The sequence below is a fragment of the Haemaphysalis longicornis genome, unplaced genomic scaffold, assembly GCF_048455015.1.
Source record: "Haemaphysalis longicornis isolate Haplotype H1 unplaced genomic scaffold, Haemaphysalis longicornis Haplotype H1 scaffold_1, whole genome shotgun sequence".
Lineage (NCBI taxonomy): Eukaryota > Metazoa > Arthropoda > Arachnida > Ixodida > Ixodidae > Haemaphysalis > Haemaphysalis longicornis.
Window position 1 is genome coordinate 352,541,724 of NW_027526203.1, and position 142,760 is coordinate 352,684,483.

General features: G+C 47.0%; 4 protein-coding genes and 1 pseudogene across 8 annotated transcripts in view; 3 read left to right on the top strand and 2 right to left on the bottom strand.

The window, feature by feature from the left end:
• Positions 1–33,025: 33,025 nt before the first annotated feature.
• Spock (secretory pathway calcium atpase) lies at positions 33,026–88,018 on the top strand. 4 transcript variants are annotated; one of them, XM_077685962.1, is made up of 26 exons: positions 33,026–33,299; positions 37,237–37,491; positions 41,857–41,946; positions 46,294–46,329; positions 47,741–47,802; positions 49,337–49,445; positions 53,468–53,620; positions 56,719–56,787; positions 58,667–58,809; positions 61,261–61,385; positions 61,462–61,559; positions 61,660–61,755; positions 63,945–64,034; positions 64,217–64,321; positions 65,195–65,348; positions 65,424–65,594; positions 68,307–68,455; positions 70,229–70,395; positions 72,884–72,952; positions 73,042–73,158; positions 74,337–74,484; positions 75,975–76,070; positions 78,004–78,145; positions 78,980–79,065; positions 86,022–86,087; positions 86,228–88,018. In XM_077685962.1, the coding sequence occupies exons 1-25, from the start codon at positions 33,213–33,215 to the stop codon at positions 86,040–86,042; spliced, it is 2,838 nt and encodes a 945-aa protein (XP_077542088.1). In that variant the 5' UTR covers positions 33,026–33,212; the 3' UTR covers positions 86,043–86,087; positions 86,228–88,018. The 4 variants fall into 4 exon arrangements, with proteins under 4 accessions (XP_077542088.1, XP_077542087.1, XP_077542086.1 ...); XM_077685961.1 differs by having other exon boundaries at positions 86,022–88,018; XM_077685960.1 differs by lacking the exons at positions 86,022–86,087; positions 86,228–88,018 and having other exon boundaries at positions 33,027–33,299; positions 78,980–85,985.
• A 4,547-nt stretch (positions 88,019–92,565) lies between these two features.
• On the bottom strand, positions 92,566–104,372 carry LOC144154879 (small nuclear ribonucleoprotein-associated protein B-like). The gene is made up of 5 exons (XM_077685964.1): positions 104,190–104,372; positions 103,758–104,024; positions 95,528–95,633; positions 92,933–93,214; positions 92,566–92,666 (listed from the first exon to the last, which is right to left on the bottom strand). The coding sequence occupies exons 1-5, from the start codon at positions 104,190–104,192 to the stop codon at positions 92,632–92,634; spliced, it is 693 nt and encodes a 230-aa protein (XP_077542090.1). The 5' UTR covers positions 104,193–104,372; the 3' UTR covers positions 92,566–92,631.
• Positions 104,373–104,640: 268 nt separating this feature from the next.
• LOC144154880 (peptide deformylase, mitochondrial-like) lies at positions 104,641–110,610 on the top strand. Of its 2 annotated transcripts, none has more exons than XM_077685966.1 (4): positions 104,641–104,728; positions 107,357–107,527; positions 107,604–107,724; positions 110,303–110,610. In XM_077685966.1, exons 1-4 carry the CDS (start codon positions 104,669–104,671, stop codon positions 110,482–110,484), a joined length of 534 nt encoding a protein of 177 aa, XP_077542092.1. In that variant the 5' UTR covers positions 104,641–104,668; the 3' UTR covers positions 110,485–110,610. The 2 variants fall into 2 exon arrangements, with proteins under 2 accessions (XP_077542092.1, XP_077542091.1); XM_077685965.1 differs by lacking the exon at positions 104,641–104,728 and adding an exon at positions 105,663–105,990.
• Positions 110,611–112,191: 1,581 nt separating this feature from the next.
• Positions 112,192–114,996, bottom strand: LOC144154881 (peptidyl-prolyl cis-trans isomerase pseudogene; annotated as a pseudogene).
• Positions 114,997–121,704: 6,708 nt separating this feature from the next.
• LOC144154882 (protein O-glucosyltransferase 2-like) overlaps positions 121,705–142,760 on the top strand; it is a 23,254-nt gene continuing 2,198 nt past the window's right edge. Inside the window, exons 1-8 of the mRNA XM_077685967.1 lie at positions 121,705–122,336; positions 122,536–122,735; positions 125,085–125,293; positions 126,655–126,732; positions 129,458–129,630; positions 135,053–135,290; positions 136,737–137,138; positions 139,683–142,760. The exon at positions 139,683–142,760 is cut by the window's right edge and continues 2,198 nt beyond it. Coding sequence (XP_077542093.1) covers positions 122,101–122,336; positions 122,536–122,735; positions 125,085–125,293; positions 126,655–126,732; positions 129,458–129,630; positions 135,053–135,290; positions 136,737–137,138; positions 139,683–139,703 — 1,557 coding nt within the window. The 5' untranslated portion in view covers positions 121,705–122,100 and the 3' untranslated portion in view covers positions 139,704–142,760. The remainder of the gene's footprint in view (positions 122,337–122,535; positions 122,736–125,084; positions 125,294–126,654; positions 126,733–129,457; positions 129,631–135,052; positions 135,291–136,736; positions 137,139–139,682) is intronic.

A 142,760-nucleotide genomic window follows, 5' to 3' on the forward strand; every position in this document is an offset into this window, starting at 1 on the left:
AAGAGTGTGCGTGCCAAAGACGCGTTTACTTCTAAAACTTTGCGTACCTGCACAGCTGGGATATATATTTGCACATTAGTTTCCACTCCAAGACGAGTGACATGTCTCATTAACTTCACGTTACATGCGCGAAATATTTTGAAAACAGAAGAGTGCAATCGGTCGGCTTTTAAGGAATTCACTATAAACTTGTACAGCGCTAATTTCTGTCGTCATTGGAGAAGGCGAGAAACTTGGCCGAACTGTACCGCCCTGTGTTGCTGCACCACAGAGCTGCGCAGGAGTGGTAACGCTCCTTCCTACGCTGCCCCATATTTAGAATACATTCGAATGTATTTTATAATGCAGCGAAACTTTCAGCCCGTGGAGGCGTTTAGGCAACCCGCGCAACCACAGAACAGGGAGGATGGCGCAACCCTTCGCACGCCGGCTCGCTCACGCACGTACTGAACTGGCCCGCCGTGCGCGCCGAGAGAAAGAAACAAAAAAAAAAATATTGGCGCCGGTGAGCTGTTGCGCATGCGTGAGGAGGCGCGGAAACGCGCCTCCGCTCCGACCCGCGACGCGCGTGCTATAAACAATCAGCCATCGCGGCCACCGAACTGCAGCGGATGCCCCCCCCCCCCCGCACCTATTTTTATTCTTTTACCTTCATTTTTCCACCCCCCTTTTTTCTTTGGTGCTCGTGCTGTGCTGCGACAACTACGTGCCTGCCCACAGCCACTCCTCACTGCAACAACAACTCCAGGCAACTCGCCAGCCGCCCCCTCCCGCTCGCAAAACCAACGTTGCGCAAAACATCTGCGCCCGCCCGTCCACAGACAACAGTGCTAACACCCGCACGATCCTGCTGCACGGACGTGTGTGATCAACTGTGCCACGCCGCATGAGGCTGAGGTGCTCTCATGAGCCAACCACCCCACCCCCTTTAACTACTGACGCCGCTGTTTCTTCTCCTGCCTCATAGGCATCTCTATATACACGGCGCTTCCCCCCCCCCTCCCCCCACACTTCCTTCAAATCTTTCAACCCCCCTCCCCCCTCCTCCTCGGACCTGATGAGGTGTCGGCACGCTAAGCCAGACAGTTTCGGGTCCCTTTCTCCTACTCTCCCCCCCACCCCCTCAAAACCTCGAAAGAAAGAAGCGCCTACGGGGCAGTCGCGCGGAGCACGCCGCGACACCCATGGTGATCTCGCCACCCAGCGTGGTGCAAAACTGAGCTTCGCTGCAAGGCCAGGTCACAACAGACCATATCGTTGAGACGTGTGGACAAACTGGTAATTGCGGGAATCCTCCCCTTGCAAGCCTGCTCCCTTGCTACACCTTCGGCAGCCGCAGTGCGCACTAAAGCCACCCATCATGATACACAATAATGGCTTCAACTCCACGGGTTACCATCCGTGGACGACCGTATTGCAGTGGAACTGCCGCTCTTTCAGGAGGAGGAAAGCGGACTTCATCGACAGATTTCAATTAATTCAGGGAAGAAACACTCCAGCTATTATTGCACTTCAGGAGGTTAACGGACCACTCATGAGGATCCCCTCGTACGAAGGATATGCACTTCACGACGATGCCACACAACCTGTCAAAGCGGCACTGTTCATCCACAGGGGGTTTACGCACGTAGAACTCGAAACTCAACCGTGGTGCAACGCTTTCACCGAGGTAGCCGGGTGTCGAGTCGAAATATCACCACACCGAACAATTTTGGTGTTTTCTGTGTATATAAGTCCAGCAGGCGCGCGCATTGGCGGATCCAGAGGGGGGGGGGGGGGGGGGGGGTCCGGATGTCTTGACCCCTCACTTAATTTTTGAATTTAAACCTCCAAGAAGATGACCACTCAGGTCGCAGAAAAAAAGGTGAATTGATGACTTGTATTCCTTGTGTTTTTGCTTTCCCGAAATTTCAGTGAATAAATAGGGCTCCTCCTCCTCCTGCTCATCATAATCATCATCACTGATAGGAGCTGACCCCTCTCTCCGAAAAAGCCTGGATCCGCCCCTGGGCGCGCGTAAGAAATCGTAGTTATCGTACATAGACCTCAGCTTCGTCCAGCACTTCCAGAAGCTGTACCCGAAGGACGTTACAGTTATGTACGGTGATTTTAACGCTCAGCATGTTGCTTGGGGTTACGAGAAGACCGGTGCCCGGGGCAAGCGCATCATGGCAGACGCGACGGCATACGGCCTGACGTTGCTAAACGCACCACTGACGCACACTCGATTAGGCCAAACACAAAAGCAAGCTCACACCACGCCGGATCTCTCGTGGGTGTCGCATCCGAAGCTGGCCCGGTGGGAAACCTACGAGGATACGTTAGGGAGTGACCGCCTGCCCATTCTCCATCTCCGCACTGGCGGACAACGCCCACAACGAACTAGCGCTGGGTCTTACGCGAAGACGGCGTACATTACGCACTGCGACAAGTATCGGTGCGTTTTAATGGAAGAGCCACCAGCCGCCGGAATTCAAAACCTCACAGACCAGCTGTGCATGGCGAAAGAACAATCTACCAAGAAATTGCGCGTCCCTCCAGATCACCCGGAGCCATACAGACACTTGGTGACGCTGTGGAACCGCCGGTTGCGAATTTTCGGTCAATACAAAAAGTCTGGACGTGCGTGCACATCTCAAGCGACGCCTTCTCGAGGTTCAGAAGAAAATCGAGAGTTACACTAACGCATTAGCCACCGAGCGTTGGATGGATGTGTGCGAGACCATAAATGGGCGCACGCACCCTACGGAAGTCTGGGCTTTTCTCCGATCTCTTCTTGGACAGCGCAAAACAAAACAGTGCTGCACGAGTCGCACTTAGCGGAGGTGTGAGCGTAAACGAGCTGGCCGAAGAAGCTGCCGCCGCATTTTTCCCTCAGACGTCTCACCCTTCTGCAACTACCTACTATCGGGACGATACATCTGCCGACGAGGAAGCTTACAACGTCCCCTTCACAATGACAGGATTACACCATGCCCTCGAACGAGCGAACACTCGCAGCATGCCAGGGGCCGACAAAGTATGCGTTCCCACCTGCGAAACCTGCCGGATAGCCACAACCAAGCCCTTCTTGATGAACTTGTAGGAAGCAGACTCGGTAGGGTGCGGTGGCCTCCTACATTTTATTGGAGAGAGCGTAGGCCCGACCAGGAGTGGGAGCGGTGCAGACATGCGGCCGCCCCAGGTGCTCGGTCGTCTTCTATCTTCGTGGCGTGTGGCACTGCTGACGCCACCGGGCAAGCACCGCTGATGATGATTGTGGTTTGCAGGGGTGATGATAGTGGCGTGCCTATCCATGATAGTGGCGTGCCCTAACTATGCCTATTCATCGTAAACGTCCTTAGATGGTCCAGGTCAAATCGCGGGTAAACTATGGGAGCAGTCCTGGTCAGTCCGTTGTGGGCCTCCGGAGCGTTGATTGGCCTCAGGTGGCCTTGGCTGGGAGTGCAAGGCGGGACGACTGGTGTACGGTGGAGTAGTCCCGAAGTGAAAGAGGCATAAACCGCGGCCACAGCGCAGACTTGGCGGGGCCGGTAGAACGGGCGCTCCATGACCACACTCTTGCGACGTGTGTACACTGGCGTTCGTGTGCCAGTACGAGGAGGCTTATCTTATACTGTCGGCGGTGACGGTTTGAGCACGGTGTCTGGTGCGACATCGTGCTCATGCTCTAAGTGTAACCGTACGACTCCTAGGGTGACAGCGGCTACAGCGAGGCCCCCACGTCCCGGAACGCCGACGGATATGAGCCCACAATGCTGGTCGTAGCCGGCATGCAAGACGTTGTTTGACAAGACGGCACTGACGCCTCGTCGATGTGCTCCGAAGCAGTGGCAGTGACGAAACTCGCTTTCTCGACTGGTGCACTTACGAAGTCGTTGGCGACGTCGGCGTCGAGTTTCGGGAACGCGCTCCTCTGGTGGCGACATCGGTGAGTTATGAGGCTGGACGTCTGTCGCCAGTGGGTCGGGCTTTTCCTGGTAATCGTGCACGTCGCTGTTGACGGGGTGGGCGCGGGGCGTTTCATGTAGAGTCAGGGTCGCGGCTGTGTTGTCGGGGTCAGCGGATTGTGCCACTACATGCGCTGCACCCGAGTTATGCTGCGACAGGAGTGGAGCCGGGCTCTGTGTCACTGTCGTGGTGGACGACGTGCAACGGCGGTGTAGCGGGCGACCAGGTTGGGAAGGATGGAACGCTCACGGCGCACTCACCGGAGCCCTTGCATGGGGTGGTAGAAGGGGAGGAGGGCTGCGGCCGGTGGGCGTCCGTGATGACGTCGGCTGTGAGCCTCGTCGGTGTATGTGTGGCTGCCACGCTGGAGGTGGAGTTTACGATGGCGACACTCGTGGCAGGAAACGACGCCGATGGTGCAGAAGGTACGATGTGCGGCGGCGAAGCGTGCGCAGACCGTGCCGGTACCACATCTGCTGCAGGCCGAAAGCAGTCGTCCCCGAAGCCGTAGTGCGCGAGCACAGCAGCGCGAAGGTCATCGTAGGGGGTGGTGCTGGGCGGTGGGAGGACGAGGACGCTCTAGCGGAAGCGTCTCCCAGAGGATGGAGTGCTTCAGAGGCTGTACACTGACGTGGTTGAGCCAGAGGGTAGCCTCGAACTTGAAGAACCATCCTCTGACGTGACGTGCGTCGAACACCGGTATCGGCGGGTCCCCCCACGTCGCCATGTTGGTGTGCCGCTGGCCGGGTATCAGGCGCGGAACCTCCGGGTCACCATTTGTAGGGAACGTCCGGGTCACCACTTGTAGGAAGCAGACTCGGTAGGGTGCGGTGGCCTCCTACATTTTATTGGAGAGAGCGTAGGCCCGCCCAGGAGTGGGAGCGGTGCAGACATGCGGCCGCCCCAGGCGCTCGGTCGTGTTCCATCTTCGTGGCGCGTGGCACTGCTGACGCCACCGGGCAACACACGCTGATGATGATTGTGGTTTGCAGGGGTGATGATGATAGTGGCGCTGTTAGCGGGTGAAGCTGCCTCCACTACAAACTAAACCACATCTGGGACAGTGGCGAAATACCTAAGACCTGGAAGTTCTCAATCGTAAAACCCATCCCGAAGCCAGGCAAGCCACCTCTTTCTCTGTCCAACCTTCGACCAATCTCCTTAACATCGTGCGTGTGCAAAATTATGGAGAGCATGGTAAACACACGATTAACCTGGTATATGGAGGAGCGCCAGCTGTTGCCACCAACGCAGTATGGATTTCGATCTGGACTGTCTACTCAATACGTGCTACTTCGCCTTCGAGAAGACGTGCTTGACAAGTACTCTTTATAACCAGCCTCGTGCCGTGGTCGCCGTTGACATCAGGAAGGCTTTCGATTCGGTTCCGCATGACACCGTGCTGACCAAGACCCGAGAGCTTTGCATACGCGGGAGGCTTTATAACTTCATCGCAGCCTTCTTGCAAGACCGCACCATCAGGTCCACATAGGCCATGCGACTAGTGATATATATCACAACAACGTCGGAGTGCCTCAAGGATCAGTTATTGCGCCTATACCCTGTTCAACATTGCCATGCACGGTCTCCCGTGCAAGCTGGAAGCGGTAGCCATGGGCTTAAATACGCCATTTATGCCGACGACGTCACCGTGTGGACGCACCACGGTTCCGTCGGTGCACAAGAGGCCACGCTCCAACAGGCTCTGGACATTATACATGATCACATGTGCGATGTCGGCCTCACTATTGCACCAGATAAGACCGAATTCGTGGTCATTCACGGGTGCAGGCGTACAACGGTGAAACAGGCGGAGAAGGAGGCATACAGACTGCGCATTGGAATCCAAGAGATTTCAAGAAAACCGTCGATCAGAATTCGGGGCATGCACCTGGACGAGAACTGTACCGCCTCTACCTGGTTCCAAATGACATTAAAGACGTGCAAACAAATTCTTCACGTTCTCAGACGTATTTCAAACCGTACGAAAAGGTGTCAAGGAAAGGGAGATGCGGCAGATTGTGCAAGCATTGCTAGTATCTCGTATTGTGTACGGACTTCCTTATCACCGGGTCAATCGCACCCAGAAGCTTGCACTCGAAAGGCTGCTCAACGAAGCACGACGCATTGTCACGGGGCTTCCCCGCTACAGCCGCCTCGAAGCGCTGAAGAGCTGCAGCCTTATTAACGACTTGTCCGAGACTACAGACACGCACCGGCACACTCAAGAAGTCCGGCTTCGTTCGACAGAGGCTGGCCGTGACACCCTTCGCCGTCTGGGCTATAACACTAGTGGGATACCATTACTTCCGCGACGCACACCTCCTAGGGAGTACATTACCATTACAGATGGCAAGCCACTACCCGTCCACATCATCACGGCGGTCGAAGAGCAGCCCATGCGAAACGACACGCCCGCTCCACACAGGCGGCATTTAGAAATGAGCGTGTCATCTACACGGACGTGGCCATGCCCACTACGGTAGACTCGCACATTGTGTACGCCACGGCCTGGTTCGACGAAAGTCACGAAACAACTGGACTTCAAGGTCGCCGTCACCACGTCGGTGTCACTCCAGCCCACAGCACACAAGCTGAACTGGAAGCTATCTGTGACTATCTCGACACAGCTCTCCAGGAACTTCGGACCTTACAAGCTCCCCTGTACATCACCATGTTTACACAGACTCACAGGCAGCGTATCGAGCCTGCGCCAATGTGCAGTTCACCAGTCCCGTCACCGAAGTCATTCGCCGCAACGTTCTGAAACTCCGGGCATCGGGTAACGGCTTCACACTTCACTGGGTTCCAGCACACTGCGGCATCCATGGAAATGAGAAAGTGCACCGACTAGCACGCCACGCACGCATTTACTCTCCGCGCTAGCTCGGAGCCCCTCCCCACTCGTTGCTACGGCGTCCTTGCCCGTCCCTCAAGAAGAAGCCGAACCCACGGCTGAACGGCAGCTTAGTCAAACGCGCCGGACAGCTTACCTCGTAGCCATGGCCAACCCTCTCCAGATCCCTGCAGTTCCTTCCGGTGAGTTCTCACGGCGGGAAACTGTGATCAAATGACGGATTCAGACGGGAACACTGCTCACACCGTTTTTGCTGCACTGTTTTCATCGCCGTGGGGCCGCTCCCAGTGTCCCGAGCACCTGCAGCACTTGCCATACTAGAGCAGACCTACAACATCTAGTGTGGGACTGCCCCCGCTACAGTATTCCTCGGTACCGTGCCCTCACCAACGTGCGACTTGGACCCTGGCCCACGTCTCTCCAGTCCTGGTCCTGTCCGCCACCAAAAGTTCCTGCTGGGTACGCTACTAGCTTGTGGCGCGCCCTGCTGCTTTTTCTGTTGGACCCCGCGGCACCAGTCGTTGGCGACCGGCTTTGTGGCGACGCGCAGGGCAGTACGGTGGCTATGACTCCAGGCGACCATAGTGTTGCGTCCAGGCCGCTGATTATCCTTTCCCACTTTCCCCTTCCCTACCAATCCCCTACCGACCCATCTATCCATAGAAGCGCTCAAGCGCAAGAAAATGGAATAAACGTGTCTTCAATCAATCAATCAATCAATCAATCAATCAATCAATCAAACGACGAAAGGTGAAAAGCATTTTCGCGGCTGCGCTATTGACCCGTCGAACGCCGCGTAAGCTCGAGCGGTGTGAATGCAAGCACAAGGTGCGGCGCGCTTCGTGGTAACCCTACTGCCTTTGACCTGCGAGGAAGCACGTTCCGCTGAAGGGCGTGGGCAAATTGGCCAGCATGTAGGAAGAGAAACACAATAGCGACTTGTAGATTTTTGTACTCGAGCCTTGGCATCAAAAACAGCCAAGTTCTAGCAATGTAACGTTTGCAGAAGGAACGCCGTTGCTGCTGTTCTTTCATAAACCTAGCGAGTTACCGTTACAGTTCCACCGACTCTAATGAAACAGGCGTTCCGCGGTTCCTCCAATAAGGAACTAGTTCGAGGAACGCCGTTACTTGGAACGCCGTTCCGTACAACACTACGGTCGACTGAGGTCTGGAGGTCACCGCAGCACGCAGTCGTATACGCCCCCACCCTCCATGCACAGATGAGAGAAAATAAACTTTAGAAGGCATTGGCGCCATTCGTTCGGGAAGGCAGCCGAAGCAGGAGAGCCCACGTGAACTTAACTGCGGGTGCACCGCCGCGGCCGCATTGCCGCCTCTCCGAACTCCGAAGCGAGACACCTGGCGCCTGTGGTGGTGGAAAGGTCGGGGTGGCGACGCCGCCCCGCTGGCGCCTGTTGGCGGCTGTAGGGAAGCACAACGGTTCATGTAGGAGCTGGCTCATACTGTAAATGCTAGACAAAGCTTCCCCCTCGGCTTTCTCTGCGAGCACCTCCTCCATCTTTTCTAACCGTCTATCGGAAATAAAAAGCGTTTTCATAGTTCACTGCCACACACTCGCTCCTGCGCCCAGCGGCTCGCGTGCGCAGTAAGTCCGCCAGCATGGCTCACCCGAAACATTTTTTTAATTACTTGCGTACGCTCATGATGGCCAGCGCAAACGAAAAGAGGACATGAAGAGTAAGAATGACACAAGCGCTGTTTAACAACTGAAGGTTTATTAGGAAGAACGTAAGTTACGCAAAAAGTGGTATAAAAAAAACAGACAGCCCCAAAACGTTATCTAACACAACCGCTGTTACATTACACATGACTTGTCTAGGAAGCGAACCTCATCTTCTGTTGGCGCATTCTGTGTCGTTCTGTGTCATTAGGTCCATATCTTCATGCAAAAGCTTTACCGGCACTGAGCACGGACGTTTTTGAGAACTTGAAGACTTCCAGGTGGAATTCATAAATTATCAAGAAATGAACAACGGCCCATCACGTCTAGAATTAGAGCCAAGTCACTATGATTGTTCACGGCTCCCGTTTTAATGCCAGCATGAGCTTGATAAGCAAGGTTATGAAGCACAAGGGATTTTGATGGTACAGCTGCGCGCGTCAAATAAAATGTCTTCTACCAGGTACGCATTGTTATGTCTCCTACATCTGCAAAGTAGAATCTGCGTTAAATTTTTTTGTAGATGTGGCGCATCTCTTGCTCTGAGGCATGTCCCTCCTGCGTCGGCGTCGGCGGCGTCCGCACGCCACCTGCGCATGCGCGACTCTCCTCCGCTCTTCTTTCCGACAGCTGTGCGCAACACTCTCACTCCGTCTCATTATCATAAACAACAGCTGCGTGCGCGCGCTTCGCTCTACTACTACTACTACTAAGTGGTTCAAGAGAAAAGGAAAGGAAATGCACTGGGGATATTATTGAGCCCAGCTGGGGGCTCACCTGCATACAACCCAGTGCGGGGGGGAGGGGGAGGAGGGGGGATGAAAGATTAGAGGAGAAAATGGGTGATGAAAGAGATGGGTAAGCTAGGAAATTAAAACGTGGAGCCTCTACTTAAAGCTAAGCGAAGCAGCAGCAGCAATGGCGCGGACAGCAGACGGCCGTCTACAGGCGCTTGTTGAGACCGGCGGCCTCCAGGTAGGCGCTTCGCTCGCTTCGCTACACTCCCGTCGCGCAAGTGCGCGCATGCGCGACTCTCCTCCGCTGTCTCCTCTCCTTCAGGCGCTGTGACTATAAACCGGGTAGCGCGCTGCGGCGGTTCAGTCAGCGCTCGCTCTCGTTCGACTTCGCGTCACTTTGCTTGACGAAAGGAAATGCCGGAGAAATGGCGGAAGCACATCATAATCCGTCCTCTACCGAAGAATATGCATCCCGTTCACCATCAGGGTAGGCGAGAAGCAAGAGCCAAAGCTCTGGACAAAAAGTATGGATCTCTGCCCACACTGGTCTACAGAGATGCGGCCGCATACCCCAAAAGACAAGCCAAAGTAGCGGTGGTGACAACGAAGACAGACCTCGTCGTCGGAGCAACCCTGCCACGAGCCTCAACAAAAGAAGCGGAAGAACTAGCTGTAGCCTTAGCTCTTTCACAAACGAAGGCAACTGTCATAATTACTGACTCCCAAGAAGTATGCAGGAGTCTCACGTCGGGATGGGTAGCTCCAATGACATACCGCATATTGTCAAGCAAGCCACCAGACAGGGTAGTCGAAGTGGTGTGGGCGCCGGCCCATTCCTCCATGGAGGGCAATGATCAAGCCCACCTCAAGGCCCGAGGTTTCATCGTCGATTCTTCCGATGAAGACGTGATGGATGCGACGTTCCCTTCAGCGAGTGGTGTGACACAATCCAATACCAGCGTCACTCCAAACGCTAAAGTAAAATTACGCCCATCTTCCCGCGTATGAGAACACCCGCATGTGATGGAATGCATTATACGCGTTCACAACACGTTTCACCCGATTTAGAGAATCAACCCAATGGAAACGCCAATTGAACCCCCCGATGCGTCGCATCACATCAGGGTTCCCTCGCGGGAAGATGGGCGTAATTTTTTCGAACATTCCTACATAAACGTACCTGCGCGTTACAATCGGGGGCGTGTTATAATCGCGCAAATACGGTAGTACAAAAATGTAGCACCATCGTTGCATCCTGCCGCAAGAGTCCCGCTACACGGACGAAATTTCGGAGGGCCAGTCACCACTTGGCAGCTCAAAACTCGACGAGATGCATCTCGCAGCTGCGAATGATGAAGCATCTTCTTGTTGCCACTTTTTCTAGTCATCCAGGCCTGACAGGAACTCTGCGGTTGTGCAAAAAGGCTAAATATTCGCATAACATAAAATAGCCGCATACAACATGTGCGGCCCAAATATTCACATACGATCGTCACTGACTGTGTTCGTTATCCTCTCGGCAACCTCCTCGTCGGCAATCGGCGGCCCGTGGGGAAATATTATGTGGTCCCCAGAACACTGTCGCAATCGCCCTCCCCCGCCCCCCTACCCCCTTGTCACTTCATATCAAGGCTTTGCATGAGGTCCTTTGTATTGACCTCAAAGGGGGTTAAATGGGAGACAAGAACAGAGAATTGATCGCTTCCAGTTAGCGTTGACATCCATCTTGACACATCCAGATATACTGTCAATTATTGTGAAATATTATTAGCAATTCGCTGAATTTTTTTCTCTTTGGCTGCAAAGCCCCCCGCCCCTGCCCACCGATTTTCCGTCCGACCCTCCCCCATGTCCACTTCATGCAACTCGGTCCTTCACCTCAAAAGCGTACCGACCCTTGTTGTAGTCTGTTAAGTGCGAACTGAGAATAGATGAGGCAAGAGAGTAGTTTACAAAGTAAGAGCAAACAAGGAAACAGAACGGCCACTCAGTACGCCCGAAAGCTTTGTTCTACGGCCCCTGCTTTCGGAATTACAGATAGATTGTACATTGGCTTGTTTTTGTGGTGTACAGTGGTGTGTTTTGAGTGACACTAACTCTTTTGGCCGTATTCTCCACTTTGCCATATCGTTTCCATTTTCTTGTTCTAACTGGCTTCTAGTTTCACCTTGCCTACTGAAATCACTGAACGTCCAAATAAGGTCCAACGTCGAAATAAGAACGTCCAAATAAGGCGTGAAACAGCCTCAATTTCGCAAAAAGACGCCCTTTCGTTTGGTCGAAAAGTGTCAAAAGGCAAAAAGGATACTTCAGTACGTTTGCGCATACGGTGGTAAGTGACCTTGCTCCTTTGGATGCCGTGTAGTGATTAAGCTCGTGGGAAAGCAGCAGGCCCAAATCACGCAGTTTTTCACTGTGATATAAATTCTTGACTATAGTGAGTTCACCACCACTGATGTCTAGCAGTCTGGTTTCGTTTTTGCTTCATTCACGTAAGCCTTAACTCGAAACCTGCATGTAACGAAAACCGGGATGTAATGAAAAATTGCGAATGTTTGTCAACTTCGCTATATCCAGGTTTAACTCTACTACTACCACAGTGAAAACCGACAGCGCAACATGTAAACAAACAATCTGGAACCTAATGCAATGCGTGCTGGTGTGTCCTTCATTGCTTACATAGAAAGGAATCATCCAGCTTCGTTGTGGTTCAAGCCTTGCGCGACGTAGTGCAAGCTTCGCCATTTTTTATGTGTGAAGCTTTCTATTCCTCACTGATGGCGTCGGAATCTGTGTAAAAACCACTGCAGGAAAGCCAACTATACACGGTGGGTTTCACAAAACGATGACGATGATAAGCGAAGGCTCACCAAGCAAGAAAAAAACCTTTCTCGTAGTCGGAATCGAACCGCGGCGTATATCCGATTGCGCCATTCCGACGCTGTTGAATCAGTTTGAATATTAAACTGTGTCTCTGGCTCAGGTTGCACGGGAGAAAGCTTCGCGTTTTAATTCTCATAATACAGCGGTACTTATTTTTTCTCAGTTGGATCAAGTTGTGTTGTGGGGCATGCCTCAAAGCCAATGTGGAGCTTCTCTCTCAAAGCGTGGTGGTGGCAAAACGTTTAATGAGCCAAAGGGAAGGGGAAGAAGGGCGTGGTTAGCCTCCTAAGTCCAGGAGGCCTCTTGTCCGGGCTGCCTCCAGTGCGCGCCGCACCACGGCGACCTGGCTTTCCGGTGAAGACGAGGTGGTAGGTTGATTGATTGATTGTAGGGTTTAACGCGCCGACGCAACTCAGGCGATGAGGCGCGCCGTAGTGGAGGGCTCCGGATTAATTTTGACCACCTGGGGATCTTTAACGTGCGCCGAAATCTCGTACACACGGGCGTTTTTGCTTTTCGCCTCCATCAGAAAAGCGGCCGCCGCGGCCGGGAATCGAACCCGCGACCTCGTGCTCAGCAGCGCAACGCCTTAGCCACTGAGCCACCGCGGCGGGTGAGGTGGTAGGTGTTGAGGGGGATGTGACAATGTGGGCAGTCGGGTGCACCGATTTTTTTCTCGCTCTACGTAACGGTATGGTTGTGGTGGCTCTGTCAATAGGGCCGCATTGAAGGCCTCCACAAAATGGAACGGTTCACGTGGTTTACAAACAAAGCGAGGTTAAACTTCCCATGCTGCAAAGAAACCAAGGTATTTGGAATGCGAATTAGTGGTGGTTGTTAGTAAGCGTGTGTGGGCGATGGGAGTGGCGAGTGCATGTGAGTGGAGGAAGCGATAGGTGAGTCCTAGTGAGTGTAAGTGGCCATTGCAAGTGGTGAGTGCGAGTGCGATTGAGTGAAAGTGGCGAATTCGCGTAGTGAGTACGAGTAGCGAGCGTGAGCGAGTGCGAGTGGTGACAAGTGGTGAGCGTGAGCGCGAGTGAGTGCGGGTCAACATCTATAAACGTTGGTGCGGGTGGTGGGGTCCAGTGGCGAGAGTGAGTGCGAGTGGTGAGGGTGGAGTGTTTAGAGAGAGAGAGAGAGAGAGAGAGAGAGAGAGAGAGAGAGAGAGAGAGAGAGAGAAAATACTTTATTGAATGTTCGCCTGCAGGAGGGACGAGCAAAGGGAGCCAGCCCGTCTCTCGACGCTGCCTAGGGCGTCCTCGAAGCATTGCCCCGCAGGCATCCGCCGGTTCGGCGCGCGAGGGGCCTTCGGGGATGTCCCCTCGAGCCCTCCGTCTGCGCCTCCCCGCGCTTCTGCCTGGCGAGAGCCGCCTCGAGCTGCTGGACGGCTTGCAGCTGCTCCGTCAGGTCCGACGATGCAACCGCTCGTGCGATGGGATCCGGCAGCCGCCCCTGTGGCGCGGCCGCTTCCGTTGGGTAGCGAGAACAGCCCCATAGGATGTGGGTCAGAGTTGCTCTGGCACTCGCGCACACACTGCACACGTCACTTTCATAAATGTCCGGGCACACGTGGCGCGCGAGCGCCGGCGTGATTACCGATCTGGTCTGCAACTGCCGGAAGAGCACTGCCTGCGCCCTCGTCAGTCCCGGGTGGGGTTGCGGCATAGTCCGACGTTTGAGTCGATACCAGCGCAGGACCGATCGGCATACTCGACGAGGGGCTCCTGCTGTTCGATGTCCTGGCAGCCGTCATCGCCTTGCGGTTCTCCGTCCCTCGGGGCCGCTGAGCCGGGGGGGATCCCGGTGGTGGTGGCAGGGGGCACCGGGCGAGACGCCGCCTCCGCGGCCTCCTCCTCCGCCGTCTCGTTTCGGTTGGGGTGGCCGCTGCCGTTGTTGCTGCTGCCTGCTTCCCGCGTGTCCGTGTGCGCCGGGAACCACCTCAGGTGGGTGGCTGGCACCGAGACTCTCACTGCACTACACTGCACCACGCGCACTGCACTGGTACACACTCTGTTCCGGGTGAAGTTCATGATGGCCGAGCGGGAGTCGCTCAGTATCGTTGTGCATTGCGGGTCCGTTAGCGCGAGCGCGATCGCGATCGCGACTTCTTCCGCGTGCCGCGCGGATGGCGCGCGGACGCTGCTCGCACTGTGCACTTCGCCGTTAGTGGCTTTCACCACCACCGCAGCGTAGGTGTTGGGTCTGTCCGAGTATCTGGCCGCGTCCACGAAGAGGGCGTCGGTGTCGTCGGCGTATGTCTCCGTGAGGACCCTGGCCAGGGCGGCCCGGCGTTCTTGGTTTCGCTCCGGATTCACGTTCCGAGGTAGCGGGGAGATCTTCAGTCTTCTCAGGGTTTCGGCCGGCAGGCTCCGCGAGTCGGCCGCCCTAGCCGCCCGTTCCCCGAGTCCCAGCCGTTCGAGGATGTGACGGCCGGTCTTCGTGGTCGAGAGGCGCTCGAGCTGGGCCGCGCGCTGGGCCTCGCCGATCTCCTCTAGGGTGTTGTGGATGCCGAGCTCCAGTAGCCGCTCGGTACTGGCGCTGTTCAGGAGGCTCAGCGCTGCCTTGTAGGTCTTCCGTATGACTGCATTTATCCTGTCTCGTTCTTGCGTCTTCCAGAAATGAAACGCCCCCACGTATGCCACGTGGCTGATGGCGAATGATTGGACTAGCCTCAGCAGGCTCGCCTCCTTCATCCCGTTGTGCCTTGTCGCCACTCGCTTGATGAGGCGGGTGGCGGTTCCGAGCTTTGTGATCGTTCGGTCGACCGTGTCACCGTTGCACCGGTTCCCCTCGATGATCATGCCGAGGACCCGGAGCGCCTTCACTTTGGGGATGATCGTGCCGTCTTTCGTCCGCACCGTGATTGCTGCGGAGTCTTCTTCCGCCCTCTTGCGGTACGCGCCTGGCGGGGGTATGATCAGTAGTTCGGACTTCTGCGGGGAGCACGCGAGGCCAGTGTCCCCCAGGTGATCTTCGATAGCTTCCACCGCCGTCTGCAGAGTCGACTCGATGTGGCCGTCGCTGCCCCCGGGGACCCACAGGGTGATGTCGTCCGCGTAGATGGTGTAGCGGACGTGCGGGATCTCCGAGAGCCGGTTGGCCACCCCGATCATGACGATGTTGAACAGCAACGGCGAGATCACCGAGCCTTGGGGGGTCCCGACGCTGCCCGTCTTTTTCAGCGGTAGTTCCAGGTCTCCGGCCTGGATCTTTACGGTCCTCTCCGATAGCAAGTCCCGGATGTAGTTGTACATTCTCCTGCCCATGCCCAGCCGCGAGACCTGCGCCAAGATGGCGGAGTGGCGCACCTTGTCGAAGGCGCTCTGTAGGTCGAGGCCCAGCACCGCCCTGTTGTCGCGGGTGGGGAGGGACACTTCGAGTATCTCGGGTTGCAGCAGTATCATCGCGTCCTGGGTGCTGAGCCTCTCCCGAATCCCCAGCATGGTGTCGGGGTAGAGCCCTTCCGTTTCCAAGTAGCGTTGCCATCTATTCATTAGCACGTGCTCCAAGACCTTCCCTACGCACGAGGTGAGGGAGATCGGGCGCAGGTTCTCGATGCCGGGCGGCTTACCGGGCTTCGGGATCAGGACCGTCTTGGCCATTTTCCACTGTCGGGGCAGCTTTCCCGCGTGCCAGCAGCGGTTGAAGTAGTCCGTGAGGGCCGCAACGGCTTCTCAGGGCTTTGTTGGTTACCCGGTCTGTGCCCGCCGCAGACCTGCAGTTGAGGGTCTGCAGCACTGCCCGCACTTCCCATTCTTCGATGCTGCGATCCAGGGCCGGATTGTCCGCTCCCCGGTATTCGCCGTGCCTCTCGCTCGCAGTGCTTGGCAGGTAGCGCGCGTTTATGCGCTTACTTGTTTCTGCCTTCCCCAACGTCTTGACGGTCGTGTGCATTACTTGGGCCAGCCGGCGCTGCTGATAGCCTCGGGTCCTCGTTTCGTCCAGAAGGTGCCGGAGCAGGTTTCACGTCCTCCCCTTTTGGAGCTGGCCGTCCGCCTCGTTGCACACGGCATGCCACCTCTGGGCGCATAGCTCCCGGCTGTATTTCTCGATGGCCCGTCCGGGCACGGCCACCCTCTTGCGTAGCCGGCGGTTGGTGCGCTGCCGTTTTCACCGCCGCTGCAGCGATTGCCTCGCCTCTAGCATGTAAGCCAGGCGGCTGTCCACCTGCGCCACGTCCTCGTCCGTTTCCACTTCGGTGGTCGCGTCCGAGGTCGCGCGCACGATGGCTTCCTACCATTCCCCAATGTCTGTGATCTTCGTTGCCGTCCGCTGTGGCCCTTCCAGATCCAGCCGGAAACGGTCCCAGTCCGTGATCTTGTGTTTACGTCGGGTTTCCGCGGCGATCGGTATGGACGCAGGCAGGTCGACTTCGATGATGTAATGGTCGCTGCCCAGGTTCCGTCCCGTGTTCCGCCACTTCACCCCTCGCTTGGCTGTATCCGCCGTCCGGACGAATGTCAGGTCCCGGTTCGTGTCTCGCGTGGTGGACGTTCCTACCCGAGTGGGGGCCGCGGGGTCCGTGTAGAGGGAGAAGCCCGCGTCCGCCGCATCGTCCAGGAGGTCTCTTCCTTTTACCGTTGTCCTTCCGTACCCGAGCTCCTTGTGCGGGGCATTAAAATCCCCGCAGACCATGACCGTGCCTTTCGGCGCCGAACGTATCGCCTTGTGCAAAAGGGCGCGGAATTTTTGCTGCCGGTGCGCCGGGTTGCTGTAGGTATTTACCAGGAGAAAGGATTCTTTCCTCTTCCTGCCGATCACCACCTCGGTCGTGCAATGCTCAATGGTGCTGCGTCCAAGGAAGTTCTCGTGCTTGACGAAAGTGAGCCCCTTCCGCACGAACGTGCACATTCCCTGCCCGGCTCCTTTGTCGCATTCCCTTGCGCTCGGGGGCGCGTGCGCTCGGTAGCCGGGGAGGGATGGCGCGTTGTCGGTGTGTCTCCTGGATCATTATTACGTCTGGCGCCCGGTCGGCACCTTGCAGATATTGTTGCAGCACCGCCTTTCTGCACTGGAACCCGTTGGCGTTCCAGTGCCAGATCCTTAGGCCTGAGCTTGCTGTTGTTGGGGTCCGGGCCATATCGATGTCTGTGGTTGGCCGAGCGGGTCGCGGTTGTCCTCCTCGTCATCATCCCGTCCGAGCTTCTTGTATAGGAATTCTTGCATCTTCTGTAGTGTTACTTCCACTGCTTCGAGCCTGTCCTCTATCGCTGCGAAGCGCGTGTTCATCCGGTGTTCGAGGGCGGTTACTCGCTTCTCGAGCTTGTCTTGTTTCTCCGTGTAGCGGCGAAGGCGAACGGCGTCACCTATTCCGCTTCTGGACTGGGGTTCGGGCGTGTCGTCCCTCGATCGGGGGTACGCTGCATTTCCTTCCTCTTCCTCGTCCTCCGACATGTCGGTTTCGAGGGGTTGTGGGTTGACGGGCCTGTCCCGGGGCTGCTGGGCCGGTCTTTCCGGCTTAGGTGTCGCCGGTGGCCGTTGTCGTCGTTGTGGTGGTGGGGGCGGCGGCGGGGTCCGCACTCGCGATTGCTGCCGTGCTGGCTGGGCTTGCGCTTGCGGGGGCGCTGGCTGCCGCTGGTGCTGTTGCTGTGGGTTGTTCAGGAGTCGGATGACTTCCTTGAGCTGTTGGTTCAGTCGAGCGTTTTTGGCCTTGAGTGTCGTGATTTCCTCACGAAGAGCCTGCATCGTCTCTGGTCGCTGTGTCGGTTTCTCCCGTTCCCTTCGCGGGGTCTTGAATCTTGCCCGAGTTGCGGGTGCTCTGACGATATCGGTCCACACTACCCGTTCTCGCGAGCGCGATGCGACCGGTCTTCTGCTGTCGCTTCTTCCACTTCTGCCTTTGCTGGCGGAGGGACTCCTTGCGGAGCGCGCGCCGCCGGAGGCGGAGCGCCGCCGCCGCGAGCAGCTGCGGCTGCGCCCGCGCTGTTGCTGATGGCTCAGCGGCGGGAAGCTGGCAGCGTCTTTTCTGGGAATTCTCTCTCTTTGTGGTGACGTCACTTTTCTGCGGTCTCACTGCCGCTTCTTTACCAAATATGGCGTCTTGTACTTGTTCGTACACCCCGGCGAGCCGGTCGGGCGGGGCCCTCCGCACAGCTTGCCACGTGGCGTACATTCGTTGTCGTGATTCGCGCCCGGGTTGGCCATCCCGCACGCGAAGCACACGCGCGCGTTCGGCTGTGGGCACACGTCTGTGCGGTGGCCGATCTTGCCGCACTGCCTGCAGACCTCGTGGTGCTGTCTGTAGAGGCTGCAACTCACTAGGACGGCACCGTATTTGAGTGTTGTGGGGACCTTTGTGCCCTGGAACAGGACGATCACCGCGGTCGAATTGCCGATTCTGTGCGCATCGACTGCCGTGGGGTTGCGATTGTTCACTACGTTGGCCTTGATGTCTCCGGGGTATCTTCGGTGGAGATGTTTCGAATTACCCCCTTCGCGGTGCCGTCCGGGGCCGCGTGATACGCGCTGACCTCGTGGGTTTGGTCCCCGATGTTGAGAGAGAGAGAGAGAGAGAGAATAACTTTAATGAAAACCAGCGATGTTAGCCGAGCCGTCGGGCTGGCTTGCTACGCTAGATGAGAGAAGAAAAACAAAACAAAAAAAAAGGGAGAAAAAAAATGTGAAAACGAAATGATGTCATTTGATGCGGCCAAAATTTTCAATCACAAAACTCTGTCCAGTTCTGTGCTCCGAAGAAACTCCAAACGAGCTTTGATTGCACGCGCAGCCTGACTGGGACCCGACCATGGACCCAAAACAGCCCTCAGCTCAAGTTCCGCACCAAGCTGCCTGCACAAACATAATATGAGTTTCTGTCTGTGCACGGCGTACTTTGGACACACGCATATAACATGATGGATGTCTTCTCGTGAGTCGCATTTGGAGCAAAGAGGTGAAGATGCCTGCTGGATTTTGTGCAGGTAATGTCCCGTGTAGGCCACATTCAAGCGCAGCCTATGCAGAATGGCTTCCTCGTGCTTGCAAAGTCCAGGTGGCATTCTGAAGGTGCACTTGGGATCAATCTCATGAAGAGGTGCGTATTGCTGCCTTGCATCAGTCCAGATAGACATCTGCGCACTCCATGCGGTTGATGAGGCGAGTATTGCCGCATCCTTGAAGGAGCCATGAAGATAAAACAAAAGTTTGTTTTATTCGAAAGATTAGGTGTTTCATAGTACCTCAAGCGCTTTCCCGGAAGCAAATGATGCTTTATTCACTGAGAAATGAGGCAATTTAAGCCAAAATTTTAAATCTCCCGCTAAAATTGCACATTTGGTGACGTGAACAATGGCGTCATACGAGCCGGTCCATGAAACAGATACTTAGTATGTCGACTCCATATAGCACCCACACGCGGGCAACTCGTGCCAAAACCGAGACGGCGGCCATTTTAAAAATACTAGTAAAACCTAGTGCACCCGCAGCCCTAGTCATGCAATCGCCTGATCCGGAGAACAAAACTCTCGCCGAGGAGCTAGGGCTTGCATTTAACAACGTCACACCACTTGAACGCTCAATGCTTCTAAGTGCACGAGCGGCAGGAGTTGTTGGATACGCGGTGGACGGGAAAGCGACCATTCCGCGATAGCCACAACAGACGAACACCCTGCCGTCGGCACCGCTGCCTCGTCAGCCCCGTCGCGACGGACGAATACAGACTGGTACGTATGTGCCGTATTTTTATTACGGTTAATAATAGTTCAATTTCAGTAGCAGTATCGCTTATGCCAGTTGGCCGGTGTCGTGTATGGAAAGCCGTTCGCGCGAGCTCTCTGCTCCGACCAGAAAGATACGAGCGTCAATGCGCGCTGTGTACGGCATTTTTTCCCCCAAGGTCAGAGCGCTTTTACGGCGATTTGACGAAGTCGGCGACGAGCGCCAGCATGTCCCAGGAGTGAGCTAACGTAAGGGTCCCTGCCGTAATCCCTTCCTCGGAAATGAAGCGAGCACACTCGTACTTCCTTTAGCTCTCTTTCTCCTCCGTTTGCAAAGTTCACAAAGCGTAGCCACTTGCTTTGCCGAGGTTCGTCGTTGGGCAGCACATGAAAGGAGATCTCACCGGCGGGGATGTCGCACTCCCTCGACGATTTGCCCGTACTACATGGGCATTTCAAAACGTAGCAACGAAATTTCATTGTAAAGTACTCGAACAAACTGAAGTTTTCAGTGGTTGTAAACTGGAAACGAGCAGCAAGCCAACACCATTCCGAAACTGCGACGACTGTCACTATCTCGTCGCTGCTTGCTGTTCCTTACTCCCCTCGTTTCTATTTTTACCTTTGCTGGTTGGCGATATGACGGCAAACCTCCTGTGAAGGGATTACGATACCAAGCAAGGTCGCGGCTGTGCGTGCTGGGACGGTTCGTTGGCCCCGAAGAGCCTCGAACCCGAGTATTCGTCTGCGCGACGGTGGCGACGGCGAGATGTCGAGTTCGGCTGGCGGTAGTTTCGTACGCATTGGCGCACACGCTTGCGTGTTTATTCGGAACTTAAACCGTTTACTCCACCATTCTTAGTGTCATAAAATGAATGTGCAGTATGTTTAACCGGCATATAGCTCGCTATGCAAACTGTAAGCCCTGCCTAACATGCGTTTGCTTTTGCCGGCCTCCGCCAATCGCAGAGCATTCTCGAGTGACATCATAGGTTCTGTTGCGGAAAATGAGCTGGTGGGTCGCATGGTCATTTCCTTTTTTCCTAATTATGTAGCTTATTTGAGCGAAGTTTGCGTTATAAGTGGTGTCGTTATGGTTCTAACGAGGCAACCTTTCGAATGAACCAAACTTGTGTTTTCTTTTCATGGCTCCTTTGAGTGCGCGAAGCTCCTTTGAGTGCCGCGGCCAGTGTGCAGGCCGCCACGTGGCCTCACGATGACCGTGTGCTCGCTTCTCGGGATGTTTGCTGGCATGCGGGCCGCCTTCTTCAGGGTTGCGTTAACTAGACCCTATGCAAAATGCGCCCCGCAATATCACGTCGACTCCAGTAACTAGGTCCGCCATTTTGGTACGGTCGTTTGAAACCGAAAACAATCAGCAAAACATAGAAGGCGGGCATTGGCCGCTCTTGGTGATGGACTACAATGCCGGAGCATTGCTTCGTGCCGCAGTGCACGCAATGCGGAAATACCAGTCCAAATGGAGAAAAAGTACGTGAAGTTCCACGCTTTTGAACGAACTTTCTGACGCGAACTATGCCGGCGCGAGCAACCTTTGTGACACGCTGGGCGCGGTACGCTGGGAGCGAATATTTGTCGTTGGTTCGCTAAGCGCGGGATTCCGTAGTCGCTGTCCGGATGAAAAATACAGCTGCGTTGAAGTTCTTTGGTCCAGCCTTTGTATTCTAAATGAAGCCTGAGCGTGCGCTACCTATTCATGCGACTGACAGCGGCGCTCGAATGAGAAAACAGTACCACACGTTGCCAAAATTAGGCTGTTTCTTTACTCGCCCCTGAGGCTCTGCGCCCGCTTCATTCCATTGTTAAATGGTGCCGCTTAGTCCCTACACGAGCCTTTATCTTACTTAGGGCTGTAAACAATCTTTTCTTGCCGCACTACGCCGTCACGGCGCGGTTGAAAATTTCCTCTATGGCGGGCGCGCACGGTATGGGAGTGTATTGTTCGTTTCTTTTACATTGCATTTAGCCGCGTGTCGTTGCAGAAGTGGCGTACACTGTTTTATGATGGTCTAACGGTGGAAAATTCGAGCTTTTGCACTTGGTGCCCATTGTCATTTCAGCCACAATGTATTTACTGTCGAATATTTTGCGACTAAAATACACACTCACTCCTCTAGTTTGTCACATGCTGCATGCATGCCTCCGACGTAATGATAGTGGCCATTGATGTAGGTAGCTGAGACAATTTTCAAGTTTTATTCAAAAAAAGAAAACGGCCAGAGTTACATCAGGCCGCCGCGCATCAGCTTGAGTGCTTTTGCATTTTTTGTATCCACAGTGAAAATCCCAGTAAATTAAACTACTTCGCTGATTTATAGCGCGTACAGTATAGCAAACTGTGGATATAAATGGAACAAAGGGAAGCATTCGCGCACCTCTGCATGCCGCGGTCTAGTAAACACGACATTGCCCAGCCTCTGCGTGCTCGCGAGATGACCACGGCGAAATGTGGCATGAATGCTTGCTGGTAGCTCATAGGTAACCCTTCAGGTGCCATGCCAGATCTTGTTTCTGTCACTGTGGGGGGTGAGGCCAGCACAACTGGGGCAAAAAACCCATTCCCAAGGCTACCAACTTTTCTCCCAAGCGCCTGCACGGAACTTTGTTGCTGCTCGCATTGCTCCTGTACTCGACGTGCATCGAACAGACGAATTGGCAAGGGAAGGGAGGGGCCATTTTATCGCGGGCTTCTCCAGTCAATGTCTTGGACACTCGCTGCTGTCTCGGACGTCCTCGGATGCCCTGACGTCTCGGACGTCCTCGGATGCCCTCGGAGCAGGGCATCGGATCCTCGGATGCCCTCTCGGACGTCCTCACTGTTGTGGCAGCTCAGTGCACGCAAGCTCCGGTGGCGCCTCTTAAAACCTTCGGCTTGCAAGAGGCGAGTAGGTGCACAGCAGCCAGGATGTGACTCCATGCTCCACTGCAACCCGCCGGGAAATCGCACGCTGCCTCACAATCGCCCCACTGTCCGTCTCAAACGTGAGGCACACAACATAGGGCCGGCCACTTTTCTTCTGGGAACGAAAGCAGCTGCTCAGCACATGGATGAGGCCCAACCTGCAAGAACCGAAGCAGGTTCTGTACCCTCGCCCTAAAACCAACACATTCGCACAGTCACTCTTTATTCGAACTGCTAAAGACTGGAATGCTCTACCGGATAACGTTGTTAATACCAAAGATACAGAAACATTCAAAAAGTTACTAACAACCGTTTCCGAGCCCGAATGACCTATTGCGTCTATTGTCTTGTGCTTTTTTTTTCGCCCCAAACCATTTCATATACTGTATGTTGAATTGCAGTACTGATTTCTGTGGTTGGCCTTTTGCTGTTCACTTGTAGTTACTAATACTTTGTGCCATTGCGATTATGTCTCCCCAAACCGTGTAAAGGATTCTGCTGTGTCACACAGTATTCCGAGTGTATTTGCATGCCTGTTGTTCGGTTGCAGTTGCTAATGATGTTTGCCACTGCGATTATATCCCCCCAAACCATGTAATGAATTCTGCCTGTGTTACGAAAAGTATTCACACATTTTTGTGTCTTCGTTTACACAGACGTTTGTTTGCTGTTTTCACTGTTTTTTACACGTCTCCTTTTGTAATACTCAAACATTTGTATCCCCACCCATCATGTAATGTCCCGTCCAGGGACCCTTGAGGAAATAAAATAAATAAATAAATAAACAGATAGAGTAACAGTAAATAACACTCAGGGAAGAACAGGGCTAGTCCGCTACAGTTTAAGGTAAAGGGGCATAGCAGAAAGAAGTTGCCGCAAGGAACAGACTCAAAATGACCAGATTTTGTGTCTTGCTTAACACTGTTGCAAGGGCAATAATCTACACCTCAAACAGCAATGATGTCAACATTGTTTGTCAAGTTCGAGCGTGCAAGTATCTCTGCATGCTTTGTTAATGCATTTTCAAGAGAAGGAAGTTTAACATTTAAAAACCTAATTAAAAAAAACCTCATTTAAAAACATTTAAAAACCTCAGTACCCGCATAATCGTGTTCGTCATAACTTAAGCAAGCAATACTATGATTATCTGGAACTCACTTCCAGAACCTTTCGAGATAAACGGGTAAACATTCGGGCTATACGGATGACCAATCGAATTAAAAAAAAACCTTCTAGTTCAGTGAGTTCGAGCTAAAGAGGTTTTAGTGAATTATCTATTCGTGCACACCAAAAACATGCGCTTTAGAAACAGACACAACCACCCCACCACCAAAAAAGGAGAATAAAGACACACAGAGAGATTTTTGCGGCAGAACATGCACAATAAATAATGAAAACACACAAAAACATAAAATTCAAGGCGTATGTGCGCTTTTGTAGTTGACTTTGCCGCATAGCGCGGTTGCTTTGCGGCAAACGCGTGGGCGGACGACCGTCACGGAAAACGGCCGCAACCTTTCCGTAAACATATTCGCCAAAAATCATCCCGTAAATTCGATGTGATATATCGGAGTTACGTTCACCCGGTATTAGAGTTTGGCTGCGTCCTATTTTCTGGTCTGGCGATTGTCGCTTTCCTCTTTCAGGGTTACTGCAACAGGGTCGCCGCTACGCATTTGCATGGTAAATAACGGTGAACAAAGTGCTATACAAATGCTCATACCGGTTAACTCGCGTCAAGTAAAAAACAAAGAAGGATTTACTTACTGCGAGTCGCACGTGTTTGTCCGCACCGATGAAGGCGAGCAATGCGCCTCGGTGGCTAGGCGGCATGCCCTGCTCCGCTGCCGCTCGGATGGTCTTTAGCGCGGCACCCCGAGTGGTATGAGTGTTCAGACACAGTCGGCAGCGCAGACAAGTCCTTCGTCCACAATCCGCGGTCGGGAGCCGCAAAACGCTGTCCAGTTTGAGCCACACCGCGTTACCGTCACCTACTCTTCCACAGTAAACAATACGAGACTTCCCGATCGGCGCCCGTACCAATATGGCCGACGGTCTCGTTTACATCAGTGTTGCTAAATCACCAAGCAATTTCGCAGCTCGGTTGGTAGCGGGTTTGGACGCCTTGACGGCGGACTCACTGGTGGTTGATTGCTGCGGAGCCTCTCGTTGCTGCGGCGCCCGCCTCTTCGGAACTACCCAGCCGGCGGTGTCCCCCGCCGAGAGTTCCTCGCCGTGTACAGCGACGGCAGTTCGGCCGGCGAAACGGTCGAGCTGCATTTGTAGCGTTGGATCCTCCCTCTCTTCTTGGTCGGGCTCGGAGCCCGTGTCCATAGCAGTTGTCATGTCCTCTGGCCCGGTGGCGACGGAGTCGTCCGGCGTCAGGCCTAGCGGCCGCAGGCCGGCGCGGCCGGGGGCCGTACTCGAGCTAGGCCTAAATTAGGCTTAGCCCAGAGTCCACGCTGGCGCACTGAGAATCGCCCGTAAATCGAGAAAGTCACGTACCACTTGTCCGAAAATAGTATCGGTCGGGTCCGCAAGTGGTACTGGTCACGTTGGTAGCAATTAATCCGAGGTACCGGATAATTAGCACTGCGAAAATCGATGAAAAGCGGGAGCCCACATAAGGAGCTGCAGCGCAACCGTCGACCGAAGGAGCTGGAGTGTTGAGCGTGAGTGCGAGTGAGTGTGAGTGGTGACAACGAGTGGTGAGCGTAAGCGGGAGTGCGTGCGAGTAGTGAGGCCCAAGTGGCGAACGTGAGTGCGAGTGACTGCGAGTGGGGAGGGGGGAGTGGTGAGCGCGAGTGAATGCGAGTGGTGGGGGCGAGCGTGAGCGCGAGTAGGTGCGAGTTGTGAGGACGGAGTGGCGAGACTGAGTGCGAGTGAGTGTGTCAGGATAAATATATTTTTTTGAGTGAGTGTGAGTGAGTGGCACCCAGTTTTGCCTAGCTATGCTTCACTAACGCCAGCGACATACCCTCAAACTCAACGGGCACGGCTTCATTTCTACAACTCCCTTCTTTAGAAACACTGCCACGCTGTCCTTTCTTTCTCCACCGGATTCGTCCTCCCTCGAAGAATACGTACGTACGCCATTGCCCTTGCCATAGAGCATACTACTGTTCCTACCACCACGCCAGTATCCGACTGTCAGTCAGCCCTTCGTAATTTCGCTAACCATGAGACCCACCCACACACCACTGACTTCGTCATTCCGATACTTGCATCGAATCCTCGGCCACGCTGTCATATGCGGAAACGCCTTAGCAAACGCGCTCACCCGAGTACATTTCCCGGGTCTGCCCATGTCCAAGCTGTGGGGACCCTTGTTTCCCTACGCCTCGCCCGCACATGCTTTCGCTTGATTGACTGATTGTAGGGTTTAACGCGCCGGCGCAACGCAGGCGATGGGGCGCGCCGTACTGGAGGGCTCCGGATTAATTTTGACCACCGGGGGATCTTTAACGTGAGCCGAAATCTCGTGCACACGGGCGTTTTTGCTTCTCGCCTCCATCAGAAATGCGGCCGCCGCGGCCGGGAATCGAACCCTCGACCTAGTGCTAAGCAGCGCAACGCCTTAGCTACTGAGCCACCGCGGCGGGTAAACTGGTTATAGTACATTTTACGCAGCGCCAGTCATGAATTCCTGAGCCATGTAGGGTTGTTCGTTTTAGGGTTTTATATTTTTCTTTAAAATCGGGGGGTAAAAATCGGGTGCTATTTGTCGAACTGATAATCAGGAAGAAATTGTTTTTTTTTTGTAAAATTCGAATGTTGGTTTTTTCGGGTTAGATCTACAGATGTACCAATTAATACACTCAATTTGTTTTATCAGGAGATATCTCGAGCTTCCTAACTCTAACGCTCTAAAATTGGTGTTTGTTTCAAGCTGGTAATCGGGAGGACATCGGGGTTTTCTGGAAAATACTCTCTCCGAACTTTGGCGTTGGTTTGGAAATGAATCAGTAATGATGACAGTAAAGGTCACTGACAAATTCTAAGTAATAAAACACTTTATTCACGAGAAGCTGGCCAACGATTTTTCGCTCATCCTTGTTTACATACATTATCATCTGCATGCGCAAAATCTGCGGGCGCACAATCTTTCGCGAACCGGGAGCCGCCATTTTGGGCAGCCGGCACGTCGCGTGAGTCATGACCTCTTCGTGACCTCATGCGACACGCCGAACCGGCTCGCCGCGAGTGTGTGCGCGAGGGCGCGGGAAAAGGAGGACCAGTTTGTGTTGGTTTGTCGCCTTCCTTTGCGCCACCCTCTCCCCGACCAGGGGAGACCTCCTCTCCTCCGGAGCTTACCCTGCGGGAGTAACCAACACGTTGGACGAACGCGCATTCCCGGGGAGTCGACTGGGCGATTTGGTCGGAATCGGCTGGCTCGGCAGTGCCTACTCCGAATGCCCCGATGACGGTGAACCTAGCGTCACTAATTATTTAGTAACGCTAGGTGAACCCAGTTGGCTCCAGGGACTCTGCTGAGAGATACTGCTCTGATCGGTCACACGGGATGCCTCCCCTGCTCCCGCGTCCGTGCTGACGGATATCGAGTTCTGAGTCCCGCGGCTTGAGCGAGCGACGGGAGCCACTGTCTCCCCGCAAGCGATAGTCGTGTTGTCTGGTATATACCCTGTATCTGCCAGGCAATAAAGCCTGTTATCTGCGCCGCATAAACTGTCTAGGCTGTGTAAAATAAATAGGCCCAAATCTAAAACGGATAGTGGTTGCCCCGTAAATCACCGCAAAAGTTTCGTTAAGTGTGTGGAAGGGGTTATCTACAAGATACCCCTTTTGTGCGGCAAGAATTACGTAGGGCAGACGGGCCGCTGTCTGAATGACAGGTTGCGGGAGCATGATTATAATGTTAGGCGCAGTTTGGAGGGTAATCCCAGCCGGCATTGTCGTTCGTGTGAAAAGGAAGGTTGCACGCCACTGTTTGATGAGTGTTTTGTTGTCAGCCGTCATGGCCATGCACTTACCCGAGAGATTATTGACGCAGCGGTGATAATAAGTGACGGAGATAAGTGCCCCGTCCATTCTGTTGTCAAAAAATGAGACTACTTACTTGGGCACCGAATTCTTAACCTTCCTTTAGATGATTGTGTAGTCTTATTTTCCTTGTCACTTGTTTCGATGTATGGGTCAGCGGGTTCTGATCTGTTTTGTGCACGTGGCTGGGTTGCAGCTGCGGTATCTGCCAAACCTTTGTGATAGAATGAATATTTATGTGTGCGTTTCTTTTCATTAAATTCCAATTGGAAGTCAGCGCAATTGTTTGTCGTCTCCGTCTTGTCCTTGGTCTTTTTTGGGCTGTGTGTCTAATAAAGCCTCACTTTGGATTGCCGGAGCCTGTACGGCGCGAAGCGTTCTCTAGCGAAGCTAGCCTGGGTCCTCTGCTATCCCGTATGTTAGCCCACATGGCCAACCTTGTACCACCCGCCGACGGTTCGTACTCAACACTGCGCTTTCCGCCGTAACCAATAACACGCCCAACGCCTATCACGCACCTTGACCCACCCCCAGTTCCCGTCTAACTCGTGAGGCTGCGTGCCTCATTCGGCAGGCTCAAACCTCTTCAATCCCCTCCCATCACATTCTTCACCGCATCTATCGGCGCCCTGGCCATCCTTCCTGTCCCACCTGCTCTTACTACCCATCCATCCCTCATTCTTATTGGGACTGCACCCCGCCATCTCTTGCCCCATCCCTCGCCTCCATCACCTCCTGGGAGCTCTGGCTGCAGTGCCTCCCCCGCCGACAGTAAACATCCAGGCTGCCCAGGAAGCTCTCTACGAACACGTGCACCGGATCCGCACGGGCATTCTGGAGTAATACGTGGATCCGGTGAATTGAACTTTCAAATTAGGACCTGGACTTATAAGTCCTGCGGAAAATAAAAGTTTGTCCTCTCTCTCTCACACGTCGTTTCTGCCGCTTCCCTGGAGCGGAGCTAAACCTCTCCAAGTCGGAGGGCTGTTGGCTGGTTGAGTGGGAATTCAAACCCCCCCAGCTTCTGTGGCGCTCGCTGGAAGGATACAATACACCGCTACATTGGCGTGAACATAGGGGAATCCAACGCAGCCAGATGGCGACCTAGGCTAACGGCAGCGGAGGCCAAGTTGCAGCCCTGGAGAACGCGTCACACCACCTTGATCGCCAGAGCTCACATCTGCAACGTCGTAGTGTACCCGGCTATACTCGGCGCGAGCACGGCCACCGACAAGCTATTTAAACTCGACCCGCCGCGGTGGCTCAGTGGCTAAGGCGTTGCGCTGCTGAGCACAAGGTTGCGGGTTCGATTCCCGGCCGCGGCGGCCGCTTTTCTGATGGAGGCGAAAAGCAAAAACGCCCGTGTGTACGAGATTTCGGCGCACGTTAAAGATCCCCAGGTGGTCAAAATTAATCCGGAGCCCTCCACTACGGCGCGCCTCATCGCCTGCGCTGCGTTGGTGCGTTAAACCGTGCAATCAGATTTAAACTCGGCCTGCACAATACAGCCGACGAGCTCATAGAATAGCTCATAGAATCCCAGCCATCTTTCGAGCCAAAGATTGAAGCTGGGAGTCACAAGCACAGGGAGGACTCTTCTCTCTCGTCTGGGGCTCAAATCCCCTCTGCAGCGTCAGACATCTCAAATGAGAAATCTCGACCGCAATATCAGGAAACAGCTGTACGTTTCACCGCTTCCTAGAAACATGCACCCCGTGCATCACACTGGGCGCAGGGAAGCAAGAGCCAAGACCATCCACACATAGAACCAACCACAGTATACACGGACGCGTCCCCCTATCCCGGCATAAGAGCAATGACAGCCGTGGTTGTCCAGCACAACAGGCACGCCAGCAGTAGGGTTGCCACCTTTCCCGGAAAAAATTACGCCCACCTCCCCTCGCGGGAACCCTGGTGTGATGCGACGCTGAAGGGGGTTCCATTGGCGTCGCATCAAGCAATCGTCGGGTATGGCAAGAGAGCAGGCGCAAGCGCGGACGACCGTCGACTGAGAGACCGGCCCACGGAGCAAGATAACTTGCTCCGTGGACCGGCCGGAGCGCGGCACTCCGCTTCTATCCGCAGCGCGCCCGAAGGAGAGGAGACCGCGGAGAGAGAGAGTACTGCTCATGCGCACAGTGCGCAGCCGCGCGCAGCGCGACCGCAGATGTCGGGAGAGAGTGTTCGCTATCGGAGAGAGGAGAGGAGGCGAGCGGAGGAGAGACACAGCTGTGCGGACGCGGACGACGGACGCACGCAGGACAGGGCCGCCGGCAAGAGATGCTCCTCTCAGCGTCGCATCTAAAAAAGAACCGGCACTTCCGGGGGGGGGGGGGGGGAAGACGCCATGTTTTAGATGCAACGCATCTCATCATCTCATGCTCGCCCCTCTGTCCTTCCTGCGTCTGTCCGGCGTTGTCCGCACAGCTGCGCCTCTCCTCCTCTCCTCTCTCCGATAGCGAACACTCTCTCCCAAACAGCTGCGGGTTGGCGCAGCGCGCTCTCACTCCGTTGCTAGGCGCCGGTGGGCGGCACTGCGCGCGCTGCGCATGTGCAGTACTCTCTCCCTCTGCGCTCTCCTCTCCTTCGGGCGCTGTGAATATAAAGCGGCATGCCGCGCTCCGGCGGTCTCAGTCGACGGTCGTCCGCGTTACGCTTGCACTCTCTCGCAGTACTCGACGATTGCTTGATGCAATCGTCGAGCCCCTAACTGTGCACTTTACGGACCACAAGGCACTCATTCTCGTCTGCAATAAAGACCGTACCTGAGCATACGTGTACTGCATGTGCATTGAATTGTGAAAATGGAAAATTACGCCCACCTCCCATTCGCGTGAGAATCCCTGCGTAAATAATAAGATGGAAAACGCCAATGGGACCCCCCATGAGATGCGTTGCATCACACCAGTGTTCCCGCGAGGGGAGGTGGGCGTAATTTTTTGACATGCAGTGTCATTTATTGTAGCATTTTCTTCGAGAGAAATCAACATACTGTTTGCACTCAAAGTGATTGAGAGCTTGGTTATTGCTCTGTATGTGCTTCACTGAAAAGTAACCACAAATGCTGATCGCGGCGGCGGCATTTTGTTGTTTTGTTCCTCCCTTAGGTCCCCCTCTATCACAGGCAGCGTGCTCGCCCGCGTATTTTCTCTGCTTGCGTGTCTTTGCGCAGCTTGTTGACACATATTCATCGCCTTAGTTCTTGAATTGACGTTTACAAAATGCCAAAACGGGCGTAATCACGGCACGAGGGCCAAAAAACCGACAAATGACGGCCGGTTTTAGGTATGAACCGGCAACCGGCCCGCTGTTTAAAAAACCGGCCGGGGCGGTCCAAAACCGGGCAGGTGGCAACCCTAGTCAGCAGCCTAACCCAACGTTTTGGCCTAACCCTACCCGGATACGACCCCTTGCAAGCGGAATAAGCGGCCATCGCTCTCACCATAACGCAAACTACAGCCAGCGTAATCAGAGAGTTATAGCCGTTTGTCCGCAACTTCTCGTGTGGGCGAATTCACCGGACAACTCACCAAATCATCTGCCAGCGTCCTCCAGACAAATATCAATCATGATCATATGGGCACCCGCCCACTCTGCCGTCCCGGGCAACGAAACCGTCCACCTGTTGGCCCGAGCGTTATCCCGCCGGGCCCCGGGAAGCGAGCAGGAGAGGCCAAACCGGCTGATCACGCGTATTACCCAGCACCGCATAAACACCTAACGAAAGAGGGGGAACGGCAGCTCCGTGCACTTCAGACGATATACTTTTCCCCATCCCACTAAATGTCATATATTTCACCCCCCCCCCCCCCCGTATAATCCCGCTATGCCGCTTCTGCGAAGCCCCCGGGACGCTCTTTCATATATGGTAGTGGGCTGCGCGCACGCCCCACTACATTCGCGAAATCCCCGCCTTTCTTCTCACGAGCTTTGGGAGAGAGCTCTGACCAGCTCCGACCTCAATGACCAGCGCCTGCTGGTGTTGAGGGCAGTTTAGGCTGGGAAAGCTCAAGGGGTCTTGGACTGAGGACTCCTCGATCCCCATTGCTTTTCGCAATAAACACGTTTACTCTCTCTCTCTCTTTAGCCCTGCACCATGCACTATTGCAAGCTGCACCATTTTTTTTACTCTCTCTTCTGCCGAATATCACTTGCGAGGAATTTGAAACGCCATAAACCGTTTATGGGCGGCGTAGCGTGTAAAGCCCGTACTACAGCACAGAACAGGGAGGATTTTAAATGCATAGCATTTTAGTAACTCACAATGTCACGCGGCGTTGGCGTGCGCTGTCGTAGTCCGCATGCGCGCCTTGTCGTAGTCCGCGTCCGCAGCCAGGAAGAAATAACAGTTTCCGGCGCCCGGTTTCGAACCCATGACGCCGCGGGCGGAACGCAAGGTGCCCGGCGCACAACCGACCGAGCCACGAAACCGACACAGATTTCGATGCACCGAACGCGCCTTATATCCTTCACTCATTTCTCGTTTGTTTCGAAAGCGCCACAAGTTGTCCCGCGCTTCCAAAAGATGGCGACACGGGTCCCGCGATCAAGAGATACGACTTGCCGGCGCACCCCCTCGGAAATGCTGTGCATTTGATCGTGCCCCTCGCGAGGGGGATGTCTTTTTGGCTAATAGCTCGTTAAAGGGAAAAAAAAAAAAAATGGGTGGCTGACGGCTCAAAACGATCATGTTATTACGAACCAGACATTATGCAGACTGCTTCCAAACATATTTACCATAACCGCATGGCAATGACGGTAAATTAATTAAACTGTGCCGCCTACCAACCAAAACTGTACCAAAGGTAGGGTGTCTAGACCCAAGGAGGTTATACTAGTTTAGTACAACCTCCTTGTCTAGACCCTACCAGAGGTTGAACCACGGAACTGGTTGAACTCAGTAGTATTAACTCTATGGGTTGAACCAGTTCTGTTTCTTTCCTCCATGGGTTGAACCATGTTTTCTTTCCTCCATGGGTTGAACGTATTCTAATTTCTTGTTCACACGTTGAGTGCGAATTAAAAATGAATTATTGCCAGACAGAGCCAAGCCGGCAGGTGGAACCAGAGTTACTCAATATATCCAGTAACTCTGGGTGGAACCGGGTCGAACCCGAGTCATTCTGGACTGAGCAAGGGCTACACTCGGGTTCCCGCAGCGACTGACTACGTACTGTTGCTCTTTTATCCTTCTTCTTCTCTTTTATTCCTGAGGAGGCAGAGGAGTTATTTCGCACGTCGCGTGCAAAATAACAATAAGTTTTGTTTGCACGTCGTGTGTAAACAAAACAACGATTGTTAGCACGCACAGTGCGAATAGAGACCTTTCGCTGCAGCAGTGTACAGCCGGTAGTACAGCAGTGCCATCTCTGCGCTGCTGGGTTTGAACATCATGCCGAAACCGTTTGCAGTGCGCCGCGGCTCTCTTCTAGAGCGAGTGAGCTCCCACCGGTACTCTTGATTTACGCATGGCAGTTAATGCCGCAAAAGAAAAGTAAAATAAAGGCACTACACATCCGGCATGAAGAAGACAAACTACGAAAAGCTGCCTATCGAAGTCCATCGCCAGGGATCGCCAACGAGGCAAAGCGCACAACACGGCCCCTCGGTGAGCAGCTAATATGATGTTTTGTTTCTCGTTATTTCCGCTTCCCCCCGTATTCTCTCTCCTCGTTTTCTTTTTGTGTCGTCGCCTTGTCTCGTTCATTCCACCGTGCTGCTACTGGTGCTACGTCATGTCCCTGCTGGACGACTGCTACGCGTGTAAAGCGGCTGAATAAAAGCGGCCGATGTAGTTTCGTCGGGCCGAAAGCCTGTATGGGCCGTGTCGCGCTCGTGGGCCATTAGCTAAAGTACGGCATTGTAGCACACAAATGTCGCCGTTTTGTGAGAAAAGAAAATAGCGGTGATCACGTAATTTAGGTGTACGTTGTTCGAAGACGGCGGTGAGGTGTCCGTGGACGGAGCACCGTGCCTGCTCTAGGCCGCGCAGGCGAGCCGGCTCAGGTAAAACGCTGGGGTGCTCGTGCATGCACGTGCCAGTGGTGATGTATGTACGCGTGATCGGGCTGTGGCACGTTCGCGGCTCTTTTCTTTCTTTTCGCATTTTCATTTTCGCACAGGAAGAAGACATTGATAGCATGCGCAAGTACGATTGATCTCCGAGATATATTCGTACCCTGCGTTTGCTTTTTGCCAAAATTTGTGTCCCTTGGTTCGATAAGTTGGACCGAAAGTGCGTAGTTACATGGCTTTTCCTGTGAATGATCTCAGTATGAGCGAATCAGTGTCACTTCGGAAGCGAAAAACCGCGTCAAAGCCGTGGGCTGCGAGCCGGCGCCTTCTTCAAGGAACCACATTGACCCATACGGTGAGCTGGCGTAAATATAGACGCCGGTTTGCGACACCAAGCTGACCGAGGGAAGTGTAATCGATGCGGTCACTCACGGAAACTATATCGATTTAGCTGACAACGGCAAGCGTTGAGCTGCGCGCGTATGTATTAGCCGTTTCCACTCCCACCCCCCTTCTTTTTCGGGAAAGCCGACAGCGCGCTGTATTTCTGGCCGATTTTTCCTAGAGCCCCACCATGATCATCATCCTCGTGGGAAACAAAAAACGGTAATTTTCTATGTGCAGGATTGTGTTGGGGTGTTTAAGCATGTTATGTTTTTAGCAATCACTTTCTTTCACGACCAAGCAGCTTTTTTTTTTAGGTATGTATGCTGCTACATAAATATTGGCAAGAAAGTCGTTGTTATCCTGTTAAATTATGCTGCTTGCTTTTCATCACTAATGTTAATTTTACTTTGCCAAAACACTTGAACTCAATTTTCTGATGCCTCCTGGCAGCTTTAGTGCATGCTAGTTACCATGGAAAGTGATGGCAGACAAAACTGATATGTCAACCTGAACAGGACGAGGGGCACCAGTGAACTCGGTATGTTGACTATAAAATGTTCAGACGGTTGCTCTGAAGACATCCTCGTGAAGTCACTCTTGATGTGTTGCCTGACTGGCCTTGCAGTTAGAGTGACGAAGCAAGCACTATGCTAGCCAAACGTATACAGTCTAGTCCACTTATAACAATATCCAAGTGCCAAGGAAATCCCATCGTTATAACCAATAATTGTTATAAGCGGGTTGCGAAATAAAAAGACGGAACAGAGCTCAAAACATTTTATTCGCATGCCAGCAAGGTCGTACTACTACTAATTTGCGGGAAATAAGCCACAGTCGGTCACCTTTGTTTCCTGCGTGTGAAGCTAGCGCAAATCTTTTCCAAGAGCATCTATAGGTGCTTGAACTAGCTGAGGTAAATGTCCTTTGCGGAAACAAAGTCCCTGAGGGACTGTGTCATGCATTGGGCCTCCTACGAAGACACTACCTGAGTAGGCTGCGCAACCACGTCATTAGAGTCGTCACTGTTGCACTTTTGGTGCATGATGTAACCGGATTCAATCGTTATATCCGATATCGTGGCACTGGAGCATTGTAATAAGCGGTTTATTTTACCATAGAAAGAATATAAAAGTTGACGATGCCATAGCTGTTCATCGTTGTATCCGATATATTGCTATAAACGGTATCGTTATAAGTGGACTCGACTGATAAGTATCACTTATTTGGTGATGTGTCTATGTCTAAATTCATTTTTTTACTGCATATTAAATTATCCGTAACTGTTTTAGCGGCTAAACTGGCACTGCTATGTGGGATGTTCTCGTCTCACCGATGTTCTTGACTTGCAAAGCAGGGCGTTATTGTGCGTGGGTGTGGGTGTGGTTGGAGGTATTGAAAATTAGCATGTGGTGCATCTTTATGAAGCATTTTTCCAGCAGTTGTATTGTAAGCACAGTCGTGACACTGGTGGGTATGCTTTTTTGCTACTGGCTATGTAGTAACCATGCCTGTTCCTTACCCTGTGGAGAGGTATCTTCTGTGCTGAGGAATCAATGAAAGGGAATGTCGCAATACCCTTGGAGGGCTGCAGTTTCCAATAGATTATTATCGGGTTGTATCTGTCCGCTGTTTTCACACTTTGCATTGTGTAGTTTAAAATGCAGGGAATTTACTGAAAGCAATGCTTAGCAGTATTGCAATACAAGGGTATCGCGATGATGGTTCTTTCAAGCATGTCTATTTCTCTATTGTGATGCACTTAAAAATGTATTCACACCTCATTAGTCAAGTACTCTTTTGTATTTTAATACTTTAATACTCTGCCAGACACAGGTATGCGATTGCAACTGTTGTTAAAAATAGGCTGACACATTTTCTGGCGGGGCTATATGACCCGTAAATGAGCAAGACATTTGCAACTGGGGTTAGTTTCTGTTTTGCTGTTACCTCTTCCTTCTACAGTGGCCCATTTTTTTATTCATACCTCAATAGTGTTTTTGTTTTTTTCCTTTGAAGTCTGGTGAAAGGCGTCTTCACAACAGGACTTCAGCCATGAGCATGACATTCATTAGTTGCTGCGAACTTTAACTTGTCCACTCTGGTAGACACACTCTGCTCGTTTGTAGAGCTTTGTAAGTCGCATGCAGACCCTGTAGTACTGTTCGGAAGGCAACCTGCTTGAGAAGGGTTTACTGCATGAGTACAAATAATAATGTGCTGGTTTCCTTGTTAGCAAATCTCGTGCATACAACTAAAGACATGTATTTTTTTTTTAGAATACAGTCGTGTCAGTGACTTGAGCCAAAATTTTACTTGGAATATGTAGCTTGTCACCTGCTTTGTACAGTATTGATAGATTTCTTTGCAGAACACTGCATTTTCCAGAATTCAGAGAAGAAAATCAGTATTTGTACATTGCTTTTGTATTCCCAGATACTTTTTTGTTAAGTATCTCTGAAATATCCTGAGACATCAAAAACTACGTATATCAGCATCAGTATTTCACGTTTCAAACACACGTGTTAAGAGTGGAATACTTTTTGAGCATCTCTGCCCAGCCCTGAACACACCTTGAACAGTGTATTCGTGCCTGTTATGACTATTCGTATAATTTAAACTCTCTCATGGGCTTTCTGCTGACCGCAGGGGTGAAAGTTTTTTATGCTCAGCCCAAGGACGCAGGTTCGATTCCCGGCTGTGGCAGCTGCTTTTCTGATCGAGGCGAAAAGCGGAAATGCCCTTGCATTCGAGGTTTCGGTCAAAATTAATCCGGAGCCCTCCAATATAGCGTGTAATGTCAGTCCGTTAATCCTCATAATCAATCAAACAAGGCTTTTTAAATGCGGGGGAGCAGGTGTATTTCTTTATATAGTAAAGTGAGTCTGTCAGTGAAGCATGTGGAATTTTTTATAGTTAAGTGGGTCTGTCATTTAGTACACTGTGACACTGCATAGCTGTCAGGGCGGCTCATTCCTGCTGCAGTCGGTTCAAATCGTGAATGCCACACACACAAGAGGTGGCATTCTATTGGAGCGAACAGAAAGATGGGCGTCTGGAACGTGTGGGGTTCACGCCGCGACTCGCAACTGCCCGGGAGCAGTAGCCGGGAGGAGCCTCTGGCAACGTGTGGACTGCATGCGCAGGAGGAGGCCACAGGCGGTGGTGGCGGTGGCGGGGGGGCCTCTGACTCTGACTCTGAGGCGGGGGGGCCCCTGGTGGGGGCCATGCGTTCGGAAGAGGCCTGCCAGCTGCCCTTTGAGGCGGTGGCCGAGCGGCTGGGCTCGGACCTCCGCCGGGGCCTGTCCTGGCAGGAGGCCCACCGCCGCCTCCTCACGGTGGGGGCCAACGAGTTCGAGGTGCGCCAGGAGGAGCCGCTCTGCAAGAAGTACCTCGACCAGGTGGGTCCAGGTCCCGCCCTGCGGTCGGGTCCCCAGAACTGCTTTCAAGCTCGGCTGTGGCCTGGCCAAACAGAACGCTTTCCTGCCATTTTAAGACCTCTTCTCTTTGGAGACTTTTTTTCTTTTGCAATTTGGTGTTTACAAATGACCTCGAGCTTTTCTGATCAGCCCATCCTTTTTCTAGTTACAGCAAGGCACCGTACCATGTGACGTGTGGCTGCCAAGCTGAAAGCATTTATGAATAAAAAAGGGCTAAAGCTTCTACACAGCAGTGCCTCTTAGGAACCTAAAAATAAAAGATCAGTTCAACTTCCTACTAATTGCCCAGTATGAAGGGTGGCGGTTTTTTTTTTTTTTTTTTTTTCCACTCGTGCTGCTTTGACACTTGCCTAAGGAGCATTTTTGTACCATCTGCAAACTATCTAGGCCATGGAAATAGAAAAATCTGCCAGAAATGACCCAGATACCGTGGCTGTAGAAAGATTAAGAGTTGATTCCCTTGGGTTGCCAGCAAGAACAACACATTCGAATGATGCCATGGCTTGGTCGATAGTAGTAGCCTTTAAGGGATAACAAATGATGCCTGTATTATATACAGCTTGCAAGTAACACCCGAAGGGATTGGAATTCAAAATCCTATGAATTTAAGCAACTTATCTAAGGGGTAGAAGGGTTGGAGGTTTCACTTGGGCGGTGCCCAGGGGTGAAACCTGTGACTGGTATTCAGAACACCTTAGGCACTCCTTCACCACAGTGGCATGCATGGTGCCCAGGGGTGAAACCTGTGACTGGTATTCAGAACACCTTAGGCACTCCTTCACCACAGTGGCATGCATGTAAAACTTAAGATTGCACCAAAATTATCCTTCTGGTAAGTCAGAGATGCAGACCAGCACAGTGTTAGCGGCTGTTTCTCTAGTGGCTTAAAGCCGGCAAAAGCTGCTCCTAAGCTGTTTTTGGGCAAGTGTTCTTCTTTAAAAAATTTTAATTTTGTCACGGCACAGCATTTTTTCCCTGACAGTATAGTGTGTGTCTACATCCAGAAACCCCATTGCACCGACAAGTCATCCATGAAAAACATTGGAGCATCACCAGCGGGCACCCACCTAACTAGAGCAAAGACTTATTGTATCTAACTGGGGTACAACTAACTAGCATGGCGGTTTCATTGGTGCTCACACGATCACCAAGGCAGTGTGGGGAGTACTCACCCACCGCGGTGGCTCAGTGGCTAAGGCGTTGTGCTGCTGAGCACGAGGTCGCGGGTTCGATTCCCGGCCGCCGCGGCCGCTTTTCTGATGGAGGCGAAAAGCAAAAACGCCCGTGTGTACGAGATTTCGGCGCACGTTAAAGATCCCCAGGTGGTCAAAATTGATCCGGAGCCCTCCACTACGGCGCGCCTCATCGCCTGCATTGCGTCGGCGCGTTAAAACCCTACAATCAATCAATCAATCAATGGGGAGTACTTGGAAGGGAGAAGCAGCCCCTGTGGAGCACCGAGCACAGTTTGTCACATGTCCAGGCACATGCCCAGGCTTGGTTGAGTGAAATGAAATGGCATTTCTGAATACCGGCAAGGCTAAACTGGGCAGGCGCAACCAATCTAGGTGGTTCCCTCACCAGCACAGCAGTATCTGGCTCGCAGCAATCAATATCTGACCAATGCAGCAGTGAAATCAGTGATACAGCAGGGGAGCTCTCTCTGACTGGACAGACCACCACTAGAAATTGAACCTGGTAGGGTTGCCACCTGCCCAGTTTTTTACCGGCCTGACCAGTTTTTTAGACAGCGGGCTGGTTGCCAGTTCATACTTAAAAACCGAATGTCATTGGCTGGTTTTTTGGCCATAATGCCGTGATTATTATTTTTTGCCGTTTTATAAGCGGCAATTGAGCAACTACAACAATATGTGTCGACAAGCTGCGCAAAAACACGCGAGCAGAGAAAATATGCGGGCGAGCGCACGAATGTAACTGCACAAGTTAAGCACGGTGCAGCACGTTCAGAGAAATAGCCAAAATCAGTCACTTTCAGTACAAACGTTATGTTTATTCCTCTTTATGCAACTGCTACACTAAATGGCATTGCATGACAAAAAAACATCACTTTTTATGTACTAGCGCCCCCCCCTCCCCTCCCACGAGCCTTTTTTTTTTTTCCTCCGGGAAAGGTGGCAACCCTTAGAATGCATAATCCGAGGACTTTTTCGAGCGAGGGAAGCCTAACTGTGCTACTAGAAAAACTGTCGGTCGTAAAGTGTACGCTATTGTACGCCTACAATAGCAGTTGACGGTTTTGAAATGTTGAAAAGTGGGTGTATTTTGTGTTATTAAGGCATTCCACAAAGAAAATAAGAAAAAGTATGGGTGGGATTTTCAATTCACCAGTAGATAGCCGGGTGTGTAGAGGAACTGTACAGAATTTGCAAGATGCCAGTCATGACTCTAAATAACAAGTAGTTCAAGGTACCCAATCATGTTTAGTTACAGGGATAAGTATCTCGACAGGATATTGAGCCACCAGTAAATAAAGCAAATGAATACTCGGCACTCAGTTGTGATGGTGGGAGACTATGCAAAGGCAGGAGAGAAACAGAAAAATGAGCTACGGCATACTGGTATAGGTAGTCTATTTGAATAGATTAGGAATCGTATTTGTATTTGCAGAGAGAAGTAACCTAAGAACAATGAGTGCCTTCTTCAGAAAGTGTAACAGTTGGTTATGAACATCTAAAAGACTCAGTGAAACAAAAGGTGAAATTGATTTCATCCCAAGTGCCGTACCAGCTATTGCGTAGGGCGTTGTGGTGCCAGGAAAGGTCAAAAGTTGCGGACACACAGTATTGTGAGAAGCAAAATTAGGCTAGCTCTGAGAAGAAAGGTCAAAACTGGTAAAAAGAAACAAAACTTGCAGTTAGTAAGAGACAAGGTGTTAGGCTAACGCTTCACTCTGTTTTTAAGTGTACTGAATTGCAACCCAACCTACAATATCTCAAAATAAGTAATAGCTGCAGGCGGAAGAGTAGCTAGGAAAAAAAAAAAAAAAAAGGTATGCTGTCTCAAGAAATAAAAAAAATATAGTGCGGAACTGAGGTTTTGAGCACTTTTTTTTTTTTTTTCGCTTTTTGTGTTCATGTCGCATCCAAGGGTGTATTTTCTTGTTCTTCATAGCACTTGTAGTTATGCCTTATTGAGTTTCAAATACTGCTGCATATTGTTCTGTCTGCCTGCTTTTGAGTGTCCATGAATTTTCGCTACTGTTCTCCCCTATGTAATGCCATTCTTGGTGTTGTGGGTGCAGTCATAAATAAAGTAAATATATAAGTATTTTGAAAAGATACTTGTGCCGATTGTTTTTTTCCATTTTTGTTTGGCTCTCACTGTTAGCATTGCAGCGTAGCTGGGACAGTTGTTGTTCCTGGCTGCAGAAGCCTCATTACTAAGTAGAGGCACAATTAAAAGAAGGTGGATGGTGTGAAAATTTGGTGTACCTAATGTTTAGTGCATGCTTAAAGAGAACCCCACGTGGTGTAAACTAGTGGTGAGGCCTCTGCATGGCCACTCTCATTGCCCAAGTGTTGGTTTGGCATATATTTGACATTTGTGTGTTGTAGCCCAGTGGTTCTCATATGGGCGTCAGTAGGGCACTCCAGGGGTTCCATGAGTTCTTCTGAATGATGGTTCCCTATTTCTTCTTTTCACCAAAAATTGCCGCCAGAGCAAAAAAAAAAAAAAGGAAGGCCTTAACGAATGACACGAAAGTTTGACTTCCCCCTGTAGCAGGTGCTTTAAAGTTCACTTTTTACGTAACACCTCAGTTGTGCAAGAAAGTGAGGCACACAACAGGCGAGCATAGAAATTGGGGTGAGTTGCTAGAGTATATGAATTGACATCATGACACGTATCAACATATGTCATCGTAGGGTCCTCCGTCACTTTTGCTAGTCCAGAAGGGGTCCCGGCACGCGCATGGGTGAGAACCACTGTTCTGGCCTAATTGTCATTCTTGCCGGAAGGCGCTCAGTTTGGAAATTACCCAGTTTATTAAGCATTCACTACTAGTAAGTGTGTTAATAGTACCACAGTGCTAGAACCTGTTCAATTAAGTCTTTCAGTCCACAAAAATCATTCCAATTGAGCAAATTTTGTAATGTTTGAAATGGGCAATTGCATTTTTTTATTATGGAAACATGAACAATGCTAGGATTTTTAATAAGCATGTTTAAAATTATGGAGGCAGTACTGTATTTGGAATATATATAAAGGCTTTTTGGGGCATGTCAATTTAATGCTTGTGCATTTTATACTGCCACCATTCGGCTGACATTGCTTGCTGACAGTGAACTTTGTTGTTCTTTGCAAAAGTTCAAGAATCCCCTGATCGTGCTCCTTTTGGCATCTGCTGTCGTCAGTGTCTGCATGCAGCAATTTGATGACGCATTCAGCATCACTGCTGTAAGTAAATGCCCTTCATCTTGAAGGCAAGCCCACTTGCTGTGTGTGAGTGTGTGTGTGTGCGTGTGTGCCAGGTGGGGGGGGGGGGAATCACTTTCGCTTATCTGTGGGCTTGTCTATTGTTGCATTTTCTGGAAAACGTAACGACTAAACAACCCCAGCAGTGGGTATAATTTGTGGCAGTTATTTTTGTATGTTTATTTATTTATTTGTGTCTGATGATTGATTAAAGCGCTTTTATGTCGACTAGCTGGCTTCTCAGCTATTGCTTGAAACGTAGTTCAAACAGGAGCATTTGTTTGTTAAGGAGGATGGCTGTTCCCCTTGTTGAAGTTGTGTGCCTCTGTGCGCAAGCACAAAATATGTGAGGTCTAGGTAGCTAAGGGTGGGCTGAAAAAATGGAGCGAGTCCAAACGTCTCCTCGAAATGGCTGCTTTTCATGTGCACATTCCTTTTAACACAAGGTTCAGTACCCAGTATTGCCGGTGTGTAAATACCAATGTGCTGCTATGAATTTGGAAGCCCGTAATACTAAGAAAAACAAACGAAAATAGGAAAAAAAAAAAAGCAACCCTGCATGAGCTTTAGCACGCAGAAGTGCGAGCTGCAGCCATCACCTGACCTTTGTGTCTACGATTCTCGTAGGCTGCCGTAACAGCTGTGCACAGACTGCTCTTTGCAGAGCTGGCTGCGCATCTTAAAAGGTGAATCAAAACAGCTGTGCTTCAGCTCACACAGCTTTAATTCTTTTCCACCCGTTTCCTTTCTTTCCTTTGTTTTTGTTACCCCATCAAGAATTTTTAAAAGCCACGTGAAGCATAAGTTCTGCTTTACATTCTTTTTGTATTTGAATTCTTCGTTGCTGCTGCTGCATTTTTTCTCGAGTGCTGTTTTTCTGCCCAAGCTAGATAAGCACACATGTGGAGGGGACAAATTCTTAAGGGAAATGAAAAAATGAGCCTGCAGATAACATGGATGAAACTTCTATTGATAGCATTTCTCTTTTTTTTCTTTTCTTTTTAATGGTTAATCCTAGAGGTGCTATTTGAACTTCACATTTAGGGGAAATAATTCCTCGTAATTGAACCTTTGTTACTTTGGAGGCGGGTATGAGATAGTTGAAATGTCTCACACTTGGACCTCTCTAGAGAACTTTAGCATATGTGTGTTGGCATTAGTGTTAATGTATTTCATCTGTCCATGTGCCAAACTGAGGGATGAGCAAATGATAACATGAAAAAAAAAAAAAATTCAGCGAGACCCAAAGAATCATATGAGTGTTTCCCATGGTTATGCATCTTCAACATTGTGCCTGGGGCTTGCTTAAGGAAAGCAACCTTGGCAGCGCACAAGGCAGCAAGTTGCCAAGTGACGCACTTTCACTCTGGGATTTTGTTATAGATGCTTCAGCTATTTCACGCATATGCTAGTTGGGGCAGCACCTGCTGCAGCAGTTTCGGCAGAAACTTCACTTACGTCTGAAAGTTTTGGGCACTCTGAAGAACAAGTGCGAAAATCATGGGTTACTCGATAAGACCCTGTGTGTGCAGGTGCCCTCTTGCACTGGTTGTCACCGTGACACGTCACACGCGAGGGAAGTTTTTGTCAGTCAGCATGCACTTGCAGCTGCAATTTTACTCTCCTCTGGTGTTTGACTTCTTTTTTTTTTTGCAGCGTTGCAAAATCTCTTTCATGCAAGGACTTCAATGGAAACTTCAGAATTTTGCATTATTTTTAGACACTCTGCAATATTGTAATTCAAAGAAATCTTTTTAAAATGTAAAAATATGTCAGGTACCCCAAAGTATTGTTAATGATGCTTTAATGAAACAACAGCAAATGATACTCCTATTTATTTGGGACACCTTGAATGGAGGACTTTTTTTAACTTACAACAAAGATTTAAAAAATGTGGTACTAAAGCACGAGTCTAGTTTTAACTTGATGGACACTTAAGAATCAGCTAATTGAAATGGCAACTGAGCTATAATTTGGTAATCAGCTTTTTAAGGAGATGACCTAATGCTGGAAGGAGGCCCTCCCAAACTGGAACGAATCTTATTGGTTGCTCCACCAGAGATTAGCTTTTGTGACAAAAGCAGCTAGAAGTGGCGCTCCGACGTGAGCAGCGCCATCTTCATGGGGAAGGTACGAGTGATAATGTGGCAACTTAAAGGGGCGATGCAGACGAAACACAAGTTTGGTTCATTCGAAAGATTGCCTTGTCAGAATCATTCTGACACCACTTTCAACGTAAAATTCGCTCAAATAAACTGTATAATAAGGAAAAAAGGGAGTGGCCATGCTACCCACTAGTTCATTTCCCACAACAGAACTTGCCCAGCTGTGCGATTGGCTGAGGCTGGTAAAAGCAAACGCAAGTTAGGCAGGGCTTATAAGCTTGCCAAATGAGCTATTTGCTTTTAAATTTAGGGCACATTCTTTTTATAGCATTAAGAATTGCGGGGTGAACAATTAAAGTTACGAACGAACAGGTAAACGTTGAAGCAGTTAGTGCAGCACTTGGCTGGCTGACACTGCCTAACACAGCTGTTGGATGCGTTGGACTTGTCTGACACAACGCTGACCAACTGGCATAAGTGGCACGGTCACTTACATGACCATGTTTGTCGGGTAATAGCTTATGTTTTAGGAAATGATTAGCATGAACCTTAATAAAAATACGGCAGGTATAGAAGTTCGGCCAGAAGCAAAGCGCGAACACTGGCACTTCAGTGGTATTGCAGCGCCATCAATGGAAGTGGGCGATAAACAATATAACCAAACAGCCATCTGTGAGATGGTAGCAGCCCTGGTCAGCAAGCTATCTTTATTTTAAGGCCCTGCTCTGGATGAGTCATTGTCGACGTGATGAAAATTTAGCGGGAGAATTAAAATTTTGGCTTAAAATGTTTAATTTCTCAGTGAATAAAGCATCGTTTGCTGCCGGACAAGCGCTGAGGGCACTATAAAACAAAATCTGTCGAATAGAACAAACTTGTATGTTTTCTGCATGGCCCCTTTAATCAGGTATCTGCTGCCACTTTGCTGTGGCCCACTTTGTCTTACAGGTGCTGCCATCGTTACATAATAACTTGTGGAGTTTGCAGGAAAAGCTGAAAGCATTTGAATTCGTTCCCATGCATGGCAAAGTTCTTTGCGTTCTTGGTAGGAGTACAAGTGCAATCGAGGTCAAGCAGTGGTGCTTAACCACATTTAAAATCTGCTTCATTTGCTTTCTTACAAAGAGTACCCTGAAGTGCTTAACTAAAAGTCTAATCCTAGCTGAGTAGACAAGTTACTGTGGTGATTATTTGAATTTCTGATGCCTGCCTTGATAGGCGGGTACAGGGACTAAAATGGGATACACCTAACTGTAATGCTTTGTTTTCTAATTTGCGGCATTTTTTGGAAAGGAGAGCACCCTGCGTGCTTGCGGGCATGCACTTGCACACTCGCTGTTTTTGCCCCAAACCACAGTGGTGGCAAATTCAAAATATAAAACTACAGTAGAATCTCGATAAACGGAAATCGCTTAAACGGAATCGCCGCTTAAACGGAACAGTAGCCAGTAAGTTGGTTGGTTTTGTATTCAGATAACGTAAAAAAACTCTCGGTAATCGGAACTAAAGTTTCCACGTCACCGTTTAAACGGAACCAGAAATGGAACTTCTTGTGAAACCGATTGGCATGAGAATCAGCTTTTTACGGTTCCGGCTGTTTCGTGATTGTTTTTTTTTTCCTCCCTCCTCGTAAGCCTCATCTCGTTAGTGGTCAGCCGTGTTAGCGCAACGAATGCAACATCGCAGTTCTTGTTCCAGTCGTATGGTCTCGATTTAAGACGCCGAGATTACGGGGCTCTGGTCCCATTGCCTCGTTCGTGCCATCGTGGTGCTATTCGCGCTTCATTACCGCGTTGCCGTCTTCTACATTCGGTGGCTCGTAAGCACTCGCGAAGTTGAGGCCTCTAGCCTCCGTGAAGATGCCGTTGCAAGGACTCAAACAAGCATATTTGATGCATTTTATGCTCAGGGACTCATTGTTGCCAAATTAACTTTGTGAGTGCTGTGCCTAAACCTCTTTTAGTTTTCATGCTTTCTGAAAAACTATCAGCTGCATTCACCTTCTGATGCTTCGAGTTCCATGAAATGGTATTGATAGTGTGTACGCACATAAATTTGCGCTTTCATACATCGATCTCGGTAAACGGAACTCCTGTTAAACGGAACTAATTTTTTCTGGCCCTTGAAGTTCCGTTTATCGAGAGTCTACTGTACTTTGATATTGTTTGCAAAATGACAGAAGGTTCAAAGTGATAATTCATTTTTCTCTTTCTCTCTGTTCTAGGCCATAATCATTGTGGTTACAGTTGCTTTTGTTCAGGTAAGTGCTTTACGTAGCTTGCAGTGAAAGAGTAATTAAAGAAGATTGTGTCTTTCGTACGGCACCACATTTCTCGGCAGCAGGCAGAAAGCGGAAGAAAGGATAGGGTAGGGGGTGAGTTATGACAAGTGCAGGTATTCATCTGCCCCTTTGAGGCCGCCGTCAAGAGATGCAGGCCCTTCTTCCCAAGGCCTGTCGCTCGAGTGCGGGGAGGAGAGGAGGGAGGGGCTCTGTGACTGAAGGCAGTCCTGTAGGAGGGAGTGCGGGCAAGGGCCAAGCTTCAGGCACTGGAGCCAGGCAGGCCAGGGGCGGCTGCACAGTCCAAGAGCAAGGAGTAGGAGGAATATGCTTTTATTGTAGCAGCATTGTGCGCTGTGGGCAGAGTCCTTAGCCCAGTAACCCGTCGTCGCCCGATGCACCAGCTGCGGCTGGCCTTCCAAGGCGAGAACTGGTCAGCTCTCTCTCCCCCTGCTCGTACCTGGGGTTGGGGATAGTTCCAGCTGCTGCGTTCAGTTGACAGGCCCACACTGTGTCGCGAAGTGTTGCAGGCTCTCCAAAGTGTGGGCAGGTGGAGGTGCAAAGAGTAGGAAAAAATGATGTGTAAGCAGGTGGGACGCAGAAAGGTGTTTCTATCTGTCTTAGCACCGTCTCTTGCGAGGGAAGGGTAGCCTGAAGGGATGCCTTGCGGGAGAGTTTATAATGTTGCGTTATTGCCTGGTGTGTAAGTAGCGGTTGGTCCACCCCCTGCTGGTCGTCCCGTGAGGCCCAGCCAGTTCCCACGGAAACTGGAATGAACGGGTGGCCAAGCACAGTGGTGATGTTTTGCTTGTGTGGCTATTCTCACCCTCTCCCATTGATCCCGTGGGAGGGGACGGGTTGCAGGGGCAGCCCCGTAGCCATGCTCCTGGATCCTTGACCTCCCATCCTGGAGTGTGGCAAATGGGTGACCCCCGGAAGGATTTGTGCACAAAACGGGCAGCGTTTCATTGTCATCAATAGCTGGTAGGGGGTTTTGCCGGCTGTTCGTCATGTTTGCGTCGCGATCATCACCACCACCAACCGAGGCTTGCCTATAGAAGGTGCGTCACAGCAGGTGCACTTGTGTTGCGGTGAAGGCAGCAAACCAATCATCACCCAATCTCTTTTCATGTTAAGTTAGGGGCGAAGTAAAGCTAAACAGCTTTGCATTGTGTACTTGGCTGTGAATCTACCATTGGGTTTTGAAAAAAATGATGAGTGAGATTGTATATGGGTATCTATGGAACTCTGGTTTTACTTCAGACGCAGCTAGGTGCAAGGTGTAGTCCAATTGACGATTAAGAGCCATCTGCGTAATTTCGTGTACAATTTGGTACCCATAGGTACAAAGGTGTGTTGCCTTTATCAATAATTGGAGTTTTCTCGCATGCAGGAATACCGGTCTGAGAAATCGCTTGAGGAGCTGAATAAATTGGTGCCCCCAGCCTGCCACTGGTGAGTGTCCCACGGTCACTCTGTACAAGTGGGCTGCACAAAGTGCTCACTGGGAAGCTCAGCAGGGACTTTTTATTTTCTCATCTTCTCCGGTGCCATGCTTCAGGGCACTGAATATTTGATACTTGTTCTGTGGCATTTTCGGCTATTGATGAAGCAGCATGGGAAAAAAAGCTAGCAGAAAGACTTCTAAAATTGTTTAGTAGCAATCCCAGCCAGCACAGCATCATTGACTCGCTGCTGCGAAGAAGAGGGCATTATGAGGAGCTTTATGAAAATTTGTTTGTTGGGAAAGTTGGTGCATGACTTAGAAAGCAAGAGTCATTTATTTTGATTCTCCTTCTTAGCTTGCACTTTAATATTCAAACTTTTGTGAATGTGTTCAAAAATTTTTGTCATCTCCAGTTGACTAAAACTTCATTTTGTGCTTTTTAAAGGGTCCATGGAGACATCGCACACCTTTGTTTTATTTTAAAGAACTAGACTGATGACTTGCTCAACTACACCCCAGCCTCAAAGGACGTTGTTTTCACACACAAAAAAAGGAAATATTGTCAAACCATCAAAATTAGCGACGCACAATGTCAGCTGTGATGTTGTTGGGAAAATACCAAGAATAGAGTAACCAGTGCTGCGTCAACTCCATGTTAGCAGTCAAACAGGGCAGTCAAATGCAACCAGAAGAATTAATATGATCATACAATCATATTTATTAGCTGTAGTTCTTGTGGGCAGTTGCCATTCATGCAAACTGGTTTGTGGTATGTCGTAGCACCAGTGCAAGAAAGGGAGTGGTGATTTGCCACTTTTTAATATGTTCCCCTTATGTGCATAAGCATAAGAGGCTCAAACCGGCCGGATCTGTCCCGTTTATTTCATCTGTTGTCACCGTAAGAGCTCGCAGACATTAGTTGAGGGTGAAGCCTCCAGAGCGTGCCTGTGCTGCAAGGGAGCATGATGTCAATGGCAAATAGCCATTGCTTCGCCTTGGTGCCTCGGAGCAGCAGCATACCCATGTCAAAAGGGTGATGTCACGTGGCACGCATTGTGCAGCAAAGTTTTTCGTGCTGGTGCCCTGGAGCAAAAGCATGCCCTGTGCAAAAAAATTGTCAGCGGATCGGGAGAGGGGCATCATACCATGCTGGGCGAAAAGGCATAAAATTAAGTGTGCACTGAGTAACAAATCTAGATTGACGTAGCACCCCCAGATGATGTAAAGGAGTGCTACCTGGCTACCCATAGAATTTGCATAGTGAATCGTATCGGTCAGGAAAAAAAATACCCTCCTTCACCCCATTGGAATGAACTTGTTTGAAGTTTCTGTTAATATTGACACAATTGTTTGCGGTAATCTTTCAAGTGATCCAAACTTGTATTTTGTCTTAATGGGCCTTTTAAAACTGATTGGTTTGAAACTCGACAAAGGGTGACAGTCAGTATTAGAAAATTGCAGCAATTGCTTAATAAGTATGACTGCAAGTTTTAGACCTTGTGCATTGCTTAATGTTGCCTTTTTTCTTTTTTCTCTCCTTAGTTTGAGAGATGGCCAGGCAGAAACATTTCTCGCCAAGAATCTCGTTCCCGGTGACATTATTATTCTCAATGTGGGCGATCGTGTGCCTGCTGACATCCGATTGTTCAGTGTAAGTGCAGCTCATAAATGTGTAATGCTGTGCAGTGGGCACCAGCTGTTGGAGTGCGACAAACTCAGTGGCATGTGTAATGGAAAAAGAAATTTATATTATGCCTGAAAAAGTAGGCTGCCTAAAGGGACATAATGTAAAGATAAAGCATTCGGTAATGACTAGTTGGAGAGCTGCCAATCCACTCTCAGAATTTTGGCAGATTTTTATATGGATATCGAAACCACTGAGGTTGCGTGCTAGGCACAAGCTATCCGACTGGATGGCAAACTTAACAACCTACATTTCTTTTTTCTAAGCTGTTTAAAAGATGTATACCATTTTATTCTATACATTTATAATCTAAAGCGTCAGAATATTCAGTTCATTGCAAAGGAAGTCAAACAACTTTAGGTAGTAATGCTTTGTTGTGTTTTGTTTGAAACTAACCCATCAGGTGTTGCCAGCTGCCCTTTACCGGGAATTTGGAATGCCAGTGCTAAAACGGGTTTCTATGTTGTAGCTCCAGCAGCTATGCTAGCAGATGAGGTAAAACCATGTTCTATTGAGTGAGGTAGAAGAGGAGATAGAGCCATGTTTTATGCTTTTTCAAGAGAAATATATTCCAAGGAAGTCGCATAGGCCTCACAGGCAAAGAACAGAGACGATCCCAGTCGGTGACAACTGTGCTGTACGACACTGCTGCAGCTAGAAGCAGGGTGTCAGTGTTGGTAAATTGTTCTCTACGTTTGCTTTTTGGAGTTACTGTGAGCCATTCGCGGGCATTTTTCGTGAGGCAGGTCTTGCATAATTTAGTCTGAAATACTTCGAAGTTTGATTTCAAGGAAATTCAGGGGACCTCAACAGAAAGCCCACTAAAGTGAAACTTGCTTAGACAGAAAGTGAGCACCTTGTTATCAAGAAGATGTAAATTTACGCCCATTAAGTACATTGTTGAGGCTATGTATCTACAGAAATCTCACAGGTATTTGGAATAGTATTTGCCACCCTGCAAAATTTTTTCTTTTGCTGTGCTGATGCATGCAAAGCTGCTAATCCTAATTTAACCGCTGCCGACATTGCACAAAGGATGCATCAATGTTTGCTGCCAATCATGAGTTAACGCGTCATGGCTTTTTGAGGCGCACCCTGCCAGTGATGAGCTACCTTGGGAGGTAGTTGTGGTGGTTTTGCGTTGTGAAGGCCAGTGGCGTCGGAACCATTTCTCCCCTGGGGGAGCAAAATATATGCTACCACGCATCGTCGTCATTGTCATAATCATCATCATCATTTGAATATTAAAATTGTCAAAAATTTTCTTTGAGTACTTCTGCAGGGGCTATACAGTGGCAGTACACTGACTATGATACACAATCGACCCACCAGTTTAACACCAAATGATACAAAATGGAGTATTCGATCAACATCGCAGATTCTGGAGAGCACAGTAAAAAATCAACTCCTCCTCCTTAGGAGAAAGATGGTTAAAACGCGAAGCTTTCTCCCATGCTACCCGAGTTGAAGTGAATGTCCAAAATCCGCACTGCATGCTTCGACCGTGTCGGAATGGCGCAGTCGGGTAGACGCCGGCTTCATGACGGGCGGGACCCAGATTCGATTTCAAACACGAAGAGCGTTCTTTTGCCCCCTTGGGTCGCTTGACGTGCCTTCGCTTATCACCATCATTTTGTGAAACCCACAGCGTAAAGCTGGCTTTTCTTTAAAAAGCCAGTTAGGGACTGCACGGCGACTATGCCCGGTACGCAAGGAAACGGTAGAACGCACGATTCCGTGCCTTTATTTATCAATGCAAAAAGCAGTGTACATACAAATAAACAAAAAAATAAAAATAAATGTGCAAGAGCAATGCAGACTTGCTGCACGTTTATATGCCTCCTAACCGCGAACCTACTACGAAACATGCACGTTCATGCTACCATAATGAATGAAGGCTTCCATAATGAATATTTCCAAAGCAAAAGAGTAAAATACACAGATCAGTTGAAAAAGAAGTTATGCCAAGCATTGAATTGTGTATTGGGAGGCCTGTGTAATGAACTTGTAATATTTAGGGAAGGCGAAATTTAACAATGAGTTTATTAGAGTACGTGTATTCACAACGGATCATTTGTTTTAGTCCTGTACCGATATTTCTGATTTTCTGGTGTGCCAGTGTATAGGAAAATTGCAGTGGCACGATACGGACGCATTCATATTTCGTAATATATAGCCACACTCTTATATCTCTGCTGACATTTTGTTAGAGCGTGAGTGATTGTGCGACTGGTGCCAGCGGCGCCTATAGGGAACCAAAGTTTCCAAGTTAGCGTAAACAGATATTGCTCATGTACTGTTAGTGGAGCTGGCTAGTATCATGAGCCCAACACAGAAGGCAAAGCCAATATACCACCCAACCTTTGATTGATACCGCAGGCATCAAGACGCAAGATTAGCTTGTCAAATGCTTCATACAAAGCATTAACTATATATCTGCTGAAGACGGGCAACGTCGAAATCACTATTTTTTTTTTAAATTGGGGGCATTTATAGAAGCGAAAAATTTCGTTTAATTGGTGTCCAGCACCAGCGGCATCTCAACTAAATATCGTCTGGTCCTTAAGATTTTGCCGTCTGCAAATAAACCTAGCTTTCCCGGAGCTGTCTCGGTCTCAGCAGAAGTCTTCAGGTGCGTCTTGACTGGGGGAGCCGAGCTCCCCCATTTTTAAAAGAGGGGGAGCCATCGCTCCCCCTGCACTTTCCGTTCCGGCGCCCCTGGTGAAGGCTGTTTTTTTAAACACGAAGCATTTGTTGGCAAACCCCAGCAGGTTTTTTGAAGTTGAATGCAGCCCAGCATTATAGTGACCACAGTGCCTGCAAATGAAAAGAATCTAAGAGCATTATGAAATTGTACTGCGACAAGCACTGGGGAGGTACTTCATGTCGGCAAACCTTCTTTGTCACGAAGAGACATCAAGCCATTTGAGGCACAGTGTAAGTGGGCATGGTTTGGGCGGGTGGGAAGCTGCGAATTAATCCTGGTTGATGCTGTTTCTAAATGCCAGGGCAGAGCAGAGTTTCAAGGCTGTCACGGCACGCATTGATGGATGACCAAAAAGCTAACTGCAGACCGCCATAATAATTGTCGCCATTGTCTTTGTTGTTGACGCATGGAGCGTTGGAAGCATTGTAATTTTTTGTTCTTTTACATGAGAGAAGATGGCTATTTTCAATAAAAAACAAAAACTAAGTTCTAGTATGCTTGGGTTGCAAAAAACAGTGAAAAAAGTAAAAACTCCCCTTGCTTCCCTCCACTCCCCCACTCCTCAGAAAACTGGTCTAAAAAAAATTTTTGCATTCTTAGATTAATCTTTCTTTTTTTCCTTTTCTTTTTTCAATTTCGGGGCACTGAGAGGGTTTAACTGTTAACAAAGCCCCAACGCCTTGTGCCATGCAGCTTTGTAATAGTCTTGCACCATTATTATTATGGGCCTACCTATTCTGTCACCACCTCAACTTGCATGTTTTTATCTGCTAGCTGCTTCCGATTTTTCAAGCCATGAGGGAACAACTTGTAGGCTAGTGCACAAGATTCTAACAAAAGTTTAGTAATTACAGTAATTTGTACATTCACTCAAGACATGCATCTCCAAGATGAGTAGTTTAAATACTAATAAAAAAATTGCCTCTAATAAGCTTTAACTTCTTGTAAGTGGGGTGTTGCATTTATTGTCCTATGTAATGCTTATTGGGGTTGCTTATGTGGCTGCTTGTTTTTTCGAACAGCATCTTCACAGTTATGTTAGCATTTATGTTATGCCAACCTCTTACACCTGTGTTGATGAAGAAGCAGCACTGTCTTCGTTCTGCCTGAAATCTGTATTTATTTGTTTATTTATTTATTTATTTATTTAATCTGTTCTTACCACACAGGAAAGCAGAGGGTTTGCAAAGCATGTCCTGTAACCTTTTGTGGCTTCTACTTGGGATTAAAATGGTGAACCTACTGTCCGCGATACTACATGCTTTTCTGCTCCTTTCTGCAGGCTATTGATCTCATGATTGATGAGAGCAGTTTCACAGGTGAAACTGAGCCAGCAGCCAAGGTGACAGCGCCTCTGGAGAAGCCAGGCAATGGAATTACCTCCAAGCGCAACCTGGCCTTTATGGGCACCCTTGTTCGCTATGGCAATGGGAGGGTGAGTGTGGCCACCTGCCATCGTTTCACCTGGGTCATTTGACCATACTCGGGAAGGGGTGGGCCACGTTAGATTTCTTTCAGGGGGTTTGAGACATGTAGTCGGGCGTAAGTTTACGCAGGGGATTATATTAGGAAATATATATATATATATATATATATTATATAATCACCTAATATTAGGAAATATTAGGCGATTATATTAGGATTATATTCGCCTCGCAGTTCGCTGCGCAGTCCCGTTGTCGCTCTCGTCGTCAGGAGTGATGCGGGCCCGGGCCCCGGCTGCTGGCCTTGGAGCTGCGAGGAGCACAGAACTCCTGCAAACTTGAACTGTGGCCGCGCCCACACCGGGCACCGAGCGAAATGTCAAACTGGTCGTCCCGCATGGCAGTGGTGTCTTCACTCCCAGGACTGCTCACAGCCACAGTGTTCCATAGTAGACCTTCCGCCCGCTGCATACACCTGTCCTCTTTTTTGTGTTCGGGCTCTGCGGCACATTCTCCGTTGGGGATTGCCCGTGGTTTTGCTGCTTGTCTTCGTCTTTTGGCCACATCATCACAATGACCCCCCCCCCCCCCCCCCCCCGTTTTTGATAATTTTGCCATGCAGAGCTATTCACTCGTGCTTCCCATCACTGAAGAGGGTCGGGGAGTTTGTAGGGTAGGGGGCACTAAAACACCAAAAAACAATGTTCTTCCCAGAAGTCTAAATAGAAAAAGTCACAGGTATTCCACTTATGGCAATCACAAGTTTCTCAGGCGAGAAAGTCACAAGTATAGCACTCGGGTCAAGCTAATTCAGTGAAAGCAGACAAGCAGGTGAACGCCAAAACTTCTAAATGCAAATATAAATCAAACATGTCAGCGAAAACCTATTCACGTGCTTATGAATGGTAGTAACTGGCATTCATGCTGCATTAGCAACTCTTTATGCTGTGCATAGACAAATACCCCCTAATTCTCAAACCTGTATCGATCTGGTGTTATGCGGAAGCTGCGGCTACTGTAAGGGACATCACAGAGGACATCCCTGTCTCCTATCTGGTGAACAGTTCCTGGACTTCTGCTCGTCAGTGGAGTTGATCAAAATATGTTGCAAGATCTTATGAAGCTTTTGGTGTCACGTCGCACCCTCGGCCAAACGAATTTTTCCAGATTGCGGGTTGTTGTTCTCCATACCCCCAGGGTACCGTCTCTGATGTCCTCATGGGCCAATCCGAGAACCTGTTTCTGGTAATGTTTCGGGACTACTAGTTGTTGGAATGTCTGGCCGGTTGCGAGTTCGTATCAACGGTACAAAAGATTGTCATCATGAAGAAACGTGTAACGGTTGCCTTCTCTGGACGAAAACATCTTGCTCGTTTTGCGGAAGCAACTTTTCAAGGTCGAGTCCTTACGCTGCGCTTCCTCGAGTTGATCCTTGGGGATGTCAAGGCACCCTATGGGTGGTACTCTCGAGGGCGCAAGTTTGGACTTCGCTTTGGTGACGGCAGAAACTAAGGTGGGGTTGCCTTTGGATGCGGATTGCTCGTCGGCATTAGCTTTCCCCGCAGGTACTTCGGATCGGTTTCCCGTAGACTTGGTCAATTAAGGTCGTCCTAAATGGTTTGACTGTCGTGCCTGTGCTTCATTGGAGTGTCAAGTGCTCTCGTGCTGGAGTTTTTGACATTCTTGCAATGGACAGCCCTCCTGCTGAAACAATCGGGCTTAATGCTGGCATGGAGCTGTTGGCTAGATGCAGATTTCTTGGAGATTAACTGAAGTTTACAAACATGTAGAGTTGTTCATTGGCATGCAGCTTCACTGAGTTGATCCCCAAGACCTTTGACACATTAAGAGGGGTGTGTTGTGTTCTTCGGGTATGGTGGACACTGGCGGCCAGCCGGCCAGCTGAGCGCAGGAAAGAGACGTCTGCACGCAGTGAAGTCGAGACCCAAAGTGTTTGTTTATTCGTCAGGCACGCACGCTCGTTCGCAGTGGCGCGCCCTCTCTCCGATGGCGGGCTACGTACTACACAGGGTGGACCCAGGTTTTTTTTTTGTGTGTTAGAAGGGGCTGGGGGTGGGGGTCAACTTGTTAGGTCTGGTGGTGATGATAAGTATTCTTTCTAATTTTGCCAAAGCGCACTCTTATGCTTTCGATAAATGCACGGTACATGCGACACTTGTTGTAATGGCTATGTGGGTTTTTCAGAGGTTATGTTTGACGAAATATACTCACAAGTGCTGGGCATCAATGCAAGATAATATGTTTTTTGATGTTCTCTGAATCGGGCAGTATTGCTAGTTATTAGTCCTAGTAAAGTGGCCCTGATGAAGAATATTGGATGACCGTCAAACAGTATGAAATCAAAAAATATGTGCTAAACAAACGGCGAAGCGAAAGTAATCTTTGTTAGATTCTGTATATTAATATGGTTACAAAACGTTAAACTTCATGATGCATAGATGGTATTATTTGTATTATTTGTTCATAAATGACCACTAAATTCATAAAGTTTATAAATGACCATTAGATACACAAACACTCTTGTGCAAGGTTTTTCTAAAAGATAAAGACTCCCAGATGGTTCAGAATGGTCTATAACTTACCACTTCAGGTGTTTTTTTTTTTTTTTTTTTTCGCACGTTATACCCTAAATTTATGTTGGCCCATATCATAACATTTTGAAAAAAGTATCAATTCATAATTTCGGTGTTCAGATATCAAATGAAAAAATTAGTGAAAGGAGCCATTTATTTGTGGTGCATTCCTTTTATTAAAATGAAGCAGCCGTCTTCATCTCTGTTTTGACGTGCTGTGTGCAAGGGACCTACAAAGACCTAGACAACAAAATCAGAAAGCTTTAGGCAAAAGGAACAGGCGAGAAACAGGGAACGTGTTCTCTTTTGTTCTTTCTTTGCTGGTACTTGCAAGCAATGAGTCAAATAAGTGGTGAACAAGCAGCTAGCCCCTGTTTTAGCTCTGCTTTTGCATCCCAGCAGTGTCTATTATGAAGAAGTACTCGTGGAATTGAGCAGTCTGCCTTGCATGTGTGCTCTTTGATGGCAGGTGGTGGTGTTAGTGTGCTACACTCACCCTGGCTTGTGTCTTCTAGGGCATTGTGATAAACACGGGAGAAAAATCTGAGTTTGGGGACATCTTCAAAATGATGCAAGCAGAAGAGGTAAGGTGCAGTTTAATCTTCCACTGAGTGACAAATTGCATTGTTAGGCTCTCTAAAAGAGCAATACTTTGTTCAAAACATTTTGCTTGTTATGTAGCGTAAGCAAAGCTAACTATATATTTCACTTAGTAGGCAGTGTACTGTACTTCAAGAAACAATATTGAGGAAAGGGAAGTCGAGCACATTTCCTACAGAGAGCTCTGCTGCATGTGTCTAGGCCTTTTGCTCCATTAGCGTTCGCCTTCTTCTCATGTCATCTCGGTAGTAAGGGAGTCTAAGCTAGCCTTGGCTGATTGTACTGTTTGCCTTTCCAGGCCCCTAGTCCCTGGCTGTTACTGATGGAGCAATTGCTCTGGCTCTGTAGAAGGGTCACCGAGATGAATACGTCACTCTTTCATTTCTGGGTGCATTGTGCGATGCATTTTATTTCCCGATAGCTTGTGCGCTCTAGAGCCCTAACTAATTTCTAAAATAATAGGCATCTTCTTGAACTGGCCCAGTGACAAAGCCACAAGATTTCAAAGGGATTTGATGCTATGTAGCTCGTGTAAATGTCACAGTTATTTTATTCCTATTTGAATTCATTAAGGCATAATTTATGTAGAGAAAAGTGGAGGTGGATATATATCAAATTTGGGACTACCAATTGAATGCAAACAGTGCAAATGGTGCAGGAAATTGAAAAATAAGACGACGGCAAAACAGTCGAACACAAAGTTTGACATACACGGCAGTGAAGAAATGTGGGTTCCTCAGTGTGCTGCTGTGAAAGAAAGCAAGGAGTATTTTTGTCTGGTCCCTCCTGTCACTGAAAAAAGGCTAGGCATGCTAGTTGGTGGCTGGCGTGACCTTGCTGCAAGCCAACTGGTAAAAATTCTTGATTCCTCACTCATGCTGCTATATTGACAGAAACTTCTTTTTGGCTTAAAAATTCTGCACAGGTAGCATTCCACTTCGGCTGACGTACACCAGAGTTAGCATGCATTTTCTTGACACAAGGCTTACACGTGTTAGGCCTTTGTGCACGGCTTCAGCGTTGTGAAAAAAAGTGAACCCAAAGGGGCATGTCGTGCGGTAGAGCCAACTTTTATTCCCCCATTATTCTTGGACTAAGGAGGCTTCCCACCAACGGATGACTACAGCTCTATAAACATTTATTCCTCTTCCTCGAAAAATTTGAATACTTTGAACTGACAAACTGCACTGTGAGTTGCATTCAGCAGCAAAAACACTATTCACGAAATATTTAAGTGTTGAATATTTATGCCCTCAGTGTGTTAAATGCTGCCTCATAACTTTGGAATATGCCGTCATAGCCAAAAGTTGTGAGTGGACAGTAGTTAAATTGGAGGGGCGCTTTCGGACGCTTATCAAGTGCATGCAAGTTGGCCTAAAAAACTTGGGACATTACATGTGCACCCTAAAACTCTGACCCAGCCTGCCTAGTCATTGTTTACATCTGTTTTCAAAAATGAAATGCAGTGGCTTCGGGAAATATCCTGGTGCATTTGTTTAACTTCACTCCTCATTGTTTGTCGAGTCTGTATCATCTCCTGCATCTGCAGTTACACTTTGGAACGGCACAAGGCTTCGCTTCTGAAGCCTGTGTAAAGAGTGAAACGAAAGCTGCATTTTTTGTCAACTGAAGGCAATACACTTGAGAAGGTGTCATGGGCTCTTCATCAGGCAGACTTTTTTTAGCATTTTGTGTCTATTTAGGCCGGAGGTTTAGTGCTGTGAAAGCCTGGATTTTTGGCAGGTTCGATGGGATCGGCATAGGGCACGTATGATTATGGGTTTGTTGTGAAGTCATTTAGGTGCCGCGGGCATCGCAGGAGGGGGAACAGTGAGATTTGTGTCGTCGTGACCTTCCTTGCAGGCCCCGAAAACGCCACTGCAAAAGAGCATGGACAGCCTGGGCAAGCAGCTGTCTCTCTATTCATTCGGCATCATTGGTCTCATCATGCTTCTGGGCTGGATACAGGGCAGGCCACTGCTTGAGATGTTCAACATTGGTGTCAGGTCAGCTGCAGCCGCCACCCCACTCGTATTGTTTTGTTTGCTTTTCATTCTTCTGCATGGTCAAATGATGAATGGCTATGGTCATTTAGTAAGCCTGCTTGGAGGGCTGTGCCTTACGTTCAGACGAAGTAGAAAATATGTTTTATTAATGGAATCCCACAATCACTTTCTGTTTATTGTGAGGCATCATCCGAGACCTGGGATATATGCCGATAGAACCAACTTTTTCATTAAAGGAATGCAGAATGCATAGGTAGGTAGGTATGCATTGATATAAATTGAAGAAGGAGAGACCACCAGTAGGCATATTTTGTTGTGCCTTGAGGCAGACTGCTTATGTACAGTCTAACCCAGTTATAAAAATACTGAAGTGCCACAAAAAAGTCATTGTTACAACCAGTAATTGTTATTACAGGGTTGGGCAGAAAACGTTTTTTTGAAAGCATTTAGTGGTTTCCACCCAATAGATACAAAACAAATGTAACTGCATGTTCGACCACCCAGGCTGAGCCATGCGGGTGCCAACCAACTCCACAGGGCCCCTAGGAAAGACCACAGTCTTTGACTAAAAGGAAGTCTCCACATCAAATCCTGGACTTTTTATTTCTTTTTTAGCGATCGGCAGATTGCATGTTACTAAAGTGATGTTGTTTTCTGCCAACTTTGGCAATCAACAGTGGCCTTTACTCCGCTATTGCTTTATTTTAATATAGACAGTGTTGAAGAGGTGCCCCCTGCCTCTCTTATTTCCTGGGCCAGCTGACAGCAGGAGATAAGAGGGGCATGCAGGAGATCTCTTCCTTCAGGCTACATAAACAGCGTGGATACATAAACGGCACCAATTTTTTCTTAGTGTTGTAAAGATAGAAGATGCCGCAACTTGTTTCCTGCTTAAAGTCAAGCCTAGTCACGCACAATGCACCCGTGATATCTCACAGATTTACAAATGCAGTGGCACCCCGATGTTGCATCCCCCGTTTTTTTTACAATGGATCACCGCAGTTCCGGCAAACTCTCCATAGAAGCAATGCATTAAAAACCCCGATTATACAATGCTCGGATACACGCGGTCTGCTTTATGCGACAGAGCCAGGTGGGGATAAACCGGCGTTTTTTCCATCTTTTACACCGCTTCGCCGTCTCGGCCCAACCTTTCTTTATTCTTACCCCCGTTTGACGCTGCCTGATGTGCAAAGGTTCGCAGTCGGGGCAGACCACTTGCTGAAGAGACGTAAGCAAGCTGGCGGGCACTGTTTCGAAGGCCCCACACAAACACCAACGCACTGACTGCGAGAAGTCGCGAAGTCCAGACAGGTTGCCCACGGCATCGCGAATTCGAAGCTACCACTGAGCTGATGAGCGTGAAAAAACATACGGCGCAACCCAACACCCGCTTTCCTTGCCCGCTCGATTCAAGTTTCTCCCTTTCACATTGCTCTTTCTCTCCCCCTCTCTGTGCTCTCTGCTTATGGTTGTCTTTCAAAGCTGTGCTTGTCACTCTGTTCCTCTCTTTGTCACCTTTTTTCCATCGCCGCCTCATACAATCGTTCGTTTCGCTTGGCCTTGGCAGTTTCACACATTCGCCTTTTCCCCTTTCAATGTGTTTGGTCGCATCAGCCTTACCAGTTCATCTCACGTGCGCAAGGCACAGGGATGGTGACCCAGGCTAGCGCCGAACAGCATGGGGGTCACGTGATGCATGGTGCATGGCTGGCGGCAGCTGGTGGGCTAACGCAGACGCCGTGGAGAAAAGGAAGGTGTAAAATAGGCATTTCTTTCTTTTAAAAAACTAGGGATTTTAACTAAAGGTTCGCAAATGACGTGAGAACGTGCTAAATACAGTATCTTAAATAAGTTCTTAGCCCACCTGTCGGGTGATACCATCTATTAGGGCAGCATTTACCGTAACCCGATCATACAACACCCCAGTCATGCGACGCTTTTGCATGGTCCCTTGAACGTTGTATTATCGGGGTTCCACTGTACTATATTTTACATAGGCTCATACCATCAGGCTGAATTGTTATAGCCAATAATAAGAAAAATGACAATTGTAATAAGTGGCTTATTTTACCTTTATAACATTTAACAAAATTGATGGTGCCGCAATTGTTTATTGTTATGTCCAATATATTGTTATAACAGGTATTGTTATAAGTGGGTTAGGCTGTATACAGTCTTTGTTTGGCTGCAAATATTTTACCTTTTGTAGGTTTTGCTTATATAGGTAATTTTTTGTGTGACTGAGAACATGTCACTAATTCTGAGCAACACTATAGTGGTGCCTTGTAGGAGCAGTCATAAAAACTATAGCCACCTCAACTGTCCCCCATCTCGGTGCATATCTGCAATATGTGCAATTTTCCACGCAGTCTGAGTGTTCTGTGTGCGTAGGGGAAAAACCAGTGCAGCGTGAGGTGACGCGCTCCTCCCCGTTCTCTCTCCTTGAAGCTTGGCTGTGGCGGCCATCCCGGAGGGTCTGCCCATCGTCGTGACGGTCACTCTTGCCCTGGGAGTGATGCGCATGGCCAAACGCAAGGCCATCATAAAGAAGCTGCCGACCGTGGAAACTCTAGGTGGGCACCCTTTCACCCGTCTGCTCGGGGCTCAGGTTGTGCAAAGCATCCTTCAGCACTTGGAAACTCCTTCCAGGTTGTGTCAACGTAGTGTGCTCGGACAAGACCGGGACTTTGACAAAAAATGAAATGACCGTTTGCAGCATCATGACGTCTGAGCTGTATCACGCTGAGGTAGGGTGTGCGGGCGATTCATGTCCATTTCGTCTTGCGTCAGATCACCATGTTCAGGGCATGCGAAGAATCCACATTGTCTTTCTGTTCTTTCTGACAGGTGACTGGAGTAGGGTACAATGCAGATGGCCATGTGATCCTTACTGAACCAGGAGACAGAGATGTTCAAATGGATTCGATGAGGCTACTGCTTGAGGTGAGGTGTTTTTTTACTATTCATTCTGCACCTAATCCCCTCCGAAAGTTTTTTATACAAATTATGTATATATATATATATATATATATATATATATATATATATATATATATATATATATATATATAGTAAGGAAATGAGGGGCTCGTTGAGGAAAATACAGAAAGATAGGGCAGCAGTCTACAACGCCAAAGGAGGCATAGGGGCGTGGTTAAACTCTTTTCTATTTCACTACGGTTAATGAAGTAAACATTTTTTTTAATATACAGAAGAAAGAAAGAAAAACACGCGCCCAGAGTGGGGACCGAACCCACGCCTTTCGATTACATGTCGAATGCCTTACCAATTCGGCTATCTGGGCGACTGTGTTCTCCTTCACTTTCTGGGCTATTTATATTTTTACTAGAAGTGTATCTGACGCTTGAGGGTGGTAGCTAGCGCCACTCTGACTACACGGGGAGAAGGGGACCTTCTTTTCAACCCCCGGGGCGTGACTCGAACGTCTACAGCCTGTCATGAGCGGGTTACTGGCGGGAAGCCCTCTTATGCTACCTGGGCATCAAGGCTGCCAGAACAAGGGCTTCCCGCCAGTAACCCGCTCATGACAGGCTGTAGACGTTCGAGTCACGCCCCGGGGGTTGAAAAGAAGGTCCCCTTCTCCCCGTGTAGTCAGAGTGGCGCTAGCTACCACCCTCAAGCGTCAGATACACTTCTAGTAAAAATATAAATAGCCCAGAAAGTGAAGGAGAACACAGTCGCCCAGATAGCCGAATTGGTAAGGCATTCGACATGTAATCGAAAGGCGTGGGTTCGGTCCCCACTCTGGGCGCGTTTTTCTTTCTTTCTTCTGTATATTAAAAAAAATGTTTACTTCATTAACCGTAGTGAAATAGAAAAGAGTTTAACCACGCCCCTATGCCTCCTTTGGCGTTGTAGACTGCTGCCCTATCTTTCTGTATTTTCCTCAACGAGCCCCTCATTTCCTTACTATATTATTCTGCGAAAGCATAGCGAGGGTCTCGGTTCTGGCAGCCTTGATGCCCAGGTAGCATAAGAGGGCTTCCCGCCAGTAACCCGCTCATGACAGGCTGTAGACGTTCGAGTCACGCCCCGGGGGTTGAAAAGAAGGTCCCTTTCTCCCCGTGTAGTCAGAGTGGCGCTAGCTACCACCCTCAAGCGTCAGATACACTTCTAGTAAAAATATAAATAGCCCAGAAAGTGAAGGAGAACACAGTCGCCCAGATAGCCGAATTGGTAAGGCATTCGACATGTAATCGAAAGGCGTGGGTTCGGTCCCCACTCTGGGCGCGTGTTTTTCTTTCTTTCTTCTGTATATTAAAAAAATGTTTACTTCATTAACCGTAGTGAAATAGAAAAGAGTTTAACCACGCCCCTATGCCTCCTTTGGCGTTGTAGACTGCTGCCCTATCTTTCTGTATATATATATATATATATATATCTGTGGTTCGTAGCAATTTCAGGGCAAACATTTTTTTTCTATAAACACCCTGCATTTATGTTCCTCAGATAGTTGTTTTTCAAGTGAGAATCAGCATATTGTTTTTGTGTTTGGATATTGATGTGTTTGTTTCTGTAGCATCTGCAAACATCACACAACCACAACATATGAAGTGTCTTCAACAGGCAAAATGGCATCATGAAACAGTGGAATGCCTGTTATGTGATAGCACGGAGAGGGGGGTGGGGTAATGGCCTTTTAATGCTTTGTCTATTCCGTTACAGCAAACCTTGAATTGAACTGCTCGCTAAAATTTTGCGATCACTGAACCAATGCATGTCACACCCCAGTCCCAACTTTCCTACTCACACTTCTTGACTGCCCAGTTCCTGCTTGGTCGATGCACTTATGTATCTAGTTTGGTTTTTCTCTCAGTGCAATGATCCGTAACCTTGGTTTTTCTCTCATTGCGATGATCCGTAACCTCGGTTCTCCCCTCCCTTCCCTCCTTAGCATTTTAAAGTGTTATAGCTGTTCCTTGTGCTCTGAATGTGTTAAAATCCCTTATCTATAGTACTTATCTTTACTATGTTGCACAAGGAGACCAGTGTCTTTAACCTGTACTATCTGCAGGAAAGATCATCATCATCATCATTTTATTTGCGAAGCTGGTAATGTACATAGAGCTGGTTTCATTTCTGTTTGTTTGCTGTCTTCAATTTTTTGGCAGTGTGGCTCGATTTGCAATAACGCTGACATTTTGGGAAGTGAGCTGAGGGGACAACCCACAGAAGGTGCCTTGCTGGCAGCTGCGCACAAGGTAGGCAAAGCATGTGATGTTCATTTAATATGTAGTTTTATTATAGAGATGAATGTTTTTAAATACAAGTGCAGTCTTGGGATTCTTTTGCAGTACTTGCGTTGACATCTAACCTGAATCCCAATGTACAAGTAATTTACTGAGCTGATACATTTCAATGTTTCCTCCTGCTTCAACTCCAGATGGGAATTTACGATGTGCGCAACCACTATGTGCGGCTCCAAGAAATTCCTTTCAGTTCTGAACATAAGATGATGGCAGTGAAGGTCATTCCCAAGTTTGGCGGGGTGAGCTTGCTCTTTTCTCTTTTTAACTCTGTGGCAGATGCTCCTTTCAGCAGTGCTAAGCAGTGTTGCATGTGAAGGGACAGGATGGAGCGGCAATCGGGAACTTGGAAACTGTGCATTGTTCTGGCTAGTGCTACTATTGGGAACGTAAAAAAGAAAAGTACCAAGAGCAGTCATTCCTGACGATGGCTATTCACTGCATGAGTTAGTTAAGAAACCTACCTCCTTCACTCACTCGAAACAGCTTTGTTTGTGGCACTTCTTTTCTGCATAGGAATAAACATCTCCCAGACACTTATGTACCTGAATAGTCTAATAAAATTATTAGAGACGTGTAGCTGTGTCCTAGCCATGCCACAGAAACATTGGGCTAGGCTCATATGCTACCACTGTGCGACCAAATTAGGGTATACGAAGAATGTGGCGGCTATCTGCTTAGCCAAATAAAAGTGGAGATATGATGGTGGAAATCTGGAGAACAAAAACAGATTTTTATAAAATGGTTTTTCTGGCATCTGCAAATTTCATTCTAAACTGAGTGGAAATATTTTACCTGAAGATCGGCTCTAGATGCTGGAAGCAACAATAATGACAATAATGACAGGAGGACAAATGAGCGGTCCAAAATGTCGCAGTTCATTTTCTCGTGAACATGGCTTTAGCTCACCGCATCACTTGGCACAAGCATAGCCAAACAATGAATGAACCTCTCACCACATTTGTTTTGGTGTAAACCTGAGAGTGCACTTCGTAGAGATGCACTTACGGGGTGCTATCCGTCATCGGGTGGGCCTCCACGTGCTGTACAGCATACTGGTCTCTTGGCCAAGGTTACATGTCACTGAAGTGTTTGGCCTGTGCCTTGTTATGCAGGAGCACGAGCAATATTTTGTGAAGGGGGCACTGGAAAAAATTCTGGCCCACTGCACGCACTACAGTGGCCATGGCATGCCATTGCCCATAACGACCGAACGCGCGGCTCAGTACATCAAGGAGGCCCAGTTCATGGGTCGCAAAGGTCTCAGAGGCAAGTGGCCCCGAGTAATTTGCGCGCTGCCGAGGTTTGACCGGCCCCACTAACGGCTGCACTCACTTCCTGCAGTTCTCTCCCTGGCCAGTGGCACCAACCTGAACCAGCTCAAATTTCTGGGCCTGGTGGGCATTCTGGATCCTCCCAGGCCAGGGGTGCGGGACTCCATTGAGACACTGCACAGCAGCGGCGTGAATGTCAAAATGCTTACTGGCGACTCTGAGGAGACGGCCTGTACTGTGGGTATGTGCCTTGTGCTTGAATGCTGCTGCCTCTGTCACAGGCCAGCCAAGTGTCGTTTTTATGGCTATCTTGGTATTTTGAAGCGTCATTGTATGAAATGAATGGCAAGTGCTCATGTGGGTACTTCTTGGCATATCATTTTATGTACGCTTGGCTTCATCAAGCAAGAAATTTGTCCGCACACATGTTTGTTCGTCACGGCAGTCTCTACAGCCATTGTCATTGGTATCGTATTAGTGAACCCCGGGTCAACAATTCACCTCCTCCAGTGGCGCAGGATGAGCGGGGTTGAGGCGTACAGGGGGAGGGTGCTGTGCATGAATCACCGCTCGTCATATTCTCCTCTTGTTTCTACCCATTCCTTCAAGAGGAGTCAAGTGGGAACGCTCCACCGTTGTATGCCTCGTATGAGGTGTGTGTGAATAGGGATTTTTGGTTTTGAAGCAAACACAAGGCAAACAGTTAGTACATTCAAATAGTTGCAAATCAAAGCAGATAGTTTTTTAATTGAAGCGACTACTTGATTTTTAAGAAGAAAACTGAAATTTTCACTTTCTCAAGCACGCTCCAGTAACTAGTAGGCTGTGCAAAATAAAAAGCTTGATTAAAAGGATTTGTGAAATTTTTGTCATAAAGCAAACATACTTTTTACATACTTCATAAAGCAAACATAGGCTTTTAGCATTCTTAATGACATGTTATATTCAGGGTGTTTCACCTAACCTTAGCCAGAGTTTAAAAATATTTCGATGCACTCTTAAGACAACGCAACCAAATGCATGTTGCTCAAAATGCATGTTGCTCACTTTTGTGTGTAGTTTGTCATGCTATTTTCTGTTTTTTTCTTAGTTAGATAATTAGTTAATTTTAATTAGCCAACTTTCGAAACAACGAAGCTAGGCAAGAAATTCCAATAAGAAAGTTGCAGAGCGGTTTTCAAAACGTCTGAATAAACATTTTCTGTCTTTCTATCCATTAAGTACCGTATTTACTCGCTTAATGAACCCGTAAAACCGAAGCAAAGTTGTGGGTGCGTTTATTATGCGGGGTAATTTTCCGGAAACTTTTCAGGAGTGACGAAAGGAGTCCACCACGAAACAAAATATTGCATTAGATAACCTACCTTTCGCAGTAAATATACGCGTACACAATTTACAAACACATGGCGTTTTTATTGAACTACACTCGTCTTCGCTTGTCAAGGCTTCTCTTCGTCAATTCTGAAATGTCTATCGGCAGCACGGTTCCCATACTCAACTGCGTATTCCACAACCTTTAACTTAAAACTGGCCGTGTAACACATTTCAGCCCGTTGCTGACTACAAAGGGAAAGAGGAGCGGAAAAGCAATCAAGTAACTACGCTATCGCGAAAAAAGTAGGGCTAGACACTCAGTGGACTGAGCCGACTGAGCATCGTTGTGATTGACTGTCCCACGACACCGCGCCGGAGTGTTTGTTTGTTTTTACTTCGAGAGATGGCTCTAGGTTGCATGCACGATCATCATCAGTGGGACCGAATAAAGTGGAAAAGCTACAGTACGGCCATTCGTGGAACTGGAGAGTTGAAAAGTTGGGGGTGCGTTTATTACGAAGCGAAAAAAAAAAAAGAACCTAATTTTGACGGCTAAAGTTTGGGGTGCGTTTATTATGTGACTGTTCATTACACGAGTAAATACGGTATTTGTGTTTTTCAGCTATTGAAGATGCCCACGAAATGCAAAAAAACACCACGTGACATGCCTGCTTGCGCGTCGTGATTGAAGTGCTCCCAAACGTTCCGTGTACAAACAATTGTAGGTGCGCAGCCGCTTATTTGAAGGTGGCCGTGAAATTATTTGATCAACTGCGAAGGTATTTTAAACACCTGCTCCCAGGTGGCACCACATCTTGGGCCTTCGTACCAAAGCTTTGCCGATGTCTTCCTTCCTAGTCAACTGTGCCGTCCAATACAGAGCAGAGGCTTTGTGGATAATTTTTCGGTACGCCACCACACTGAAATGTCATCAACTACACCATTCCTAATTGGCTGGGATGGCTTCCGCTTTCATCCCAGCCAATTAGGAAGCTAGTAATGCCAGACTCGGCTCACTCTGGCCGCTTTGGGATGTGCTCGGAAACGTCATGAAAAAAGGGCAGGGACACAACAGAGAGAAATGCTAGCTCTAATTATTTCTTTCTCAGCAAACAAAGCATTGTTGCCTGTTGAACAAAAGCTGAGTGGGCTACAAAATGCGTGATATGTCAGTTAAAACAAAAGGTTACTCGGCCTTTAGTGTCGCCTTAAGCTTCTTGAGAAGAGTTCAGGGATTTATACACACCCCCCTCCTCCAACACCCCCCCCAGAAGGAATTTGACACCCCCCCAAAAAAGATTCCACGACCACGTGTACAAGGCCGAGGGATTTATACACACACCCCAGCAGTCCCCCAACACCCCCTGGAAGGGTTCATCTTGTACTCGTCAGCTCAAGTATGAGAAAATGCTAATGAGTGTGTGATTGGGATCCTCCTGGGGGCGCTTACAAATAACAGAATTATTTGTTCGAACTCTAGCTTCTATGCCATGCACTTAATATAGTAAAAGGTATGGTCTTGTGTGAGACAGCCACACACAAGTAAGCATGTATGGAAGAGTGTTGCTTGAGGGATTTGAGACAGTCAAGTGTGTTCCTTTCTGAATGTGACCACCTTGCTTGCCTTGTTTGTGCACAGCGGCTCGTCTCGGCCTGCATGCTGTGGGCAACCTTGTGCTGTCAGGAGACCAGCTGGACGCGATGACTGACAGTGAACTGCAAAGGGTCATTGGGTCCGTATCTGTCTTCTACAGGACAGGGCCCGGCCATAAACTTCGCATCGTCAAGGTTTGTTGTTCCACTGAATGCTTCTTACGGCTGTTTTAAATGCCACTGAGCAGCTTCACAGTCTTCAGCCTAGTCTGGTAGAAGGACGTCATTTAGCATTTGCTCTTTGAGAACAGTTATGCATTTGTTCTGTGTTTCAAGGATCACTTAGAGCAGGACAAGTAGTGGAGCAAGGCATGGGCAGTTTTGTTGGGTGCGTTGTTGATTTTATTAATTGTAAGTGTTGCGTGAATCTCAGCTGATGTCGGCTCGTGCATTCCTGATGGTGAGAAGTAAAGCCTTGACAAGGCGGCGAGCATCTGTGTCACTTGCATCATGGCACGCCGGTCAGCTTTTTCTGTGTCATCCCTCTCCAAAGCGCATTATTGCACTAAAACTGCCCCAAGGTGGCGCTGCAATATGTGGTGTCAAGTTCAGAAAACGCTGTGTTTTCCTGGACTGGAAGTTGTGAGTGGTTATGTTGCACTGTAGAGAACAACGGGATGTCAAATGATAGCCACATTAGGACGGTAGCTCTGTGCATTAGTGTTATACTCTGCTTATAGAGCTAGGCTGTCAGAGTAGATAAATTCGTGCTGATAAACTCGATGTTTAGTCGTGGTAAACAATTGTAAACGTTTCACTTGTCTTCTGGTCTTCACCAAGTGATTGAGTGCTCCTCTCAGCCCTGATGCTTGAATGATGCGGACATACTTTTTTGTTATTTGTCTCACTCCTGACCAGCTTCTATCATTTATTATAAATGTGAAAGCGTTACTTGGCTGGGTTGGAAAAAGCATGCACCCAGCTGGCGTCCACAAAACAGCTAACCGTTGGCAGGCGGCTCGATTCGCATTGATTCTGTAGCGACGCAGGCATCAGTAAAAAATAAATCGCACAATTCTCATTGGCTAGATGCGTTGCATAGCACGCATCAGAAAAAATGGAGCACAAAGAAACACTTGGCATGCGCTCGATTCCCATTGGCTGTGGCACTTTCCATGGTGTGGCCATCAGAAGAAATCTCACCTGCAGTGTCAGTGCTGCCTTCAGCTCCTATGGAGGCAGTGCTGCAGCAGAATGGGCTGCAGTAAGCCTGATGTCGGGGTTGTGGAATGCAGTCAACAGCGGCAGAAGACTCATTGACAAGCCTAGCTGAAAGAAATGCTTTCACAGTCTAATCTCATACAAATGTGCTTAGGGGTCCCCTGCAACTTTTTTTTCTTACACTCTTTGCCAAGTTGGTGGTCATCTCAACTGTGATGTTTTAATCGCATGAATAGCCACCCCTCCTCAACCCCGCCCCCCCCTTTTTATTTCATGTCTAATCTGTAATCTTGCAAACAATTTAATATTATATAAACAGTGCCTACATTGTGTGTTTGTATGTGTGTGTGCTTGGTATAGATTTATATTAAGTAAATGAAAGGAGTTGACCCTAGAAATTTGTTCCAAAATATAACTGCACTGTTGTGGAACTAGTGCTCCAGAAACAGTGCAGATTGGCAGTATGCCTGCTCCTTGAGCTGCTGCTCAAAAATGTTCAAGCTTGCTTCCACCCTTGCATTAAAAGTAAAAACAGAGTGATTGTGTCTTCCTGTTGTCTTCACGTCATTGTTAGCTTATAATGGAATTGGCTTTATTTTTTAAATGCCTGCCTCTTACTGGACAAGGTGCCCAAGATAGTGTTGTATTCACTTCTAGCTCACACCACATGTGCAGTGCCTGCAGTTCCACTGTGGGGGGCCCCGCTGGTGTGAGCATTCGGTGTAACATGCATTGATGTCCTTTCAGGCTCTTCAAAGGAACCACTACATTGTGGGAATGACTGGTGATGGTGTCAATGATGGGGTTGCCTTGAAGAAGGCCGACATTGGTATTGCCATGGGCAAAATAGGCACGGATGTGTGCAAAGAGGCAGCTGACATGATTCTTGTCGATGACGACTTTTTCACCATAATGTAAGTATTCCACAGAAAAACAGCGATTCTCTTTTGCTTCTGTCAAGAATGCTACATTGCATGACCCAAAATAATACTCAGAAAAGTGTGTCGGTTCAAACAGATGTGGCGTATGCTGGAACTCGTATTAATTTTTGTCCAGTAAGCAGTCATAGCAGGGAAATAAGTCAAAATGAATTTCTAACCGCAGTGAAAATAATTCGATCCTGGTTCGAATCGAATCCTGAAGTAGTACGAATTTTTCTTTAACTGCAAAGTTTCTGAAAAAGCTGTGCAGCTTTCCTTTGTAGCTGCACGGCCGCCGTGAGGTGGATGTCAAACTTTCCTTCGTAGAAACTTACTCCACCTTGGGGATTTCCTTTAAATCGGGTCGATTGACACCTGTCCATCACTTCGCGTTGGTGATCAATTTGCTCTCGCGCTAGAAACTGCTAGCCTCCTGGTTAGCTCAGTTGGTAGAGCGACTGCCCCGGTTAGACTGTGGTTTCGGGTTCTAATCCTGGACCAGGGCAAATTTTTCCTCAACTATGAAGTTTCTGAGAAAGCTGTACAGCTTTCCTTTTTATCCGTATGGCTGCATTGAGGTGGATGTGAAACTTTCCTTTGTAGAAACATACGCCACCTTGGGTATTTCCCCTAAATCTGGTTGATTGACATCATAGTTCAGTGTAAGAAACCATTTTTAGTGTTGGAGCAGGCTCCAGCAGAGCGGGGTAGAAGTGTAGCCTTGGTTGTTTGATCGCACGGGGTGTGTGTGGTTTTTCTTTGAATTGTATTGAGCGCTGAGATTGTGAGACTTGTAGGTTCTCACAACACCATTATTGTGCCTTTTTATATGCTAGTCTAAATATATAACCGTATGACAAATGGAAACGAAGTACCGTGTCGTGTTCTCTTTTCTTCATTGAATGTCTCGTTTATGTTATATTTTAAGTAAAATGAGCTTTTGTGAGGTTTTTTTATTTATGGGATACTACTCTACACAGGCCACACTGAGGGAGTGTGTGGAAGTTTGGTTTGTTTACCGTTTCTTGGCGGTTTCATGGGTTTCTCCAAGAGCAAATTTGTGAAGAATCCTGGATCTATTAAAAAAACGTGGCACCTTGCTAATTCCTTTGAAAGGCAAGATTCAAGGGAAATGATTCTTATATACAGTAGAAAAAGAGTAGTTTATCTACTGTTGTGTTCAGTGGCCACAGCTCTGCAGGCTTTTGTGGTTGCCTTAGAAACTAGTGCATGAAACTGGATATGCTTGCTCTTCACATGCACTGTGAAAAATAGACAACTGATAAGAAAAGCCTCGTAAATTTTGCACCTCATGCCATGAAAATTTATATGATCAAACGTTTTGTGGTCATTCTTCAAGAATACTTCCACCTGCAAAGTTCTCCTTGAGAGGCACATGGCAGAGGTTTGCCTTTTAGGGTTCTATGAGAAATAACATAAAATCATTGCGGTTACTCCGAATTGCCACGTAAATGTCTTGAAATTTCACGTGTTCGTGAGCCCATTTCTAAGCTCAAATGTTACGTGGTCTTAGAACCACCTGTGCCACGTGGTATCTGTGCTTTGGTATCCATACTTCTTTGGTGAGTAAAATGTAGTGCTTTAAAAATTGTTGAACTTGCATGTTGGCAGTGTTACTCAGCTTTCTGAATTAAAAATAAGATTCCAAATATTGCAATAACTTTATATGTTAACATATTTCATACGTGACCTTCATTTCAGCCCCATTGATTAAGTTATTCAAGAAGTTACAACGCTGCAGCATGTTGTCAGAATTAACGTAGACGCTATGCTATTGAAAATGAGGCTAAACCTTGTGGAATATATGGGGTTTTTGGGGCGACCTAGTCAGTTCTCTGGCGTAGGCCACCATGCTAGCTCCCGGCACGTCAACCATGTAGGCCCCTGCACCTACGGCAGCCCCTGTGAGGTTCGCTGTTATGAGAGCACAGCTGTTCGGGAACTCCCAAAGCATGCGAGCACAAAGCTCGACGGCGTTCACAAATCACGGCATCCGGTCGTGATCGCGGACAGGAGGCAGGCACTCACGGTGCGCGACAACAGTCCCCACCTGAGATACATGCCTGCCACGGCCACGCTGTTCCGCCGTCACCCAGGCGGGCTCTCCGATCTCACTCTCTTCCATGCACGCACGTTCGCACAGCCAGCGCGCGGAGTGGCTGTGCCATCTCCCGGGCACTGCTGAACTAGCGATGCGCCAGACCAGTTTCAGTTCATCGTGTGTCTCCCCGAGCGCGCACCGGCTCGGGATCGCGAGTCGCAGGTCTCCACGATTCCCACAACCTCGAAGTCAGCTTATATTTCTACTTCTGCTGTGACAGCTTAAGCTTATGTCCCGATAATTACCCTGTAGCCTCCATTGCTACTTGCTAGTGTCTAATAGCCTTTTTTTTTGTTTTTTTCCCACAATTCCAAGTTTGCAGTGTTAGATGACTGACTGAGATTTTCTTTCTTTTATTAGGGCTGCTATTGAAGAAGGCAAAGGAATCTTCTACAACATCAGGAATTTTGTCACATTCCAGTTGAGCACGTATGTCTTCATTTTCATTACCTACATGCATTGAATTGTTGTGATTGCTGCAACACGTTGTGGCTTAATTGTTATTTCTTTTGTATCAGGAGCATTGCTGCGCTGTCGCTCATTGCGTTGTCTACCCTGATGAAGATTCCGAATCCCCTCAATGCAATGCAAATCCTTTGGATCAACATCATCATGGATGGCCCACCGGCTCAAAGGTTGTGCTGTCTTTGAAATATGTGTTACGCAACTGTCTGCTCTTGATTTATTGGTAATGGTAAGAAAGGGTGTAACAAGCAAGACACTGTTGCCTTGCTTTGAAACACCCAGGGTTGCTTATTCCGCACCAAGACATGTTTCTCGGTAAATGAAGTGTGCTGTTGGGCTAGTTGGTGAATGGCAGCTTGTGGAAGGGGCGCAAAAATTGGACACACCAAGGAGGGAGGATAAACAGATGCACTTGTTTCTCATTATTCCAGCTGTTTTCATCAGTTTTGCAGATGTTTGAGTTTCTTTTAACATTTACTTTAATAAATAGGAAAAGCAAATTTTTTAGTATATTTTAAATTTTTGTACCCAACAGAACATGAAACTTCAGCAAGACACCAACTCATGGTTCTGCAAAAGGTGTTCGTCTGTTGTGTTATTTCGTAGGCGTGACATTTGTTTCTCCTTTGAGCCCTGTGCAAACCAAGCAGCCACTGTGAGGTAATTGTGTCTGCGTGTGGTTGCTTCTGCCTGAATCGTGCTGTTTGAAAGAGCTGGAAGTCTACAGAATGTGCGGCATATTGCTAATGGCATTCCCAGTTTATGAAGCCCTTCACAGTCCAGTGGAACTTGGTGCATTTGTAGACTGCAGCTGCATTCTGTGAACTTGGCTGAAACACACACTCATCTGCGAGGGAGAGCACTCTAGAGTGAGCCAGAAGCACTGTTTAGGTCTTTCATCCTTCTTTATAACTGCAAGGGAAACAGACTGGTGTATTTATTAGCTTATGCTCGTATGCTGCCTTCTCCCCTCCCCCCCCCCCTCTCTTTAAAATCTAACCACGCAGTTTTATGAATGTGAAATATAATGGTGTGGTTCAGGAGGATTTGCGAAGTGCAGGGACCACACCGCATTGTTTAAAAATTTTTTGCACCATTTTTTGATGGTTATGGACAATAGTTCCTCAGTTTGTGCAGTGACATTTTTGGGATGGAATTTTGTTTGTTGCTGACTGCAAAACCTCGTCATGCATAGGTAATTTTGGTCGAAGAAGTGGGAGATTGGTAAACTTGTGCTAGGCTGCAGTGCCCGCAAGTAACTGTTCCGCAGTACATGCCAAGTATGAGACACAAAATACTTTGTGTATTGAGATTCTCCCCCCCCCCCCTTTCTTCTTCCTGCCTGCAGCCTGGGTGTAGAGCCGGTGGACCATGACGTGCTCAAACAGCCCCCACGCAATACTAAGCAGCCCATGATCACGAGGGACCTGATCTTCAACGTGGTCCTGTCTTCGCTCATCATCATCTTGGGAACCTTGTTCATCTTCAGAAAGGAGGTGATCGTCTTGCATTTTTTTCATTGTCGCTTTCAGTATCTTGTCACTTGATTAAGGGTGTGTTGCCTCCTCTGAGTTTTGATGAGAACATTTGCTCAGGCCTTCTAGAACCTACTGCTCTGTGTAAAAGTGCGAAATTTGACTGTTAGACAGAAAAAGCTACTGCTAGCAGAGTACAGTACTGCATGGGAATAGGCGAGCACTGTATTTGCACGATTCTAACACACTGTAATGCACGGATAATGTTACGCAGGGAAATTGGAAAAAATAATTTTATGCCAATTCTACCGCGCGGATGTAAAAGACATGGCACCAAGTACCTGGCAGAAGACATTTTATTTGATGCATGTGAATGTGGCACCAAAAAATCATTTGTGATTCGTAAATTCGCTTGCCCAGCTCCTGCTGGAAGTTAAATGCAAAAGAGAGGTATAACGGTGGAGCCCAGTGACCTGTACTTGTGTCTATACTGTTCAAGGCAAGCCAGACAGTAATGTGGATTTTGATGGACGTAAGAGTGGGAGGAGTTTTTAGCTGTGAATAGTCACCACTGTTGTTTCGAAAAGGCAGGCACTACAACTGTGGGCCAACCCTTTATTTGTTATGCATTGTAAGTATAGGCTCTTAGCGATACGCCTGTGAATGGCTACGTTTGAGGAAGAACTACCGAGACGTGCTAGCCACATAGCACTATCTTACTCACGCACAGATTTGGGTACTCGGGCATTGTAGCCAGGCCCCAACACTTCAGCAAATATTGCCAAAGTGGTACAGGCGTACAACTGTTGCTCACGGCAGAGGTGTAATGCTCTGCTAGATTGCCAAATCGTGCATGGGCTTTGTTAGGCTCACGAGCGTGGCCGTGGTGACAAGGTGTATTCCTTGCAGCCAGTGCCTATGGAGTATCCAAGCAGTCCTCACGCTATCAGCGCGCATATCCAAAGTGGGCTCGGGGGAAAGGGGGTTCCTCCATGAGAGAGGGTGCTGGCAGGAGATCAGTGGGGTCCGTCCTCTGGCATCCTCATTGGCAAGTCACACGGTACAGGGGGAGTGGTACACCTTGCATGGTCCCCAGGAGAGCTAGCAAACACATGGCCACTCCAGTAGCCAGCATGGCTTCCCCCACAAACCAGGCTAGTGCCCACCATGTGTGCAAGCGAGGCATGGGGATGCCAACTGAATGTGATTTGAATGTTACTGCAACTGGGCTGCAGTGGCTAGAATTCCCAGCTCCTTGATTTTGTGACGGACAAACTGGTTCTTGCAACTTTGTCCTATGGCTTGGCATGTTCAAATAGAAAAAGCAAACATGAAGATAATCTAATTCGAGTAGTTACAAATCAGGGTGAAGCTTTTGTGGTTGTCAATGTGTAAATTCAAATTGAGCCTCAGACCTCTTCCCCCCTCCCTCTTTCTCACTTGTGTACAGAGGGGTGTGCAAGCATTTCATACTGCAGCCTGACAGTAGCTTCTTTCTGGCGTGCTTTCAGATGAGTGACCAGATTGTTACACCAAGGGACACCACAATGACATTCACTTGCTTTGTCTTCTTTGACATGTTCAACGCCTTGAGCTGCAGGTCACAAGTAAGTAATGTTTCGTAACTATATCAACAGCCCTGCATTATAAAATCACAGATGAGAAGAAAAATTTAGTGCAGACTTCAGGAAAGCATTAGCGGTTTGGTGTAGTGTGGGCTGGGAGGAAGGGGTTTGCTCTAGTGTGCATGATAGAGTGGTGGGATCTACACAATCCTGGTCCCCATTAACAACTAAATCGGGAGCAAAAGGCATCAGAAATAGGATGCTGTAGGACACGCGTAGCTTTTTAAGCTGCAGTAAAATAAATTGGCGATGAAAAAGAGACAAACAAAGGAGAATAAATGCGTAATCAGGTATTGACTAAAAGCAGTGCATTGAGGGGAATTTTAAGGCACACATAGTCTGCAGTTGAATCACCTTCCTTATGATGACTTTTTGTGAATTTTCACGTGTTTCAGCTCGCTTCACTTGCCAAATGACCCCCATTGTTGTTGACAGTGTAATGATGATCATGTACAATGATGAAGCAGTGGGTTGGGTGCACGTGTTTTCATCAACTTTGTAAATGGTAATGGGGCCTCTCCAACTTATAGTTGTGGTTTATCATCAGTAATGGCACTTGATAGCTCGTGAGCAAAGAATTTTCATGGACAGCAGGTGGCAGAGGAAGTTATGTTAAACAAATGAATGCCAGATTGCACGGCACCCTCCCCAGGGTGCCATCCACCAGTTGATATGACCAAAGGCCTCATCAATTAACACCAGTTATTAACAACCCCACCCTCGCCACAAACTGGAGAATTTGCAGTGAGGCTGGTGCTGTTAATGGCTTAAAGGGCTATGCAGACAAAATACGAGTTGGTTTTATTCGAAGATTTCGTGTTTTATAGTGCCCCCCGCACTTGTCTGGCAGCAAATCATGGTGTGTTCACTGAGAAATTAATCAATTTACGTTAAAATTTTGATTCCCACCAAATCGTGTTTGCGTGACGTGACATCTGCCATAAAGTCATACGAGCGGGTATTCAAACAATTTCCAGTGCATTATTAGGCTCTGCAGCCTTGCTTACCGTCAGTCCTCTCAGATGGCGCTACCATACGGAGCCGTGGGCCGTTGTCCACCGTTGCTTTATTTTTTACCGTATTTTTGCACCTGGCTTCTTTTTGTTATGGTAGAAAGTAATCACTTTGTGAAACATGGGGTATGCTTGACAAACAGGGCACGTAAGACAATGTCGCTTACGCCAATCGGATAGTGTCGTATGAGACGACTCCAAAGCATCGGACTGCTGTGCAGCTAAAACAAGCGAAGTACGCCCAGTACCAACAGCGGTGCGCATCGGTACTTCTATGTTTATGTGTATTTTCATAACTTTCCTTGTTTATCACACCATTTTGATGGCGGTAAAATGAATATGCATTACATGTAAGCACAAAGAGCTCATTCGGCAAGCTTATAAGCCCTGCCTAATTTGCGTTTGCTTTTGTTGGCCTCAGCCAATTGCACAGCTGGGCATATGACATCATAGGTTCTGTTGCGGGAAGTGAGCTAGTAGGTCGCATGGCCATTAACTTTTTCACTAATTATGTAGCTTATTTGAGCAAAGTGTGCGTTGGTGTCAGTATGATTCTAACGAGGCAATCTTTCGAATGACCTAAACGTGTATTTTGTCTGCATGCCCCCTTTAATGTTAAACGATGAGGCCCATGGGTTTCCAGGACAATCACAATGAGAGCAATAACTTGAACAAAAAATTTTTAATTAAGTTTGCGGGCAAATAATTTCGACATAAGCTGTTTGTCACCCCCGCGGGAAGCGATTTTCGTTAAATCGAGGTTTATTATATCTGTGTTTGACTATAGTGTAAGAAATGCCCGTTGGCTCTCTGGTGCATATTTTGATGTGGGGGGTGAGTGGAAGAAAGGCAGCAGATGGCAGTGTGTTTCACGATTGTGTCCTTGGCTACTTTTTTGACAGACAAAATCTGCGTTCACCATAGGACTCTTCAGCAACCGCATGTTCCTCCTCGCGGTAGCCTTTTCAGTGATTGGGCAAATGCTGGTCATCTACTTCCCGCCACTGCAGAGGGTCTTTCAGACAGAGGCACTCACATTTGCGGGTGAGCATCTCTTCCCAGGATTCTCCTTCTCCCCAGGCCCCCTCCTGTTTAGACGAGGTGTTGCCAAGTGCGTTGAATGTGTTCCCATTGCTGTGTTTTGTTGTATGGCCCCTGCACAGAAGCATTGGGAAGGCCAAGATACTGGGGCTTGAACCATGCTCGATTAAAAGGCCTTGTGTGTGCCGTTATTTAAGCACTACTAATTTGTGCGTGTTGACTATTTAAGGGACAGACAGCCAATTTTTGTGGAGTCCATGTCCTCTAGCTCTTATGAAAGCTGGCATTTTATATAGTGGGGTACCCACGGGAAATTTCCAAATAAATTGGGCCAACTAATTTTAACGTGGCACTAAACTTGCTGAAGTCCGAAAGGTGGCACCATGTAGTGTCTAAACGTGACACTACCATTTGTGTACAAACAACTTTATCGGTTTCAAAAACAGCATCTAGGAGTAGAAAAGACTCTGTTTTAGTGTTGTTTTAGCTTGGGACAAGTTTTTAAATTGCTATTTTAATCTCATGTGCAGTTAAAAGTATGTTGCCGCATGGCTCCCTGTCGTGGTTTAATTTCAGCTGTCAGTTACCACTTACGTTTGGCATCATACCACATTAACAAATGGTAGATAACGTTAACAATTAGACATGTTAACAATGTGGCTTTTGTGCCTTCTTTACAGCCAATCGTATCGTAGTAAAAAGTCAGGGGCTTGGAAAAATAAGGAGGTTTTGGGAAAAATGTTCTTTCATTTGCAGGCAGGTTTAAATGCGTGTGGTTAGTGGAATGATTAACTGCTGGTGAATTACAGTTCATTCCAACTTTTCCCTTCTTTGCAGATATATGCCTTCTTGTTGGAGTGTCTTCAACGGTTTTCATTTTCTCGGAGTTGAAGAAGTTTTTCGAAAGAAGCATTTCGAGAAGGGTGCGGAAAAAGCAGTTTTTCGGCTCGGATTTTGTCTGAAGTGTCGGGCTTGCACCACAACTTTGTATTAGCCGTCATTAAGTCTATGGAGCCACAGTTGCCTTTCTCTTGGTGAAGCTTTATTTGGCCTGCATTTTTCTTCTAAAGTACTTATTGGGACTCTTGATTGTTTTACGTTGTGTGAAAATATCATGCACCAATTGAGGCCGTCAACCTGTACACTGCTGCAGACGCTAAGTGGTTGCAGATCATTCATCGTAAACTGTGTACGCAGTTCACAACATGTGTAAATAGTTTTGTAAATAACAAATGGTGGGCCAGACAGTGCGGAGCTACAGGGCAAACAGCAGAGCCACTTTGCCTGATCATTCACAACTTGCCCAGTGTGGAGCTTGGCCAATGGCTGAGCCAGCGGAATTCACAGGAACCTTGCGAATGACAAGCCCCTTTCCCATTTTCTTATTTTGCTAACTCATTGTTGTGCTATTCAGAGGCAACTTCTAATCTTTTACCCCCCCCCCCTACTCCTTTTTCTTTAAGTTTACATTAAGGTATTCATAATGCAAAGCTTACTGAGGCTTCTGTTTGCACTTCGTACTGCTTGTGCTTGGGCTAGTTGGTAGTTCAGTGTGTGCTTTATTGTGCGGTTTTTCAACACTGCAACACTACAGAGGAATTGGAGGAATTAGTCGTGCCTAATTCCTCTGTAATGTCTGCTTTACAGTCTGTGATTCTTGCAAAGCGTGCCAGCAGTAGTGCCTTGAGAAGTGTAGCAGTTTTAAACTAGCTGCAGTATGTGCATCTCTTGATTTTAGCATGTTGCTCTCAGGTGGAGAATGCAATGCTTTCCCACTGTGGAAAAGGCTGATTTTATTGCTACAAATACAGTGTAGCCTGCTCATAGTGAACCCGATAGTGACAAAATTTTGATTTCCCACTCCCAACCTGCTATTAAAAATTGTGTATGGACATCAAGCACAGACAAAGGCCCACCCAATAATGAATAAACCGTGTTTGAAGTTTGTCAAATGCTGTGTGAAAATGTGTATTGAAAGCAGGATTCAGCACAAGCGAGTGGCAGAGAAGGTGTGGCTGCTGGCGGGCTGTCTGGGCTAAGACGATGAGTAAGGCAGTACAAGTTCGTTGTGCAAAGTGGCTTCAGGCAGTGGTGAGCACATCTATGGTGTTTACCTCTAAATGTTGCATCAACTTATGGCGATTTCACGAAACCGCTTTGTTCTGTTTTGTAATGGGATTTCGTCGCTACAGAATGTTTGGCTTCAGTGACAGCTCATACCCCCTTTTCGGCCTTTCCTTGCACACTTGGAAAAGTATTCCTTGTTGGTTTTGAGGGCCAGAAGCAGCACCAATGTAGGGACAGCGTATTGAAAAGCTCTGACCTTTACTATTCTGTGGTACAGAAAAAAAAAAACTTGCAAAATACACTCGTGACTAGTTGCCTAAGTAAAAACAATCTAAAAGACTGCTTGGCTTTGAAAACCTTGATTTTTGGGCCCCACTGTCCTTCCTTCCTTGTGAATTGCAGATTTAACAAAAATTTAACAAACTGAATTCATATTGACTGTGTTCCCTGTGAGCAGGCTATACTGTAATAATTTTGTAAGTTACTAAGCTGTGTCAGTCACAAGTAACTGACAAATAGTTTGAGAATGATGCATGAAAAGTCTGCTATGATCAGCGAAAATTTATTTTTGCTGACCTGCTCTCGATTTATTTTTTTTCTCTCTTGACTGAAAGTTTTGCCTTTATGTATTCAGTATGAGCCTCTGTTTAACAAAGATTGCAGTTTTGATGTGGCTAGTTTTGCAAGATTACAGCAAGCTCTCACTTGGTTATTTTAGAATTTACCTTAAGTTGGTAAAACTGACCATGTGGATAATATAAAAGCTGATACATTGCAGTGCCTACATTTTGGTTTTTGAGTGTAATTGAAAAGGTTTGAGATGCAGTACACCATATGGCATAATCTATAGAGCAGTGAGGTGAATGTGGACATATCTTCTTTTGGCAGTCAGTAGCAAGGGCTGTGAGATGCTGCTGTACTCCTATACAGTCTTTTTAAGCATTGCTGTACATGCACCAATGGTTGAAGGAGGATCATGAATGTCAGCCAGATGTATGTGTGATGTATAGGAAGTTTTTCACGGTCTCAATTTTCAGCAGCATTGGCTGTTTACGGTCATTAATCTCTGTTCATAGAAGTGGTGTGCTGTTGGTAAAACTGTGTGTGTCTTGCACATCTCATTACTTCAGTATTTGGTTCAGTGTGAGACCAGAAATGCCACATGTTGTGAATTTCTTGATAACGATGAAATCAATCATTTGTGTGATCAAGCTATGCTTCAAATGCCATTTTTCCACCAAAACTAGATTTGATTATTAAACTATGAACGTTACTATTCACCGTGTGTGAAATATTCAAGGTATCTTGAACAATGCTTCATCTGGGTGTCACTGCAAATGTGTAAATGCAGAGTTCTGTGATAAAGACTTTTTTAATTTTTCACTCTTTCTTTTTTTTTTAAGCAGTAACTTAAAGTATCCTGTTTGTAAGATTGCTTGAGAAGGAAAAGTGTAGAGCACTTGATGCTTACATTTTTCCATCTCAACTGAGCATGTTTTCACTTTGCTTTATCATAGTGTGACAAAAGTGCAGCAAGGCCTTGTTAATATATTGAAAAGATATTTGACCCACTTATGGTTTTCTACACCATCATTCTGTTGTGACTGCCTGAGATACATGACAGATACAAAGTTTTCTGCGAAAGCTGTATAAGCCCTTGTTTGCTGCCAACAGCCATGCGGCTGCATTTTGAGTGGATGAGATTCACTCTCGCCACGAGAGCTTGGTGGAGAAGGCCCTGCACTACTGTGCAGAAAGGCTGCGGGTTCATTTCCCAGTCTCAACGGCTGTTTTTCTTGGGGAGATGAGACACGACTTCACGTGGAGGTTTCGAAGCATGTTCAGTCTCAGCATAATCCACACCTCTCCACTACGGCGTGCCTCATGGGCCAGGTGTAGCTTTGCTTTGCAAAGCCCCAGTTTGAACTTTTTAGGTGCACCTTTCTATTCTGTGTGATGAGGTCAGCTCACACATTACAGCTCACTGCAGCTAGATCTTATCATATTCAAAATGCACAATACAAAGCAGTGACTTTAGGCCAACATTTGTGAAGCGCGGGTTGTTGTATGGTATTTTATTCTAAACATATTGATAAGACTACATGTTGATTGGCTCATCACATTTGAATGTGTGGTTTTGCACATTCACACTTGAGCAGGTTGTGCGTTAGTGTTGGTCATGCTGTCATGTAAGCCAGTTCTTGTCTCGAGTCTCTGTAGTTTAGATTTTTATCAGTGGGCAGTTGTTGCTAAAGGCTAAGCATATCTGTTCAACTTGTAGGTCTGATTTTGAACGTGATTGCCGAGACCTTCCGTACCATAATGGAAGGAAGCCTTTTCGGCCTTCCCTTCTGAGACGTTTAGGAGAACCTGGCTCAGTATGCCTAGCGGTGACTCTGTTGCCAAAGGGGCTATGTTTCTTCTCACCTCTGCGTCCACACCGACATTGAATGACACATAGTGCAGAAGATTCCTAGTTTGCAAGTGTCTGTGGATTGTAAGGGATCCAATTCAATTCAGTGATGTTTTATTCACTCACAAAAAGTGTTTTATACACGAGGTCCAAAAGTCAAGAGACTGCAGGGGGATCTTCTACCGAAATAAAGTCATTTAGGTTCACCAAAATGAGGTCATATCAGTAAGTGCTTAGTTGCTGTGTAAAAAGTGTTGTTTGCCTTTCATGTAAAAAATATTCACTTCAAAGTGAACATGCTGGTTAGGATGCATGATACCACATAGGGCACGCACAGTGATAGCACAGGATACGCATGAAGGATGATGCAAAATAGCGTGGTGGCACTGCCCCCATGCTAATTAGTTACCTGCTATATGTGGTAATTATGTGGTGGTGCTATATATGTACATATATAGCACCACTATATGTTCTGCCTGTGGAAATGCTGCAGCATAGTTCTGGTGAGGGCCTCCACCAAAGGGGGAAAACCCTTTGGTGGCGGCCATCGCCAGAACTTGGCACATAGATCACCGCTTATGTATCTACCATGCTAATGCCATGTCCTTTGTGTGGTCCCCATGTGGTCATGATGCAGTCCTTATGTATGCCTGACCCAGTGCGTGTGCTGATGAGAATCTGCTGTGCAATCGCCCACGACTGTCGCCTCACACATGGAGGAAGAGTCGCTGATCCAGCCCGTGCCGTCGTGCCACAAAAATGGTGCATCAAATTGTCAGAAAACAAAAACTACGAGCATCAAACGTTACTGAGGCATATTGTGCACTTGTATCTCAAGTACATTGTGATCTGTTTCGACATTGGTTTCTGGTAACCTTGTTATGCATGTTAACTGGAAGGCCCACCATGGCTCAGTGGCCACTACTGAACACAGGGTTGCAAGTTCAGTTCTCGGGTTTTGGCTTCAGCAGCTTAGAACCCCAGGTGGCCTAAATTAATCCACAGGCTTCCACTGTGGCACATCCCGTAACCCAGCTGTAGCTTCAATGTGTAGAATACAACTTGAATTCAAATTTAGAGAGAGAGGATGCATTTGCTGAAAATTTAGATGTTCATTGCAATATCCTTCATAGTGCATTTATGTTGAAGTCTTTTATGAGATGAAGTGTGTACGAGATTTCGGCGCACGTTAAAGATCCCAGGTGGTCAAAATTAATCCGGAGCCCTCCACTACGGCGCGCCTCATTGCCTGCGTTTCGTCGGCGCGTTAAACCCCCACAATCACATTTTATGAGATGAATGGTAGGTAAAGATGTGTTATTTATTGTTAAATGTGCTTTTTTTTTTCCCAGGATGAACCAAATTACTATTGTGGAACTAATTTTTCCCCTTTACTCATCCTCTCATCCTGTTATCAGATTCACATGAAGGGTCTTGCGACTGGTTATTTAGAAATTCACTAGCATGTTCACTCATTGCTGCACTACTGCTGTGTCACAAAGTTATCTTAATCTGACCAGAGCTTAAGGAAGACTGGGTCAATACTATGGTTTTTGCTAAGGAAGAGATTTGTAACAGTTCAACAGGATTTTCTTGCTATAAGTATGTGTGCACTGTGGCAGGTATCATGGCAGAATAAATTTTCAGGTGTTAATTTAGGCAGTTTTTTGCTTCAACCTAGCTGTGGTGACTAGATCTTTGTGTAGAAGGAATCAAAAAGGGCTTGTTAGTATGGTTATCTTTTGCTTCCACTACCTTTAATTTTAATACCTTTGACAGTGCAGGCGTTTTCAGAAAAATCTGGTGGGAGCTTAGGGCTTCATCTGTTTCTGACTGCAGAGGTTAAGTGTCTGGTTGACACGAAGCACAAGAAACACCCGTACGTGCAAGATTGAGTACACGTTCAGAATCCCAGGTGGCCAAAATTAATTTGCAGCCATCCATTACAGTATGCCTCAGTGCCCATTTCTTGCTTTGGCACATTTAACCACAAATTTTTATATTGGTGTGTGAATGGGGCTTTATCTTCTACTTTTGCTGAATTGTGGTTGCATGTAGTATTGGTAAAAAGTTTGAGTATCATGCTAGATGCACTTCTAGAATTGAACTTTTCCTGTTATTTGCTTGATACCAGTCATTGCTATTCAGTGCTTGAATGGTTTCAATCATTTGTACCATTCGAGTGTAGGTGCAGTTGCTCTACTTCTGGTCTTAGTATTTGTTCGAATTTTCTCTGCCTCAAAGCTCTGGTTAATTAAAGGGTGGAGCATACCACCATTCTGTTGAACCTGACGAAATAAAAAAAAGCCAGGTTTTGAGGTTTTTGGGTTTTTTTTTTTTGCACTAGCTGCAGGAAGTATTTCCATTCCAGTAAGTTTATGTGATACGTACATCACTGTGGTGCGATGCCTGTATCGGCAGAAACAGCAATTTAAGGAGTGTACGGGGCCAGTTCATCTTGACACAAGTACCACACTGACAGTACGTTATTGTGTATTGCTCCTGTTTGTCCTATACAAGATTTATTGTGAAGATAGATAAACTAATCATGCTAAAAAAAATGTGCATTAAGACACAAAAGCTTAATCAAGTGGTGCTTCAAGAAAAGGCAGTTGTGACATGCTGGACGTGGTACAATTACAGAGCCTTTATCACCGTAATGGTGTTTCCCAGATTTTTGTGATTGAGCAACTTGTCTAAACGTTTGGCGCTGTTCTGAAACTCCCCAAGGAGCAACCGAAGCACCTGGAGGAAGTGGCAGACATAGCACTGCATCATAGAGCCTGGAAATTGTTGCTGCACCCCTGTGTGACCTCACAGTGGAGCTTGGCTTTGACAGCGGCGCTTTGTCAACCCGTCTTGAGTGTTTGTGCCGTGAAATGATGTGATATAATGTATTGCTAAAACTGAGCAGGTTGTCTGTGGCTACAAAATAGCGCTCGGCCACTTTTTTAAGCTGCTGCACTTCAATTCTGGACACTGCACCAATTTTTGTCTCTCAATATTTTACCAGTGCTACACATGTAAGCAGCATTTTAAACACTTTGAGAGCTTGCTGTAATGGTTTGTCAGTATAACTTGTTATTTATCATCTGACTGCTTATGTCCTGATGAAAATGGCGTCATGCTTGTTGTCCACTTTACGACACGCCAGGGTCCCTGCTTTGCAGTTCGTGTGGGGGAAATAAAAGTGTCAGTACTTACTCTATGCAGCACAGACATGCCGGTGCGCTGCACAGTTCATAAAAATGGATGCATAGCACTGTGTCAGAAGGGTGGCTCTGCCGTGCACGGAATCTCTCGTGTATCACTGCTTGACCGACCTGCAGTTTTTATATTGCTATTAAAGTAATTTATGCAATACGTCCTGTGTCTAAATGCCGCATTTGGCCGTTACAGGAGAACTGTCACAATGACTAGGGGCCACGCATGAAGCGTTTTAATGTGCTTCAGAACCAGGCCGAGGTCAGTGGGAGCATGCGTTGAGAACGAGGAGCGGGAATGCGTGGAAATGTTTCGCCTGCTAACCAGTTTTCTGGTGCGCATTTCACTTTGTTTCATGCTCCCTGAATGAACAACGGTAATGTGGTTTGCCATCCTTTCAGTCCAGCACTAGAAGTACTCAGCTGTGCACCCTGCTTACACACTGCACTGCATGGCAAGCATATGCATTTCAACACCTCGTGGAACACACTGGCTTTCTTTTGAGTGCAGTGCTCCACATGGGAGTCCAACCTATGCACAGCATCCATTGTCCCAGCTGTGGGTGTGTGGTCTGGGGTTTGGGAGCCAGAAGGTTTTTTTCCTTGGCGCTTTCCTTGATAGCACACCTTTGTACATCCCTGCTAAGCACAGTGGGTGGTGCACGGGCAAACGATGCGGTAACTTCTAGTTCACTGTGTTTTACAAATACAGGTTCACACACACACAGCAGAGTGCTAACCAAGCAGTGAGTGGCTTGCAACAAAAGCACAAATGATGCCTTGAAAAATTAAGTTTGAATCCCCTGGAAAAGTAGGTAAATATAGAGCTGTTGCAAAATGTCTATTTGCCACCTGCAAATACTTTTTCGATTCGATTCGATGGTGGTTTATTTATCACAAAAAAAAAACAACATACAAAGGGTATATATTTTTAACCATAGGGTGCAGGAAACATTTCGTAAACAGATTCCCACTGGCTGACTGTGCTGCATTTTAAACCTAGGCCCTTTCAGGATCGTGTAAGTGTACTACTGTGCCTTACTAATGAGGCAGTTGTTTAGCTACTGTGCCCCCATATAAAAGGTGCGGTTCAGCGCTGCTGTGAAGTGGTCACTGGTGGTTAATTGCTCTGATTATTTCAGTTTAAGTGGCATAACAAATGCCGTAAACTACCATCGAAAGAAACTCTTAGATAAGCCAAACAGGTGGGTATCGTTCGTTTGGTTTTCTGTGTACACAGACTTGAAGGACCAGAGAGATTGGATTGGCAAACGCGTATGGAAAGAATGGCATAGCTGGTCAGTAATTGTAGCGAACACACTCTCTGTAGGTGCTCGGAGGGCTTGTGCCTTTCTAGCTCGGCACTGTGAACAGCGGATTACTTTGTGTACGAGCAAACTTTGGGATGGGAGGGCAATGACTGATTTTTTGGGCATGATGGGGACTGGAGAAATGTTCAAGTAATAAGGCAATCTCAAAGATTGTTGCTGAACAGTTCCATAAAAACATCCATTTTATGGGGTAATCCTAACAGTTGGCATCTGAAAAAGTCGCTTGAAGATTGTATTTCTGCAAGTATAAACAGCATAACAAGGAGAGCAAGTCGCTTGAAGATTGTATTTCTGCAAGTATAAACAGCGTATCAAGGAGAGCAGAATTTTTCCTCTTTCTTGGAGGCACAAGAGTAGGATCGGTGCACCTGCACACATTGTGTTGTTCACCCACTTGCAGCACGGCTCAAGTGAATGCACAGATTTCATTTCAGAAACACTTAGGCTCACAAGCTGAACCTAATTGACAAGGGCAATTAAAAGATGAGATTAAAAAAAAGGTGCAATTAGAAGCTTCCGTTACAGAAGTATGTGTAATCACTCCTACAAAGCTTGCAAGATAGTGTAGTTGTTGCTGCTAGTTCGAAACCATTGTGAATTGCATTAAAAAATGTGAGCCAAATGCTTCACTCAAGCCAAATGCTAATGCAGTTTCATTGGTAGTTGTTTTGATTGGGTTGCCCAGTTACATACTTCTTGAGAAACTAGCCTGAAGCCTTGAAGAGAAGAACTGCTGCTTGGGATTCTCGAATCAAGATGCTGATCATCTGAAGTGGATTTTTAATGAAAATGCTTTTGAAGCCTTTCGCAGAATGTTTTGCATTGACCTTGGCAAATAAATGCACTACTGTTGAGCTGTACATATTGTGTGGTCCATGGTTTTTTTTCCCCCCTAAAATGTTTATTTCACCTTCTCCTCTAAGTTTATTAGAAACCTGACATAGGAAAGTTGGAGGAGAAGCATTAGTCCTCCAAAGCAAGTTAAGGTACCTCAGCAGAACTCGCGAAACAGATCGGTGCTTACACACCTATAACAGATGCGCAAAAAAAAAAAAAAACGCCCATGTTTTTTGTGTGTGTGTGTGTGTGTGATATTAGGCTTGCAACTTCTTCACACACTAGGGTTTGGTCACTGTAATGTAGATAAAGTCAAATGTTGCCAGTGCTCGGCTGCAGTCTAGCACCGCGATATATCATAACCACATCATAAACCTTCTATCGGAGATGAAACTAATCCAAAATTCTGATGGCTAATACGAAGGGTGCATTTATTACAGGAACACGTAGCATTCCCACACGCGAGAACTACTGTAAGATCTCGCATTTAGGTTCATTATTTTTGCACCTTTGGTATGTACAAAATAAATTGGGGAAACAAAAAAAGCACAGCATGGTTGATAAAGGAAGTCCAAATGCTATAATTTCACTTCCGGTGTGTGAGATGTGAAGTATTTTGCGACACCCTTATCCCAACATAATAAACTGCATTGTAGTTGGCGCATTAAAAAACTAAAGCAGCTCCAAGTTCAGCACTGGCCACTCTTGATGACAACAGTGATGGTGTTGTGCATTGGAGCCAAATTATGAGCTACTGCTAAGAAAATCCTGCCGGGATCTGCATCAAGTGCAAAGCAATTCTAAACTCCAACAGAGGTCCTGAGAATTGCCTTGCTCTTGTCGAACTCGTCAACTGTTGCATGTGTTGCATTAGAATAAATGACCACGAGTTCTCATAGAAGTGCTTGTGGCTGCTGCTGGTTACATTCTTTGCAACCGTTCATATTACTCGGGGGAAAAAAAACTATTTGCTTTGAAGGCAGAAATCACTATTCACACGTGCCCAGTACTTCGTATTATTATAAGGGTGCTTTACACTAAAATAGGTAGTTGCATCCAGAGATTCCTCTCCCTCTTATACAAGCAAAAATTCACCCAGAATCTTGATAAAGAACAGGATTACCTTTCCCTTTTTTTGACTTCAAATCGCATATTTTAGGAATGTCAAATTGCGCGAATAGTTCTTGTATATTTTTGCCAGCCTCGGGATAGCAATGTCGTAGGTGACATGTACGCTGGCGAGCACTTTTCGCTTGTTACATGTGTGCGTGAAATTTTCTTTTTGCTTATTGTGTTTACTTCTAAGTGGCACTGAAGTGTAGAATCAGCTTGGCATCACTCAGTGGATTACGCTGCTGTGCATACAAATGTATCACTTGTGCACCGTGGCAGCAACTGCTGCTTATTCAGAAAACGCAAACAGTGTGAAAACTGCTATCGCTGCACCATACCCTTTTCTGTGCTACAATTTGTGACATTTATCACTAATGGTGGAAAAGGATTAGTGCAGTTTTTATAAGTGCTCTTCTGAAACAAACAGTAAGGCATGCAATGTGAAAGTGTCCAGTAAATATTAGTAGGAACTTCGCTCAGCTCAAAGGAAAGAACTTCAACTGTTAAAGGTGCCTCAAAGACAATATGACCTTGCTCCATTCAAAAGATTAGTCAGCGCATACCCCGCTACAATTTTGTTCGATGAGAAGCGCTATACCTGGGAGAGCAGCCGCCAACCAGCAATCAGTACACTGCCGTCATGAAGAAGCCGGAAGTTTGGAATCGCTGATCACACCTTGTAAAAACTTCTGAGGACAGCTGAACACATCTTGAGAGTTGGGAATGCAAAAGCCTTAATGTCCAATTGAATGCCACTGAGTGTCCAGTTGATGCCACAGGGTGCTCTACCCCGCGCAAAGCTCGGCACACAACGCGTTGAAATCATGCCAGTTTAATCAGCGCTTCTCCATATGGCTCTGCGCATGCCCATATGGTGCTCTTCTTTGTGTATCATTCCACAGCACACGCTATAGAACACACCGCAGATTTGTTTTATTCTGATGCATCCTCTATTTATCGTATTGCAGTCCATGATAGTTTATAGTTCCTACAGGACACCACTGGCTTTTTCGCATTAAAACGCAGCAGGGTGTTTCAGCATGTACCTGTTCCACACAACCAAGCCATGAACTTAGCTCTTTTTGGGCGATGGAAGTGACTGGAGTTGGATGACTTGAGCTCACCTGAACTCTCAGTGCCTCGTAACAAAACAGCAGACCTGATTCGTTTGTAATTTTTTATCACATTCAAGATGGTGCAGTGTCACCACAGCTCGTGGCGTTTGGCTCTGAGTGATGTTGACTTTCATCGTTATTTTACTGTAAATGTTCATTAATCACCTTAAAGCAACAAAGCCTCATTATTTAAAACACTACATGCTCTAGCTGCATTTGTACAAAACTATTTCACTAATCGGTTATTTTGGTTGGCATCGGCCAGTTGGGAATCTTATTTGTGTAAAGTTCACTGCAGGAAATTAGCTGGCGAGTCGTAACCCTTTCTTCAGTGTTCATGATAAGAGTTATTTCACTGAAATGCTCATTAAACTGAAATAAGTGTTATCCCTTGGCAATCTTTCAATTGTATGTTGTCTTCATCGTCCCTTTAAACATTCTAAAAGCAAGTTCTCTTAGTAGGGCTAATCATAAGATTCGATAGTATTGATTCAGGTGAAATGTTTTGCATCTATGTACAAGTAGCCGAGATTTATGCAGGTGAATGAGAAACCCATTCCCCATTATTACTGTTAGTGTCTAATTGCTGGAACCATCATCTGCCTGCCTGGCTGTCAAGCATTGTGCTCAGGAATCGTACAGGTGCTTTCTGCTGCTCCTACTAGGTGGCTGCACCATCCTTACTGGAATGACTTTGTAGGCCTACAATGTGTGAAACAAAAAAATGGAAAGGAAACACGGAACAAATGCCAGCTTTATTTAAACAAACAAAGCAGCAATTGCCATCAAACAAAAGTCGAGGCAGCTTTGACCGGTGTGATCTTTCAGCTAGTTAAAACAAAAAGTCATTCAGCCTTCAGTCATTCATCAATTCAAAGAAAAGTTTGACCAGTGAACAAGATTTTTGATTGTAAGGTTTAACGTGCTGACGCAACGCAGGCAATGAAGCGCGCCGTAGTGGAGGGCTCCGGATTAATTTTTTTGGCCACCTGGGGATCTTTAACGTGCGCCGAAATCTCTAACACACAGGCGTTTTTGCTTTTCGCCTCCATCAGAAAAGCGGCCGCCGCGGCCGGGAATTGAACCCGCGACCTCGTGCTCAGCAGCAGAACGCCTTAGCCGCTGAGCCACCATGGCGGGCACCAGTAAGCAAGACACAGAAGCAGCTGATGAGCGCTTTGCCAACAAGAGGACTGCACCAACAAGAGTGCAGTGCCAACTTTGCCTTCACAGAGAGAACTGGGAAAGAACTGGAGACCACACTCCTCACCACATGGTTCAGCACACCCAGCTAAATGTCTGCCACCACAGCCCGGTCCAGACTAACGTAGAACTGAAACACCTTCAAAACAACAACTACAACGCCCAGCAGAAAATCGGGAGTCCAAGGCTTCAGAAGAGAAAGAGTCGTATGCCAAACATGCCATGACTTTTCATTGTATGTAGTTTTGTAGGCATTGTAGGCAGTAAGGCATGCCAAGGCACACATTTCACAAACAATTATGCAACTCACTACCTTGAAAAGGCATTTGCAATCAAATGATTCCAAATTCACACCTTTCTTTTTTTCTTGGCTGTGTCAACATTCAAGCAAGCAATGGTGGACTGCAGAAAACCTTGCCTTTAATATTTAAATGGTGTCTATCCGAGGCTCTGCCACCTTGGACCTGCCTAGCTGTTGTCTCATGCTGGGGCCACATGTGATTGCGCGGTAAAATCGTAGAGTACACAGTTGGGCCCGCGAACACATGTATAGCACCTATACTGCCTACGATCTGTGCCACAAGCTGTGTGCAGCAGGACCGAAGCTGCATGGTGTACTGGGGCACTTCCACCTGCACAGCCTCAGAACGGAAATGCCCTTCCAAAGCCCCCAATGCCCAATGTTGCGTTTCTTCAGCCGGCCTCCGCAGAATGTCGTGGAAGTTAGACTAGCTCGCCGGCCAGATTGGTGGAGAGCCAGGTAGCATCTACAGTGCTGCACACAGACTGTTGAATGAACAATACTAGGCATGCGCCCACAGTTGTCAACCCACCACACAGACCACAAAGAGGGGCAGTCTTGCTCCCCCTTTGGGCGCGAGTGATGGGCTGAGAGTGACCTACAGGTTGCCACAGTCAAGTAATGCTCAAAAAAAGTGCCACACACCCCGGCCAGAAAGTGCTAGCAATGCTAGCACCCTTACGTCCTTACAGAGTGGCGTGCTGCGCATGTAGCACAGCTAGCAACTGTGAAGTCGCTGCATGGCAGAACACGGTGCACGGCTGCTCCAGAACATGCACATCTAAGGCAGTCATGGCTCTGCAAAGCAAAATATTTATGCTGCAAACAAATGAACAAACGTCAGGCGTGAAATGTTTATTCCTATAATAAAAAAGACGACTATGTACAGCACTTTCCCTTGAGGTTTCATTGCCTTGGGGGCCTCATGCCAGGAGGGGGACCTGAAAAAGACACAGATGAAAGTGGTTTCAAATAAAGAAACTGAACTGCTCCAGCACTGATAATTCAATTCCAGTAAAAAAAAATTTAAAGAAACTTGCAGTAGTGGAGGGCTATGGACTCTATCAGAAAATCTCTAGCAGAAAACACAGCCTCATATAGAGGTTGCAAAAACTCAACCCACGACTTTACACGCAGCAGCACAGTGGCCTTTCCTGCTATGCCAACACAGCAGATGAAGATAGGAGAAAAGAAAACAGTGACTCACCTGGCCGCATCATGCCTGGCGGTGGGGGTCCACGCATGCCCGGGGGCCCCATGGGCGGCATGCCCCCGGGGGGCGGTGGGGGCATCCCGCGCCCGAGCATGCCGGGAGGCGGCCCAGCCATCATGCCGGGGGGCCCCCGCATGCCCATGACACCCGGCGGCCGCACCTGCGGCGGGGCAGACACGCCCACCGCCCCTGGGGGCAGGGGCACTCCCCGGCCAGGCTGTGGGGCCATCACCTGCGCCGAGGGCCCGCCCACACCCCGCACGGGGCCCTGCAGGCCTGCACAAAGGGACAGAGGGCACCACACACTCGCCCCAAAGGCTGGTTGCAGCAAAGGAGAAGCCAACTACACCCTTGAAAATCACAACAGCACTACCGGCACTGACTGCAGTAATTAACCCGTCAGCTACCTTCAACGTTGAGCTTCCAATACAAGGCACGGAGCTTTCCACCGAGCTGGCTGGCTCCTTCATCTTCAACTCTCCTGTTTCAACCAGAACTAAAGATCTTTGTGCACCACAAGCACCTCCAGTTCATTTTTTGCAGGTTTGAGCAGAACAACTGGGGGAGCCCTCAAAAGTTCCAGAATGTCCTTCAGCACATAACCTCACAGCAGCACAAGTTTATTTACCAAGTTGAAAATGTAATTCAGGAGCCTTTAAACAAGTCTATGATGGTGCACATATTTAACCCGCTTTTCGCCTAGTTGCTGCCTGTTATGGCGAATGCAACATTCCGTGGAAATAAAATACTTCACACACTGGTACTGCATCTGTGCTGATACTGCATCTGCCCCAGCGTCTAGGCATGAAAGAGTGGTAAGGCTATCTACATGTAATCACGTGCATGGCGTGACAAGGATATTTTTCCACCCACCCTAGGACGTGCGTGTGCGTTGGCACTGCTCCAGCAGCACCAGATGCCATGTGGTCTTGTTAACCATGCATTAAGACTGGACATAAATGTACACCCGGCGGCAAATAAGTCGGGGCACGCGAGCGCATGGCAAAATGCATCGCTGCACCATCTCACGTTGCACTTCTGGTGTCGAGACATCCGTGTGCGCGTGCACGTCCAACCACGCTCATTATCCTGTCTTTTCCTGCTCTTCAAGTGGCAAAGCTGATCACATTCAGCGTTTGGAAATAGGGGTCACTTCCTTTGTTAACATGTCTCGCTCGCATATGCCTCGGTGGCGAAAGGCGAGGGTGAAGTGTGTGTTTTGCTCGCTCAGCCACGATCTGACAGATAACATATGCCTGCCTTGGTGACAAACTGCTGCAACATATATTCCAACCTCGTCTCTGTATTTTTGGCCTAAAACATGCAGTTGGTTGGTAAGTAAAAATGAGCACACTGAAACAGGAAAGAATTGAGGCGAGAAATAGTTTATTCGAATAAACTGTGATGAAAGGTCACTTTTTATGCGTGTGCAAGGTGTTGCACATGTACTAAAACAGGTATTGACAAAAAAACGCAAGCATACATCGATGCAGTCGTGGGTTTGAAAAAAAAAGAAAAAAGAAGAAGAAAAATTAATAGGTTGCAATACACGTTGAATTGATTGACTGCACAGACCAAAATTTCTTTTTTACACAGTCAAACAAACGCTATCGCCCTTAAAATCAAAATATCGTTGCAATGCGTCCTTTGTCAAAACCAGGCAGATGAACAAAGAACGCTTCATTCCCGCCGTTCGCCTCCGAAGCATGTGCCAGCGAGATGTGTTGACCATAAAAAGTGCCCTTTAGCGCCGAGCGCTCAACGCTATCATATTTGCCTCTTGAATTGAAGGAAAAGATGGTGTAGCATACAGGGGTTGGACACGCATGTGCATATCGGTGTCTCGACACCAGAAGTGCGACATCAGATGTCGCGGCGATACATTTTGCCACGCGCTTGCGTGCCCCAGCCTATTTTGCTGCTGGGTGTAGATGCACAGTGCGCAAAAGGGTTGCCTTATTATAACCGACAGTGTTCCGGCCTCAGCACACACTAGGCTACACAGATGGCTCTGCCACACAACATGCTCTGCAGAGCATCCAGCGACCAGATGCGCATTTAAACAAACAGCAGGCCTGCTGCTGCAGATCACCTAAATGTCACTGTGGTTACACCCACCTACTTAGCAGCAAGCAGGATTTTAGTGAAACACAATTACGAGAGACCTGCTACCAGACCAGCCACCAGAAGTTTGACAGGGTGGTAGCTAAAGTGGCAAGGCAAGACCACTCGTCTTAGCATGCAGTTGATTCCGCCCGGTGTTCACTGTAAATTGAAAAGCTGTTATAAGGAACGGTGCATGGCATCTTGACTAGCTCAAACCTTTTTCTTTTAACCGATGTTGCAAAACCAGCAATAGTGCATCGTGTCTGATGTTCCTCGTAACACTACGGCACTTTCGAGACAACTGAACCAGCACTGAACCAGACAGACACTCGCATAATGCTGGCCTGTCTGACTAGAGTTGAACACCAACAAGACGACACTGGTTGCTACTGCATGCACTCGCATAAGGGGAGGGGGCCTAAGGCATTTCACACACAGCAGTCTCGCGCTCAAAAAATCACCTGGGCTTTGACTCGCACATACCGGCTGGTGCAGCGCCGATGGGTGCTGCTGGAATGCCCCTGCCAGCCGCACGTCCGATGCCAGGGCCAGGGGCAGCTCCGGGAACAGGCACCCGTGGCAGGCCCTCCTACACGCACACCACACTTGGTATCGCAGATGCTCGTTTCATACAACTGGGCCACTCATCAAAGCTTTGATGCCAGCATCCCGCACGACTTTTCAAGTTACTCCCACACTAGCACAAAGTCACATTACTGTCCCTCGTCCCACTCCAGAGACTGAAAATAATGGTCCCATCCTCACCTGAATGAGGAGCTGGATGATAATCCGCTGTCCCTCCTCACCCATACCATAAAGACAAAATACAACCTTGTATAATTTGAAAGAACCAGCAATTGGTAACCCACCCAGCCCCACTCCAGTTACAAAAGCTGCTTTAGCAAGCAATATTGAAAAACTTTCCAATTCCGTGTCACACGTCAGCAGGGAACACTGAAAACATAGTTATCAGTGTGTTAACTGCACATTAGCATTCAAACGGTACCATGAAACTGAACCAGAGGCCCCACCAATATCCCTTAGTCATGTTTCGTGGTGGTGGCTTTGGGTAGCAGCCACCAAACATGATCCTGTGACATCACAAGGTACCAGCAAAAAAGTATCTGGCGAGTCACCACTGCTCTGTCAGTTTTCCTTAACATCCAGATTATTTGCTTGAAGTTCGCAATAAAAACTAGTATCGTTATCAAGAAAAAGCAGTCCTTTTAAAGACCCACACTTGTATTTTGTCTTCATGACCCCTTTAAGGCATTATTCTTCACAGCAATGCTTCCAGCATCAGAGTTCGATATATGAAGTTGCAGAACTACCCATAGCACTCCTGCATCAAAAAGAGCCCTGTGACTTGGTCCCTGGTTTCCAGCAGTTACGTATTGGTGTGTCATCTGTCGGCACGTAGCTGCACTAGAAGACGATGCACTGGGATACTTGGCACAGCAACCAAATGGCCTAAAATTGTCACAATAATCATAATGGCCTGCTCTTAATGGCTAACAGAAGTTCTGCGATGTTGGGAGTTTTGTTGTTGCTGAATAGCATTTATTGGAGAGAAAAAAATAAGAAGAAAGAAAGGTGGGTGGCATCTTAGCAAGAATTTTTATCCTGCTGTTTTTTTTTTCTCTGGCAGTAAGTATGCAACCACACAGCTCAGAAGGAAAGATAGGGCGTTGAATTTTTACACACAATGTGATGCACACCTGGCTCCAAGCTAACATCTGTCCAGAAGTACACTATCACCACCACTATCTAGCGCTCAGTAAAATGCAGCAAGATGGCCTGGTCCTTCTGTACAGCAGCATGCCATCATTTTACGAGACAAGAGACGTGGCGACGGTGATGGCACAAGGTCAAATGACAAGATCCCCCACGACGGGAGAAACAGGGACGTCCCATTGAGCAGCACAATAACGAGAAGCGCAATCTGGACCCCACCAAAAAAGATGACATCAGCGTGAAACCCTCTGCAGTGGCATCAGGCAATAGGTGCAATATTGGCATATTACGTCATAGCCGTTACAGGTGACGCTTACCTCAGCATGACTGAGCTCAGAATTTTTTTTAGAACCCAGAACTGAATAAGTGCCAAGGGGTACAGACACACAGACAGCACAAAGCACTGCCTTAAAGGCCAACTGCACTCGAATTTTTCTTTGTCCAAATGTGATCCAAATAAGCAGTCTAAGCGCTTAAAATCACCATGGCGAAATCCTAAGCTTCGTAGGCACACAGCACACTAGGTACCATCGTCCAAAGTAGCTCCGTGCAGACGATGTTTGCACCTGGTGGAAAGTCACCGAAACAAGTTCCGAGCGGCCTGTGACGGAGGCTGGGGAACCTGTCCTGTGGAGCTGGCACTTCCCTGGTGACTTGCACAGCGCTCCGCCGGGCACAGGGACGTGTTCGCCTGGGGTTTCTCCGCTACACCACCGCGCTGTACCGCCATCGCCATCGCGTTTCAAACTAACCGCATAGGTAGCAATATCAGCCTTCTTTTTTCAGTGCAATAAAATAGATTAGAAGCCTACAAACTACACGCGAATTTGCAAACGTTCTGGTGCTAGCAAAACTCTTTTTACTTGAAATTAATATTTCTACTAAAAAAAAAAAAAAAATAGCGTTACACGCACACTCGCCTTACATTTGTCATTCCTATTGCATCTGCCACAGAAAAAAAAAATGATCTTTTATAAAGTCTTGACCACTTGTCCAATATTTTTAATATTTGGGCTGGGCCAACGCCACCTTCATCCCTTAGACCTGTTCAAAGTTTTGCGACCTAACTAGAGTTGTTGCACATGCGGGTATAAACATTTGTGCGACTTTTGCCTCACTCACTAAGTGAACCAAAATCAGCTCATGGTAACAAATACATCTGCACAAATATCGGCCCTCGTCTTCGCGAAGTGCGAAAGCTAACAAAACTGCTCCTCTCATAAACAAAACTAGATTTTTTTTCAATTCCGGAATAAATTATTTACTTCTGTAGAGAGCTAGATTGAGTTTACTTGGAAGTAAAATGTTTTCAACAGCACATGTCTCTTGGTGAAAGTATAAAACAACGGTAGATAGGCAACTTTTTCGTGTTTTAGTGCATCATTTAGCTGGGGAAGCTGGCTTATAGTTCTAGACCCCTTTTATAATTTGATTTTCGATGTGCAGACCAGGGGAAAATCCTGGGACGATATTCACGAAGTAAAAATAGTGATTGATCTCCTCCCGCCTGTGGTTTATTCCCTTCAAAGAGAGCAATGTGACAGCCGAGGCTGCTTACCAAAGGCTAACCAAAGCTGCTTTTCGATACCATACGAGCAACTAGCTTTGTAAATCAGGGCCCGCTTTTTTACTCGCAATGCCAAAGATTGCTACAACAGCAGTTATTCTGATTAAAAAAATAACTGTTGTACAGCCTACTTCATTTCGATTGATAACGAAGCGATGTTGCAATCGCTCATAACTCCATTATCCTGGGCAAACGTTAGCGGGAGTTCTTCTGTGGATATAATAGTGTGAAACACGACGCTACCACGCGCATTTGAAGGCGTCTCTTAGCGGCTGCCGGTTCTAGCGTGGCCGCTTCCATTCCATCACGTATGTCACGTACGGCCGCCGTTAGTGGCCCACCTTTTCTGTTCTGTTTCGGTTCTTAAAACGCCCATGTCGTGAGCCGTTTGCGCCGCTCGCGTTCATGCTTGAAACGTAGTATTTTGCATTACGCACTCTTTTTATGTGTACTGTTAGGCGACATTATTTTTACCTTGTCGAAAATTTAAGTGCAGTTGGCCTTTAAGATAGTATTGCATTGTAGGAAAACAAATCCACCAACCAGCCCAATTTATTGCACCATAAACTATACTGAAAATTCTAATGTAAGCACCAGGCACACTTTATTTTTGAACACTCAGAAGTCCTTCAAATATATTATTTCCACATTAGTAATAACTATTGCCTGTAATCTAAATTATGCATTGACCAATATTTTCTCTGTGCTTAAGGTAGCCATATCATATCATTTCACTTTACTTTCACCCTTTCACATTCACGTCAGCTATGTTCTAGATATCTATCCCTAATGGTCCAGTCAGTGTTAGTGCAAAGGCCCGTTTTGTGTGCCTCTGTCAATGAAGTAGGTATACTGCCACCTGTGAGTATCACACTGCGGTTTCGATCCTGGCTGTAGTGGCTGCTTTTCAGATGGAGGCGAAAAGTGAAAACACCCAGGTGTCGAGGTTTCAGAGCGTGTTTTAAAGCTTCCCACCCAGGTGGTCAAAATTATTTTGGAGCCCTCCACTATGGCACACCTCATGACCCAAATGTAGCTTCGGCACAAACTACCGAAACGAACTTGAACCAAATTCTTGCAACTTGCCAGTCTTTTTTCCCCAATTGCCTTTTCTTTTTAATCCTACGCTTTACTGGCCTTCATCCCAATGCACCTAACACTACGGCTAAATGGCCAAGTCGACAGTCCACCGTGCACGAGACCAGCCTTTTGATTCCACCACTGACCCGCACAATTTTCCAGAATTTTTACATATTTTTTATGCCCACACAATGAAGAAACTTGCAGAAGTACACTTATAAATGTGCCCCATTTAAGATGGCCTGCCTGTAATGCGAGCGAGCGAAGCAACTTTATTGAAAATGCCTGCAGAATGATTAGCCCTCCCATGTAAGGAAGGCGTCACCGTGACGCGGCCATGACGTCTTCCCGGCTGTTGGCGCCTCTACTTCGGCCGCGGCCTCACTACTCCCTTTGGTCGACTGCGCCTGCCCCTGTTTTGGGGTGGCAGCCTCCCTCCGGTTTCGCTCGGTCGTTGCCTGTAAAACAAATTTGCTTATAACAGTAAAGATACTGAGCGCAAAGCTGCAACTATTGCCGAGTATTTCTTTGCACGATATATGTTCCATTTGCATACTTACTGTATTTTTACAGCACATGCTATGACACTTTTATTTAGCATTTGAGGATTAAGAAGATTAGAAGTTATACTGCTTAGCAATACTAGGAAAAAACACACAACTAGGCAAGTCACACTGCTTCAAACAAGTTCAAAGCAGTCAAACAAACCACAAAAACATGACTCGTAGATGGTAGCATACATTTTATTAGGATTCTAACCTGATGCACACCGCTTTGCAGGCAGTTTGTAAACATATATACAAGTTTGTTTTATTCGAAAGATTTGGTGTTTTACAGAGCCCCAGCGCTTGACCGGTACCAAATGATGCGTTATTCACTGAGAAATTAAACAATTGAAACCACAATTTTAATTCTCCAGCTGAATTGCGTGTTTCGTGACGTCTATGACGACATAGCCAGGGCAGTACTGAAGCGAACGCAAGTATGTGGACTAGGGCTGCAGCGAATGGTGGAACACCTTTTTTGCGCTCAGTCCTCCTACGTGGCACCACCATGACGCTCGGGACTGCTGGCTACCCCCACTTCATTTTTGACTGGATTTGTGCCTCGATAATGTTTGTTAAGGTTGATAGTACTCGTTCTTGTTTCGTGGAACACTGGGTATGCTCAGGAAAGAGTCACAGAAGACAATGTCACTTATGCCAGTCGGCCAGTGTAAGCTCAACGCACTGGACAGCTGTGCAGCTATAACCTGCATAGTGTGCGCAGTACGCACTGGTGCTTCTATGTTTATGTGTGCATTCATAACTTCCATTGTTTACCCTACCATTCTTACGGATACAAAAAGAATATGCATTAAATTTAAGCGCACATAGCTCATTTGGCAAGCTTATAACCCTTGTTTAATTTGCATTGTATTTTGCCAGCCGCAGTCAATCGCACATTGCCCATTATACGTCATAGGTTCTAGTGTGGGAACTGAGCTAGTGGGTTGCACGGCCATTCTCTTTTTTCCTAATTACACTCAACAGCCTGCATAACAAAGCATGTGGGACCCCGATAATTGTTCGTTATACACATCACTTCGTTGTATGCATCGCATACTTCACTGGCCCCCTATAAAGCAGATAAGCATATTGAGAGAAACTATGTTTATTTACATCAGATTTAAACTCCAAAAGGCAAAAAAAAAATTGAACAATTTGCTTCTGTGCAGTACTGAATGCACAACACTGCCGACCTGATGCTGTCAAGGTTCAAGGCGTGCTGCAGCGCGGGGTCAGGAAGTGACGAGACATATCTGCAGTGCGTCAAATGCCCCTACGGCTTCGCGGGTAGTCGTAACGCTTGGCTCCTCTGCAAGCTCTTCATCACTGCTCGCTTGATCAATTGTGGCGCCCTTTTTCTCTAAGAAGGCCTCCACGATGTTGTCAGTAGTCAGGTCAGAACAAACCAGGACCTGGTTGTCCACCGAGACGTAATCATCGGCCGTCACAACCGATGCTGCGACGCAAAACGCGCTGTACATGTTTATCGGTTCCTGCAGCTCCGTGGCCGAATTCGATGCCTCACAGTCATCGGCATACGCGTGAGCTGCGTTGCCGACTTCAGTGAAGCCAGCACTGCGCCACTGGGCAGTGGCAACGAACCCCGGAGCCGATAATTAGCAGCCCAATTGCCCAGTTTCAGTTCGCTGCTGCGCGTTACCATGTGTGCGGCTAGGTGTATTCGTTATCTAACAACAATCAGCAATGGGGAACTCGTGAATTTCTTCGTTAAACAGGCAAATTCGCTGTAGTGGTCTTCCTTTCGTTTGAACCAAACTTGCATTTTGTCTTCGACCTTTAACTCACCACCCTGAGTCTCCTCCAAATATGGCAGCCATACAATTTTGTCACCCATGGTACATGAAATATCTGATGACAGCTGTTAAAGTAGCAATTAAACATGAGGTCCTACACAGCAACAGAAAATTTCATTTTTTTTTTTTCCTAATTATGTAGCTTATTTGATCGAAGTTTACATTAAATGTGGTGTCAGTATGATTCTAACGAGGCAATCTTTCGAATGAACCAAACTTGCATTTTATCGGCAACCCTTTATGCTACAACCTTAATCGCAGTGAAGAGGGACCCTTTAACATTATACCGACAAGCTGTATCTTTTGTTGTGCGCAACAAACAACAAAAGTCTTGGTTGGTCAAGCTGTCTAGAGTGCATAATAATAGTAATAATAATAATAATAATAATAATAATAATAATAATAATAATAATAATGAGTGGTCTCAAGCTTGTTCCTTGTATATCGAAGATGCTGAAGCACAATGGGTTTGAAGCTTGTTACGTACTGTTAAATGAGACTCAGATTTTTTGTAAGCTCTTCTTTGTATATGCATCACACCAAAGAAACAAACGACAGAGTTAAAAAGAAATATATAACCTTTTGCCAAGCCTGCTAGGCAGCTTTCAGCCCCAGTCATGCCAATAAGTTGATATGACTTATTTGATAAGTTGATATGATATAATTTATTAGTGATAGTGAAAGGAACTCTCTGGTGTTCTCTTATCTCTTTCCATACAAAAAAACAATAGAATAATTTTAACTACATATCTTAAATAATCATGGGCCGTAAAGTGGACGATTACAATAAGGTTGCACAGATCACATGGGACATAGCTTAGTTTATTTCTGGTTGCATCATTTGATTGATTGCGGGGGTTTAATGCGCCGACGCTACACACGCGATGAGATGCGCCGTAGTGGAGGGCTGCAGACTAATTTTGATTATCTGGGGGTCTTCAACGTGCGCCGAAATCTTGAACACATCGGTGTTTTCGCTTTTTGACTCTAGAAAAGCAGCCGCCACGGCCGGGAATCAAACCCGCGTCCTTGGGCTCAGGAGCACAACGCCATAGCCACTGAGCCACAGCGGCGGGTTCTGGTTGCATCAGAATTATTATGGTTTACTCGAGTTTACACAGGGAAAAACTCCTATTTTCCATTTCGGGCCACATCAGACATAACTTCCATTTCAGGTTACATCAGATGCAACTTGAGTAACTGGGGTACAGTTAACGTTGAACGTAACTTTAGTTTCCACTTCAGGTACGGTCAGACGTAACTGAATGAACGAATTTATTGGATTGAAACTTGAAGGGGAAGTCCACCAGCAAGCGTAATTTGTCACACCTAGGGGTGGACACCGGAATGCCTGCTGGTGTGGGGGAAGGGGATGATATGGGCAGGTAAAGAGGAGAGATAAAGGAGAGACGCCAGCTTTTTAATGCATGTCTGCCGTTGAGGCTGCTCATTCAGTTCGAAGCTAATATGAGGTGCCTTCGATTTGGCTGCACTCATTCAGGTAGTGCAGCACTCGCCTCTTCGATTTTAGAGTGAGTGCGCGACGCCTGCACTTTTCTTTTCGCTTTATCGACAGGGCAGAGAGTGCAGGATGCGTTCACGGCTATCCGTGCACTTCCCAGGGTGGAACGCAGAAGCAGACGACAAAAGTGCAGGACCGGTTCTGCAGTGGCGGCGCCTGCGCTGAACTGGTCGAACTCATTCTGAACTCGTGCAGAAAGTGCAGGTCAAATCGAAGAGGCCCATAAATGTGCTACCAAACTCATTCGATCACTGAATTTCATTATTCTGTTATGTGGCGCCAAACTAATGAAGCCAAGTGCGAACGTCATTCGCTGCTAACGCCATTAGATGTGAAATGTGTTAAGGAACTAATGAAGCTAAGAGCGAACGTCATTCGCTGTTAACGCCATTAGATGTGAAGTGTGCCAAGGATAGAGGTTTATGAATGGAAGCAAATAAGTGACAACCTCTGGAGGCGGCGGTCCCTCGACGGTCAAAGACACGATGTTCTCTCCGCGAAGCAGTACAAGGCCCAGGACACGCTTCTCTTCACGATCTCCCTGCTTGGCTTGGTTCTTTCCTTTGATCTTACGAAACTCTTCGCAGTCGCCCAAGATTAAATTCATATGCTTGTCGAACGCCTTAAAAGTTCCAATAAAGATGCGGCTATCCTGAAGGATCACACGCATCCTGTAGTTGATATGCTGGAGCATCTTGTTGTTCTTGCTGATAGTCTAGAAATAAAGAAAAATGTATGTGAATGAACGCTTCTACACCTTTGACATTGAGTAAAACCAGCGTTATTTTCAAGGGCCTCCCGTAACCACCAGTAACGGTAAAGACGAAATAATCATCTCGGCATGTTTTTCAAGGTTGAAAAACGCGAAGCATTTACTTACCATGATGAATGATTTTAGCACACTAACTAGATCACACTGATGAAAAACTCCCGGACGCCGTACTCGCGCCGGCACAAAATGCGCGCCACCACTCAGCTCAAAACTCGACAAGCAATGCACCTGACACCACAAATGCCACAAACATAAACGCGCAAACACCAAACACTTCGAAAGCACTTCGAAGTGGTCAGTGAAACGATCTGCCCTGCCTTACGCACACCGTGAAGCCAGTACCGGCGGCGCTGCCATCGACTGGTCTTCCAGGCGCGGTGACAGGTGTTGCGACGGAACACTTCAAAAATTTTTCCTGAGCGAACCGCCGTTCTGTTCGCGCTCAAACTTCACTTAAAGGTCGCATTTTGTGGTCTATTTTGTTTGACACCGGGAACAACGACGGTACTTACCTGTTTATCTTGAAAATAAATAAAAACGATTTTCGCCTATGGGAAAATGGCGGACGTGCGAGCCAGCGCAAGTTGATGTTGGAACGACGGAACCACCTGGGGTATGCAGAGCGAAACGCACGTTTGGGATTCACGGTGAGCCAAATGGTGCAGCAGACGATCAGAAAATGCACGTAGGAATGATTGATTGATTGTGGGGTTTAACGCGCCGTCGCAACGCAGGCGATGAGGCGCGCCGTAGTGGAGGGCTCCGGATTAATTTTGACCACCTGGGGATCTTTACCGTGCGCCGAAATCTCGTACACACGGGCGTTTTTGCTTTTCGCCTCCATCAGAAAAGCGGCCGCCGCGGCCGGGAATCGAACCCGCGACCTCGTGCTCAGCAGCGCAACGCCTTAGCCACTGAGCCACCGCGGCGGGTCACGTAGGAATGAGCCAGAAGGCTCTGGAATGAGCTAGCAGATGATCAGAAAACCCGCCGGTTTTCGGGCTCGCACATCCAAATCAGCCGCCATTTTCCCATAGGCGAAAATTGTTTTTATTTATTTTCAAGATAAACAGGTAAGTACCGTCGTTGTTCCCGGTGTCAAACAAAATAGACCACAAAATGCGACCTTCGTGTGTAGTTCGAGCGCGAACAGAGCGGCGGTTCGCTCAGGAAAATTTTTTTAAGTGTTCCAATTATCGTCGCAACACCCTGTATAAAGGTGTTCGTAAATCTGCTAAATAAATTTAGTGGCTCTAGATGTTCAGGATGTGCTGTAGCTCCACGGCAGGAGAGATTCCATTCGTATCCCTTTAGCATATGCAACGAACTCCGAATTGCTGTTTAAACGCCACAGAAGCGAGTTCCGCCGGCCGATCTTTTGGAGTAGGGGACGATGACAGCGCTGCTGGCCTATCGAAGCACGCACGGCCCGCACCGCTTGTTTTACTACTTTTTTTATCACTTTTAATAATCTGTGGCACACCATGATGATGTTGATGGTGATAAAAACGATGATGATGAACTTTTTTATTTGGGTATTGAAATATCCTATGTAATTAGGTGTTCTGATAACCACAGTGATCGTATTTCGCCCCAAATTGCGTGTTTATAATAAGGAGGGATGGCGACGAGCTAAACATTACGGCTACTTTAGAAAAAAAAGGTCACTTCCGGCGACGCCGAGAGTTCCGTCGTCTGGGTTTCACCGGGCGCCTGTTTCACCGACTTAGGAATGGCACTGAAGAAAATCTTGGATTCTTGTTCTCGAAACCTAAGTAAACTAAAGTATGGTGCTTCATCAAATCCCTCCCCGCCGTACGAGTTCATGTGTCAAGTCGGGGACCCAGTTTTGCGCGTCCGCGCCGAGCCTGTCGACCCAAAGAAGGTCACTGGTGCCGAAGTGCAGAAGGTAACTTTTAAGAATAGCGAACCAATAGTGTCTAGTACTCTGTGTGTCTTATCGCTAATGGAACATTTGAGCGCAATCAGTAACCTTTTGGTTGCTCATCGCAACTCATTGAAACCGTCATTCAAATCCAGTACCAACATTCTCCCCTAGCTATCCGAGTAAGGACAGGCGTCACCGCAGTCAGAATCCACCTGCTTATTTGTTGAAGTTGTTTCCGTGTGTGTGGCAATATGATACCACGGAGCAGCCTCATATCTCATCCCATTAGCCACCGTTACGTGCACGGTATCCCCCGCCGCAATGGTTGGCTCTTCAACAGCCCGCGAACGATATCTAATTTTGATTGCTGAAGTCGTGGTTTTCCCTACTTCCAAGTTTGCTATTTCTGCATTTCTTTCAGGTGACATCACTACACGCGTTTCGTGCCCCTTTTCTTGTCATCCAAGCTTTCGTCTGAATTTTCTCCCAAATTTCACACCACTTTAAAACACGTAATTTCGGCGAGTGAGCATGTTTGAAAGCCGTTATTGTTACGATGCAATGGGTTATGTGTGCGTGATGTTTGCAGTCGCAATACATTTATTATTGAGTGGGGCTGACACGGTAGACAACTGCTGGTTGACTCTGTGTACAGTCGTGGACAGCATAGGATGGCTGCAAGACAGCATTAAAAAAATTGCTCTGGTTCGAATTGGTAACATTTCTCAGTTTGTGGTCTTCACGTAGCACATCGCGTAAAGGGAAAGAACGCATGGGCATTCGTGTCGAATTGCCTCTGGAATGCTTAAAAATAAAGTAGGTTAAATCTAACCTGCGTATGAAGACTTGTCGATCGGATTTGCGTAGCAGCCATGGTAGATGCCATCAATGACATGCCTAATCACGTTTCCCATTCTCCCGCCTGAGCAGCACCACTAATATCTTTTAATTGGCGCTCGGTCATTTCAGCCTATGCAGTCCATGACTGTCCTCCCGTCCTTCATTAAGTTAGGAGTAGTTGTTTATTAATAAAAAAATAAGCCACCACTCTGGCTCAGTGGCTAAGGCTGCTGAGCTCAAGGATGCGGGTTCAGTCCCAGCCCCGGTGGCTGCTTTTCAGATGAAGGCGAAAAGCGAAAATGCCCCTGTGCCACGATTTCAGTGCACGTTAAAGATCCCCAGGTGATAAAAATTAATCTGTAGCCTTCCACTACGGCGCGTCTCGTCGCCCAGGTGTAGCTTCTGTGTGCTAAAGTCCCAGAATTTTTACTAGAAAAATGAGGTCTTCATGCTGGCACTTCCTCTTTGCTTTTATTGTGGTGACCCTGAGTGTGCATGCTTGCACTTTTTCTTGGCAAGTTCTTGATTACTTGATATTTTATTCCAGATAATCACCGTAATGCGAAATGTAATGGCTAGCTCTTATTCCATCGGCATATCTGCGCCCCAAGTAGGTTGCCCATTGAGAATTATAATGATGGAGTTCCCAGTCAAATACATGAAGTTGGCCCAGGGAGACGAGGCCAAAACACGCCTGTATGAGCCTTTTCCTCTCAAGGTATGCTCTATATTTGGCGCCCGTTCTCTCTGATGCCCGTCCTGATTAACTGCCACTTATTGTTGTGTGGTTGCAGGTCTTCATCAACCCTGTTATGGAAGTGGTGAACAGCCAGCAAGTTGTGTTCCCAGAAGGGTGTGAAAGTATTCGAGGTTTCACCGCAGATGTTCCGAGGCACTTTGAAGTGAAAGTTTCAGGTAACCACTCTTGCAGGTGACTGAGCAGAGAAGTTCGACACCAGGGAAAAGTTGCCTTTGTTGTAGACACGAGAGCACATCTTCTATCTCATCGTACGTCATCACCTGGAATCATTAGGTGCTCAGTGTGGAATGGAGGCCTCTGATCAATGACCTGCCTCTATCTTGCACTGGCCAAAGCCATGCCTTGCCCCAGCTATGCCCGACTGATTCTTCTTGCCTTTATCCTTGCTTGGCTTGCCTTCCTAGCCCTGAGTAACCGTGCCGTTACTTGCATCATTCATCTGTTTTCGGTCCTCCGCTTTTTATTTTTAAGCTGAGCTTGAATGTCCTGCATGTCTGATTATCTCTAATCTCAAATGTGCACTTTCTGTCCTTAAGCATGGTAGTACATATCTTTATTTCTGTGGCTCATCAGACTGATTATTCTTTCTGTGTGCTTTGTAACATTGTGTTCATACTCTCCGAAGAGTTCTTGTCTGGCCGGTGTATACTTAGCAATCTAAAGCCTGCGAAAAGGAAAAATTGCACCTGAAGCAAGGGGAGTGTTTGGGGCTTGTTGGTTCATATCAAGGAAATAAAAAAGTGCTTTTTCTATGCCAAAGCAAATTTTTTTGCAAGCACTGATTTCAAATCCATTACGACAGCGTAGAGCAGACAGGACACAAAAAGAGGAATAGCAGGATGAGCACTGTTGTTTCCTCCTCCTGTGTCCTGTGATGTCATAGTGAATTAATACCAACTTGCCTGATTGTCAGCATTCATTTTAAGGGTTCTTTGGTTGGCCCAGTGTTGCGTTAAAGCTTCTTCGGGGTGCAGAACTTTCCAACATATTTCATCATGATGGAGGCTGATTACCCTGCTGACATTGATCATATTAGCAAAAATTTCTAAGCAACAATTCACTCCGAGAGTGCAGCCGAGTGTCGATGCTTGACCCCTGGGCGCAGTTCTCCAGTCTCGGGCCACTCTCGACAGATGACCGAAATGAGTCGGCACATAGTAGAGTCAAGTTCGAGTTTACTTTTTTGCCATTAACCGCTTGCCAGAGCTTTTTAGTAACTGTGCGAGCGCCTCCAGTGTGAACAGCACTGTTTTTAGTGTCCTGCTGAAATGATTAATTGTCTGTATTTTACATGACTAAGTTATACAACTTGTTATTCTGCCAAAAGAAAATGCTAGAACAAAAAAAAGAAGGCACAGGAGCAACACTTGGTTGTTCTGTCGCTTGCTGCCACATTACATGCACATGTTGACTTTCTGGTGGTACAGGTCTTCTACCTTTTCTTTCATTTTTTTACTGGATTACTTTTAGTGAGAGTTGAATGCCTGCAGCCCCTATGAAAGTTGTTAAAATCTCCCACAGTGCTGTGCATCACTGTGTCATTCCAAGCAATCTAAATGGAACTTGTTCAATTAAAAGCTGCTGCTTGTCTAGCAAGTAACAGATTAGTTGAAACATTTTACACAGCGTCTGGTGTTACATGTGAGAGAACTCGAAAAGGAAATTAAAATTATTTTCGACATAACTTCACCTTGAGCTATGTGCACACAATATAAATAATGGGGTTACGTGTCACGTAACCTCAAGTAAAAAGTAAAGTTATAAACCAAAGTTATGTCCAACTTAAAATCAAGTAAAAAATTATATCTGATGGACCAGAAATAAAAAATAAAGCTACATCCTATGCAGTCTATGCAATATTATTGATTTGTTACGCTTTGTGGCCCATACATGATGTCAGTACAAAAATAAGAATTATATTGCTGTGTTACGTCTGATGCAGCATCGGTTAATTGACTGAAATCATGACGAAGTCCATGCCTCCGGGTTGGTCGAGGGGTCTAAGGTGTGTTCATCGCATGTTGAGGTTGCTGAAGTGAGGCAACTTCGTTATAGTACCCCAGCTTTGAGCTGGCATGGCTTGCGGCTGGAGGGTCTGTAGCCACGGCTGACAGACTGGGCTCGTTGCAGGCCACGTGATGCAGTTTGCAGAAGTTTTGGGACAGCCTTCAAGCAGACAAACCTTGCACTTCATAGAGGCGCCTACCCTGCCGCACTAAAGACAGCCCAGGTCCGGAAACTCATACAGCAAGCCGGCACCCTTGGCAGTGGCTGATGCAGTTAGCTGTTGGCATGCCATTGCTGCCACCTAGCTGAGCCCCTTCCTGCTGATATCCAGGCTCGAGCAGTAGGCTGGAGTGTATTGTACTTTTTAGAAGTTATAGGGAAAGTTAAGCGCAAACTCTCATTTTTACTTTGGGTTACATTGGGCATCTCTTTACTTTCCATTTCGGGTTCCATTGGGCATAATGCTAGACACTGTGAACATTTCATGAAGCTTGTTCGTGCTACTTTTGCAAAAGCCCCTGTTTGGAAAGCAATAGAAACTAGCAGGCATCTCGCATTGCATATACTGCATTGCTCACGCATCAACTTAAAACTCAAAGCGCCCTTATGTGTTGACTGTTACGTGCCCTAACAGTTGTACAACGGGCTTGTCATTAATCTGTCCATGCAAAAGCAAGCACGTGGTTAATGTATTTGTGTTGTAATGACAACTGTCTCTGCCCATAGGTCTCAACCAGCATGGGGAGGCACATGAATGGCAGGCACGTGGATGGTCAGCCAGAATCATCCAGCATGAGATGGACCATCTCGAGGGAAGCCTGTTTATTGACCACATGGATTCACGGACTTTTCACTTCAACTACTGGCACATGATCAAAAGGCTGCCCAAATCGAGGTTCAAGTTGTAATGCCTGTTATCGTGAACATAAAGAACTGATGGAAAATGTGCTCAACCGGCAGTCTGACACAGGATAGGAAAAATGACTGTTGCATCTATGTACATACATGAGTAAACATGTGGACATTGTGCACTAGCAGCTGTGTACATGATTGTTTTCTGTGAAGCCAGAGGCAGTGCTCAGTCAAATTGTCTGGATGTATGCCTCCTTCTCTACGGCCTGTTATAATAGAATGTATAGCAATAAATGCCAAGTTGTATAGGCTAATGATTAGAATGATGTCACTCATGCCTTATCAGAATCTCAGAATGACCATTAGTTAAAAACATTTTTTAATAACGTAACTGTCAACTATCATACGTGTTAAGATTTTGCAGATGTGTGTACTATCATGATACATCCGTATACGAACAGTAGTGAGTGTGGCTTTTAATACATGCTACACACCTTGGTGACGTACCTTTTTTGGCAAGTAGGCGCAAGTTATGAGAATTGGTTTCCATTCAACCTCGGTATGGAAAGACCATCATTTGGCATGAGAGCACTTTGATTTTTCCCACTGCTGCATTTGGCGCCAGTGCACGCTACTGTTATCTAACATTGCTGCCAAGACAATACAACTGAGCACCATTGCTTGCACAGCACATTCAGGGAGGCTTTTTTGGTGTCGGGCCCTTGGCACAAAGTTGAAAACAAAAGAATATAGTAAAGTGTGCCATTTTCACCCTACAAAGTGGCGACCTTAGATAGCAGCAACGTAAACAGGTACCAAGTGTGGCAGTTGGCCGCATCAAAATGCTCACGCACTGTGCAACGATGTTTCCACATCAAAGTTGGATGCGAGCTATCAATTTATTCCTACTGCGTATACGTGTCCTATCTTCAAAATGCATAGCACGCCTGAAAGCATTGTGCTCTATGTTCATATTTGAATATATCGTGACAGTACACTGCAAACAAATGTGCATATTGAGGTGATGCGCACATCTGCATTTTTTACACACACTTAGTGCCTTGCAGCCTTGTAACGACCTTGTAATGCAGTGCTGTTCTTAGTGTAGGGTATGGTATCACAAATGGAAACGTTATACATAACTGCATAATTGGGTAAAGTAGTGACAAGAAAAGCCCTGTCGTGTCTCAACTCCACTGATGAGGTTGCTTGTGCTTGAAATCTCGCCATGTCGACAACCACGATTATTTTACTCTTATCTGTTCTGCTTGCATATCGGGTGGTTGATACTGTCCTCCATCTAATTTTGTGCTTCAGAGTATATAGAGTCTGTGCCGTCATTGGTGTAGCCGCGCTACTATAAAACGTCATTAGAGAGTCTTAGGCTTCTATGTGTGCTCCATCTGTTTCATTCGTACCGGAACCCAACTGCGCCTGCGCGCACGGGCACAGCGAGGAGGACACCCCCCACCGCAACGAATCAACACCCCCTACGAATGCGCGGGCATGGCGAGGGCCAGCCCGCAGAACTAATCCACCCTACCGGAATGAATGCGCAAGTGCCCAGTCGGGTCGCGGTCAATACAGTACGAACGAGCGGTCAGAGCAGAGGGAATGCTAGTACTCTCTATTGTCTCTACCCACCAATCGTGTGTGTTTTTAGTCTGCAACAGAGATATTGCGCCCAGGCCTAGGCGTTCCCAGAGTATAAAACAAGCGACAATCGCGGGCCAGCGTATTCGGTGTGCTAATGAGGCGGGGGGAGGAGGGGGGGGGCGGTGTAAACGGAGCTTGCAATCTAAGCGTAAATGTGGGCTGCAGCCAGCTGGTTTAGGGTTAAATTCAAGCTGGTAATTTAACCATGAACTTGCTGGTCCCGGCTAACATTTACCCTTCGGATGCAAACAACGTGAGTGACATCGCAACCTTTAAAATTAAACTCAGCAGATGGGCTGCTCGTCACGCATTCGAACTTATCGCTATTGCGATATAAAGTTGAAATAAAAAAAAAACCTACGAGCCAACATGCGGAAAAAAAACAGTAAAACAGTTTACAAAACACACTGCTTGTCACGCATTCCAGCTTACTGCTATTATGACAAATACAAAGGATTATGATGATACACCTCGCTAATGAGAATTAAAATTGGGCCTCTTGGGCTTGTACGAAGGCTAGGCAATTAGCAGTGTAATTAAGTGTTTGTAAAATATACTTGTTGCTGCCAATACAAAGGAAAAATTAAAAAAGAAACTACTAGCCAACATGCACCAAAAAACAGTAGAACAGCAAACAAAAACTATGTCAACAGCACAGACTGAAAGAAAATTAAAAAAAAAATCCCGGGCCATCTCCACTAACATGAAACCTGGGAAGGGGCGAAGCATGCCGTGTATAAGTGTATTCTTGGCGCCTTGGCGTTTTCGCCAACGGAGATGAAACCAATGGGGGGGCAGAGGTATACACCTTTGCTGTAAAAGTCTCTTGTCTTTGAAGCACGAAGCTTTGTAGCGTGAGGCATAAACGAGTGTCCTGGTGTTTTTTTAGTACGCGTTACGAAGTACTCCAACGCGAGGCGTGAACGAGTTCCCTACATGAGACGACGATTACGATGACGATGACAGGGGACGCCAACAGCCACAGCCCCTAAGGGGCTTCGCCCCTAATAGAAGCTCATCCTATGAACAAACAATTATGAAAAAAAAAGGGGAAAAGAGCAATCAAGACAGCTAATTGTCAAACGTCCGATCGAAACGTAAAAAAAAGATGCCCGAATCGACAAGTTTGAGATGCAAGCACAGTCCTACTGCAAAATGACAAGAAAAATGCCGGAGAGCAGCAAATGAAAACGGGCTGGAGAGGCTGAGTCCTCGAGTGGAGTCGTTCTCTCACAGCACCCCGCCGTCATTGATGACGATCTTCTTGGACGTCTTGCTAGTCTGCAAGCCGTAGGCCTTGACCTTCTTTGAGACCTCCATGCCTTCGACAACGCTGCCGAACACCGTGCGCTTGCTTGCCGTCCAGGTCTTGACCGTAGTAAAGAAGAACTTGTGACCCGTTGGTGTTGACGCCGCAGCGTTCGCCATAGACGGGATTCCCGGGGCAGTGTGCTTCAGCCGGAAGTCCTCATCTTTGAACTTGTTGCCATAGATGCACTTGCAGCCGGTTCCGGTGCAGTTTGTGAAGTCCCCACCCTGGCACATGGAAGCGCTCGGGATGATCCGGTGGAAAGTGGAGACCTTCCCTTTCTCCCCCGTGCACAGCGTTTGGGAGTTCTCCATTCTGGCCACCACATTGGCGCATAGCTTCATCACGATGCGTGCCAGGGCCTCGAGTCGTCAAAGAAAACCTCTGGGGTTTGCCCAGGAGTGTGAGCTATCGAGCCTTTCTCGCTGATGTAATTGCGCGTTGGGCTTTTGGAATCGGTGAGATGAGGCAGCGTGGAGAACCGTGTTCGATGGCTGCTGCCCGTTCTCTGCGCACTGGCCGAACCCAAGGCACAAAGGCTCGTGCAAGATGATGATGATGATGATGCCCTGAACGTTTTTGGAAAGTACCCACAAGGGGGAATTCGCCAGGGGTAAATCACTTATTGAAATTCGTGCGGACTTCAAAATACTAATTTATTTTCCGAAATAAAGAGGTCGTAAGATCAAAGCTCGTTATGATTAAAACCCCAATTACTCATTATTTGTACCCTTTAGCAATTCAAGCGACCTGAAGCAGAAAGGAAAGCTAGAATACAATTATATATATATGTATCCCTTTTTGTTGCATACCCCAAATTTGATGTCCCAATAAATAATATAAGTGGAACAGATAGAGTCAACCCCAAATGCTCAATAGGGTCCTTCAAAAGCAGTTACCTAGCTGCCAAGAAGCGGCGACAGGCGAGAAAAATATGTTCGATTGTTTCTGGGACCTGGCACCGCACACATAGTTTCGTAGGGGAAAGCCCTGTTCTAAAGAGATAGAAATTCAACCTCGGTCCCCTGCAGTGCAGCTCAGTGAAGGTCACTTCGCATTGCCGCGAACCACAAAAACGAACATTCCACCCGAACATTAAATGTTGATACTCTTCAAAGGATAGGAGTGCATCTGAACGAGTAGCGCATGAACACCAATATCGTCTTAATATTTAAGATGAAAAAAAGCCAGATTAGGTATGCCGAATAGAACGGGAGCTGTGACAGCAAGATTAGCCAAATGGTCTGCTAGCTCGTTGCCCCTGCCCGTATGGCCAGGGACCCAAGCCAAACGTACCTCCTTCCCGTGCCTTGGAACAAAAACAATAACGTGCGGTACAATGGACAGTCGGAAGTTTATGCCGATATAACTGAAATGGAATCAGATATAATATGATGATTTCTGATACATGTTGCGGTCCTTTAAATAGAGCGAGAGCTATTGCTAAAAAAATTGGCAAATTGGCTCCAATCCACGCTGTGAAGGTGGTTGGAAAGCAAAGCTTTAAACGGCACCCACAGCAATTGCCTATGCGACATTACTTGAATTCACACACGTGGCTCTACAAAGAGTGAAACCAGAGATTCTGCCAGCCGTTACCTGGAATTCGTGGGGGCGGCGTCCCGAACGCAGCAGCAGCGTCGGCCACGGCCACGGCGGCGGTGGACGCCGCCACTGTAGCCCGGCCGTAAGTCGGGAGAGAGAAAACGGAGAGGAGGGTCTTTCGAAGGGTGATACAGCGGAACCTAACCATCCTGATGTGCTAGCTTGGGGCTACACCACCGTGAGACACAAGCGCAGACACCGAAATAATTCGGCATGTGAGCTTACTCATTCTCATTTATACCGATTTAAACTAGTTAGTTTAGTAGGTTTGGGAATTGCGAGAAAGCTAAGGGAACTTTTATAATCACTATATATCAAAACCAGTTGTTACTTTCGCCTTTTGTAATACCTCTTAAAACACAACTGAATTGGTATTCAACAATTTAGAAATTGGAGTCCCATTCATGGCAAGCAGTGCGCAAAAGGCCTCGTTTATCTAGCGGCCAGATGTCTGTATGGGGTTTGTACATTTTGTTTTCCCGCCCTGCAAATCAATCCTTAATGTATGTTTGCCGTACGGCCACTTAATTCCGTCGGGTGCGAGTTACCGTGGAGGTGCTGTCGAACAAGTTAAGGGGGGACGTGGCTTTCAAAATCAACTTTTTTATTTCTTTGTGGATTTTGATGAAAATTGGCACAGCAACTGGAAATGCTTCTGTGATAACACTATAAAAATTTCAAAGTAATATTTTGAAAACTTTTTTATGTATGAAATATTCTTTCTGTTCCGCTTGTACCGAGCTTGAGCGGCTTATAAAACACGATAGAAAACTTGTTCGAAGTGCTTTGCATTCCCAAATGAATGGACGAGGTCGTGACAGTTTTAGAATTTTTTTTTTACAACACAATGTTTTTTAGTTTTCATTTTTTTAGAGGTTATTGTGCAACAGGCATGTCAACTGTGAACGATTATTTGAATAAAAAAATCACAAAAAACAAATCTGGAAAACCAAAAGTGTCACGACCTGAACAGTTCATCAAGGAATGTAATGCAAGAAACGGAATCAAAATAGACCCAGCGGTCATGAAGAAATCCCTGGTACAAGCGAAACAGGTGGCAAAAAAAAACGTTTTGAGAAAACGGCTTCCGAAGTTGCAACATAGGTTTCACATATCAGAAGTCGTCACGGTTGTAGCCTTTCATGTCCTTTTGAACATGGGGCTTCTGGAAGGCCTTGCCTTGAAATTGGAGTGCCTTTTACAGCCTTTCTCTTTCCAGAAAACATCATTTTCAGCTCCTCCGTGAAGAGTACATACCCCCTTTGCAAACCAAACGGAGGGGAGATGGGTTTCAATGGGCTTTCAATGCAAAGTATGGTTAGTTGGTTGGCTGTATCGCACTGGACAACCTCCTTTTGCAGTGTTGTCACCATGGCAACAAGTTAAGCATTTTTTTTACTTAAATTTGACCATTTTTGGCTTTTTTTATGTTTTATCTTGCCTGGCACAGCAACTTAGTACTAATGTGCAGGTGTTCATTGCCAAAAGTTTGCATACCACAAGGATGAAAATGAGCTACTTTGAAGCTTGGTAGAGTATTCTGCATAACTCCCAACTTCAATGCAAGAGCATATTTTTTTTACTACTTTTGACATTCAAGGCATCCAATATTTCTCGCAGCACAGCCAGTATGCCCTGAGCAATGGTATCAATAATTTCCCTAAAAAAAATCACTGTTAAATGCTGCCACAGTAACGTACATTTTTAACGCAGAGAGCATATTTTTATTCCTATATTACTAACTCAAACCAGTTTGCATGAAAATTACAAGTGCACGGGAAACGTTGCGCAAGAAAAGCGATATGGCTCGCGCGCATCGCAGCGCACGCTTACCGCGACATATCGAACTTTGATTATACCTGATATGGCTGGTCAGGTCGCTTTTAAGATTAAATCTAACGTCGCAGGCATTAATTACAACTACTGGCGTTCAATCGTAACCGGTTGCCCAGTCATGTGATGCTCCAATGTGCGTCGGCTATGCCGTGCGCGCCGCAGCGTTTGACGCGTCGACTGTTTCTTTCCCAAGGCTAGCGAGCCCACAATCAAATCACAGCAATAACTAAGCGTGTAAACATCGCAAATCCAACTAAAAGTTCACTTCACGAACCGCTATCGCAAGCGCGCACACCGCGTCACCCTCCGGGGTCTGGCGACGGTAGAGTCACGCGCCCCACGAAGCGTTCGATGACCTCCGCCTTTCGAGCCACACAACTTCCCGTAATCCGGCTCGTTATCTCTGGCATTCCCATCGCGATAACGTCCGTGTTGAACACCACAGATTGAACAGAAACTCGTCCGAGCGCAGCGGCGAAAATGAACTCAATCCACTCGCTACGCAGCTCAGGCGGCCGCCATTTTGCGTTGCGCCCGCAACATCCAATCAGGAGGGTCGACGGTCTGCGCCCCGACCGGGGACCAATAGCGCTTCAGCATCTATTTCTAGCTTCGTTTGTGCGTCGTTTCTTTTCTGCCGTTTGTGCGTTTGTGAATGAACGAAGATAAAAGAGACGAGCAGAACCGGAAAGACGATCGCTCGGCCGATCTAACCATATCAAAATGGCCGCGCCCGGTAGCACCGTTGCGGAGATAGAGCGCTCCGAAAATTGCCGTTTTTTCGCCCTTTTGCGCTGATAGTTTGTCACCGCGCCTGACAAAAGTATTTTTTTATGCCACTTTGCGACGCTTTTCAGCGTAAAAACTTTGCAGACGCACAGAATAGGAAACATAGAAGCCGAATATGTGGGTTTCAAAAAAACGATGTTTTGGTCATTTTTCCGAAGTTGAAAGCCGCGTCCCCCCTTAATCAAGCCTTGCGAAGGCACCGCGCAATGGATGTGAAGCTACACCAAAACAGGCCCAAAACAACCGCCGCTGAAGCAGACGGCAAAGTCGTACTGTGGACGCCGGCGGCGGCAGGCACTCCCGCGCGGGGAACGCTGGGTAAATTCGCGGCGCCATCTCTAGTGGGCTCCGTGAGTAAAACCCTCCGTCCCCCCTCTCCCTCTCCCCGCTGCCAACTCCGATGCGTCAAGAATTTGTTGTCCTGCACGCCACAAAAGAACCGTTGGCTGGTAGAGCTAGAACGATTTGCTTTGAAATTCTGCCATGAGAATGGGCGTGTAGTCCGGGATTCGTAGCGAATACAGTTGAACCTCGTTATAAGAGACATGGATGTAAGAGACAAATGGGTATAAGAGACACTGTTCACCCACATGGTTGGCTGCCCTATCTTTCCCATTAAATTGACCTCTTTTATAACAGACATCGAATGTAGAAAGTTGGTTATAAGGGACAAGTCATCCTTGAACTTTAATCAATAATCTCGCTTGTAACAGACATTTTAACTTCAGATGCAGTGCCACCAGTCACTAATTACAGTTGCTTCCATTCTGGAAACACAGGTGGATGACAGACGCCTGCAGTCGCTATTTATTATAACTTCAGCAAACACAAAGTGGTTCAGTCAGCTATGAAATGACGATGAGAAGCCCTGCCAATGGAAATGCAACTTACAGAAGTGATTGAAGCTCACTGCCATCCATTGGATGGAGCGCGATCGCACATGCGGGCTCTCCCACTTGCGTAGCTCCCAATCAAGAAGCATCGCAGATGTTGGTTCCTGCAAGTGTAAAGAATAGCCTGAGCACACAGTGGAAGAAGCTGTGCTCTCTGACTATTCATCAGGCTTGTGAACTCAACATCTACGATTCATCTTCCACAAACAAGGAAAGGAAAAAAAGCTTGTGGAATCGGTTGTAAAAAACAGTGTAAATACAGTCATGAAGCAAACAAAGATTCAGAACTGTTTCATAAATGTTCGGGGCCAAACGTAAATTAGAATGAATCTTTTGAAACATGTTTTAGCGTTCTTTCGAGCTTATTTTAGTCATACGATGCCAACATTGAACTAGGATCTGTTCAACTGTAACTCCAATCTAGAGATTGCGAGAAAATACCAATTCCAGCTTTCTTGCCATTTTGAGATGCATCTGTATAAATTACAGAAGACGCAGGATACTTTGACAAATACTCATTTAAAATAGCGGTTAATAGAAAGCATAGAAGTTTTGCAGCCGAATTGGAAGGGGTTTTGAAAGAAAAACTCAGTTTCTCGCTGAATAGCGGATACTGGGATAACTTCATGTAGCTTAAAGGAGTACTGAAATGAAATTTTGAAGGTGAGATAACTTTGGAGATAGATTGGTGTGAACACACATACAGTCCCGACACTGTGGCCGAATCGCCAACATTTTCAGCACTGTAGTGGATGAGCGGAAATCGGCTCAACCTTGAAGATTAGGGTCCACCGCCTTTACCTCCTCAGGGACAGACACACCAGCGAAGGTGGCGATGACTGACTCCGTCGGATAGCGCGTGGCGGGGCGCTGTTATTTGCGTTGTCTGCTCGAAATAAAGCACCACAACAACAAAAAAGGAAAGTGTTACAGTTTGGCTTCGTCAGACTGTTCGCTTCCTGAGTTCTTTTGCAAGCATTGTGTATCATTTATTAGAGCCTTTCGGAACATACTTCACGAAATACCTCAGTTATTGTTGTCGTTCCTAAACCTTAGTTGGTGATGGTGGTGGGCAATAAAAATGGCGCATGCCGGCCTGTAAGGGATTTGCCGAGAAGAATTTGTTTGACAAAAATATGGAAACCGAAGAAAGGATTTAGTATGTTGAGGGGCAAAAAAAAAAGAAGAAACAGGAGGGGAGAGGAGTGGGATTACAAAATAAAAAAGTAAACCTTATCTCAAATGCTCTAGCACGGCAGACGAGTTGTCTCTGAAATGAAGTGGAAGGCGTGATACACATACATATGACAGGCCCAGCTTTACATCCCCAAAAGACAAAAGCACAGGAAGAGACAATGCAGTCCTAGGCGTCCGAATGGAGTCTCCAGCAGCCTTCTTCAAGGATTACCAAACCATCAGTCAAAAAAAAAAAAAAGGAAGAAATGTTTTAAAGGTTCAATTCCTTGGCAGAAGAAACACATGGCAGAGGTCATCAGATGTGTCCGATATCAGTGTTGAATAAATGAGGGGAAACCACAAGGAAAAGAGGTCAGCGATGCTTCGCACAAGTGAGCCTGACACTTTTTTTCAAGCTGAACCTGATGTATTCAAGCTCAGAGGACGTGTGCAGCCTGTAATCAGAGGAGTCTTGGACCAACAGGTACGTATTGGCGATAACGGGCTAGCAACACACGAGCAAAGAGGGAAACACCTCTGTAATCGATACAGCCAATATTAGCCAACAAATCTGCGGATTCATTAAAGGGTAATTCACAGTGGCCAGGCAGCCAAACAATATGAGTTTCCCAAGAGGTCCATGGGAAACGCTACTGAGGACGTTTCCCACGTTTCCAAACCAAGGTTCAGGAGGGCAACCAGAAGAGCGAGAATTTCACCGTAGAAAATGGAAATATAACCTGGTGAAGGCAATGAAAAATACCAATTTGGTTGGTTGGTACCAATTGAAGTCAATGGCACATACCTATATCCACTCTGGGGGATCGGCCAAGTCATTCAAAAAGGTGGAAACAAAAGCGCTCAAAAAACGGACGAAGGAAGACAGACAGCACGGCGCTGTCTAAAAGGTTAAAAAGGTTAAAAATTAGAACTAAGTGGAAAATAGAACTGAGGACATTGTGAGGAACGTGACGTTAGCAATTTTGAGAACTAAAGAAAACCTAAATAATTATTACATACTGATACCGAAGTCTTGTTCTTTTCTTTCTTTGTGTCCCCGTCGTTTCGTGCTGTTCCCCATAATGCAAGTGCACCAACTAGCCCAACTCGCCACCTTGCTACTGAAGTAAAAATAGATACTTTACGTGCCGGAAAATGAAAATAGAAGATGTGTTTTATTAACTGGGTAAACGATCAGTTTCTGAAATAAAAGCACAAAGGGTGCGGCAAACATCCCCGTGGTAGAAACATAACCCGATGCCCCAAATGACAGCCAATTTTAAAAAAATGGACAAAAGTGTGAAGTGACCAATTTTCACACCTCCAAATGTAAGTTCAGGGTCTATTCGTTTCACCTGCACCACGTGAACCAGTTCAGGTGGTGCAGTACTTAGCTGTTCATTTCAGTGGTGCAGCTCGCGGCACTTAATTGAACCGTGCCGTTCGATTCACCGGTGGTGCCGACGGGTGCAGGACGAGTTCATGGCTTGGCCTGCACTCCTTGCCGATGAGGTGCACAAGCAGGCGAAAAAAGAGCAGGTCTGGTTCCGCCATTCATCGTTGTGAACTGGTTCAAGAGGTGCACAGGTTGAATCAAATACATAGTGTGGCACTGGCAAAAATAACTGTCCGATTTCAGTTTCCAACGAGTTCAACTGGCAACCCAACAGAACTTTTCAAGGAAGAATAATTCAATAGTTGCTTTGGTTGGGCATAAAATATGGTAAGTAAATCGCAAGTTACCGTGAGTGATGAACTTCTTCAGACAGATTGGTCGCAAATAAAGGCACACATAAGGAAGTCATTAAAAATGTTAAGATATAACCTTGCTATTTCTTCCTCATTCCGCTACGCCTCTCCATTTTCAACAGCGGGCACGAGAGAGAGAAAGAGAGAGAGAACTTTTATTGCCTCAAGGAAGAGTTCGGAATTTTGCAGGATCTGTCATCTTTGGTGCTGACCGGGCCTGTAGTAACGTTGGGCCGGGAAGGCCGGGAAGTCACAATGCGAGATGTTCGTTTGTCTGGTGGTGGCGGTGGGATGTCCTCAGTTGCAAACGGACGTCATGTGCGGGCGAACTGGGCTTGAGCTCGAGGGTGGAGGCAGCCTCTCCTCCCTCCCGCGTTCAAAAAGTTTGCGCCGGCCTCTCGCCCATCTCCTCGTGCCCTCTCCTAAACAGCCACGCGGCGATGGAAAGTGCAAGCAAGCATGCAAGCGTGCAAGTTCGCAGCGTTCGCACGGCACGCGGCGGGAAGGCTCTCCGGTGTCCGCCGTACGATAAACCTGTCTAGGCGGGCCTGAATTCGCTTGCACGATGCATAACGTGCGTATAAGTAGTGCCAGCTGCATCGACGGGCTAGCTGCAGCTTGACTTCGAAACGGCGAGTGGCCTCTTCCATTACTCACGCATGTTTTCGCAGATGAGAGTGCCTCTTCTAGGGCAGGTTTGCTTGGCTCTTCTGCTGGCCGGCGTTGCAGCTACTGGCGAGGGCCAATGTCCGGCAGCCAAGTGTGATGAGGGGATCGCGCCGCGGCCGGGACCCAAATTGTCTGCCCGAGTGTATGGTCCGGGCCTTCGGGGGAGCTTCAACTTGCCGGCAAGATACTTCTTCGTGCACGTCGTCGATCCCACTGGCCGCAGCAAGTAAGTCGCCTGGTTTTCGTCGATCTTGACTGCGGTGTGAACGTGGGTCACTTATTATTAGCGTGTAGTAAAATAGCCAAGCTGACTGAGATACGTTTTCGGGACGTGACACGCGAGCTTGTGCTCGGTCTCTTGCCTGCTCAGTGGTGCCGATAGAAAAGAAAAACCGAACTGAAGCCGCCGTGTTTATTTGTTGCAGTTTTACAGTGCCTTCGCCAAAGAACCTGAGCGTGAGCATCACTGGCACCCGAGGCCACTGCAGCATTTGGACCCAGGTTTTCAGTCGGGGAGATGGGCTCTTCATTGTGCGCTACAAGGTATTTAAAACCTGCCCTGAAGCCAAAGTGGAAGTCAGGTTCAATGGATCCCCGCTTACGGAATCGCCACTTCTGCTTAAAGGTATCCCCATGGTGTTCTGGCACTTCTTCGTGCAGTTGATTACTTTTAGCGCGAAATTTTGAAGCCGTACACTTCCGATACGATACGAAAATACTACAGGCTATTGAAGGTACGGCCAAACACACAGCACACAAATATCTATGCAAAAGAGCTTGGGGTGCATAGAGAAAGAATCATTTATAGAAAACTTCCATCAATGCTAACTGTCCTGCAAAAACTGACTTCTCCAGGCTTTTTCATAGGGCCCAGAACTTCTGGTACCAAATGTCTCGTGGACAGCAGCATTGCAAAGCCTAGGCAGTTATGCTTGTTTGAATAAAAAATACCACTGTGTCAAGCAAGGCACAGGGTGTACATTTTACAGGCTTTCTTCTTTACCATAAAAATGAAAAAAAAAAAAAAAAGAAACCAGCCAATGTGGTAAGACCTCACATTGGCTGCCTTTTTTCAACGTGCTCACGCAACCTTAGTGCGTGACAGTTGAGACACCGTGTATCATATATAATTCTGCCATATTTTCCATATTGTAGCGAACTTCCATTAGCAAACTTTCATGTTCACATTGCTGTGACTGAGTTGGTTTGTCAGCCACCACAAATTTCCACATTTTAACTTAAATCCATGGATATGGTCACTCGTAATTTTGTGTGTGTGCAAGAGAAGTCTGTTCAAAGGACACAGCTGATGGGTAATGTTGTTGAACTCCTGTTTTTAAAATATTTTTCATTTTTATGTTTTCCTAACTGGATTCAAAGCTAGAGGAATTTATTTAAAGGATAAGTATGCGTGTTTGCCGTAGTTTGGCAGTAGCATTATATAGTAAATGCCTTGACCCACGAAAAAGATTATCTCATAAAAAGTCTGTGATGATTCATTGCCAGCACTACTACAGTCTCCAGCTGATCTCTTCCTTTTTTTTATTTCTGCCCTACAGCTTGCTCGTTTTTGAAGAAACTATATTGTAATATATGAATGCTTTTCCAGACTATGAATTAACCAAACTATTTACTGTCCCAAAAAATCAGTCATTGACTGTAGTATATCCCGGCAGCACAAAGCAATAATGGAGGGTTGAGTTGTGGTTGCTGCTTTGGCCAAACTTCGTAGTTTCATGTGCCAAAGGTCCTTCATAACATACTGTATTATAGTTGTGCAGTTATACTGCACAACTATAATACAGCATGTTCTGTGGCTGAGCACATGGCTACAGTCAATGCAAGACTGATCCTGCTAAACCTGGCATTAATTAATGAACCACTTTTTCATGTATGGTACCCTTACATAACACAACTAGCATTTATGTTCTGCTTTCATGATAATTTTTTGTATTTTATACCCGTGCCACACGTACACAAAAAATGGCATTAAGTGCTGAAGGCCTTAAGATGCCAAATGACATTAACTGGTCGGGCCGTGCTACACGTGAAACTGCAAAGGCATTAAATGTGTTAGGCATGATGGTGATCATGACCAAAAAGAGAAATTCACTCAAATTTTAGAAGTCTTTAATGTAGAGAAAAACATCTTACAAGGGTTACAAATGTTTTTTTTTGAGAAAGAAAACGTTATGAGAAACAGTGTTTTCTTAAAAATGGTGTGAGCCATTTCTAAAAGGGGCTTCATCAGCTCTCATCGCCTGCCAGTGGTAGCCAAATCGGAAAAATTTAGCTTGACGAGTGACACGATGTTTTGTTTTTTGCCGCTGTTTTAGTGAACTTCGTCTTCTTCAAAACTTCGGCACCAAGGGTGCACAAAAAATCGCCTTCTTTCGAAGTTCAGCTACGTTTCCGCGTCAACATTCTGGTGCTGAGAGTTTCGTTGGTTTCATTTGGTGCTCATCGCGTTCGAGGGTAGGCAGATTTAATGTTCGTGAAGGTAAATGAGTTGTGCGGAACTCCTTAAAGCAAAATGACATTAGAGCGAATGGCATTAGATTTTTGCGTGGAGCAGCGAATTAATGGCATTAAAAGTTCAGGCATTAAGCACTTAATGTCATTTTTCGTGTACGCGTGGCACGGCTATTACTGTAGTAGGTCGTGCCAAAAGGGTCAAGCCATTCATGGGCATACATTCTTTATATGAACACAAATGCATGAAATATGAAAAAAAAATTCATTGAAAAGTCACTGAGTATCAATTCACAATTTTTGCGGTAGCTGGCCGCGACATCTTTTCCTTGCAATGAAAGTAACGCAGAAATTCAGTACTGCCCACCATAGGACCTGCGCTATTCAACAGTTATTGCTGTTGACCCATATCTTTAGGTTCACACTGCCCAGCTTTTTATCTCTTTGATAAAGAGCTGTCCCAGTGCTGAAATCGGTCCTTTTTTTCCCCCCTTTCATTTAGGTCCCCTGTACCACGACACCTGCAACTGCCCTTCTCCTCTGAAAGAGTGGCTTCTGCACACAGAATGCCCTGTTGTGGATCCTCAAATTACAAGTGATCTGGCAAGGTTTGGGGAAATTGATATGAACCAGATGCTTCGAGAAGCTCTTCGTCGCTATGATCGCCCCGGTTCTGTCAGCTTCTGTCACTATGTGGTTATTAAGAACAAGGTTGGTGTATCCAGTTTTGTTCATGCATTTATGTACTACAATGTGGTCTGCTAGTAGTGCAGTACCAAGTCTCTTGCCTGTGAGCACGCACACGCATACACAGAGTGGCAGACAGATTGAGACAGGCTTATATTGTGAAGTGAGTGACATCACTACTGCCTTGCTCAAAAGCCCATTTGGCTCCCAAGAAAAATGAGGCCAAAGTAGGTAGAGTGAATCAGTGGGTTTTAGATAAATGCTTGGCACAAGTTGGCCCCGTCGGTGGCTTTTACATTGTTGGTGAAATCGGGTTAGTGTATCAAATCTTGGTGGGTGGGAGGGTCGTGGTGTGGTGACAGAACTTTACACGAGGCTGTTTTTTTTTTTGCGTGGATGCTCTAGGGGGACAGGTATGGCTGAGGCCGTGTGCAGTGGCCGTATGGGTCCTAAGAGACTTAGAAATACTGGCAGTGCCACAGTTCTGTGTGCCTTTGCCCTGACAGGCCTCACGTGTATAGAAGACTCCTTGAGTGGAGAATGACCTGCCTGCGGATAACTGCTGCCAGATGCAGCAAGGGACATTTGATCTACTTTGATAGTGCTCGTATAACTGTGCAGTGCACATCCTCTTGCACTGATGCACAGCTATTGGCTGGGTGCCCATTTCTAGGGGGATTACATAAGGCACTCAATTTGCCATTGTGTAGAGCTATTGACGTATAGCTCTGAAAGTTTGCAAAACCTTTTGCAGTAGGCTGCCAATGTGAAAAGGTATTCCTCATATTTTCAAGGGGTGAGGGGGGAGTTTGCTTTGCATCGTTTTTGCTCTCGGCACCACTCACTGTCTTAATTACTCAAGAAGTGGGGGAGGCTGGATTGGATGGTGGTTTGCAAGAAAAAAGGGGATTGGCTGGTTTGAATAGGCTGGCACATAATCTCAGTGAGACTGGCTGACGCATGCATGAGCCACTTACCTCGTGCCTCTCCCTCTACTTGTGTTGCAGACCAGGCAGTGTCTATGCGTGGCCCTGAGTGTGTTTACTTGTCGAGGGGGCTATAGCTTCTAGTGCATCCACTACAGACCCTTGGAAGGGGCACGGATTGCTCGCCATGCTTGCAACCGTGAGATGATTATTTTTGGGCTCTGCAAGGCTATTCTTACATGCTGTGTTCAAATACTGTAATGCGGTGCCTCGTCTCTGCAAGGCGCATGCTCAGTTAATCTTGTGCCTAACTGTGCCCATGCTGCCAAACCAGGAGATGTGCCCAATTTGTTTTTGCACTGCTACTATGGGGTGACACATGACATTCTGTGACACTACAGCCTTTGCCACAGTAGTGGTTAGGATGAGACACCGACACTTCTCTATTGTTTGTTCCAGGTCTTTCGAAGGTGCTATGGGCAGCACGTTGGATTCAGCATGTTCATGGACCAGATATTGTTGTCGCTTGCCAGGAAGGCAAGTTCAATTGTGTCTTACTATTGAACAACTTCAAGGGACGTTGAAATGAATTGGTCAGACTCTTATTAGTCACTGCATCGTGCAGTTCAACTCATACAATCTCTTGCTTCATTGCGGAGCAGAAGCCCAAAGCCTTAGCATTGTCTAAGGGTTGGAAGAAGAGAAGACACGAGGGGCTGCTCTTTCGGCCGCCTCATGAACTATACCAGTGATGTGATACTGGTTGTCAGTGGTGTAGTATTCCAAGAAAAAAAAAGTGCCCTGCACAGCACTTTCTTTTTTTTATGGGTGGAATGTGAAAAAGCATTTTGCAATATTACAGCAAACATTAAGGCCTCGAAGTGGGTCTCAAGTTACATCAGTGTGCATGTGATGAAGGACCCCGCTGGCACCTCGCGCTAGACCTTTGTTCAAAGTGACAGCATCGGGTGCGGAACGCAGAGATGTATTTTAGTTAAGCAGGAAAACGAGAACAGGCCCAAAGTGAACACACGAGGGAGAAGGTACACGGAGATGTTAAAAGCGGACACAGACACACGCGACTGAAATAGTGTTTGCGGATCTACAGGTAAGTCAAAGTGGATCGTCTCGCCACGTCCGGAGTTACACCATCCACCCATGTCGGTGACGGGAGCTGAAGAGACTCGCAGGCAGCGCTTGTGCTTGTTGTGGCACTTCATTCCTACGCTGGGAGAAGTGACCGCTGACCCGTGGAGGTTGCGCTGGGGTCGCTTGATGATGTGCTGGCCTGCAGCGCTTGTCGCGTTGCACACGCCCCACGTCAGGCCTTGGGTGCTTGTAGTGGATCTATGTCTCCGCTCGGGCCTACACCGCAAAGCACCTTGAGGCAATGAATAGGATAGCCAGGGCTTCCCAGAGCACGTTGAAAGGAGCCACCAAAACTGGCCCGGCACTCAGCAAGGGGGAAGATCGGGCGGTCAGAATTCCAGAACCTGGCACACCACACACCATGCCCGCCTTGACGCGACTCCAGGAACCAGTGCCCGAGCTTTTCTCCATAGAGGCACATACCTTATCCTTCTTCACGTGGTCAACTCCACACCACCACGCTTGGTCACAGTATGTCACCACAGTGCACAACAATCCCTAATTTAGTGATGGAATCAAGGACCAGAACATGCAGTGAGAGCACTACATGGTGCTACACAGGGGCACCACCACTACATGCTTCGTAGCTTTAACCTTGGTGCGACTAGATTGCGAGATGGAATATGGATGAACCCAGTAGCAAGTGCTTGTCGCGTCTGACTTGTTGTTTGGGGTGGTAATCTCAGAAAGAGGATCGTTGAAAGAAATCCGCACCCCTCTGCTCGTAATTCAATCGGCCTTCATCACTTGAATTGCCATCACTGGTAGAAAAAGTGCTTGTGGCACACTTCGCAGCCATGCGTGCGGATAGTGTGAGGTGTGGACATTTGCAGACATGATTCTGACCATGCTGTTATAGCACGTAATGAAACAAAATTTTTCTCAAACTGTTTCCTTGATGACAAAATGCTTTAAAAGGCAATCTAAAAAGACTTAAAAACCATGGAAAATCTGTGATAAGTTGGCTGTTCATTGGTGGTTTAAGGGGTTGAAGGAAAGGCCGAGTATGCAAAAATGTCAGTCTCCCTTGGTCACTTCAAAGTAATGTTCGGTTACACCAATTCCAGATGACAAAAAACCCGCATATACAATTTGGGCAAATGCATTTATTTCTTAAGGGGGGACGTGGCAAGTAAAACTATTTTTGTTAATTATGGGCCAAATTTGGAGATTTTATGTAGTTAACTAACCTGATAACAAAACTTAAAGTTTAAAAATATCTTCTATACTTTTTGAGTTACCAGACTAATTACCTTTTGCAAAGTTGTCTAAAGATAGATTAACTAATTAGGCTAGAACTCAACTAGGTTTTTATGTCAGCATCACAAGGAAGGTCCATTCTGTGCAAGGAATCTATTTAATTATTGCTTTATTTCCTTAAGGTATCCAAAAAGAAAGACAGAAGATTCACTTTCTTTTTGACATGAGACTATTTCTGATTTTGAAAGGAAGGTGAAACTTTTTTTGCTCTTTCTTTATGCCTAAAGGATATAATGCAATAGTCTTATAGCTTTCTTGCACAGAATAGACATTTCTGATCACACTGACATAAAAATCTAGTTGACTTCTTGCCTAATGCTGATTGCAAGCTTCAGGTAATTAGTCTTCTAACTGAAAAAGTATAGAAGGTATTTTTAATCTGATTTCAGTATTTTTGTTAGAATGGTTAGCTACATAAATGCTCCTAATTTGATTCAATTTGGTCCATAAATAAAGTCATTTTACTTGCCATGTCCCCCCTTAAGTTATTTAGTATCAGGCAAGCAGGTTTGTGTGTTAATAAGACTGAAGATTGGAAAGTTTTATAACATGATGTACAAATTGTTATAGTATAGGCAAAAATTGTTAGTCAAGTTGGCTACTATATACTATCTGGAAAAAAAAATCCAATGCTTTGTTATCAATGCTATCAGTATTCTGCAATTTGAGAGTAATTGGTAAATTTTTCACTGAAGCTTTTTTTATGTGCAATAAATAGGTAACTTGTGTGTTCTTGCAAAAACATGTGCTGTTCGTGCAAATATGAATGCTTCTGAATGAAACCTATTTTACTGTTGCATAGTCATCTTGTTCGGCTTGGACAGCAAAGTTTGACTGAAACCATTTCATTTAGGTGCTCCTTCCAGACATTGAAATGCTAGTGAACCTTGGGGACTGGCCACTGGAGAAGAAAAGCTACTCTGGAGTCCACATTCCTTTTTTCTCGTGGTGTGGTTCACGTGCCAGCACTGACATCGTGATGCCTACATATGACCTAACAGAATCATCTCTTGAGATGATGGGCAGGTGGGCTTTTTATCCTGTTCAGCAATGACTTGAGTTGAAATCTCTTCTGGATGACAATGAAAAGCCTAAACCGCCACCTTTGATAAGTCCTTGCATTACTGTTACGTCCTCCTTTGTAACCGCGAATAGCAGCCATGTTTCGATACCAAGCAGGGGTGCCTTCACTGATTCGGGAGGTGGCAAGGTATCCAAGCATTTTAGTATCTCTGACTGTCACTTTCTTTTTTACCTTGCACTTCTAGTGCAAGGCAGTGTTTGTCTGAATGGAGTGCTGGCTACAGCAAACTGAATTTACGATGCGTATAGGTTTATAGGCGATACAGATAGACCTCAGAGCATGGTCAGGTGAGTACAGCCTCCGAAATTTTTAATAATATAGTGGGAGCGACAACCAACCGGCATGTCAGCGCCTTATCACGGTGTTCAGCAGCGAAATAGGAGAGAGTACGCGCACGCGCATATGGCTATCTGCTGTATGAGTGTCGTCTGCTACGCTGTTTCCTTGAGAGTGGTACACCCCCTTCCACTGCATGTGAATAACTTTGCTGCCAAAGCTGCCTAGCTATCTTTGGCGGTAGCGAAACGCCTCACAAGATAAGAAAAACAGGGGGTGTGCTGCCCTGAGAAGAACAGCGAAGCAGACGACGCTCCACCAACAGATAGTTCGATGCGTGTGCGCGTACCTGCGCCTATTTTGCCGGTGAACACCGTGATAAGGCGCTAACATGCCGATCGGTTGTCGCTCCCGCTATATTGTTAAAAATTTGGGAGGCTGTACATAGTAGGCTGCAATGCGCCATGCTGCACCCCGGCAAGTTCACTTCACATGAGAAGAATTGGCATTAGGGCGAGTGGGTACTGTTTGAGCATCTTAACACTTTTGTGACCTAGGAAAAATCGTTTAAGAAGTATTTTTTCCTACAACAGAAAATGATTGGTGCAATAGTGTATGGTATGAAATGACAGAGGAAGGATAGGGCTTTCAAACATTATTAATGTCAAACAGATTTATTACAAATATAAAAAAAATGTAACAAAAAATTATGAAAACGTCGATGCTAATTTGCACAGGGTAAACAAAAAAAATTGAAATATACACTTTGAATGCAAGGCCCTTATAGAATAATACTGATAATATGAGCTCTATAAGTACGAAAGTAGTTTTACATACATACAAATTATAAGCTCTAGTGCCTATTATGCCACCGCGCGAAGAATTCTCGATGCGGTAAAGCAAGGGTTGGATCCACTGTGCAGTCGGTGCCAAGTGGTCCCGCCCGAACGAAGTCGACACCCTGCTGATAGCAGGTGTGACCTTTATACGCCTCGAGCGCGGCCTGTAGGGGCGCCACTGAAATCCCCCTAGCGGCCCATTTCGAAAGCAGGCGCGGGAGTCCGCGCCCCCCTCCCCAGTGCCGCCCCTGCATTTGCAGCATGTTCACGACTGAGATTTACCGTTTGTGGGCGTTTGAAATTCATGTTTGTTTGCAGCAGTCACTCTGTTCGCAAATGGGATGTGTTTACGAGAGTGTAAATGTTTCCGACGCGATCTTAGTGTGGTATTTTCGGTCTGTATAAGCGCCAGGTGTGTGTCACAGGCCAGCGTCGCGGAACCGGCGTATGATGGAGCCGATTGTAGTTACACTGACCTGAATTTACTAGCCGTGTATCCGTAACCACCGGTTCCTCAGATGTTCATGCTACGGCTATACACTACGATTTAAATCGGTTTTGTTCGCTTACATAATCAGCGGAGCACTCATACCTAACAGCACACCAGTTACGTTTGCCAATATTATACCTAAGATATTGATCACCACCATTTACAAGCCAGTCTGTGTTAATTTCGGGAATATTCAACAAAAGTACGATGGACAATGCATAATTATACTCGGGGATCAGCACACGACAGAGTCGTCTTGTCGTGAGGTGCGCGCCAGCAGACCTTCATCTGCTGCATATATCCTCTGCGAGCAGCGCGGAGACGGGCTTAGAATATAATCCGCGTCCGCGATTAAATGCTTCTTTGAAATATCGTCATATGGCACAGGGAGCCTGCAGAATAAACCAGAAACTGAAATCAGAGGGCCTTATCACATACCACACTCTTCCAACGACACATTTCATCGCTTGTTGAACAGTCTACCCTGTATACTTCCAAAAATGCGTCCGCCGTACGATCAGCTCTTCGTTGAAGTAGAAAAACAAAAGGAAAGTGAACGCGAGATTCATGAGTGGGATTACTAAAACGTTCATCGCTTGATTCCGCTCCGCATTTGTACACGGCGTCCCCCTCCCCCCCCCCCCCCCCCCCCCCCCCCCCCCCCCCACCGATTTCTCGCGAAAGAGCAGTGCATTTCGCGTATAGTTGGTCTAGTGAAACCTACCTGACTTAAGTTTAGACGAACGTCTTTAGTATGCCAGAAGCTGCACTGTTTTTTTTTTTTTCATTTCCGTTAGAGCTATTATGTTTCTAAATTCCGCATTGGCACAGCATTTATTTTTCTGTGGTTTCATTTCCTTGGTTCTTGCTATATGCCGTGTGTGGGCACATATTTAACGACCCACAGGCTTGGAATATACTTTACATTTTTGCATGGTTTATATTCTTATAAAAGGCATAAGTTATTGTCCGGGATTGGGTAATCACATCCCCGAAACATATTTTTCTGCGGCGTATATATGCGAAACGAAGTCGCATTCGTTGTCCACGCTGCAAAATGAAGCCAACCTCTCATTGTGCCAGTATCAGGTCTAAACGAGGCGTCAGTAGAATTCATTTGTGCCTGATGTTTTGGAGGTGACATGGGTGATATGTTGCTGCCGTCGCCGACACCCGGAAGAGCGGCGACGAAGCACGCAGAACCGCGTCCCCGGGTAGCTCTTGCAGGCGATCGCGTACTCTACGAAGACGCAGCTGCTTTTTAAGTGACCTAAACGTACTCTTTGCCTATAGTCGTCACCATAGCAAGTTTTTTTAGGGCGCGGAAAGGCGAAAAGAAGCGAAATAGAACCAAAACACTGCACGAGCCCCTATCAGTCACGCGGCGCAAATCCCGTCAACGCCGCGGAGAAGCGGCGGCAGGCGGCGCAGCGATCGCGAAGCTCGAGGCGTATAACAGGCCGGATATGTTTGCGTCAGCGCGTGGCAGTGATGGAATGGCCAGAGGGGAAAGCAAAACTTATCGGCTGATACCTGCTGATGTTTTCAGAGTGGTTTGATGCACTTTCGCTGTCCGTACTGAAGTCTGACGAATCGAGGTCGTCTTATGTGTCCGTGCTGCTACTATAATTCAGAGATTACCGCTAATATTCATCGGAATCTGTCAAAATACGCCGTTCCCGTGGAGACGCCGCAACCGAAACCACGAGCGCACAACAGCAAATGGAGCTTTAAAAATCGCTCCCGTTGCGGAGGAAAGAATCTCAAAAGCAAGAATGATGAAATACCTCCTTCTTTACCCTTTGGATGGCGCTAGCTGTTCATAAACGCTCGGAGAGCTCCGAAATTTGATTTTGTATTCATCGATAACAAACTATCGATGGGAATAGGCGTGGTCACGAGAGTGTTAAATTATTTTCCTGAGCAAAACCCGCTGTTTGTACTGCAACTTCACACGAAGGTCGCATTTTGTGGTCTGTTTTGTTTGACACTGGAAACAATGACGGTACTTGCCTGTTTATTCTGAAAATCAATAATTTTCGCCCATGAGAAAATTGCGGCCAATTTGCAGCACAAGCTGATCTTGGAACAACCAGAGTTACTTGATATAGGAGTTGCGAAACTCCCCATAGGCCCCATGCATCAGAAAATGGCCCTACGATTAGTCCACTGTTTTGGATTTTCTGTACAGTGGCACCATCTATTGGTGGCAAAATAAACTACACGATGCGGTTCGCTGCTCGACGACCTGGGCGAAAAATGGTATTTGGGTGCTTACGTAAATTTGTTGTGCCGAACAAGCCCAACGTGTACAATCACGCAAGCATTTTCATGGATTTGAACTAAGAGTAGTAAAAAAAATGCGACTGTGTGTTCAGTGAGATGGGTTGTCGCCTGTGCGTTGTCATCTGCTGCGCGTCATCTGCGGTATTTCGGCGGCAAAAAACGAGCTAAAAATTCGCTTTGACGGCTTTACACAAGCTTGAAAGGGTTATTTAGAGCCACTTGATCAGCTACTGGATTAGTTTTGACATACAGTGTGATGTAGGCTGATCAAGAACTGCAAATTTAGTGCTTCAGGTCCTACCTATGTTGTGGCGGAGTGCCCGCACAAGCGCCAAGCGGTCGAGGTAGTTGCGCAGATACAGAAATTATCGCAACAAAAAAGCGCACTTAAATAAACAATGAGTAACTTAGGAAAGTACAAAAATAAAAAAAATTATGCACCTTTAAAATAAAGTTTCACATTAAATTGTCAGTTTGAATAATTACTGTGTTTTTTGGATAGTGCGTGCGGTGGCCATGGTGGCGCTACCGTATGGGCGATCCAAAGCAGGGTGGTCTAGGTGCAGGCCATTTTTTGAGGCGGAGTTTCGCAACTGCCTACATTGAAGAGCTCTGGGAACGACTGCGCCACCTGGGATATGCGAAACGAAACGCGTGATGGCAATTCAGAGTAGGAAGGAGCGAAATGAGGTAGCAAATGATCAGAAATCCTTTTTTGTTGATAGTTTATGATGGCCACAAATAGTTACATAAAAGCTCATACGAATCATAGTAAAGTGTTCCCGTGATTCATCGTTGTCAATGCTAGTCATCTGGTTTCAGATTGTCTGTTGTCTGCTGTGCCAGGTTACCCCGCTTTCCGAAATAAGGCTCTCGATTCTTTGTTCACGTTTGCGGCTTTCTTCTCTTTTTTGCTGTTATTATTCTGTACATGCATGTCTGTGCTTGTGACATGGCATCATGAGATCATTCACAGCAGACGAAAAGGCACACCAGATGACAGATGACCTGAAACCAGATGACTGGTATCGGTAACTATTTGTGACCATCATAAACTATAGTCAAAAGAGGTTTTCTGATCGTCTGCTACCTTATTTGGCTCCTTCCTTCTGTGAATAGTCATCGCGCGTTTTGTTTTGCATATCCCAGGTGGCGCCGTCGTTCCAAGATCAACTTGCACGTCCAAATTGGGTGCCATTTTTTCATAGGATAAATTTGTTTTTATTTATTGTCAGAATAAACAGGTAACTAATGTAGTTGGTCTATGTGTCAAACAAAATAGACCACAAAATGCGACCTTCATGTGAAGTTTGAGCGCGAACGGAGCAGGGGTTCGCTGAGGAAAAAAAATATAAAGTGTTCCATCTATCTATGTAACACCCTGCATACAGCTTGGTACTGCACTTGCTGGTACCTTAGGACTTGTGCACTGGCTGGGAGGTTGGGTGACGCACGAACCTGGCCTTTGTGCAGGGTGACACTGGACCTGTTGTCGGTGCAAGGCAACAGTGGGCCCGCTTGGGAAGCGAAGCAGTCGTCTGGCTTTTGGCGTGGCCGTGATAGCTGCACGGAGCGCCTAGACCTTGTGGCCCTCTCACGGCGTCACCCAGACCTGCTCAACGCTTCGCTCACAAATTTCTTCTTCTTCCGTGACAAGATGGACGTATATGGGCCCCAGGCCAGCCATGTCTCCTTCTTTGAATTCTTCAAGGTGGGCCGGTCCCTTTCTTGTGCATCTCTGTAGGTTGCTAGAATTGGGCTACAGCTCATGCCCAAGTGACACAATAGAGCCACGAACCGCTAAGGGTGTGCGTCTTTTACCTGTATCCTACACCCAAATTCACTCTGCTTGGTGTTTTCAGTAACAGTGGTGGACTTGATGCGCAATTTATGTTCTACTACATGGTGCGACGAAAAAAATTATTCTTTTATGAGTAATCATGCCAGGAATGCACAAAAAGAGGTCACTTAGCCTTTTCAGTCTACAAATGTAAGTTATGTCATCGGAATTTTATGAGAATTTCAATTATTAAAATGTTTAATGCTCTAAAAATACTTTGCATACCTTGCCAATTCTAGGGTAATGGCTTTAGGGTAATGCCTGGTAGGTATTACAGTAAAATGCTGTTAATTCAGATCTCACAGGACTACCTGCTGCGGTGGCTCAGTGGCTAAGGCGTTGCGCTGCTGAGCACGAGGTCGCGGGTTCGATTCCTGGCCGCGGCGGCCGCTTTTCTGATGGAGGCGAAAAGCAAAAACGCCCATGTGTACGAGATTTCGGCGCACGTTAAAGATCCCCAGGTGGTCGAAATTAATCCGGAGCCCTCCACTACGGCGCGCCTCATAGCCTGCGTTGCGTCGGCGCGTTAAACCCTACAATCAATCAATCAATCAGATCTCACAGGACTGGGAAAAATGTCAAACAATCCCGTTCCTAAGCTATCAAATGTGCTACGAAAGTGACTATAATGCATTCTTTGCAGAAAAAAAAAAAAACATACTGAAGTACTGAATGATAGGCATCTGCCTTCTGAAAGCAAATAGAGCGACTATTACACCAGAGTTTTCGTACTCAAGCCATGTGATACGACACCTGACTTGTCTGGAGTCTCGCAGCAACCACATGCACTGTTTCTTACACTATGTAGCATGGTGGCGGCTTTTCACATTGACATTCGTTATCGCTCTATCATTATCACTGACCATCATCATTTGCTGGGGCCGTGGCAGCTATCCAAATCAGCATGTGCTAAATTAACAAGATTTTACTCTATATGTATATGGTAGCAATTGGTGAATGTTTGAAGTAGTTTTTTTTGTGCCGAAAATGTGACTACTTATTAGCTGTGCAAATAGCACCACCATGGATAGCTAGCCACATTTTTAATGTTTTCAAAACAACATTATGCAAGAAAAGTGTCTGGCTGATTTACATTTCTGAGTGTTTAGTGCTTCACGCTTCGTATTTTTGTCTTTTTTTACGCTCGATTGTGTTGCGTAACGTTGCAGCTAGCGGTGGGATGATTGGCATTGCATTCCAGTGGGCGTTCTTCCCGGACCGTGTGTCGCTCGTTGTCCCGCAAGAGAAATGCAAACGAGCTTTCTGACAGCTGGCCTGCCAGCTCACAGCCATTGAACTCGTCTTCCTCTATTTCAGTACAAGTACCAGATCAACGTGGATGGCACTGTGGCTGCGTACCGCCTTCCTTACCTTCTGGCTGGGTCCGGCCTGGTGCTGAAGCAAGATTCTGAGTACTACGAACACTTCTACTCGCGGCTCGTCCCCATGGAGCATTACGTGCCGTTCCGCCGCAACCTGTCGGACTTGGTGGAAAAGCTTTCCTGGGCACGGGCTCACGACGGGACCGCGCAGCAAATAGTGAAGCAAGCGCAGCAGTTTGCACTGGATCACCTGCTGCCGCACCACGTGTTCTGCTACTACGTGCAGCTTTTGCAGGAATACTCGACGAAGCTGAAGAGACCGCCCAAGGTTCGCGAAGGCATGGAGGAAGTACAGCAACCTCGTAATGACCATCCCTGTGACTGCAAGCAGCAGCTGGTGAGCAGCACTGCTTGCTTTACTTTGACAAACCGTAAAGGGGAAGTGCAGGACGCAGCGTGCTTAGTGCACAGGCTTTTTTTTTGCATCATTTAGCAGACATTTTGTAGTGGTTTGCTTGTGAAATTGGCAAAGCTGTAATACAGTCGCTTAAGTGTGTGCGATTTTTATTTTAAACGCACCAAAAGAGAGCGATGGTGGTACTAGTGTTAAAGCCTGAAATTGATGTCAGGCCTCAGCTATACACAGAATTTTCACTACTGCAAGTAAATGACCCACAGAAATTAACTGCTTGTCTAGTGTGCAAATGAAAAATAATGCTACCAAACTGAAATCTTTAGTATGAAAACCTGGGTAGTTAATTTGACTCCGCATATCCTAGCAGTGGGGTTTCTTTTTTTATAGATTGCATGCTGTATGTATGGAATCTTCAAACTTGTATCCTCCCCTTTGACACCGAAAGGTGTCAAAGGGAAAGGTGAAGAGTAAGCTATGTTTGTTAATACGGGGTTAAGTGACCTTGCTTCTTCAGAGCGCTGCTGTGTAGTGCCTGAGCTCGTGAGAAAGCCGCTGGCGCAACTCGCACAGTTTTTTACTGCGAAATAAATAATGAAGGTTGACTTCACCTTCACTCATGTCTAATATTGTGGCTTCGTTTCTGCTTCATTCCAGCTAGCCATAACTCGAAACCTGCATGTAACCAAAAATTGCTAACTTTTGTCAACTTCATTGCATCCAGGTTTAACTGTATATATTTATATATATATATATATATATATAGACCCTTATTATGAAATCGGTGAAATTGCTTTATTCGAAGTGCTGAGTGCAGTTAGTTCTATTGGTTTTTACTACGTCATATCTCGGGTCTCGGGAGGCTATAGAGCAAATCATACAGACTTTTAGCGATCCAGAGGACTTTATTATAACAAGGATTCCTTTAGTGTGTGCAAGGATTTAATGAGCATATATAGTCCAAGGGTGAGACAGCTGCGCATATTGCGCAGATTTGATACAAATTTGTTTTCCTGCGCCAGGCTGCTCCAAAAGCTTGAAAATCGCAAAAATTGCGCCAAACTGCTCCAAAACAGTCTGAGAGCCAAGGATTTTAACGCTCCCGTCAGTTCCAGTGCGGAGAAATGCTTACTGACGGCATAATTTTCCAGCACCCCCAAGGTGATGCTGTTTGTAAAGGTTTAATTGATTGATCATTCCATGAAAAACCTGCTTAAAATTGTCCCCGAGGTAGTTTTTTTCGAAAGTCACAATGTCGGGTTGCACATGTTATATTCTGTGCGTTTTTAAAATTTTCCCATTGAAAACCAGTGCAAAGTCATCTAGAAAAAATGCTTAGGTGTACGTAGGCGTCAAACCGCTTGTGCAAGTTGATGAAAAAACGGCAATTTTTGGAGCGCCGTATCTCTGGAACGACATTACTGGGCACCGCCACCTTGGTGTGATGAAGATATGAAAACATGCCCGCCGGGCGAAGCAATTCCTTGTGGTTCAGGCAGAGCGCTCTTCGCCAATTTCTACCTTGGTTTTAGTTATGGGGGTGGCTGGGTTTACATTTAGTCGTTTGATCGGTTGCTGGAAAGGGCGCGACTCAAAAGACGGGAGCTCATCAAAAACATGGCGCCCGCGAATTCGCCGTGTTTCGGCCTCGAGTGTGAGGCCGGTACGTGCTTGAAGTGAAATTTCGGACTCATTGCGGTGTTATAAAACACTGAGTTATTGATGCCTTTCCCAGCGGACTTGCGAGCGACGGGAATGGGACGATCGACGCTGCAGAAGTGGCGGCACAGGCTACATCGCCGTGAAATGTTCAAGCAGTCTTCGATAGCGGGACGGACTATTATTGCACGTTAGTAATAATGGTTCATTTATCTGAAGTGAAATTTATTGCCAAAAGAAGGGAGGTGGATAAACATACCAACGTTACTCAGATTACGATCGTAGTGAACATGCACCTTGGGGATTGAAATGGGAGGGCTGGTGGGGTGCGACGACTGTGACCTCGCTTTGGCCGTGGCTCTACACTTGTGCATAAAGACGAGTCTGCTAGGATTACACAAGTAACAATTTTGACATTCGATTCAAATTCGAATGTCAATTCGATACTATCAATGAAACTCCACGCTATCTATGCATAGAGCCTAAGAATTCATAAATGGCTAGTAAAAAGGTAGTGCAGTTCGTACCTTGTGATACTCTGGTAGGAAAAACTTTATTGAAAGGCTGTTTCAGGGTTATGTACGCTCAAAATCAATTAAAAAGTGCACTTTTCACCCGTGAGTTGCCAAAAATTTGATTTTTTTTTGGCTCCTAAGGTGATATAATAAATGTCGTTCTTCTGCTCCAAAATCGATATTTCGCTGCTCCAAAAACTGCTCCCAAATCTGATTCAGCTGTCTCACCCCTGATAGTCGCTTGTGCGTGCACACGTGCACATATACGCATGCATGCACGTATGTGCATATGCATGTACAGGCAAATTTTGCCCTTGTTGCTAACATTTTTTTTTTGCTTTTTTTTTTTTTGCAGGGGAGCCATGATGAATTATAGCGTGCGAGATGTGTTATTTTGGGAGCAATGATGGTGATGGAGACATCGCAGTGCTACATTTCTGCTGAAGGCTTTGTGAGCAACAATACACAAGGTATTCTTTTAGCTGCACCATATTTTTAAATTAAGGGGGTCAAATTAGGTCAAACATTTGTCACAGTAATTTGTTTGGCTAACTAGGATTCAGTAGTTCCAGTTTTTTAAGTAGTGAGTTTTTTCCACTAGCAACAATTCAAAGAATGAATGGGGTGTGCCGAAAAAAAACTGTACTCGTTCCGTCAGTTAGAATGGCTGTAATTGTTCAGCCTCTTAGGTATGCAGTAAAGCTTTAATGCCTGTGTGCATACTTACCACCCCGCTTTTTGAATGATTAAACAGTGCTGCAAAATGTGCATTGTGGTTATTTAGCTGTGGGAAGAGTAGTGCTGAAGTGATAACAGGTGCACCGTCCGAGTCCCATGGTTATGAAGTAATAATATAATCATCGTGGCATCTAGCATTTTTTTTAAGCAGTGACCCCCTGTGTTAAGAATCTGGTGCAGCACTTCGCAAAAATTCACAGTATGAAGGTCGCGTGAAAAGCTTTAGAGAAATGACTGAGAACAAGACCCATTAGGCAGAGTTGTAATACGCCTGTAAAACTTGGCGACTATGTAGCTTTGTTGGACTTTTAGTAAACTGAAGAAATCCTGGCAGTGCCTGTGTGGTAGGAGCGCAGTAAATGGCAGGAGTGAGAGGTACTCTCAGGTTAGAAAAAAAATGTTAAAGGGTGTCAATATTGCTGAAGACATTTTTCGTAGCCTAGACAGATTGGCCTATGTCTGTAGCCTACACAGGTTCCAACCTGTCTAAAAAAATAGTCCAAACACCGTTTGTATGTTATGCTTAATAGGTGTGACGTCCACATTCGTGTCTGGGTGCTGTATTGCATAAATTTGGTGTCGTTTCGACATTCAGTCTGATTTTACAATCGCAGTTTGTATTGTATATTCTTCTGCTGTGCATGTTTTCCACATCTATGCTGTTCTCGCATTCACTAGTGAAGCTATGCCACCCACTTTGGTGGCAGCTTAGATCTTGAGGTTCTGTAATGGGGCTCAGGTGAATGGCAGATGCATGGCGGTTCCCATGTGATATATACACCAGTGGCACAGCGTTTAGTAACATGAACTGGTAAAAAGCAGCACGTGAAGTGGGAGGGGCAATCAGTGCTACTACACGAGCACTACTGGGGTTGGGAAAGAAAGGCAGCTTAGTTGCTCGGTTTCAGGGTGGATGAAAGGGGCCCACCCTTTCATCCACCTTGTGTACGGTCAGTAGCGACCCTTGCCCCTTTGTGTACATCATCTCAGTTTTTAGTTTGCGTGGCTGTTGGTCATTTCACGGCCCTCGTTTGTCGCCAGTGGAGCATACGAGACTATGTGAGTTCCAGCTTCTTAATTTCACGAATGCGGGAGAGAGGAATTCACAGCCATGAAAGCTTACCTCCATAGACACCTTGAAAGAGAGTTCATGCGGTCGTGTACGACACGTTGTGTCCATAAGTGTGCCTTGAGAACAGTGTGGTTTGTACATTTGCTAGTAGAACTGCATCTGCTCGTTCCACCTGGAGAGGTGCAAATTTCTAACAAGAAATACCATGCCACCCTCTTTTCATTTTCCTATTATACACTGTAAAGTATTGCAGGAACTTTTTTTCCAGTTACTGCTTTTCATGGTGCCATCCAGTGTCGGCTTTAATACTCATTGCATACTTTTCTGAAGGTCTGCATGGTGTTGATATCTTAGTAGAACTTCTGGAGAACCTGGACTGTGTGATTAGCCCAAAGGTACTTTGTGGTGCCTTGTGTCATGGTTGGCTTGCGGTATTCATAGTGATTGTGCTGTTGTTTTTTTCTTTCAATTGGTGTTGAGTTGGTTGAAAGACGCACTGCATACATAGGCCGTCAAAAGTTGTCAGAATTTTTATTGATGATGACTTTGCCGAAAGATGTATTTGTACGGGCTTTGCCTAAAGTTGCCAGAACACGAGCTCATGAATTTAGTGCCTTGCCATTTGGTGTATTTGTTTAGGGCAGTCCTTCCGAATGGAGAACCGCTTCCGAGCTTGTAATGGGCGCAGGAAAGATGCAGCAGGAAAAATTGACTAATTTTTGTGACATTTAAAGGTACATAGAGTTTTTATAAGTTGTGCTGAGTTTAGAAATATATAGATCACGATGCATGCATACGTAACTCACATTATGTTACGTATTTAAGTAGTAGTCAAGTGGCTCGTGCAGGAGTATTCCTTGCATTGTTGTATTTGTACTGTGCTGTGGGATAGCTCCTGGGATCTTGGGGATCAACTAGCTATGCTAAAGCAAGAGATACCAAGCTGTACTAGCCATGTAGCAGAGGCACTCACGCACAGGTTCAAGTACTCATGAATGGTAGACAGACTCCAATGCTTTGGCAGAAAAATTATTGCTTGCTGGAGAGGACAGCTAATATGCAGTACAACTATCACTCACAGTGGAGAGAGACCACTTGGCTCGATCAGGGAGTGGTGTGTGGGTTCAGACCGGATTATGTTGTCATGGCCGTGGGTACAAGGTACCCTTGAAGACCACCACCAACAGAACCTCTAGGCAGATTCTTCGCACGATCAGCATGCATATCCAAACTTGACTTGGTAGAACGGGTTTCCTCCGTGAGAAAAGGAGCTGGCAGGAGACCAGTAAAAATTCGCCTTCCGGTTTTCTTGTTTATGAGTTGCGAGGTAGAGTGGGGATGGTGCACCATGCACTGCTCGCATGGAAGCTAGCACACGTGTGACCACACAGCTGAACAAGATGGCCACCCTCACGACCTTGCATGCAAACTAGGCATGGGTGCTGAGAAGGTCCCCACAATACTTAGTTTTGCATAATCTTTGCATAGCTTTTTGAATCGGGAAGATACAGATTGTGGTTTGGGTGGTTGGGGCACATGTAAGCATACCAGCATAAGGCTGAATGTCAATTAGGGGCATCGAATCTGTTCCACCCCACTTTGTTCCACTATAAACTCAAGCTT

What these genes read in the sequence shown, in the direction of transcription:
- Spock (XM_077685960.1), top strand. Translation starts at nt 33,213, where the DNA reads ATGAAGAAGACAAACTACGAAAAGCTGCCTATCGAAGTCCATCGCCAG. An exon ending in ATGTTCAACATTGGTGTCAG is followed by an intron (nt 58,810 to 61,260) that starts GTCAGCTGCAGC and finishes CTCTCCTTGAAG; the next exon opens with CTTGGCTGTGGCGGCCATCC. An exon ending in GCCGACCGTGGAAACTCTAG is followed by an intron (nt 61,386 to 61,461) that starts GTGGGCACCCTT and finishes AACTCCTTCCAG; the next exon opens with GTTGTGTCAACGTAGTGTGC.
- LOC144154879 (XM_077685964.1), bottom strand. An exon ending in CATCGGCGCTGCACCAGCCG is followed by an intron (nt 93,215 to 95,527) that starts GTATGTGCGAGT and finishes CCCTTTGTGCAG; the next exon opens with GCCTGCAGGGCCCCGTGCGG. An exon ending in GCCAGGCATGATGCGGCCAG is followed by an intron (nt 92,667 to 92,932) that starts GTGAGTCACTGT and finishes TGTCTTTTTCAG; the next exon opens with GTCCCCCTCCTGGCATGAGG.
- LOC144154880 (XM_077685965.1), top strand. Translation starts at nt 105,814, where the DNA reads ATGGCACTGAAGAAAATCTTGGATTCTTGTTCTCGAAACCTAAGTAAA. An exon ending in ATGAGCCTTTTCCTCTCAAG is followed by an intron (nt 107,528 to 107,603) that starts GTATGCTCTATA and finishes GTGTGGTTGCAG; the next exon opens with GTCTTCATCAACCCTGTTAT. An exon ending in CTTTGAAGTGAAAGTTTCAG is followed by an intron (nt 107,725 to 110,302) that starts GTAACCACTCTT and finishes CTCTGCCCATAG; the next exon opens with GTCTCAACCAGCATGGGGAG.